General features: G+C 37.0%; 7 protein-coding genes across 11 annotated transcripts; 4 read left to right on the forward strand and 3 right to left on the reverse strand.

Moving 5' to 3' along the window:
* Positions 1-9,831: 9,831 nt before the first annotated feature.
* LOC103701316 (myb-related protein 308-like) lies at positions 9,832-11,344 on the reverse strand. The gene is made up of 3 exons (XM_008783334.4): positions 10,980-11,344; positions 10,745-10,874; positions 9,832-10,462 (listed from the first exon to the last, which is right to left on the reverse strand). The coding sequence occupies exons 1-3, from the start codon at positions 11,110-11,112 to the stop codon at positions 9,928-9,930; spliced, it is 798 nt and encodes a 265-aa protein (XP_008781556.2). The 5' UTR covers positions 11,113-11,344; the 3' UTR covers positions 9,832-9,927.
* A 10,616-nt stretch (positions 11,345-21,960) lies between these two features.
* On the forward strand, positions 21,961-44,176 carry LOC113462352 (increased DNA methylation 1-like). Its single transcript, XM_026802316.2, has 8 exons — positions 21,961-26,875; positions 28,740-28,863; positions 31,255-31,340; positions 33,460-33,701; positions 36,568-36,654; positions 41,656-41,755; positions 42,462-42,657; positions 42,818-44,176. Exons 1-8 carry the CDS (start codon positions 22,799-22,801, stop codon positions 42,922-42,924), a joined length of 5,019 nt encoding a protein of 1,672 aa, XP_026658117.2. The 5' UTR covers positions 21,961-22,798; the 3' UTR covers positions 42,925-44,176.
* Positions 44,177-44,209: 33 nt separating this feature from the next.
* LOC103701314 (zinc finger transcription factor YY1-like) lies at positions 44,210-51,558 on the reverse strand. Of its 2 annotated transcripts, XM_008783331.4 has the most exons (6): positions 51,160-51,558; positions 50,918-50,976; positions 49,781-49,980; positions 49,022-49,111; positions 46,425-46,568; positions 44,210-45,000 (listed from the first exon to the last, which is right to left on the reverse strand). In XM_008783331.4, exons 1-6 carry the CDS (start codon positions 51,243-51,245, stop codon positions 44,470-44,472), a joined length of 1,110 nt encoding a protein of 369 aa, XP_008781553.2. In that variant the 5' UTR covers positions 51,246-51,558; the 3' UTR covers positions 44,210-44,469. The 2 variants fall into 2 exon arrangements, with proteins under 2 accessions (XP_008781553.2, XP_038989124.1); XM_039133196.1 differs by lacking the exon at positions 50,918-50,976.
* Positions 51,559-53,931: 2,373 nt separating this feature from the next.
* Positions 53,932-67,614, forward strand: LOC103701408 (ATP-dependent DNA helicase Q-like 4A). Its single transcript, XM_039133198.1, has 28 exons — positions 53,932-54,172; positions 55,459-55,550; positions 55,713-55,892; positions 56,481-56,538; positions 56,807-57,014; positions 57,102-57,256; positions 57,359-57,532; positions 57,617-57,747; positions 57,850-58,222; positions 58,302-58,433; positions 58,773-58,859; positions 58,937-59,064; positions 59,834-59,954; positions 60,041-60,192; positions 60,260-60,395; positions 62,179-62,302; positions 62,388-62,458; positions 62,544-62,612; positions 62,714-62,842; positions 62,926-63,084; positions 63,208-63,288; positions 63,372-63,533; positions 63,665-63,720; positions 65,575-65,707; positions 65,801-65,895; positions 66,011-66,088; positions 66,159-66,544; positions 67,190-67,614. The coding sequence occupies exons 2-28, from the start codon at positions 55,528-55,530 to the stop codon at positions 67,414-67,416; spliced, it is 3,828 nt and encodes a 1,275-aa protein (XP_038989126.1). The 5' UTR covers positions 53,932-54,172; positions 55,459-55,527; the 3' UTR covers positions 67,417-67,614.
* A 157-nt stretch (positions 67,615-67,771) lies between these two features.
* LOC103701312 lies at positions 67,772-73,820 on the forward strand. The gene is made up of 5 exons (XM_008783329.4): positions 67,772-68,845; positions 69,344-69,808; positions 69,955-70,332; positions 70,421-70,488; positions 73,298-73,820. Exons 1-5 carry the CDS (start codon positions 68,222-68,224, stop codon positions 73,506-73,508), a joined length of 1,746 nt encoding a protein of 581 aa, XP_008781551.2. The 5' UTR covers positions 67,772-68,221; the 3' UTR covers positions 73,509-73,820.
* A 990-nt stretch (positions 73,821-74,810) lies between these two features.
* Positions 74,811-100,089, reverse strand: LOC103701407 (DEAD-box ATP-dependent RNA helicase FANCM). The gene is made up of 22 exons (XM_017841359.3): positions 99,891-100,089; positions 99,466-99,811; positions 98,694-98,837; positions 97,199-97,281; positions 96,956-97,070; positions 94,599-94,690; positions 94,380-94,434; positions 94,179-94,300; positions 93,901-94,014; positions 90,904-91,097; positions 87,253-87,383; positions 84,530-84,590; positions 81,162-81,232; positions 80,956-81,005; positions 80,717-80,882; positions 80,479-80,606; positions 80,055-80,390; positions 79,912-79,972; positions 77,829-79,031; positions 77,533-77,587; positions 77,304-77,447; positions 74,811-75,968 (listed from the first exon to the last, which is right to left on the reverse strand). Exons 1-22 carry the CDS (start codon positions 99,930-99,932, stop codon positions 75,359-75,361), a joined length of 4,323 nt encoding a protein of 1,440 aa, XP_017696848.2. The 5' UTR covers positions 99,933-100,089; the 3' UTR covers positions 74,811-75,358.
* Positions 100,090-105,155: 5,066 nt separating this feature from the next.
* On the forward strand, positions 105,156-113,857 carry LOC103701311 (protein-tyrosine-phosphatase PTP1). Of its 4 annotated transcripts, XM_008783327.1 has the most exons (10): positions 105,892-106,241; positions 106,333-106,453; positions 106,541-106,637; positions 106,785-106,867; positions 107,021-107,158; positions 111,030-111,167; positions 112,127-112,275; positions 112,368-112,509; positions 112,985-113,072; positions 113,352-113,857. In XM_008783327.1, exons 2-9 carry the CDS (start codon positions 106,436-106,438, stop codon positions 113,054-113,056), a joined length of 837 nt encoding a protein of 278 aa, XP_008781549.1. In that variant the 5' UTR covers positions 105,892-106,241; positions 106,333-106,435; the 3' UTR covers positions 113,057-113,072; positions 113,352-113,857. The 4 variants fall into 4 exon arrangements, 3 of the variants coding, with proteins under 3 accessions (XP_008781548.1, XP_008781549.1, XP_038989127.1); XR_603154.3 differs by lacking the exons at positions 105,892-106,241; positions 106,333-106,453 and adding an exon at positions 105,156-105,505 and having other exon boundaries at positions 112,373-112,509; XM_008783326.3 differs by lacking the exons at positions 105,892-106,241; positions 106,333-106,453 and adding an exon at positions 105,156-105,505.
* Positions 113,858-117,671: the final 3,814 nt, after the last annotated feature.

Consider the following 117,671-nt stretch of genomic DNA (forward strand, 5'->3'; position numbering starts at 1 on the left):
AAGGTGATCTGGGAAGCCCTGACACACAAACTATTAACCATTTAGTCGGATTGGAGATCTCTAAGTTCACCCATAAAATACAAATGGTCATTTTACAAGGTGATTATGGTACAGACCGACTGTCGTGAAACTCTATATCTTTGGAATGATGTCTAACTTCAGTATACTCCATCTCCTTTTTCCAGTTATGTGGAGGACTGCCACAGATTTTTAGGCATTTATAAACTAGATATTTGCAGGATAGTTTGTGGGTTGTAAACACCCATAAAGTGGCTTCATAGATAACCGCCTACGAGATCTTTATGATAACTGCCGCACAGCTGGGACATATGACAGCAAGCCTTTCACTTGGTTGAGGAGAGGAAGATACAACTTCAACTACATTGCTTTCTATTGTACAAAACAAATTAAATTTAGAAGCCATATAACCATTCGACCCTGAAATGACTTTTCTACTAGTTAGATAACCACAAAGCGCATCATTCTTCCCTTAAAGGTTGTGGAAAATTTTGACAGCTAGAAGATGCATAATATCTGATTTGTTCCCCTTCCCTTTTCCAATGTGAGGTCTGACAATTATCAATATGAACATTTGGCTCAAATGTTAGAAACCTTTTCATGATTGACATGAAGCAACTGTAAAATGTCTATATTTGAAAAATTAGGTTTTCTAGTATCTCTTCATATTATCCTTTTCAGAGGGTTGCACAACTAATCATGCATATGCCTGGTAAAAATATCAGTAAATGACAAAGGTAGTGATATCTTGTCAACGGAGATGTAGACGAGATGAGTCATTACTGCAGACTGATCAATGTGCTGAACAAATTCATGTATTACGCTCCTTGCACAACTTCTATGCTGAAGAAAATGAGAAGGACGGAAGGATATACGTGTTATGTTAATGTCAATGCTTAATTGATGATTTTTCTTTTTTTGCCTGCAAAAGGCTTATTCTATTGGTATTGCATTGGTTAATCTCTTAAGCACTGCTGCATTCTGTGCTGCTTGGCACTCAGAAAAGAATTATAATGTCATGCGTTTGATGATGAAGGGTATATTACGTGCTTCTCAGGAAAAGAATAAATAGTTGCAGTCGGTGGAGTAATAAGGTTTTCGGTTCAATTTCTTCATTTTTTTTTAAGGACTTACTGTGCTGAAGCTTTTTGACCCTTAGATGCTTTCTTGTCTCATTAGTACTGCAAATAAGATGGACCTCATCATAGAAAATGTCCTGAATTAATGACTTTTTATTTTATTTTATTTTATTTACTGTTTTGATGATCTCGAATCCTGGATGGTAAATTTCTTCACATTGGATTGGTCGGCTGCATACATAGTTTATCAGGTTACAATCATGATGCTCTATTCCTCACTTCACTTTGGGTCCTGGTTTCTGGTTTCATCTTATCAGTTAAATGTAAAAATATCTGCAAGCATTTAAAAGACTATAAAAGTTGTAATATGTGAGATTGGCCGATCTCTTCTATGCTGCTATTTTATTTGAATTATGAACTATCTGGATGCTTGTTCACTGATGCTTGCCAGTAGGTAGGAATATGCTTTTGTTGTTTTATATCATTATCCAGACTCCTATCACTAGCCCTCTGTTTGGCCTGGCAAGTGAAAATTTTGAACTGAAAACTGTTCACAGGCTTACAGCCGATGGAGGGAAATGTATCTATCACCTAGTCTCCAACTTGAGTTGCTTTCACTTCTTAGACAGTTCATATAACTGCAGTTCAGGTTGGTCTCAGGGCAAAACCTGATCCATTTTTAGCTTTCTGGCAAGTGTAGAGCTGCTTGTTTATCTCCAAACCGTTCACCTTTGAAGGAGGAGAAAGCATGTGAGGATGGCATAGAGTGAAGAGGAAATCATATATGGCTTCTGAGACAGTGCTTCACCATTTTGAAGGTACTATTCTATGCATATAAGATGTATGTGGTAACAATTTCCATGTTTCTGAAAACTAAATGGACTTATGCATATCAAAGGACCATCTCCTTAGGTGTTATTTGACAAAACCCCTGTTCACAGTTTATAATACTGTCTGCGATATTAGCATTTCTGTTATATTTATCAAAATAATGTTTTATTTTGTAAACAGTGAAAAGATCAAATGGCTGCCACTGTCGTGCTACATTTGTGTATATAGATGGCTTTTATATTGTTTGGTTTATGTTGATTATCACTGTATCGAGCTGATCTGAAACAACATTAGGATTTATTTTCAACCATGATAAGCGTATAAAGGAGTCAATTATCTTTGCCTCCCATCACAAAGCCTTAAGGCCTGTTCATAGGCAGATGATTTAGACCAATAAATCTTAATGCTGCTGACATAGAGCAGTTCAGTTTTCTCCTCTCAGATGATTCATTCTTGATGGCTGAGATGTTTGTCAAATATTTGGCTTGTTTGGCAGCATCCATGGGCCACATCAGCCATCCACACAGGTCAAGAGTTGCAATATCACCTAGGCCTCGCCAGTGTGGAACTTAGGCCTGACACATCTGTCCTCGAGGCTAAACCATGTATGAGCCAACACAGCTGAGCTGAATTCAAAAGGTGCAATCCTCTCTTCCCACTAGCCATCAGCAGATGAACCTTCTATTGTAACTAGCCAACAATTTTGCTTGGTCACGCGGTCTAGGCTGAAGGCGTAAGACTCTTTCGAAGTCCTAGTATTCTGTCTATTTTTTATCTTTTCCAATGTCCCTTTTGAATCATCTTTGGGAAAAACATTCTATAACTTCTCCAATCTCCTTCCAATGGGTTCCACTTGGATTCTCCATTAGAACATAATTGACTCCACTGCACATAGAGAACTACCAGTCTACATTATCAGAAGAGCCAGTCAAAGCATTTGAAACGTGGATTTTCTGATAGGTTGCAAAAGCCATCTAGAAGCTATATATGGATGGGATAATTAAGAATTATTTGAAAATGATGAAAGAGATAGGTACTGACATTAATGGGAAAGGAAAACATTTCCTCTCTATGTTTGGTGTTCCTGGTGGTGTAGTGATGAGATCCTTGGAAGGTTCCATTGACCTAACTTTGCTAGGTCGGTTACTTTGTCACTGCAACATTGACGTAATGGTAAAATTAAAGCATTCTCAAACCATGTCACCAATCTTAGGTATTAGGTAACATTATTAGGGAGGTCTGGGTCATCATCTGTGATGCCCTCATTAAATCCTACCCACTTCCTGGAGCATATTTCCTAACAGTAATATCCTTTATGATACCTAACTAGCTTGCTACAGTTTTGATATCAATGAGAAGCTCAATTGTGACCTTTCATCAAGATATAAATGAATACATGATAGTTGACTTGGTGGCCGCTCAAAGAATTTAGGGATGTTGTTGACAGCACCTTACTTTTGTAGGTTGGGAAAGCTCCATATTGGAGGCCCTGGTGTTACAGTTTGTCACAAGCCCCTGGAATTTAGTCTCTCAAACTTGTGGAGAAGGGAATCAATTGGCAATTTGGCTCACCAACCATGGACTCAACCTCACTCAACATGTGTGATGTTTATTGATCACTCAACCAGTGCACCAGTGCAAGCACTGACTGATGGGCCAGATTTTATGGTTAGTACTCTTAACTTTTAGGTAACTTTTTCATCATTACTTTTTGGTTTCACCATTTATAATTGATAGCAAGTACAGCAAACTTAATTTATGTCTCCCAGGGACTCGAGTGGTCAGGTCCCAATGTTGGGTTGAGTAACATAAGAAGAAGAACAAATTGAGACAATTCTTGCACCCAACGTTTTGTACCAGAATGGGAGGGTTAGGCAAACTTTTGTATTTTTATAAATAATAAGTCCTCCATAGTTCATGTCTAAAGCAACCAACACTTGCTTGCGCTAGCACCCACCAGGGCACTTTGCCAGTCTCTCCCAAATGCACCTAATTTCTCTATAAGTAACCGGGGTGGCAATGCTTAACCATTGAGGCCCAGTTTGGGATTGTTGTTGCCAGTAGAGCTTTTAGAGTTTTTAAGAGTAGAACTTTTAAGTGATAGAGCTTTTAGAAGTAAAATTTTTATAAAAAACTATTTGTTGTTTGATAGTTATATTTTTGAAATTTTAACATATATTTGGTAACCAAAATGAGAAAATATCTTTGGTACGATAAAATACAAATAAAAGATATTGTATAGTATTGCACAGTAGAGTATAATACAATATAATATTATATGTAATTACATGTTAAAATATTATTTTTTTATATTATTATTATAATATAGTATAATATAATATTGAATAATATAGCATAATAATATAACATAATATGATATGATATAATAATGTACTGTTAATAGGATAATATTACTGCAATATAATATAAGGTAATATAATATTATATAATAATATTGTAATATAATATAACAATATAATATAATATAACGAATTAGAATCTAATCTGATAATAGATTATAGCATAATAATAGTATATTATTATTGAATATTATTATATCAGATTGTATTATTGTAATATAATAATATTATATTATATGTTTATATTATAATAATATAACATTATAATAATATAAAATTATTATAATATAATCATATAACGTAATCTAATATATTATCTTGTTATGTATTATTAATAGTATATTGTAATAGTATTATAATAAGAATATATTATATTATTATTATTCATTACTACAATAATACAATATATTATACTATTATAATGTAATAATATGATATAATATTTTATTAATTTATTATTACATTATATTATATTTATAGTATAATAATATATTATGATTTGATATGTTGTAATATAAGATGTAATCATGAGATTCATTGGTGGGTATTTGGATCATTAGAAAAATTTTATTAAACTCAAAATAGCTTTCTGATATTGGCTAAAAAATATTTTTTTAAAAAAAGCTCCAAAATAAAGCGTTTTTAAATAGATGTTTCAGTTTTCTGATAAAGCCAAAACAACTTTTGATTTTTAACCAAGCACCACTATACCATCCAAAAGTAATTTTAAAAGACTAAAAAATACTTTCTAGCCCACAAGAGGCAAGAGCTTTGCCAAACGAAACCTTAATCCATTTAACTTGATTCAAGTTATCGGCTTAGATTACTTATTTAATAAAATAATCGGGTTTGGATTTGGATTTTTGATCCATTTAGTAAATAGATTGGGTTTAGGTTAAAAGTGTTTTGATTGATCTTGATTTGATCCATATTTAATTCGACTCGGCCTTATTAACATATGGGAGGAATATAATAAAACCAAGAGTGGACATGTACTCAAAAGAATCACATGTTGATGATGTAATCGAGAAGGAAGGCGAGACACGTCATTGTCTAAAGCTCACTAGCATATAATGTGGAGGACAAGGCGGTAGGTATGAGGTGGTGGGCAAAGGACCCAACAACTATGGTGCTATCTGCTTATAAATGAAGGGGAGGACCATCCCTTCCTCTCCAGGAGAGCAAAGCTCTGTAAACTAATATTATCTCCAACCTATAGAAAAGCATGAAATGGAGACTTCATATAATTCAAATGTGAATACATCTAATAAAATCAGAGAACAGCAAGTCCGTGAGTGCTCTAGGCAACTCCTCCTCTCTGGTCCATAGGTACCTTCAAGTGACAGGCCACAGAAGAAGCCATCCAGTCCGCAGCCCCATTAGTCTCTCTAAATACATGCCTAACCTGCAAGGCCACTCCGTCACTCATCATAGTCCAAATATTCTGAATCAAAGGGCATCACATGAGAACAAAATGCACATGTAATATGTCGATTCAGCCAAGTCAGTTTAGTAAGTTCCAGTTTCGTTGCATGGCATTTCAAGGTTGAAGGTGGTTATCCTGTTGATTCTCTAAATGTATTGCCCTCTTAGATGAAATAGGAATGTTTGCTTCTTTAATCTCCCACGCTCTTTTCTCTCTTTTACTTTTCATATGTTTTCTCATTTTATCCTGCTAGCTAAGGCGATGTTATTAACCCAAGTATAAAAAAACTTGGAGAATTAGCTACAGTTAAGAATAATTGCCCCATGGTTAGGGTTAGTTGGTAAATTAATTTGCAATGAGTGTCAAAAACCTGCCACAAGAGTCCTATGACTTGTTACTTTTATCTAAATTAAAGAGTACATAGCCAGCAAGCAGTGTCTATCTGGGTTATATATCTCCTTTTAAACTTTATATATTTATCGAGAGGCGAACAAAGCAACAGATTATATGAATATCGCTCAGATAGAATTCTTTGGATGGATTATACATCTTCGCTTTCTCAACTTCGGAACATTCTTTCTCTTGAAATGAGCAGACGTATTCAAAAAAAAAAAAAAACAGACTCCAACTGTGTGAATCATAAGCCAAAGTAAGTTGATGCCTAAGGTTTTCCTTTTTAATTTTTTTATGAGGAAAAAGTTGATGGCTAAGTTGCCAACACGAGAAAAAGTGCGGCCGAACCGCGTAATATCATCACCCTTCACCCTTGGTTTCCTATAAAAAACTTTCCAGGGGTTGACGGGGGATAGTTTCCGGCCTAATGAAGCTAACCAACCAGCTTTAGTTTGAGTGAGGGTTCGGCCTTCTAGAAGCAAAGCCCACCACTTTTCCCAGTAGCCATCCATCCACCCAGAGCCTATAGAAAAGGACATTCAAAGGGGAAAAGGAGATGGGGATAGCAGCATAACCCGGAATTCATGAAAAAAAGAAGACATTGGTAGTTGCCTTGGATGATGTCGTGGAGCTACCAACCACCAACTACCACCTCTAAATTGGATCCTTTCCCTAGCCTTTTGTTTTCCAAACCCAACAATAGCGACAACAGAAACCCAGGTTACCAGAGAAGGGATTGGGGTGGGCCCACACCCTTGCATCATTGGTGGGCATGAAGGAAAGGGGGAATACTTGGGTGGAATTGTTTTGTCCTTATTTGTTGTTGGATAATGGTTCATGTTGTAGGATTGATGTATCTCCCTCCATCCACATGTTTGATGGTCGGATGGGAATAAACTCTTTTGAACACTCTATCCAAGTTGACATCCTATCAGTGGTGGAGATGTTGCTCCATTTGGTGCTTTTGCGACAAAGGTTCCCACTTTGCCAAAAGCTTCTCAAGCCATGCTAGATATTGCACTGAATGGAATCCCAGGACCCATTTTCTTCTGCTGAGAATTTTAGAGGCCACAGTTTTTTTATATATCATCTGTCCCTATGGGTATACATAAGAGTTTCGAGTGAGCAACTGGGGATGTGATGCCTAAAATTACTCTAATTATCGGTGGATGCGTATTGTTGATGGAATTCGTAAAGCTCTTCTTAGTTTAAGCGATGTGCTTGCTTTGCTTCTATCTCTGTTGAGCTTTATGGGGAGAGGGATACATGCATGTAGTAGATGTAGATGTATAGTTAAATAAATGATGATATATACATTATTGGTGTTCCTCAAGAAGAGATTATGTCTGCATTATTGTTAAAAGGAGAAACATATGCATTTGGCATGGCTCTAATCCAACGGATAATTGAACAAGTACGTTCATCATCATCAAAAAATAGGGAGAATAATGGAGATGTCATTTTTTTGATAATGGAGGTATCATTGATGTACCTTTAAACCCCAAGTACAAAATGATACTTAAAAGTGGAAATTATGGCCAAATAATATTTATTGCCTATGGTGCATATTGATCTTATTATTAAGGGCACGAAATAGATAAGTACATACTATGGCACGATGAAATTTTTCATCAGTATCTCGTGGGGTGTTCATACTCCCCAACAACTAGATTTAGTTTGGTGCATGTGCTGCTGAATTTTTTTTGCATACTGCCACATTAAGTGTTCATTTTATTATTGTCATAATGCTGGAAAATTTATATGATCTTAGTTTACAATAGTATCTGATGGTTGATTTCAAATCAAACCTATTACAAATTACAAATTACAATAATATCTGGAAAATTAAGTGTTCATTTTTTTTACCGGAGTTTGTTGGAACTCTCCGACGCTCAAGTCAATCGAACTTTAGGAAATAGTAAAAGAGAGAGTTTCTGAGGAGAAAGTTGGATGGAAAGAATGACTTACCTATGGTCCTCTGGTTTGATCTCTTAAAAAGAATGGGATCGATATCTGTTACCAAAATTAACGGAAAACGCAATAACTACACCGTAACAACTCTCTATGACGCGTAATAACTACATCGTAACGGCTCCATATTACACATGTGGCGATGACCGCTTTAATTGTACAATTATGGCCAAGCTAGCATAACCATCACCAAGATTGTGGCCACATTCTTCATAGGCATTGTCTGCCCTCAAATGACCTGTAATGAGTTATATGGCATTTCCCCACTACTTCGGCTTACTTCGAAGTTAGGTTAACAAATATTCATCATATCAAATACCTCTATCTAGCAATTGAGTGTAGTGTTTCTATGTTTCACACACTTTGGATGATTAATTACTTCCAACACCAAGGTGCAAAAGTCATCCATGTTTTAGAACTTAGTACCATCATGCAGGACATCGGACACCTAATTAATCACACAATCTACCAGTATCTTTTCTTGGCTCGCCCACATGGCTATATTATTGGCCAGTATCCAATACCTGACAAGGTCCAGAATCACTAGCATCCAATGAGTCACCTACATTTGGGAATGTAACAAAGTGTTTAATACCCATCACCGGTCGTCACCATATTCAAGTCTCCGACAATTCAATTAAGCTCTTATACGAAATCTTAAGAAATTGTTAAGCATATTTAATATCTTGCTGCTGTACTGGTCCAATATAATTAATATTTTCTCATCACTTCTGATATACTTTTCTTACTAGCCATATTGTTAGACTATATATTGATGTAGTTGTAACCTGAACTGAAGGTGTAAAGAATAAACATGTTATTCCTCTTCTCTTTTTTTAATATTGCTGTAACTGGGACAAAAGATATATAGAGAATAAGTAAATATGTTCTCTTCTCTTCCCTTCATTTTGCACATATCTGTAACTCTACAGTTCTTGTGGTATTTGGAAGTAGAAAAGAAAAACATTCATATTTTACTCCATAGGGCAAACAATCATAGTATTTTATTTCAAAAAATAGTGCATATAATATAACAATCATCCGATTTTACCACAATCTTTTTATATAGATTTCCTCCTCTGTTATATATTGCTACGTGCAAAGCTGGTGATGGTAAAAATAGTATCCGCTCCTTGGCGACATCTAGTGGCTAGTGAGGAGGTGTGACACCTTCCAGACCGTTCATATATATTGGGAGGCTATGCTACCGAGCACGCTGGAGAGATTTTTTGGTCGAGATTTCTCCAGCATTGAGTAGGCTTTTTTTCTTATGATAGTGCTAGTCATACTTACGCGAGATTATTATGAGCAGCCGATGTACCAAAAAAAAAAAAAAATCATTCTCGGGGGTAACCCCAATTGGACTTGCTTAGGCCGTGACATTCATGATTAAACTATTATTAGGCTACCAACCGCCGCACCCCACCGCACATGACCAACTCAGACCACCCCCTAACTAACCAATCCTTATCCCCCCACACTTTATCCCTGGTCCTCTTTATTTATTTGGTGATCCGGTTACCTAACCCAGAACACCCACATGTTCCCCACACTCCTCCTACGTGACCAAGGGGGGCCCACCATCAGATGCCTCCAACAGCCACACACACATAAGAACCACCAGCCCCCCCCTTGGTTTCGCCCAAACCTTGTCCTTATCATGCTTGGCCTCACTTTTTGTGCACCCAAACCACTAAAGACTCTAAGCAACAGTAGAATATCTTGCAAGAAAAAAAGATCAGTCCTGGGTCTGAGTCTAGGTCATTTCAAAAACCAAAGCATATTTTCTCTTCTCCGTGGGCTAATACGATCCAAAAAGAAGAGAGCAGCGATACAAGCTTTTTTTAAATTAACTGGAGTAATTTAGGTGCTGCTGCCCTTCTTCAAATGGTCTGATGTATCTATAGACATGGGACTGTGAGTTTGGAGTATTAGTTTGGCAGCCACAAGTATCGCTGGTTGGAAAGCCGAGATGGCAGCACAAGCAAATGGGTTGAGTGTAACTACTTGTGGAGGTTGTGGCTTCTGCTTCTGCTGCTGCTGCTGCTGTTGCTGCCGCCAAGGGCTCTGAAGGTGGGGACCTTTTCGGAGAGTGGCAAGGGAGGCTGATCGAGAGGTCTAAATTGAGGTCTGGGAAGCGGTCCTCGTCGAGGCTGGCGCCGGAGCTGCGGCCCTCGTCGCCGGAGCTTGCGGGCTTGGCGGCGGTGGCGCCGCCGGGGGCCTCTTGTTGCTGGGGGCCGGCGAAGGGGCCGCCGCCGTTGAGTGGGCGGTGAGTCTGGGGGTCGAGGCCTCGGCTCAGGAGCTTCCTCTTGATGTGGGTGTTCCAGTAGTTCTTGATCTCATTGTCAGTCCGCCCCGGCAGCCTCCCGGCTATTAAAGACCATCTGTCACAATTATTTAAAAACAAAAAAAATATTAACGATCACATCAAAAGAATTATTATTATTATTATTATTATTATTAATTTTTTGAAAGATTGTTTTGAAAAGATTGTTTTTCTCTCACAGCTTCCATCCAATTCGGTCTTTTGTGATGAAAACGCATTGTAGATGGGGTTGGAATAGTTTCTGAAGCTCGGTAAAATTTTTTAAGCAAAAAGAATTAATCCTAAACTTCTGTAAAGTATGTATGAGGTGACGAACTAATATATAGAACATGGTGCATACTTGTTCCCAAGCAAGCCATGGAGCTTGATGATGAGCTCGTCCTCCTCCTCCGTGAAATTGCCGCGCTTGAGATCGGGCCGGAGGTAGTTTATCCATCGGAGCCGGCAGCTCTTGCCGCATCGAAGCAAACCTATAATCACGAAAACAATTCAAGAACAATATGATCATCAGCAAAAAATTGTTCGATCTCTTTAGACGGGCTTTTCTTATGAGGAAAGGAAAGAATGAAAGAGACCTGCAGCCTTGGGGAGGGATCTCCAACAGCCTTCTCCATGGGCTTTGATGTAGGCTATGAGCCGTTGGTCCTCCTCCTTAGTCCAAGCTCCCTTGTTTGTGTGAGCCTTCTCGCAGCATGGAGACCTACCCATAGTATAAAAGCAGTGTTGCTGCTAGGACTAATAGCTAGTAGAGTTCTTTGTGGTTGTGTGAGAGGAGAGATCGAAGGGGAGATCTCAGAGAAGAGGAGGAGGTAAGAGAAGAGAGGAGGGAGGGGAGGAGTTCTGGTTTTGGCCGTGGTTTGTGTCCTGTTTCTTGCGGGTGGGGATGAGCAAGTGGAAGAAGGGGAAGAGAAGAGGGGGGTGGATTTATATGAGAGGAGGGGAAGTTGTGGGGAGCGCCCATTGACTCGATCCCCTTGGCCCATTTGACCGAGTTGGTGCGGAGGGCGCGAGTGGTTACAAAGCTTGGGGGCTGGATTTGGTTGGTAGGTCTACTTTTACGTGAGTGTTTCGTGTTCCATTTCATTTCTTTATTCGCTTATATTTATCACTTTATAATTTGATATATTAGTTTAAGTTTATAATTCCTCCCCCTATCTTTTTATCTCTTTCTATCTCCATCAATAACTCACTTCCACCGACAATTTTTTTACACCTCACGCTCGCTCCTCCTTTTAAGCATTCTAGAAAGCCTAGCCAGTGTTGGTGCGTGGGCATGAGTGTGGAGGAAAGAGAAAGGGGGGGGAGAGAATCTAATTTGTTTGGTGACCAAACCTTCTCTCCCATCAGCCCTCCTCTTGTCGTGGAACAACTTGTGGCTTTTGTTTACTGCTTGCTTCTTTATTCCCTATTGATGCATGGAATTCTTTTGACCGAGGAGGCAATCTAATATTATTGGTATGGTTGTGGGAATTATTATCTTAGTGCATTGTTAACATTTCTCAATGCGAGTCCAAAGCATATGCTGGCTTGTTAGCCTCCCATGGAGTCGAGTTTGGCTTTCTTAGCATGCTTTCCTTGTTGCCGATAATGGAAATGGTGACGTAATGTCGCGTTAAAAACATAATGGTGATGCAGCGGTGATTGATGCTTGTGAATTGTTCGACTCGTTCGATGTCTAGAAGCCAAAAATGGATACTGCAACGACTGTTGTGCTATCGCTTTGGGGGTGTCATTTGTTGTTGATGTTGTCGTTTGTAGGGCGATGTAATTGTGATAAAAATTAGGGATCGATTAGCGTTAGTTGAACAACCCCAATATTGAATGTCTAGATTGATTAATGTTTAATGACAAAAGTTGTGCAATGATGAGGCCAAATCAATGTCCATGAATCATCCATACTAAGACCGTTGCAACATACATTTTACATAGAATTGGTTAGCCTAGAGACATGGGAGTATACGATATCAAAGTTGTGTTGATTATTGTGAAATGATACGCGAGAAATCGTCATAAGATTAGCAATCACCATTGGTCGATCTCGGTCGACAACTGGTGGGAATAATTGGCTGGATGGTTGGCCATTCAGCTTTTCGATCAAAAAATATATTTAAAATACGGTGCAAAATGATATTAGAGTCTTCATTATAATTGCTTTCCCAGTGTCCAAGCGCATATTCCGAGCAGTAGAAATCCTCTGCAATTAGATGACAGCTAAATTGACCATAAAATCCAAAAAAAATCATACCGATCTTTTCTGCAGCCTAGCCTCATTAGAATTGATGTTCCTAAGCTTTGCATTTCTTAATTCCACCTACGATCAAGTCTCTTACTCATGGACTGAGGTGACTATCAATTGTCTCAAAACAAATTTTGATCATTTGAATAACTGTCATGGGCTTTCCAAATGTCCATGGAAAAGCTAAAGATGGGGCATGAATTATGAAATCTAGTTATCCCATTAAACATATATCTAAGGTGTGTAACTCTGGTGCCAAGGTCAAGCTATTTATGATGGTGGGCACCTACCAGTCCCCCTGTCCCAATCCATCCCCTTAATAAGGAAGAGGTAGAAACAGAGGAGAACAGGAACAATCGGTTCCTGGAGCTTTACAAGTCCAACAGGCAGGTGTGTGTACTTGATTCAATAAATGCCCATCTGCACCGAGAACCACTCTCACCAACCTATCATCCATCCATCCCTCAATCTCGGTGCCCTGCTGACCAAGTCAAGCAAGTGGCCCGTGACCATCCCCAATGGAAGGAAGAAAAGGTGGTGCATGTGGGGAAGAACCATGGTCACAGACCCTCATGCATGGGTGTGGCTGTGGACCAGGGAGGGGGAGGGGAAGGTCCCAAAGGTCCTACAAGTTGACAAAGAGGGGCAGCTTTATTCTGGGGTCAAGTGGGGTATTTATTGCATTCCTGGGCTTAAAGAGGGAGAGCAGTAGAGCACCGAATGTCTCACTACTCACTGTATCTGAGCTCACTCTCTCTCTCTATCTCTGTTTCCCTTCATGTTCGTGGGCTGTGGGACTGCTGAGAAAAAAAAACAGAGATGGCAAAGGCCACCTACCCGCCATCCCCTCACGGCCTCGGCTCGACGTACAGTGTCTTTAGTGGAATAAAGCTTGGGAGCTGGGGCTGAGATTCTAGAGAGAGAGGGGTTGATGGGTTTTTGGTATTACCTAATCATCTAGGTTGGATAATTATGGCTGGTCAGTGGTTAAGTTGGTGGGTATTTATGGCGACCTCAAAGATGATTAGATTGTTGAAACTCAAATATGTCTTTGATGTAGATGAAGGAATCCATGAACCATATATGTCATTCAATTCTTTGTTAGTCTATCCTTGATCAATAAATTAAAGAAATAGATGATGCATAGAAGACTAAGACAATAAGCACGTAGCCTTCATCAAGGTTGTTGTTTATAGAAGATTAATATTATTTGTCTTCTACAGTAATACAAATGCCTAGGCGTCTCTCCATCTTCAAGCTCCGAATCCATCTCTTTTGAATCCCTTGTAGACACAAAATGTATCGGATGTTTTGTTTTCCTTCTCGCACACAAACGTTGCACAAGCTAAATATTAGTAATGTAACATACGAAAAAATTCAGAAATATCAAGAAAGAAGTAAAGAAGAGAAGATCGTGCTGAGATGATGATTTTTTTTTTCATGATGATTTGTCATAAACTAGAAAAATCAATGGAGAAATAGAATTTAAAAAAGATAGCATAAAATTATGGAGTCCTCATAAATAAAGTATTGCTAGCTCCTAGAATCATTACTCATAAATAAGGTATTGCTATCCTGCGCTGTAACTTAGAACTCTTATCTAATTCACATTTCTTTTGTTTTGTTTCTGCGCATACTTCTTAAATTTTGAATGCACAACGGAAGCTAGTAATTCTAAGTAAAAAATATAATTTGTTTCTTCAAGCACCTAAGTGCATGAAGTACGGCGCACAGGTTGGTGACCTAATTTGTTGATATGGTACAATCCTAATGCGTATAGATAAGCAATGTGCCAAGTTCTATAATCTTACCTATAATATCCTACTAAGTGGAATGTTCTATCATGCCATGTACAAAAATTTGGTGTCATGGGGAGTGGCTGGCCACTTATATTACACTCAACCAAGTTCACTCTTGGTGCACCCATAGAACTTGTGATTTGTGTAATGCTGATAGTTTAGTCACACTCAACCAAAGGCAGATGAAACAACCAATGAACATTTCAGCCATGAAGCATGGCACAAACACTGAAATAGAAAATACTACCTCTATGGTGCAGAAGAACAATTTGATCCTGATGTAGACAGGATACCAAATGCCAAATTATATCACTAGATTTGGGGGTTCATGGCTTGTAATTTTATTCTAATGGCATAGTCATGTGAGTTCTAGAAGGCTTCCACCAACTCTTTTATATTCTTTCTCTCTTAAACTAACTAGTACTGCCATGGCCCCAACAAAGGACAGCCATTTTGGCAAACCAACCATAAAAGCTCTCCCAACCAAACAACTCTCCATACCTCACCAACCATTCCCATTGATTTGGTTCCCATAAATACATATATGAGCTCCACCAACCACTGCTTTCCAATGTTCTTCGCTTTAGTTGTTTCAAAGCACAGCATATGTACCCATAACCGCCGTTCCCGGCCCAAATTGTGAATCTGCACTAACTTCCTACACTCCGGGCTGAAAGACATCCACCAACTAAAGTATTATTCCTAAAGAATTCAAAGGATGGCTTTCAAAAACCAAAAAAAAAGGCAGCTTTTGTGGCCTTGTGGATACCTTGGAGATGCATACGTCTTGCAAGATATCTTGGAAGATGACTCCTTGCAAGCCTGATGGATGCGTGACATCTCTGAAGGAAAACATGGGCAGTTTGATGGAGCAACTTCTTAGGATGCAGTTATCTGGTTGCATGCATCATAGCTCTTGGCTGGGAAAATGGTGCATGATGTAGTGTGCTCATCAATAAGATCATGGGCTTCAAGTCTCTCGAATAACTTCAGTATTATTTGTTTGACATTCATATGAAATTAACTTCCTTTCTTATACTGGATTGATCAGAAAGGCTATTATTTATTGAAGCATTTTGGAATATTTTGCTCTGGCCTAGGTGACTTCATTAATAAGTTGCTGTCGGCTTCCAATCATTGAATTCCTGGACCCTTGTAAGGAACTCAAGCTTGGCCCCTAGTAATATATTCCTAATGGGGTCCATGGCCTAAGCTTGTAAAAGCTTCCAACAAGATTTTAGGGCAGTCATGATTTCTACTACTTGGAAACATATCAAGTAACTAGCCTGGTGTTTGTAAAATTCTTGAATGGATCATAGAGGAACTTTAGTTAATACATTTCACTATTCTGTCCATCAGGGCAAGCATGTCCACAACTCAATTGGCATGTAACTAGGGAATGACAGTGGATCGAATAATATTCGTCTGGATCTATTTTCGTATCCGAATCTACCCGGATATGAATAGAAATTTGAGTATCCAACTAATATCAGTATCCTTATCCACATCCGTCAAAGAAAAATGAATATGGATATGGATAGACAATTATCTGATCCGTATCTGAAAATCCGATTCGACTTGTTATCCTATTTAATTTTATATAACACTTATGAAATTTTAAGAAAAATAAATGACTATATTAATATGTTATTAACTTAATTTATCATCTACTAAGTAAAAATAAATGGTCTCATTTGAAACAATTTCTTATTGGATTCACTCAAGTCGATTCGAACCGTAACATGTTTAATTAGATGCATGTTGTAGCCAGCTGGTATTGGCTTAAGGGCTGATACCTCGACGGGACATAGTGTTGCAAGTGTTAAGGGACCAAATCAAGAGTTCAGAGTAGGGTTAAAGGCAATTATTTGACTCTCTTGCACCCAATTACCAAGGATGAAGTTATGAGTTCATAAGAACATTGGCCCTCCTATATGGGATCATTAATAGCACGAGATCCACCCCACTAGAGAGAGATTCTTTCATTCAATGTCAAGCAACTAGCATTGGTAGGTCACACAAAACCATATAATATGTTACATTCATATCACGGTAACTTGTCTATTAAGTCTGTACAATTAGCTTCATTTAATCATCGACATTTCTTTATTCAAGAACTAGGACAAATAGAAGCCCAGCTAAGATAAGGACGAAAGCTAGATCAAATTTAGATTTCTCTTCGTCACCAACTATTAGCTGTTCGGCACCTTATCCCCAAAGATTTGCCCCGCAGAAAATCCAAGATTGTATTCCTCAAAAAGTTTTAAATCTATTGCATCCACACACGAGATTTTAGAAACTCAAACATGGCATACTGCTTATAACCTTTTATTTAGCCTTCATTTGCTGTGCATAAAACCTCTTAAAACTTTAGGGTGTATTTGGTTCGCGATCAAAATCAAAATTAGAATGAGAATTAGAATAGCCATATCCCCTAAAGCATTTGGTTCAGGACTATAATCGGAATCAGAATCAAAATGAGATTTAAATAATTGAGGAGAATGATGATTGAACATTTCTCTCTAACCAAAAAGCCAGAGTGGAATTTATACATTTCCATTCCTATTTCAAAGTCCAACTCTCCTAACTAAACATGCCCTTAGTTCCATCAATCTCCTCAAATTTGCATCCTAGCAGGCAGACTTCCCCATTGTTTGGCCCATTTCTAGCCCATCCCTGGATCTCCATGGGAAGCTACATTCACAAAAATTTGAATTCAATTTGCAATGTGAACATGTCATTGCTCTCATAACCAAGGTCTCTTCCACTGCACACAGAAGAGGACATTAAAATAACCAAGGCCTCCTCTGGGTCTTCGATTCACTGCATACATGGACTTCATTAGGCCCACATTGGATGATGGGCCACGAGCTCCAATAAGGAGTGGCAACTGGCCAGGCAATGCTGCGGTATTGGGCCAACAGACCCGAGCCTGGGCTTATATGGATTTCAAGTACCCCCGACAAGTTTTCTCAAGGAAAAAAAAAAAAGTAACCCCTACAAGACCAACTCAGGAACGTGCATGGATTGGGTCCAATTAGGTCGAGTTGCATGAACCTAACGTCGGTGCGTAAGCTTCAGTTAGAAGCACCGAACCCATTGATTTGCTCGACCAAGTGAATCTTAGATGCATTTAGCTGTTAGGACTATTATATGCACCATAGAGTACTATTACCAATCACCTGCTTGTAATCACCACTCGCTCGATTCATTTAAAATTTGACGATCAGGAATTGGTATAAAAATGGTAGGATTGATTCAATCGGCCCCTCTTGCATTTAGCTAATCATCGACTCCCATATCTCCCATCGAAATGATCTATAGCCATGGTATGTGGTGGAAATATAACATCTATAGCAAATTAAAGCCTTATCCCATTTACTGAGTGGTTAAATGTAAATGAAAAGGCAATCACACCTACATTTTCCCCCAGTTTATATACATGCATCCTCATTATAAAAGTTGCATGCAATTTGAGTTGTAGAAGATCTTTTATCAGTTTATCATTAGCTTTTTCTGCTTTACACGTACAGTTTCAAACATAAGTTTGGCATGGAGGTCTCTTAGAGGGTTGCACCAAAGAGCTGCGTTTGAACCTACTCAAATGTTACTTCTTCATGGTTCCAATATTACGTTTTTTAAGTGTTGGAGAAAAGCTATTGCTCATTGTGTAGTTCATTACTTTTTTATTAAAAAAGTCTTGAAAGTTGCAGAAGAACTGCCTTGAAGTAATTATTCAAGATGGTTCCTTAACTAAAGGGTTTTTCTGTGGTACTTCAACAATTTCGTACATGAACTTTTGATTGACATCGACCATTTATTACAAAATGGACGGCTAGGTGGATCTCAATTTGACTAGTAATATCTGATTCCATGGCTAGTACTACACTAGCAATCAAAGAAAGGTTGAAGGGTTTTAATGCATCCCTACCATGTTTCAAAGAGTCCAGAGAGGAAGCATATTGTATCTCATCAACGATATAGATCTCAATACAATGAGAAAGATTGGTGCTAGTGAAGCCTGGAGACAAGATAACAGTCATGGGGGGCATGTCTGAAGAAGCATACATTATCAGTTGTTTCTCCATCCACTTAAAACTTTTGGAGTCAATTAGTTATTTGACATGGTATTAAAAGCCAGTTTTGTTGGAGATTACGGGTTTGAATGCTTATATTTTAGTTATTTATTTAATTATTCATGGTCATTTGTTATTCTAATCTTGGTGACTTAGGATTTATATGCAAATTCGTAAGATTTTGAGATTAATTAGTTGCTCCACAGCAAGATCAATGATAGCTTATCTAGACAAACATGGGTGAAGACTGGATTGGAAGCGAGGGAAGAGATGAACGGTCAACGGTGGGGAGAGCATGTTTTTGAGTTTTTTTTTTTTTAAAGAAGAAAGTACTTCTCATAGAACTCCCACAAACTCTTTCACCCATCATCAAAATTTGTCCTTCTACCTGAATAAAATATAATAAAAAAGTACTAGAGTCAAAACCCTTAATGATTACCTCCATGCTTGCTGTTACAAAATGGATGGGTTTAAAAATTTCATTGGATGGGATGCGGGTCCACAAAATCTATTTAAAAAGTCGTGCCAACCACATGAGTAATACCCACTTTGGGGATAAATTATTGCCTACATTGCATTCGCTCCATGCACGCTGCCAATAACTGCCGTTGGTTTTTATACCCATTCATCAGCTATTATCTCGATACTTCATGCAGCAATCAAAGTTCATGATCAGCATATGACGATGCTGGTGGATGTAGTATAGACAATAATTTTTTTGCTCTCAGAATAACAACTTAATTAATTGTTATAAAAAAAATTATTTATCATGAATGTTAAACTACTTGCATGCACTTCCATCCTTTTTTTAGTAAATATAGAAAAAAAATTATGTATGTTGAAGTTGTTTGAATTTGTCTTAAAATATTATGTACCACATAAACTACAAATTAAAGTAGAATATAAATAACAAAATTATGTAGCAAAAAATAGAAATAAAATATAAATAATAAAATTATGTCGCTCAGATTAAGAGCAAAATGTAAATAATATAATAACCAACCAGCATCTTAAAGAAAAAGAGCCCTTAATTAATCATATCTAATTGATGAGTTGCAACTTTTGGTGATAGCATTATTATCTCATGCTTAAAAATTTGCAACCAATAGTTTCTCATGAGAATTTTTAATATTTTATGTTATTCAAAAATTTTATAAGGACATATACCGACCGCGGCAAGTTCATTGATAAGCTGTATTTTAAGCATCTCTGTCCAACCGGTTCACTTTATCTATTTTTCCATATAATCACAAACACCAAACCATGCATGGATGCACGGGAAACTTAGCTTTTCCAAACTGAAAAAAAAGAAAGTAATCTTGCATCGAAGAAATATAATCCATAACTCATAAACTTCTATATTGTACTCCACCGATAAGAAGTATAAAACCACATGAATACATTCTAAACTTGTACATAGGTCATGATCCCATCAAATTATTACCAATTTGATCCACAAAGATATGAGGAAGGACAATCCATGAAACATTGCAATGCTAATTCTAGTAGCATCAAGTTATCAAGCAATTATAGCTACATACCTATGGTATTTATTGGTTGCATCTAACTTACTTCGAAAAAATATATATATTATTATATTATAATTTACATGACTCCATTTAAATAAAGTTCAGTAATGTGGAGCTTTGTTTGTTTCCCATCTACATGGCAGCCGGCAAGTCTTTTCCATGTCCTTCCAATATAAAAACAAAAGGGCTTTCCAGATGTCCCAAAATGGAAACCCCCGCTTCCGCCCCAAGAGCGTGCGATGCGTGCATGGTTATAAAAAAGCCAAGAAAAGAGCGAGAGTGGAGATAGAGCACTCTTGGAGAAGGTGAAGGCTCGCCCTTTTTGGCCCTCGCCCAAAATCCCAGGCTCCCCATTCGAACCCCAGAGGAACCGAGCTCCTCTCCGATTTAGTAGCATCTTGGAGTGAGTCTTTGGTGGAGTTCCGAGGGGCGACGAGGACGGTGGAGTGGCGTCCGATGCTTCCGGCGAAGGGAAGAACCGCAGCTCCGGAGGCCGCGAACCCTAATACTGATCGCCCTAAGATGAGTTCTTATGGCCCTCTGATGTTCATTTTCTTCTCGCATTTGGATCTTTGATTATTTCTTGATTGAAAAAGCTGGGTTCTTATCATCTTATGGTCTCTGATTTGGAGTTCTTGCATGTTTGAGGTGTCGTTCTTGTTTGCAAGATTTTGATTTCTTGCATGCTTCGTAGGTTTTCTTGGTGGATTTTTCGTTAGGATTTGGAAAATTGTGTTCTTGGGTGATAATGGGGTTGTTTGGGTTAATGGGTTTGATCTTTCCCATATAAAAAGGCGGCAGCGTTGCAATTTATCTTTTGTTGTTCTTCGGGTTGGGTGTATTAAAATTGAAGGATTCAAAGATGAAGGCTTTCTTTTTCTGTGCGGAGGTCGGGTGATGGATGGAAAGCTCTGATGCGCTCTCTCTCCATAAGAAAAGAAATTTCTGGTTATTTTTCACTGTTTGTTTGGCACGTCATCTGTATTTTGGGTATGCCCGGATATTTGCTTTGGGTTTGTTTGTATTTCTTTTTAGTAGGTTCATTTTTTAAAAAACATGATGTTTTTTTGTTTCTGATTGGTTTTGTTGAAAATATTCATGCGTTTATTTCGTCTGGAAAAAATAGTTTCTGCATGCTTCTTTTTGATAATGTTTAATGGATTTTCTTTAATGTGGAGGCACTAGGATGTCACGTTTTACAAGCTGGATTCTTGGGTATTACTGCTGTTATACAAGTGATCGTTTTATCTTTTTCACATAAAAAGTCGTAAGTGTTACATTAATTTGGAAAACTTGTGACAAGTTGTTTAAATTTGTATCTTTTTGTACTCTATGGGGATGGATGTGTTATAATTTAGGGTTTTAAAAGATCAGTGTTTTCTTTAACTGTCACAGGTGGAGTAAGAGATGGAAGTTTCCGATTTTTGCATATTTTGTGTATTTTGAGTGTACGATCGGAAATTCAGCTTTAGTTTGTAAGTGTTTCTTTTTAGTAGGAATATTTGTGAATAATGTTTTTTCTCAAAAGATACATTCTCTTTGTACCCAAAATGGATAAGTTTTGTTGAAAACAATTGTTTTGAGAAATTTGTTGCCTTGCATGCTTGGCAGGTATTTTTTTGGTGGACTTTATATTAAATTGAAGGTGGGTTGTCAGGTTTTAGAAGTTGGATTTTCCGGTGTTTATGTCATTGCTTGAGAGACTGTTTGATCTTTTTCTATAAATGGTTGCCGATGTTGCATTCAGGGATCATGTTGGGATGCTTATTTTTAGGTTTGGAACTTGTCTTTTTGTGTTCTTTGGGGATGGATATGTGTTAGAACTTAAGGTTTTAAAGATCAGGGTTTTCGTTATCTGTGTATCTGTAGAGCTATGGTGACAGGTAGAAATCTCTCTCTCTCTCTCTCTCTCTCTCTCTCTCTCTCTCTCTCTCTGTGTGTGTGTGTGTGTGTGTGTGTGTTTTGGATTATGAGCGGAAAATTGGATTCAGTTCGTTTCTTTATATCTGCCTCATTTGCGAAAAAAACATACCGCTTCTTGTTTGTTAGTAATTATGCTTTGTTGATAACATACTTGTCTCATTTTGTGTTTGAGAATATGGTTCATTGCATGCTTTGTACGATTTTATGGTTGATTTGTTGTTAATATGAAGGGAGACGCCAAGTTACAGAAGTTGGATTTTTTAGTGTTAATGTGGTTGTTTGAGTGATGAGTTGATCTTTCCTGTAAAATGAGGTTGTCATGTTGCATGTGGGAATCATGTGAGGGATGTTGTTTGGTTCTTTTTTTTTTTTTTTTTTTGAGGAATCTGAAGTTAACTGTTTTGACAATTTTTTGTTCTACAGAAGATGGGTTTATGAGAACTTAGGGCTTTTATAGTCAGGCTTTTCTTTAGCCGTATAGAGCTAGGGTGATAAGTTGAAGGTTTCTGGTCTCTGTTTTCCTGCACATTTTTTGCATGCTTTCGGACTGGAAATTTTAGGTTTTTGTTTTTGGGCATATGTGCAGAGAAAAAAACAATTATCAAAAAAGGTTTTTGTTGAATCCACAGGGCTGAAAACTAGGGCTTCTCGTTCAGTCTCTACTTGGTCAGAAAATGTAGCACTAGTCTGGGAATCTCCTTCCAAGTGTTAATTTGTGGATCCCGTTGGCTATCTTCAAGAAGAAGTTCAGGTTATCACACTGCAGAGTTATAGCTTTTCTGTCAAAGCGCGCAAACAATTCAGTTTTGGGATATAAACAGTTCTGAGACAATGGTTGCCCAAAATCAGAGCATGCCACTGGGATCCATGGAGGAGGAGACACTGGAAAAATTGTTTGGGAGAGAAATCTTGGGCTTGGCCAAAGATGGATTGGAGGGCTCTCAGGAGGAAAGAAGGATATATACAGAGGTTTTCTTTGAAAATAGGATTAAAGGTAGGAATAGTTGTGATGTTTCTGGGACCATGGAATTTCAACCAGATGAAGGCAGCAAGATGAAAACATTAGGCAATTACAACCGTGAAAGCTCAGTACCGATGTCTTCCGCAAAACGTTCATCTGGAGAAACTTTAAAGCACTTCAAGATGGGTCTTGGGGAAATAGGTGGATCAGGGTATTTTGTGGACATCTCTTCTTCCTGGGCCAGGTCTGATGCTCAGAACATGAATGGGAAGCGACTGAAGCTATCACCTGTTGAGGACTTGAGCTATAAGGATAATGACACAAGACAGAAATTGGATGACACCTGTAATGAATTGATGCACCTGGGTACATCGAATGTTATCCCAAGCATATTTCTTTCGAATTCTTCTGATGTTTGTCAACAAATACCATGCCGTATTGTTGAATCTTTTGGTCAGGGGTTCATATCTAGCTATTATATGATTGATATCCAGTGTACTATGAATGGTTTTGATAATAATGGTGATCCAAAATGTAAAAGCAAAAGCAAACAGACAGGAAGTGATAAGGTTTTTGCAAAAGCTAAATCTGATAGTACTACTGGTTCTCACCAGAGCTGTCTTTTGAAGATTTTCGAGTCAGGCAAACATGTTCCTCTTGGAAAAAAGCCTCTGGCACTGTTATGCATTAACCAACAAACTGAAGAATCCAATATTCCAAATTCAGAGATGGTTGATGCTGCAAAGAAGTTGGCTTTCATTAGGGATCTTCCCAGCTATCTTCGTTCGCATGCACATCATCTTCTGATGGAAGCTGGCTGGGAAATTGAGGTACACAAGAGGAAAGATGGGACAAAAATAGATTTCATTTACAAATTACCTGAAGAAGGACTATGTTTATATTCACTCCCTAAAGCTTGGGTATCATGTGGTAAGATCTTATCTGCTGACACACAGGCCTCAGAAGAGGATGAAAACGGAAGACAGTGGGTCAGTATCGATGAATTTTGGTTTGACTTGACAGATACTTTGGGACACATTGAAAAGGGCATTCAGCAACCAGGAAAGTCTCTATCACTTCTAGACAGGTGGAAGATACTTGATCCATTCATGGCTGTCATATGCATTGACAAAAAGATCCGTGCCCTGCGGGAGGGAAATGCATTGAAAGCTGTGAATAGTGCAACAGTTATGCTTACAGGGAAGGCGAATATGACCTTGGCAGCAAAGGGTGTAGTCAGAGTTCAAGATAACCTTGGGAAACCCGATTCACATTTATTGTGCAGATCAAAAAGGAGTCTTCTGCCAAATCCCATGCCTGATAGCAAGTCCAAGGTGAAAGGAGGTTCACGCATTCGACAAGTATCTGTCCCACAAAGTTGTCACGATTTGAGAAGTAAGCATAAATGTCGTCAAGCAAAGAATAAAACTTATTGTGGAGCAGCTGTACAAAACAGAAGCCTTAGAACCCTCACCAGGCGCATAGGCAAGGGGTTTCATGATGCTAAGGGTTTTCATGGCATTAGTTCCAATGCTACAAGTCTTCATAATAAAACAAATCTATTATGCAGTAACCATAAATCAAGTCAGAGAAAATCATGCATATCTGTTCCCATAAATTTTGCAGAAAATATTCTTTCATGCAAAAAAATCAACTCCGTGGAATCAAAAACACTGGCACCTCATTCTCCTAGATCTGCAGTAGATGCTTGTTTGAATAAATCTGTTGATTCTTCAGCTGAAGAAGGTGGCTTATCTTTGAGTCCTGATGGGAAGTTGCTTGTGGGGAATCAACCTTGTGGAGAAACAACAATTGACGCGCAGATGCTAGTTGTTAATTCTAGAGAGAAGAGTGCATATCAAGGAAGGGATGGGTTCTGTAAGAAAGTGGAACTTGCTCATGAGGATGCATGGAATAGTTTTGTGAAAATAGTTGATCAGCAAGAGAAATTGGAGTCCTCTGTTTTTCTTGGTGGCGGTGTCAGAAAAGGTTTTAGTTGTGAAGAAAGTGACAAGAATGGAGCTGCTTTGGATTGTCCAACCATTTGTGAGAAAATATGCACATCGGTTCAGGAAAAGAAGTTAAATGAAGTGACACAAAACAAGAATTCCTCTGAAGACTCTTGGAGCTTACTGACACAAGAAGACAAGATGTCCTCTGGAGACTCTGGGAGCTTATTCATAGTAAACCGGGCTTCTCAACATCTGATGCCAGAGCAGCAAGTGTTATATCTTTATCCCCAGGAGGGAACTCCTTGTTTTAGTATGGATGATAGGTGTAGGCAACAGCTGTCTACTCATGTAAGTATGCCTGAGACCATGGGAGGAATGAATATGCAGCAGGAAATGCAATCTTCAGTCGATCAATCGAGCCTCACTAGAGGACTTTTTCGTTTTGGCTTAGATGGAAGTACTGTACAAAATGTGAACATTCCAATACAGTGGGTAGAGCTCAATCCAGCCCCCAAAGAAAACCCCAACTTAGCTGAAAAAGTAGTTCCAACAATCTTCTTAAAGGATTCTGAGTATCAAAAGGAGGATAATGCGAGAACCTCAGGAACTTCAGAGTCTGAAATGAGGCAAACTTCTGCATCTATTTCAACTAAAATGGCGCACAACAAGTCTAAGAAAATTTCAGAAGTCGAAGCAGTCAAAGTAACCGACATTAATGTTGCAGCAAAGCCAACTAATAGAAATTGCATGGAGGTGCTTGATCTTGATATTGATGGTAAGGTCCAGAATCATCTGTTTCCAGTTAACCAGGTGGAGGGTCCTGTATTGAGATTGGAATCAACTTCTGACTGCTTAAAGAACTCAGTCTGCCTCAAAAAGCAGTGCTGCAATACTTCAACAATTGGGGTAGGGCATACATCTGCAGTACTGGAAGATGGTTCAGCAATAAAGATACGTAAAGAGCCCCCAAAATCAGAAATCAAGGTAGGCATGCAAAGTAACAAAGACAAAAAGGTTGATGCAATGATGTCTTTGGAGGATGAATCTGGAGGCACTTTGTCAAAAGTAACGGATAATAAGATAGCTGGTGTTCAAAAATCAACAACATGCAAGGATAATGCAGTAGAGGCAAGCTCCAAGATATCCACCTCTATCATGTTATCCCATCCTACATACGATGAAAGTATAGAATTGATTAATGTGTTAGATGATAACAAGCTTCCTTCAGAACATTTTGGTGAGAAGAAGTCTGATGAAGATTTACTTCTTGCCAATGGTGAGTCTCCAGATGTTGGGGACAACCAAGGTGTTATCAAGGCAAAGAAATCTGAATTCCGTAGGGAAAATAGGCATAAGAGATGGAGGGTTTGCCAGTTTGATGATGACGATCTTCTGATGGCTGTTATCATATATAAATATTACTGGTCTAACGGTAGGAAGTCTGCTTCCAAGACAAGGTTGTTGAAATTAAATGCTTTGAGAAAGCTCAAAAGTCGAGGGGGTGGTAAAAAATTACTCATGCAAACTCCTGGAAAAGGTGGAAAACACTCTGCTGATGGGAAACAATTATTCTTAGGAGCAAGAACAGTGTTTTGCAGGTTGATTGATATGGGTGTCATATCTATAAACAATGTCATCCACTATTGGAATCCAAAGAACAATACAGTGGTAAAGGATGGGCGAGTTACTAGGGATGGAATTCTCTGTAAATGCTGCAGCAAGATTCTCTCTGTATCTGACTTTAAGGTTCACGCAGGTTTCAAGTTACAGAGACCCTCCTTGAATCTTTTCACGGGCCCTGGTAAGCCATACACCCTTTGTCAGCTTCAAGCCTGGTCTATCGAGTACAAGTCTAGGAAAGATAATATGCAGACAATGGAAGCTATGGAGGTGGATGAAAGTGATGATAGTTGTGTGCTTTGTGGTGATGGTGGTGAACTAATATGCTGTGATAATTGCCCCTCTACCTATCATCAAGCATGCTTGCCCTCACAGGTTTGTTGTATGCCAGTATGTGCATTTCATTAAATTTATTTAATAGTAAAGTCCTTGCCATGTTTAGGCAATCAGTGAGCATTGATGGCCAATAGTATCCCATCTGCTTGAGTTTGAGGCGCATCTTGGGACCGGATAGATGTCCGCCACATATCCCAGCGTGTACCTCTTCCTTTGCTTGTTGGGCTTTTTCTATATTGTTTGTAACTGTTTTTAATGCTGATTTAGGAAGCTATTATCGACTAGCAGTTAATATATGTCTCCAGTTTCCATCATTCAGTTGTCTGTTGAAAGCATGGCTTATAGTACTGGTGCATACTGGCTATACCATATTGTACCGGTACCAATATGCCTTTCATTACCATACCATGCTGACATACCATGCTGACACATGGTACAGCATCTCAGATCTGCTGTGCCAGCACCAGCAGGCATACCACATGGCTATGGTATCATTCTCGTAGTTTCATCTTGCTCTATTTATTTTTATATAGTATCCTCTATGTTAACTTCAAAACAATTATGAATGTGGGACTGCACAGCCTGTAGATTTGAGGATCATGATTAAATAATTCTGTCAGAGCGAATGTTTATGCATTATCATAGGAACAAGAGGCAAAGTTGAATCATCGAATGAAGTGAATGAGCATATTAACTTGATATTGAGAACTATTTAATGAATTGATGTCGTAGTGGATGACTGTTTTTTGGTAACATTTCATTGATAAACTAGTGAAGCGAACAGTGGGAGACATGCACATGTTGTTCCTGTTACATATTCATGATTGGCATGAATGTCATCCCTGTTAATGTTATCTTTGATTTGCCTCAATTATTCATTTTATTTGTTGAGAGAAAGAAGCAACCATCATCATGTATTATCAATTAACAGCAGGCCTGTATGCAGACCAATCTGCTTTAGTCTATTCTTGGAGATATTCAGTTCATACTCTAGTTGATTTCTAAACTGTTATTTATTTATGTATTCGTCTGGAACTTCATCATGGAGCTGGAGAAGTTACCTGAGGTGACATCTTGCTTGAATCTTGATTGCTAGTTGTTATCATGACAACTCCAGATGTAGCTGAAGTTTTGAAACATGCTTTTTCAAGACCTGTTTGAAATGTATTTTGTTTATGAAACAAAAGTTACTCTCTTGGCAGCTTCTGCTGATGTTGTCTTGTATTTTATTTTACGGGCTTTCTTAGCTTTCAGCATGTAGGCAACCTTAATCCTGTTTCTGAGTATTAATCATGTGCCTGTAGTGCAAAGCGTTATGTTGCAGAACAAGCTTTAGTTGCTTTCTTCCCTTATGGCAATTGAGTCAGTTAATTTGTTTTGTTGTTATCTATCAGATTGCATAAATGTCTAATTTGCTACCCTTTTGCCATTTATATCACCTGGTGATATCCACCACTCAAGCAATATTTTCATCTAAACTAAACATAATGCAAACCCCATAAGGCAGTGGAAGAAGTTCTTTCATGCCATGAGGCTGGTTACTTCTAATAAATTAAAAAGAATAGTAGTAAGCACCCAAGACAGCACTCTCTCTCTCTCTCTCTACTCCCCTTACAAAAACTTGAAGTATACTATCCATCCACAATCATTTATGGTCACAGCTTTCCACAGCAAGCCTCCTAGTTCAATTCTACATGTACCGGTGTTCCACTTTATGGGCTTATTCCATTACATTCTTTTTGTTTTACATATATTGGTGATAGCTTAACATATTAGGCTAATTAAGTATGCATTATATTGCAGGGGCTCCTTAGACTCCATTGTATGAACATTTGATCTTTTTGAGTTTTCAATGGTTGTAGGCGTGATTGATTTATTACTGTCTCTTTGTCTCTTGCATCAGGAGCTTCCAGAAGGCAGCTGGTATTGCCCTAAATGCAGTTGTGAGATATGCGGGGATGTGGTTAATGCTATGGAGAATTCGAGCACCGTGGCTGCTTTAGAATGCTCACTATGTGAACGTAAATGTAAAATGCTTTAACCTTTGGATTATGAACTGTATTATTAACTTTTAAACTACTAATAATCTGGATTTTTTAGTGGATGGATCCATCTTTCCATTTATAAAGACAGGATCTTGTCACAATTTTGTTGTAATATAAGCATTATGAAGTAAGAAGTGGCTTCGCCGTTTTGACTACAAACACAATATGGTGGCAGTTATTAGTGTATCAGCTCAAACTGATTGCTTTTGGTGGTATTCAAGTAACACATGTGAATATTTACCAAAAAAAAGTATAACAGGCACGAATTCCTTTAAGTATAGCATCTTCCATGTTTGAAGTGCCTCCTTTGTTGGCTTGTCCATGCAATTTTATGCAACATTTTTGACAACTCACCTTGTCCTTAATTGGTTTCCTTCTTTGCTTGATAGCTCACGCAGACAAACATGTAGGTGTTTATGTAGGAATCACATGCCACATTACCCAAGCAGCGCTTAGGTCAAGAACTAATAATGTGAGGAGTGAGGACACATATGTTGTCTCCTTTAAGTATAGCATCTTCCATGTTTGAAGTGCCTCCTTTGTTGGCTTGTCCATGCAATTTTATGCAACATTTTTGACAACTCACCTTGTCCTTAATTGGTTTCCTTCTTTGCTTGATAGCTCACGCAGACAAACATGTAGGTGTTTATGTAGGAATCACATGCCACATTACCCAAGCAGCGCTTAGGTCAAGAACTAATAATGTGAGAAGTGAGGACACATATGTTGTCGCCCGATACCTTTATGAGTCATGCAGGGCCCATCTTATGGTGAATTTTGCTCATGAGGCCCGCAAGTGGATCAACAGTTCAATTGGGTGATTTGAAGGTTAAAATCTTGTAGCATTTGGAAGTTTAGAAGGTAATTGTTCTTTATGGGATATTTACTTGGACAGTTGGAGTCTTTTTTAAGGTCACGATAACAGAATCAGATTTATTCTAGTGGAAGCTAAGTTGGTATCTGACCTAGGATTGAGATTGCATGTAAAGCTTTATATTCAGATAAACAGTTTAAGATACATGAAACCTTTGAGAAGTACTTTGACTAGGAAGTAATTCTTCCAGGCGCTAGTAACATGGTTAGATACTTAGATGTCTCCAGCAGGGAGAGTGTGATGTCGTAGTATTTTTAGCTCATTTCTCTCTACATTTTTTGTTATGCCTTGATGCCTTCTTCAGTGTTCTGATGATTCTCAGAAACTATGTTTGGTGGGTTTGGCTCTTTGGCTCTTTGGCTCTCCATCTTTGCTTGGTTTTGCCCCAATTTTATTGCTGATAAAATTACTGATGGTATGCTCTCATAGTAGATCCAAAAAATATTAGAATGGAATATGATCTGGTTGAAGAAACTTGGATAGATTAATCTTGTAACATCTTAATCGAAGCACAGAATAAAAGTTGAAAACATGTTATGATGAGGATATGGCCTTGTGATAAGTGGACAAATTCTGTAAGGGCTATAAATAGATCGAGAAAGACTTGCTGGTTCCAAGTTCTTCATGTTTGTTAAATCGATGGGACTGGGCTTGCATCGTCATATAAATGTAGGGCTTTGCGCTTGACATGATGAGACCTGAAGATTTGGGATATCAGGATTTAAAATGAGGCCACTTGGTTCTGCGAGGTCTTCTGGATTCCTAATTTTATAGATAAGACCTATTAATTATGGTTGTAGCATTTCTATACACATTTTGGTATGTCACTTGAAGTGGCAAGGAGGTAAAGATTATCAGGGGGAGGTTATGTAGATAGGATCTCTTTGAGATTGATTTATCTCTTCATCAAAAGGTGTGTTTTTTTTGGATGTGGTACCTTTTATTTAATTCGTGATTGTTTAATTAATGTATAGTTGAAGATGACTTTGTTGTGATACATTGAAGATAGCAATTTTTCTTTTAGCAGTCAGTTTTTTATTGGGTTGTGGAGAACAATCACTTGAAACTTATCTTCTGTTGATCCTCAGAAAGACAGAAACCCTGTCTATCCTTTAGTCTTGCAAGACTTTGTTGATAAACAAACCTGTCAATTACTTATAATACTACACTAAAAGGCATGGTTTGCCATATACTGGCGTGTACTGCCCCGTACTAGGCGTACCATACCATGCTGGTACCGAACCGGCACTCGGTATGGGAGGCATGACAAGACTCAGAACACTGAACCAACCTCCATACTAGATGTACCAATACTATACCATCATGGTACCAGCACGGGGTCTGATACCAAGATGGTGAATCTTACTAAAAAGTTTTCTTGCAAGCATTGATTGATTTTTTTGGTGACTCAATGGTATAACAGATTCAGATTTCTTTTAACTTAATTTTAACATTACATTTTTCATCATGATTTCAATAATTTAGTACTATCATTGCAGATCATACCAAATGTATAAAGGAAATGATTGCATGTAAAGGGGAAGTGGAATCTGATACTTGGTTTTGTGGACAAAGTTGCCAAGAGGTATGTTTCAGTTAAGATTTAGAATCTTTTGCTTTCTGCATCATGGTAGATAATCAAAAAAAATCTGAATTTTGGAGACAAGAAAAAGAATAATGTTGCAGAACATTACTAAAACTGAACTATAATACTCAGAATCTAGATACTTGCATGTTTCATTTTATATATAGCTGAATCATGATTAATTATAAAATTATTGACTCAAATCGAAGAAATACAGCAATCATTTCATCATGCCAAATTGAACATGGGAGTGGTATATGGTGGTCCATTGTTGGAAATGCTGATAATTTTTTGGTCATAAAAACAAGGATATTTCATTCATACAATGTTTCAGAAGGAAAAATGAAATAAACTTGGAAGAACATTGTTTCAAATGCATTGGGCACAGCCATGCATAAATATTTGCTAAGATCCACTTGCATGCAGATGCTGCAGTCAGGCATGCCGAATGAGCATTCCATGTAGAAATTGGTCAGATCTAAGAAATAAGTAGAACAACCATCTTAGAACAACCAAATGAGCAAGAAGTAGATTATAACTAGTGAAGAAAGCAGTTTGGATCTTCATTGAGCATATAGGTATAAGTGGTGTCTTCTTTAGAAGCTAGAGGTGGCCTTAAAGATCTGGGGCTGGGTTGTTGAGTAGGAAAGAATGTGAATGACTGTTGTCTTTTAGAAGAAGCTAAAAGTGCAGGGCTAAATGGAAAAGCAAGGTGGGCACTCACTGGTATAGGAGGATGAATTCTTAAATGGGGTAACATAGGAAACAGTTGCATTCCGTCCAATAAAAGTGTGTATTTTACATGACTTAAACAAAAGAGACTTACAATTATTCTTAACTAAAAGCAGTGATAGTGCAATACAACTATATGATGTCTAATTTGGTTGCTGATGTGGCTTCAACTAGGGGTGGAGATTGAGTGAGTTGGGGCAAGGAGGTCAGCCCAAGCCCAACCTGAGACCCTCAGACCTCTTCCAGAATCCAACATGACCCTCAAGCCAAACCCAACCTAGCCTCATTTTTTTGAGCACGGATTCAAAATGGTTTGGTTCAGATTGGGTCATGTCAGTTGGATCAGTTGGTCAAGTCATCTGTAAATGTTCCCCTGCCACATTAATAATTTCTGAAAGTAAAATAAAATGAACTAGGGATGGAAATATATGAGTATAATGTGGATCCCAGTTTCATATAATTAAACAACACTAGTGAGATCTTGGAAAATGAACTGTGTTTAACATATGTATATCATATATTTATGTGTTTGGGTGGGGTTGGGTTGCCCGATATCTCAGGTCAAACCCAACCCAAATTTGAGTCGGATTGGGATTTTCAATTTTCAACTCAAACTCAGCCTAGGTTGGACCTAAACACGCCTAAGCCCGGTCCGCTTTTGGATTGGGCATGATTTGCATTCGCCTTGACCTGCCCAATTTCCACCCCTAGCTTCAACCAAAAACCAGTTTATGTGCCTCATAAAGAAGTACTGTAGATTGCTAAACAACCTGTAGGATTAAAAGTTAGTGCTTTAATAATTCTAATGATTTTCTATGCACGAAAGTAGCAATCAGATGATTTGAGAAGACTAGGTAAAAAATCTAAAATTACAAAATGCCATGTTATACCAAATTTAACTTATTCTAATGGGAATGCACCCTAACTGACTTCTACTGACCATAGACCATTGCAACTGGAAGCAGCATGACTGTTCTTTTCATTGTCCATCTAAAGGTAGTTTGGTTTAGTGACTTGTTCTTGATGAAAACATAAAATAGTAGTAATTGTTTTCTTGGAGCAATTTGAGGAGGCTTGTATATAACTCCAATCAGGACACACCAAATGCTAGATTCTAGAAGATAATATTTCTTGCCTGGTAGTTGTACTTAAATTCTGCTGATGTGGCAGTTCTCTTTTATTTTAGGATGTAGATGATATCGTCATACTTCTGGCTGTATCTTCTGGTCCACATTATTTCCCATTGATTCTGTGCTTCTGTTTTCTGTATGTACCTGTCAATATATGACATCATCACTAATTTTCGGTTTGCAGAGCCTTCTTTCTTTTTTCTTTGTATTTTCTTTTTCTAAATTGAAGCATATTTTATTTTTGGTGGTGCTAGCAGGTTCACTTGGGCTTACGTTCTCGTGTTGGAGTGACAAACTGTATTGATGATGGATTCTCTTGGATGGTTCTTAGATGTAGTCATGGTTACCATAAAGTTCAGTCTGCACAAAAAATTGCACTGATGGCAGAATGCAACATAAAATTAGCGATTGCCTTGACTATTATGGAAGAGTGCTTTCTACCCATGGTAGATCCAAGAACAGGCATAGACATAATCCCTCATGTCTTATACAACTGGGGGTGAGATTCTCTTTTCTTCCTTTCCAAGTTCTACAATTTATTATTCATTTTACTTGAGCCTGCAATGATAGTTCCTGTTATAGGTCTCTCACTCAGGTTACCTACATGTCTTGTCAGAATTCATTAAATTGTTTCAGCAATCCAAACTGAAGGAACAGAAAAGATGAAAAATAGAACAGTTCTAAATTCTAATTACATGGTACCATAATGCCCTATGCTTGTCAGGACATTTTTTTTCCTCATCACTGAAAGCTAGAGACACTATTTTTTGAGTGGACAGTGTACCCTGTAATTATGTGTGCCATAGTGTTAATGGCATCCTGAACCCTCCCACTGAACATGGAGCTGATAGAGGGAAAGTTTTTGTAGGAAGGTTTCGTCGTTTTTTACATTGCCTGTCTTATAGACCATTGTGAGTACAATCCTTTTAATGGATTACCATTATAATTTCGGAAAAGAAGTATGCCACATTTTATGGACTTGCTTTACATACTGTGAGTGTTTCATCTCAAAATGATAAAGGAACACATGGTTTGGTGCATGGAAAATAAAGGATGCAAACATTCTGGGTTATTATGGCACACCGATACTACCTAAGAACAAAAGGTATTTCCCTAAAAATTGGTATTCCAATAGGAGAATCTTTAATTACACTAGTCTTATTGAGTCAAAGTCATGGATCCTACTTTAAATATTGCAAGGTTTGTAACAAGTTAAAAGGATTCTAAGAAACCAATTAGGCTTAGTGTCAGGTTGGTGGAGTTATTTTCATTAAATGGAAATTGATATGGAAAGGACAACTGCTAGTATATCAAGAGCTTCAATTGTGCGCCACAAGAAAGCTATCAAACATGTAAATTGGTAGTTTTACAGATATGTGGGAGAGAGCAATCTAGAGTTTTGTATCCGGAGAGATCATATCCTTAGAACATATTTATGCTTGCTCTCCTACTCTAGTTAGAGATGTATCAACTGTCAATAGTTGATATATAATTAAAATTAAATTATATATGGTTGGTCGAAACTAGGGAAGGATGAAAATTGAATTGGCATTATAATTAGAAGATATTCATAACTGTTGGACTAACTCAGAGATCATGGTGTATGTGTGGACATAGATATTCATTTGGAAATGAGAGATAGGAGGACTCGGACAGGTTTCTGATTCTATCATTTGAGAGATTGGAGTTACATGCAGATAAGGGTGCAAATGAGCCGATCAGCTCTCGAGCTCGACTCAGGTCCAAGCTCGACTCAACTTGACTATTACCGAGCTTGTATCGAACTCGAGTAGATCGAATAGTTTTTTGAATCGAGCTTGAGTAGCAAAATAGTCTGGCTCGAAGGCTCGCGAGCTTAGTCGAGTATATATATTTTTAATAATATTATATTTTGTTTTAACTATATTTTTAAGTTATGACTAAGGTTCAAATTCGAACTCGAGTATATCTTGGTTAATATTCAAATCAAGTCGAGTTGATCTTAAGTATTGCATTTTTTTTATCGAATCAAGTTAGAGCTTAGATATTAAGGATCGATTGATCTCGAGTCGAGTTTCGAGCCTGAGTATTTTAAATTGAGTCGCTCGAGCCTCTAGCTACTTGACTCGGCTCGGCTTGATTGCATCCTTACATGAGGATGCCTCAATCTTGATTTAGGGCCAAACAACATGGATGAATAAGAGATGCTTTTCAATTAGGACGGTATGTAAGTATAAATAACATTTATTCAGGGCAGTTAGAAGACCAGCTTTGTTAAAATCAGAAGTTGGGCGCCAAAGAGTGCACATGAGCTTGGCAAACTGACGATGTTAAGTTGATTATGTGCATGATGAAACAATCGAGTTTGAAGTGTATTAAACTGACAGATAGTAAAGAAAGATGACCATTTGAATTGGTTGGGTCATGGCATACAGATGTGAGATTGCCCTGGTGAGGTGTGGATGTAAGAATCAGGTTGAAAAGCAAGTAAAACGACTAAACGAAAGAAAATACAACCGGAAGTTCTGCTTTATAAAAATCAAAGAAAATTCAAGATTTAAAAAACTGGCACAAGATGTATTTGTTACTTATATATCTTAATTTTCTTTTATGTTTCTTGAATTTCTAAGATAAAATAAAATTTTAACATAATTAAGAAAGAAGGGTAATTATAATTTGCAGTTTTTCAATATAACCTCCCAGAAATGTTCTAGTTATGTTATCAGCTCCACAAGTTAATACTAGAGTAGATAAGAGGTACTATTCTTCTAGCTTGAAACACTGAAATGACACAAATGAACTAACTAGTTCGGTTGGTTGTTCTAGATGCTATTGAGTAAACCCTAGTAGTTTTTGTTTGGGCCAATATTAATCATTCATTAGGGGTTTATCAATATAAAGAGTTGCTGTGTATTTTCCATTAAGATGTAGCCATCATTTTGACCTTGATGATTTATCTAGCATCAAATAGAAGTAAACAACCTTTCACTTGCTAGATTATGTTTTGAAGAAGATGACTGATTCCTTGTGACAAAGGGCTTTCTCAAATGTTGATGGAGGCATGAGGCATCTCGCTATGATTACTATAGTGGGCTGCTATCCTATTAGTCTTTTGGCTTTTAAAATTTATATAATTTTCCTGGTATACTATAAATGCTGGCTTTTTGGAACTTTACAGGTTTGCTGGTGCATCTCTTCATGTATATGTTTTCTGTTAATAATTGTTTTCCTCTTGGTTGTTTTAGCAAATGACTTGTTTCCCAAATTAAGTATTTTTTCAGGTGAGATTTCCATGAATACGTATTCAAATTTATATCATGCTTGCCTTCTTTAACATTCTTTCTTCTTGTGAAGAATTTAACATGTATTGTGATATTGAATGTCAGGTCTAACCGTGCGCGTTTGAATCATAAAGGGTTTTATACTGTTGTCTTGGAGAAGAATGATGAGCTTGTTTCAGTAGCATGTATCAGGTATTAATTCAATTTATAGGACTAGCATCCTTATTAAGACTATGCAGGGTTCTCTACAGATTTTGCTCAATGATTTTTCAGGTTGTAAATTGTTTAGATAGTAGTTGGGTACTGTATTATTGATCGAATGAGTATTATCTACTTTAACAGGTTGCATGTTGGTTGTCTACAGATAGTAACTACCTTCTTATTGTACTAGGATGAGTTTCGAGAAATTTATATTGGAAAATAGAATTTCCATGACTCCTAGATCTGCTTTTTGAGTTTATGGTATCCTGGCTTGTTTTCCAAGAAAAAAATCTACCAGACTTACCAAACAAGAGGATTAAAGAGCTCTATGAAAACCTTCATCAACAAATTTCAGTTTATTTTCTGAATAATTCCTATTTATTATGCTTTCCAATTTGAAGACTTTGATTTGTGGTTCTTCACTCTTTATTCTGAATTAATTGATGACTCAAGATGTAGAAAGTAATTGAGTTGAAGAGAGCATATTTCATTTTAGTTCCATATTGTGACAGTGCTATCTTTCAACAAATAAAATGGTTTGGTGCCCATGTATGGAAGAGTAGCTTCCTTGATTATGTGAAGCAGGTGCAGATGTGAGAACCTATATGGATACGGGTCAGGGAAGCAGATCTAGATAAAGTTAGATAAGGAAGCATCTACGAAGTGGATCACAAAAGTGGTTGAGCACCCTAGGTAAGTAACTTCTTTAGTGGGTTGTGGGACAGTAAGGAGTAATCAGGCTCTCCGTATAGGGATTGAGCTTTGAAGAACCATGCAGAAGCCCAAGCTTGTTATAAATCACAATTTAAAGGATCAGTACAAAGTCTTTGTCCATATATGTGATTAATCAAATAGTTTCAACTTATTCATTAAATTGTGAAATGGATGGAAGGTAGACTGCTCCTGGACCTTGAAAGGAGGAAAAAGACAGGTGAATCTTACTTGCAGATAAAAGCACTCTGAGAATAATGATGTAGTAGGAAAACTTCAAGATTAAGTGATTGAAGGTCAAAATCATGCTAAATGTTCCTACGAAATTGCTTGTGCAAAACATTTAGTTGTAAATGTATAATTTGGAAGTTAATGGTCAAAAGAGTTTGCAAGTAGCAGTTGTGGTGGATGCATGGTTGTAAGATTTTTATATCCTCGTACAAATTGGGAATGTATGTCTTATGGGCCTGAGGAAGGGTTAGAGACAATTAAGGAAGAAGTGACAAGAGTTGTATCCTGGTTAGCGGAAGATTCTAAGGCTGGATTATGAAATGTCTTGCATTCAATGTCATTATGGAGGAGTTGATATATGTTCTAGCAAATCTTGCATGAAATTTAAAGCTGCATGGGAGATTCAATGCTACATTTGTTTTTTTACTGCTGAGAATGGGGCAAAACAGTGAAGAATTTTGTGCCGCTACTTGGGAAAGGAAGTTATTTAAATAATTAATTAAAGGGAGAATTAGGGGAGGTAATGTCATAGCAGATCAATCTACTAATTTAACATATTTGCATGACTAAAGCAAACTGAAATCCTGGGCAGTATTGAAGATGAATGAGGACCTTCCTTTTGAATTGGATCATAACAGATAATTTTCTTATGAATATGTTCTGATTCATTATAGCTGTCCTGTCATCACGTGAAAACATTTTTGCATCAATTCTCCTGATGTAAACCTGCCACTCACATAGTGAAAACAAACCCTGTTAGAGCTCATGTGATAAGCCTGTTTGAGGCCTTAGGGGGTGGCATTGGAATGATAAGCACGACATGGTATTTGAGAATGATGGTGACCGGTATATGGACTATTGCTAAAAGATCAGAAAGAAGTCTTCTTTAAATGATTTACCCTTGATTAATCATAGCAATGACAACTACTTTTAGGACGGATTTTTCGTACCTACCGGGAAAAATGTTTAACACGCAATGGATCTACCAGAATAAATTTCAATTTTACAAATCCAGTTGCATAAGGGGCTTGGTGACTGTAGAGGGAGGAAGGTAACCCATTTGCACTAGTAATCAAAGATGGAGCTCTGTTGTAACTTCTTGATAACAGGTAGATGAAGAGTTGTCTCATCAAAAGCCTTAAGCAAACATGAGAGTGAGTAGTACATGAAATAGTTCAGAAAGAAAATAATGGCTAGGAAAAACAAGGTCGATTCAGTTCCGAGGCCAATGCTCACATAAAATACAAGCAGTAGGTGATGTTAAGAAGTAGAACCAACACTCTTTTGAATCGGATCATGAAATATGATCATTGCTTTGCTATCATGTGAATAAGGAGACACACATTTCTGCAAGATGTGCATTGGGAGTGAAGACCATAGACATCTCAAGGAAATGATGGAGAGATGTAGGTGAATCTAAAGGATGAAAGCACCTGAAATGTGTGCAGTACGTAACTTTCCCATGGTTGTAAAACAGCAAACATTCACAGGTTTTATTGTACTGACAGTCATTACTTTTTTGCATTTAATAAGTAGAGATGGAAGAATGGAACATATGCAATCAAAGATATATTAAACTGTTGTCAAGTAGACTTATGATGACAATGCTAAAAGATGGAACATAGTAAGAAGAAGAGTAATCTTTGATGGTAAAACCTATGTACACATGGCTCTATATGCAAATTGTAGGTTATGATATTGGAAAAGGTAAGGAACATGCAAAATCAAGAATCTGATGAAATTTTCTTTTAGCCACTTAAATGCATGCAAGTTGAGCAGAATATGTTGCACAATATCACAAAAAGCTTCTATAATCAGGACAATCTGATCTGCACCATTGAAGTGAAAAACTTTGATGGAGACTGATTACTGCTTATACATTGTACTGATGACTTCTATAAGCAGGTGGTAAGTTGGAAAAGACGTGATTACAAAGGATGCATCTGGTTTGCAGGAGAAATTTTCTCTAACTGGAATGTTTTTCTTGGGAGACTGATGTCTGGGTATATGATGCTAGGAAAATGGTTTTTGCATGTTTGGTTGAGCATGGAAAAGTGGCATATTCCAGAGTGGTTTATGTTTGGTTAAGTATCTACTTTCTGAAAAAACTATGTAAAATACCTGTTATGCCCTTAATAAAGGGAATTACCTTACTCCATTCTATTAAAAAGCTCAAGGGTACTAGTGAAAAAAAATATCCCAATTCCCAGCTAGTGGGAAAGTGACTTTCTTATGTCCTATATGGGTTTTTCTTTCCCATGACATATGGAAATCTTATTTCCATTCTCATTTCTCTCCTTTGAAAACTCCAACCAAACATGAGTCATTTTTCTATTTTTTCATTGACCACACTTTCCCTCTTCCTCTTCCCACGAACCAAACAAGTCCAAAGTGAATCTTGTGTAATCAACATATAAAAACTATGAGTGTCCCCCTTCGAAAAGCATGCATAAAATATGAGGTACTGGAGTGCATCAGATCACCAGGTTATCATTTATAGGTTTTTGTGCTGGAAAGTCTGCTGCATATTAGTTACCCTGTCTCCGAATAATGCAAAGTGGTTACTTGATATTGCAAGTATGCTAGGTAATTAAGATTCGGAGTCAAAGCATAGTAAGAAGGTTTTCGCTTTTCAGTTTGGTGATTGAAACTTGACCAAATCTACCATGTCATAAACAACCTGAGAAGCACAAAAGGAAATCTGATTAGGAGTCATGAGGATTCTCTAGGTGATATAACCACTTTGAAGTCCTGCAGTTCTTTCCTAGGCCTCCATGCCACATGATACACCAAAACAAAAGAAAAGATGTACATTAGTCAAGACTGCAAATTATCCAGGGGATATTGAAGTTGTAGATAATTGGAGAGCATAATGAACTTTGTATTCGCAAGCAACTGGAGGGCACTGTGATGAACCAACTTTTCCTGATATGTAAGTAGTAGTATCAGTAGTATTAGCAAGAAGTACCCTCATTTGTTAACCTTCATCATTATCGAATTACTGCTACTGTCTTGATTTATGTTCTTCGACCTTCTCTCATTGCTCTTAGGAAAATCATTCAATGATCTTACAAATTGATTATTATTGGATTTATTGAAGCTCTAGAATTAGTATTTTAGAAGAAAGAAGAAATAAATGGAGGTTGTGGTGGTAGATGAACTTCATGGCAAATGAAGGAACACTAAGATTAATATTTAGATCTTGTGATGAAGCAGCATGGGAATTCAGGCTTGGAGATTGCTATTGAGAACCTACAGGAAGGTTTGAAATACCATGGTACAGGGACTTACTGGTCACATATCAGTATGGTGCTCACCGTGAATGATATGCCCCTATAACTACTCATGGTTTGCTGATACAAGGTGGTATGACATGATATGATCTGTGGTACAGTTGGTTTTCAAACCTTGACCTGCAGTAAGATGATTCACAAGGAAAAACTGACTTAATGACCTCAGAATAAAAGATGCATGATGAAAATGAATAGAATTGTCGAGCAGAAATACATTTTATGTAATTCTTTTTCAATAATGATAATGATGTAATAAAATATGATGTACAATGGCATATTATACATGTCCTGCTTATTGATGTGATTGAAATGTTGAGAAATTGTAAGTACTTATTTGAAGAACATTATTTTATCGTTCCAGGTTTGGTAATAACATCAAGTCATCAATTTTCAACTATGTCATTCTGTTTTCCTGCTGGTTTCCTTTTATTTAGTAGATTCTTTTGTCTTCTGTTAAACTATCATAGGTGCCAATGCAGAACAGAAATTCTATTGGCACAAAATCGGAAATTTTATTGTCTGTGTTTAAAAAATATTTCTGTGCAGAGACACAATCTTTTGTTAATGCAAACTTTTCATTTGTCATGCATCTGGTCTTATTTCTTCGTATTTGAATTTATTTGTTCATTGGAGAAAGAACATCCTTCCAGCTAGTTGGACATAATTAACGCAGTTAAATGAATCCAGAGTTTCCCCATAACCATAGTTATTCATTCAGAATACGAAACACTTGATGTGCACCTATATTTCTCGGCAGGGTGCATGGAGTCTTGGTGGCAGAGATGCCTCTCGTTGCAACTTGTACTGAGCACCGTCGACAAGGAATGTGCAGGCGTCTTATTGGTGTAATTGAAGAGGTACTTAGTTTCTTTCAGTTTTTACTAAGTTTTTTTTTTTTTTTGTGCTGCAATTTTTTATTCATCGGAATAACAATGAAAGAGAGAACATGCTTGGCGAATGTAATGCATCTATAAGTGGCTCATTGAAATTGAAGCTCTATGAGTTGCCATTTAAGGCATTGTGCTTAAACCTTGGCTATTAAATGCCTCCATAAACTATATCTGGATACTTCTGCACACCTTATAAATGCGTTGGACTGATTTTGCCATGAAGCTGTAATTTGTATCTATGAAGACTGGATGGCTGTAGATTGTGTAGGTTTTGGAGTATAATGAATGACAAGTTTTTCACAGAAGATCATTTAGAGAAACTCATTTGTATCATCATGCTTCATAGAGAGCTCTATAGAACGAGCTAATTCATCCCCATTAGCTGGAACTTACAGAGTACTGGTTTAACTTCTTCAAAAAGCAAGTTCGTCAAACTAATTTATCAGTAAAACATGGGCTAATGTGATTTTTCATATCCTGCGAGGTCATGCTTGCCATTATTCTGTTACAGTGAATGCGGTATAAGTCAAACAGTTGGACCTGTATAGCTAAGACTATTTTTAACTTTCTAGTCATTTTCCAATGTGAATTTACTATTCTGCACCAGAACATAATCAAGAGATTTTTTTTAAAAAATGTGTGTATTCTGACTTACATGACTCTGCAAGAACAGATGCTGAAATCTCTGAAGGTTGAAATGCTGGTTTTATCAGCAATTCCGGATTTAGTTGATACGTGGACATCAGTTTTTGGTTTTGAACCCATTGAAGATGATGAGAAGCAGCCGCTACATAATATCAGCTTTCTGACATTTCCTGGAACTGTGCTGTTAAAAAAGAGTTTACGTCAAGCTACAGCTAAAAAATCAGGTGTGCATTTTTATTTACTAAAAACTTATGTCCTCTAGGGCTTCCCTCCCTAACTCGCGTGTATCTTTTCTTTCAATAGGACAGCTTTTTTTTTTTCATGCCATCAACATTTCATGAAGTATTCCGATGATTAATTTCATAAGCTTTTCTGGCAATGCAGGAGAGATTAGAGAATTCTATTCAAATAAAGATCAATCTCAAAATTTAGGGGCTTTCCATGAAAAAACTTTTTCAGAAAGCTGCACAAGTCTTCCAGATATGATGTAACTGATACAGAAAGAGAATCGCTGCTACTGGTTTGCCTTGATCTGCCAGTATGAAAACAAGTAAATGGTCCGCAGAAAAACGTACTGGTATCATCTGTTAATAGACCTTTTTCAACAGCTAGAGATTATGAATGCGATGATGCAAACAAATATAAATTCCTGCGTTCCAAGGATAAAAAACTTCAAATATACATGAGATGGATCAGTATCTTTGACAGAACAAGGTGTTCATGCTCAGATGCCAGTTGCCAATATGTTTGTCCCCCACATATTCCAATTTTATCACTTTCTGTTTTCCAGTTATGGATAATGAACATCCCACCACCCCAAGCTTTGACACAACTTTAAGTGATCATGAGACAGAAATGCGTCACAGAATGTCAATATTCATATTAAGGACAGTATTGCAGATGTCTCCGCCAAAGGATGCACAGTGAATCACTGTGAAGGTGGCAGCGGTGAACCTAAAAGCATTATTGAAGTGATAGAAGGTATATATGTAACAGTGTGGAACTGGCCTAAAATTTCCTTTGTTTGGAAACTCCTGACTTGAATAAGTTGATGCTGGGTGAGCTTGATGATACTGGAAGTTCTGTAGATGGCTCCTCCAGTATATGCAAACATAAAATGTGGTTCTTCTGGTGGAAGCCTTCCAGTTGCCAATGGATGCATCGCAGGGAGCATCAATGCTGATGTAATGCTGCCGACTTTATGCATCATCAAGAGCATGCAAGTACGATACCAATCAAGCGGGGAAAGTTTCATTATCAGAATGTGCTTCCAGATGTCAAGTGATTTGTGATATATCTGCAGAAAAGGATTTAAGCTTGGAGAAAGAAATTTTCTAAACTTGTATGGAAACTATGGAGCGAAACTGGTAAGATTAATGAAAATAGTGGACAATCCTCAAAAGAACGATTGTGGTGGGCTTAGCAGAAATGGACCTAGCTTTTTGTTAAGGTAGACCTTCAGTTTCAGAAGATGAAAGACCTCTCAATTCTTTGCTGGAAAAATACCAGAAAACTGGTGAGATGGTTTGCTATATTGAGCTTCTTCAGCTGAGATTGTGAGCTTCCGCAGAAATGGTTATTCAAAATGTAAATCTCCCGCACATCTGGGGGAGCCTGCGAGGAAATCTCTCAAAATGTAAAAAAGTTTTTTTTTTCTTTAGCCAGAGAGAGATGGAAGAAAAGAATAACATGACATAAACAGCTGCTTTATACTGAACTAAGAAATCGTTGTTTGAATCTGCATTGCAAGCATTACCAACACCACGACAACCTGAGTAGTCTGCTGCATTTGACTTTTTTATTTGCAAATGGGCATTAGATTTAGAGAGCTTATATGTGTAGTGGTATTGACTTTCAGGTTGTTCCCAAGAAACATTCTCTGAATATTGGGTTCACAATACTGCTGACTAACTCGATTATTGTGTTTGTTCCGGTCTGCATAAGTATAATGCTACATGACACCAGTTATGGAGGACATCAACTACATCGCAACCGTGTCAACCTTCAGAAACATATCAGAGACTGCAATCTAAGAGTTAATCTTCATCCTCTGTCTCCTCATCATCACCATTGACCCCTTGATATCTCCACCCATCCTCTTCAACATTGTCTTGATCTTCCTCTGTCTCCTCACTATCTTCCTCGTATACCTCTTTGCTTCGCCACTGCTTCTTGACAGTGCTAACATTTGCAGGAGCCAAATTTGAGCCCTTCCGATTCGGCACCTTAGCAGGTGGCATCTTCTGTACCAGATGGGGCTTGCTTCTTTTGTTGTTCTTGCCAACACCACCCTTTGCAACATAAGCATCCTGATCACTAGCTTCATCCATGGCATGGTCAGCAGCAGGTGCATGCTTGCCATTTTCTTCCGAATTGTGGCCCGGATGCTCCCTTCTCAGATGGAGGTTCAGTTTGTACTCATGAATGTAGGCTTTTCCGCAGCCTTCATACGGACAAGCGTAGGGACGGTCAGAGGAAGCAGAACCATATGCCACTGCAGACGTCTTTGGGGTATTATGGAGCTTATCTGCTGGTGGTGTATGCTTCATTCCGTCGATCACCGAGTTCTGTGAACAGGAATTGGACATACATCGTTATTTCAACTAGAAAAATGTGACATCAAAGAGTACAATACCTACCTATGTTGCACTTGAACTGCATTCAAACATAATGTTCTCTCGTCTTCAATTGCTTCATGAAGTAAAAATCTTTTTTTTAATCCTACGTACAAAGTAATTGAGATGTGCTCCATGTACAATCAGCTCCATGTATGAAGATCAATTCTCAGAAAATTATTGGCATTTGCAAGCCAATGCACAGAATTTTTATGATCTTGTTTAGTTGATCATCAGCTTTTTAAAGCTACCCTCCTAATTTCATAATGCACACAATAGACAGCCTGTTTATCAAAAATGATGTTAATTTCATGATACTTTAACAAGAACATCATCTGGACAAGGTTATTAGTATATCAGTATAATTTCATAGAATCATGATGCATTTCAGAATAACTTTTGCTATCATGAGAAAATTTTTGATGTAGTAATTGCTTTATACTGATACTAAGTGGCTAAGCATATAAAAACTTCCTGCATGGATGTCCTTACAAAAAAAATGAAAGCCAAAAAAGAATTGTCATGGATCCAAAAAGGCAAGAGAGTATTTACGCACAATGTAAAAGGTGACTCTTTTTTGATGGTGGAATGATCTAAAGACAAATTCAGATGATAGTCTCCAAGAATAATAGTTGGCTTTGTGTAATTCAAGGAATAGATTTAAAGTGGGGCTTGATGGTTTTGCTGAAAGTGTATAAGGATGATAGAAGGGCAGAAAACATGCAAGGAACGAATACTCAACAGTTTATCCACTTCGAAGGGGACAAGTTGAGACGAAACCCATTAAAGGACATGGCAATGATGGTTTGGAAAGTTTGCTGGTGGTGATACATATTTTTTGCACTATTATTCCTGGCATGCTAGGATTTGTCACTCCAAAGAGGCTGAGGTTCATACGTTCTGCAAGGCCCCTCAACGTAGTAATCAGGACAGCACATTTGCTATCTGGAAATGACGGATCCAGGAATGTCAAAGGTTGAATAGCATCTAGCACTTCCTAATTTGACATTATTGAAGAGTGCATGAACATGTCAAGATATTCTAATATAAGCAACATTAATATTTACCGACAAATTTATTATGTAGTCATTATTCACTATACTTTTTTTTTTCATTTTCAGGATACAAAATCTATGAAAGTCAAAATGCCAATTAGAAGAGAGAATTGAAACAGAAAATTAGGTCAATCTTATTTGTCTAAGGACAATGTTAATTTTACTCTGAAGAACCTAAAGGCCTGATGCTTAACGAAGTTACGAGGAGGCTTTAGCAGCATATGACTATATCTGCAGAACTATAGCACAACCGACCCAAGCAACAAGTTAGGTAGCACGTGGCTGAAAATGAGTAACCCAGAGCTCTATAAGCAATCTTACCTTTTCATGGTGTGCCTTGATATGACTTTTTAATTTGCATTCATGTGTGTATTTTTTCCCACATTCTGGATAAGGGCAAATATGATAGTTCTCCAATGAATGTGTTCGCATATGCGCCCTTAAATTAAAATCCAACGAGAAGGCCTGCAATTTACATCTTTATAAGTCAAATACAATCATGGGATTATACAATGAGTTCAAAAGGCAACTTGCCACAGTTATCAATATTTAAGAAACAAAACTGAAAACCTGAACCAAACTCAGGCAAAATGAAGTCAAAAATATGTTGAAAAATTTGCAAATGAATAAAATGCCTGAAGAATGTACAGTGTCTAAACTATGAGAAAGTTCCGAAATGTGGTGATTTTTAATAAGACACCGAGCAAATTGGAAAAAGTTGTGCCTATAAATAATCAAAGAACAAAACAAAGATGTTGGCTATGAAAGCAGTCATTAAATTAACCTTATATGGTTTCTCGATTAAGTGAGACTGAACATAACTGAAAATATAAAATCACATACTGAATAGACTTATCAGAGATGAAGCAAAGGTAAAAGCTATAAAATTACAATTATGAAATGCATCACCTAAAATAAACTTTCATTCCTATAAAAGTTTTCACAAAGAAATTTCTTACTCCGTCTAAAATAATATGTCCATCTTTTTTGCAAAACATGGTGGGGAAGCCGCTCCTAGAATTCATACCTTAGACCTCTATCATGCAAAGAGGAACGCCAACTCGCTAAGGCCGGCTAGCAAATATATATACATATACATACATACATACATATGTGTGTGTGTCTACTATATATATATATAGAGAGAGATATAAAGAAATATATAGATAGAACCTACACATATACATATATATACATATATACCTACATACACTCATATATATGCATATACATATATATACAGACATACATATACATATATAGATATATGCATATCTGTAGATACACACACACACACACATATATATATATATGCATATACATACAGATATATATATATATATACACATATATACGTATATATGTTAAGCATTAATATTTATGGAACAACATCATAACTCTTTAGGATGACTTAGCAATAACATGTGACATAACAAGCATCTATGAGAAATTATGTCCAAAACAATACATTCCCAAAACCCCCTTGTTAATTTCTGCTATTTAATTTACATCAACAAGATAAGTCAAATTGATGCTAAACTCTTGCAGCATCTCTAAATGAATGAATAAAACACACTCTCTCCCCTTTGCATTAGCTTAACCAATTATATCCCTCTTCATTGCCATCTCATTGTGGAAGTACCTACTGCTCATGGTCAACAATAGTCCTAGAGGAAAAGAGTGCCACAAATAAAGACTCTTTATAACGAACCCATGGCATGATTACTAAAAGCTACGCCACTGTCATCTTACAAAAACAATGAATTTCTCGATAGGCCAAAATTTCTTGAAAAGCTATCATTGTAGAGCAACTTTAGCATTTGCACAAGAGGAGATAATCAATGAAGTATAAGAATGTTCTAATCTTGTCATCAGTTCCAAATGAAGCTCCACTTGCAATTGCAGGTCAAATAATTAAAACTTCCCCTAATGGAAAAGCATAGCATCTGCAAAATGCTATAATTCCTTAAGCTTCGATAAATTTTCGATCGCTTCTAGTTATCCTTGTTTAGCCACATATCTCTCCTTCCATATACTAAATACTGCTGCCAAGGAATCACAATATATAATAAATTTCTTTCTCAATGAGAAAACTGAAAACAAAACATATTGCAAAGATTTTTACAGACTTACAAATATCTATGGCTGAAAACAAAACATATTGCAAAGATTTTTACAGACTTACGAATATCTGCGGTTGCAATAAGTTCCACAGGCAATTTCTTTATCCAATATAACGATTTAGGAGATTGTATGTGAATTCTTATTTTTTTGGATGCATCACACATTGTATGACTAAGAGATTCAAGCATGAATTTCCTATTATAGGACAACATTTGAAATTCAAATGTTATCTCGAAGACATTTACAATTCTAGCTCTAGTTTTATTATTTTATGTAAGAAATAATTTTTTAATCCCACATTTTTCATCAAAGCTTACCAAAATATAAATTGAGAAGTTCAATCTGAGGTTGGCTCAGAACATCCTCAAAAAAAAAAATTTAAAGCTTGGTTCCAGCTTCTCTCCTCTCATTTTAATATCATTTAAAATTAAATGGGATGACTTTCATTTGTTAAATCTACATCAAATCACTTTTTGTCCTCTTTTTCGGTCATTTTCTTCATACCATGACAAAAAACTCTAAACTATTCTGTGTTTACTCACTTTCTCATCATCTCTTCCTTATATAATTTTGATATATTTCTTACTCTTCTAAAAAGATCAATTGTACACAAAACCACTATTATGATAGCTAAATATGAAGAAATGATCAAATACTAACATATAGCTAACCATTCCACTATCCAAAATAAGAATTTCCCAAGCAACAAGAATGGAAAAAATAATCAGTATGCATTTTTCACCCACGACAAAAAAGAACCTGAAAAGTGTATGGGAAAGTGGGCAAGAAACTACCTTACCACAGCCTTCATGAGTACATATAAAAGCCCTTTCTCCAGTATGGATAAGAAAATGTCTTTTCAACTTGGAACTATCTAAGAATTTCTGCAAAGCACAAAAATGAATCCTAAAGAAAGTGTGAGAATTGACTTGAATGATCTTAGGACATCTCAACTCTTCAATGACAAATATTAGTATTAACGGGTAAAAGGGGAAACTACAGCAGCAAGTATAAGATACAATAAATGAACAATATCAAAGTACAGAATGCAAGAAAGCAAAAAAAAATGTATGGAAAGTAAAGTTTAAAAAAAAAACTTACATCCTTTGCAATCAATTAAACCGCAAATACAAAGAAGTAGAACATTATCAAACAATATTTGCAGGAAACAAAACCGCCTAACCAAGATTCGAACATTTTAAGTTTGAGAGAAGAAGAAGAAGGGGGGGGGGGGGGGGGGGGCAGGGGGATATATATCCTTGATAGCTATATACTTGGATCAAGCACATTGTATCATCTTTGCCGCCAGAGTAACTTCATAAAACATATGAACCAAAAACAAAGCACTGAACAAATATCGGGGGGACCAAAATATCCATATATGTGATTTAAAAAAAATAATTCACCATACATGACAATTCTTTTACATTAATGATAAAACATTTGGCCTACAGTTCGTTGAACTCTTTAACTCATTTGATATAGAGAATTGTGAGTAAGGCAAAATTCTTTATATTTCAAAAGTGAAACTGAATAATGATGATGCACATCACCTTTCCACAGCCTTCAAAATGGCAAACATATTGCCTCTCTCCATGAATGTGAGCATGTTTCCTTAAAGCCCCTGCATCAATGAAAGTTTTTCCGCAACCTTCATAGCTGCAGAGGAAAAGAACCTCTGTGGTTGGTTCTGGTTTGGGCTCTTCTGCTTGTGGTTCCTTAGACTTCTCTCTCAGAGCCTTCATCATATCCTCTAGCACATATATGAAAAAATAAGGAAACTAATAGATATCAATCAAGGCAGTTAAGGCAATACCAGCCAATGCAGATGCTTTAACATGTCTAATACTGTTCTTTTCTTAGGTTACATATCAATTGTCGAAGAAACAACAAACATGAATACAAGATGAAAGAAGTGCTGACTTTACAAAGACATCAACAAATATCTAGAAACACATGACATCAAGCATTCGTTGTCTTCTTATAGTTTAGCATGATTTGAATGCTCGAATAAAAATGTAAAATATATAACAATAAGCAAGCAATAATTTACAAACAGTAGAAATCAACACTAAAACAACCAGAAGAATATACTTCCTTTGTAAGACCTTCTAAGCAAGGAAATTTGGAAACTATTGCTCCATGATTTATCAAAGTACTCGAGAGAAGCATAAAGTTAGTCTCACCTTTTTTTTTTGCTGGGCTTGAGATAAACAAACATTTAAGGCTTTAACACACGTCAATTATTAATCCTCCCATGTCTACTGATAGATTTTATTGCTGCCTAATTGAAAAATCCTTTTGAGGTTTGCATATTTGCCAAAGCTTCTATAAACACTTGAGGCCAAGAATCATCTAGTAAACTCCCAGTGACAAGATAAACGATGCTCAATTCCCATGTTCTTCAGCTAATGAACATTCTTATGCTCCAAAATGCTCTCTCGATCATCTTTTTTTTAGAATGTTCACAACATTATATTGAACCATCCAAAGTGAGAAATTTGCTAATAGATGGTACTCTAAGCCATCCCAAAGAACCCTACCTGAACAAGTTCTAAGACTTTGTGAGTCGCACATAAAAACAGAAGAAATAACACTCTTTCAGATCCCATTAATGCAGAACGAGAAAATTAAACCTTCATCAATCGATAACAGAACTCTAATCCTTATAAATGCAGGATTTAAGATACCTGTAACCCACTTCAAAAGAGAGCACTTGCCACCAGTCGCCACCACATCTTGCGGAACCCTAGGTCATACAGCCCCACGAGAAATCAATCAGGCACATCAAATCGTTCGCCAGAGAATCAATTTTTTAGATCATAAATATACCATGCCCCCAAAATTCCTCAAATTCTACACAATGGCAGGCGATCAACACAAGAAAACCGTAGCCCCTAAACCAAAAACAGAATACGAGGCAAGAACGCACCATTCCTTGAACCATCGGACGGGGGGCGTCCGATCTTTGGCAGGCTGGCGCCTCTCGAACATAGAGTGATTCGTCTGGAGATCCATCTCCCTCTCTCTTTCTCCTTGTGCTTTCTCTCTTCTCCCCTCTCTCGCCGCGCCGACGAGATTGATGGCGGACGGATCAGCGCAGAAGACGCAGGGCTGGATCTAGGGTTAGGGTATGGGAAAAGACGGGGGAGAAATAGTTCGTGTCGCGAGCGAGGGATAGGGAGAAGAAATAGAGAAGGAGCTTGGGTGCGGGAGTCCACGTGAGCGGTGGAATCGACTGCTAATTGGAGTAGGAAGCATAGGGAGCCCGGATAGGGAAGGAAAGGTCGCCATGGATTGATCCCGCTGGCTACTTCCATCCCACCTTCCTTGGGACTCTTGTTATATATGTTCGCTTGCTACTTGGCCTGATTGGCGCAGGGCTCCTATCCTACTAGCTCACGGCCTCTCTGATTAAGAAGTGATGGTAAATTGGCTGGGGGTATTGTTTTGAAACATTTATGAGAAGTATATATATATATATATATATATATATATATGTGTGTGTATATATATACATACATACATACATACATACATGAATATATATATATATATATATATTTGTATGCTAATATATTTTTCATATAGAATTATTTGAAATTTATTTGGCACACTACGTTGTTCATTGAACTGGACTCTCTCATTCGAACTCATCATGATTGTTGATGCTGAGAATATTTTCTTTTAATAAAAATCCAGTGGGATTCAAACATGCAAGAATAATATCGTAGAATTGAAAATTAAATTAAGCTACTTTTGTATAGTTTTAGAATTTAGCAAGAGAAAAAAAAAAATTAATTATTGTAAGATGTCTTTATCTCTGTTGTGTAAGCTCTCAAAATTGTCTCCATGCCTTTGAAAAATAGTGTATTTTTTTTTTTGAGTTCAAATATTCCTTAATTAATTGTGTTGTCGCATCATCTTTGTATCATGCGACGATTGTTATTGTGATTATGGACCTCTTTAATCAATTTTGGACTGGGGAGAAACTAGATAATAAAGAGATTATACGGTAGTTATATGGACGCTATCAAATATGGAATTATAGATATTACTATGATCAAGGAATTATAGGAAGCCCATTGTTGATTTCCATATTACATGTGGTAATCATTAACCATTCTATGGTTACCATATGGAAATGTTAAATTCAGGTCGTAACATCTATTATAAATTTTATTTCTCATGTTTTATAGGATTGTGATAAAGTCTCATCTAAGGAATTTGTGTTTCATTACATAGAAACATTATAGAAACATTGAATTTGGGTGTTATCATGATTAATGAATTGTATAGGGACTTTGTACCTACTTTCATTCCCATTATTAAAATAATGACCATATGGTGGTTCTTCGATCACCATATAGAAAAATAAATTTAGACTTGATGGACCTGATAATTTTATAAAATGACTAGACCTTGAATTTCATTTCTCGTATTCCATATGACAACCATATAATTATTTCGTGATCACTATATAGCTTCACAAAAATTGAACTATTGATGTAATTATCTTTCATAGGATGCCATGGCATGAAATTTCATTTCTTATATTATATATAGTGATCTTAGAATGGTTCCATGGACACTTTAAAAAAAAAATTCATGAAATTTTGACCTTTTCACAATTAGTAAGTTGAAGATGAACGTATTATCATATTTTATTTCTTATTTTTTGTATAATGATCATAAAATGGTTTCGTGATTATTATGTAGAAAAATGGATTTTGGGTCACATTGTGTTGATTATAATTGATTTTTGTTTTTTATCTCGAATTATGATATAAGCCAGTTTGGCCAAAATTTGATTACAATTGATTTTCTACAATAATATAAAACTATAAAATCATGCATTTTAAAAAATTTCAATCCCTCTTAAGTTCAAAAGATCATTTTTTTCATAAATTTTACTTTTCAAAAACAGTGCATCATGAATTAAATCAAGTACATTCACAAATGAAATAACTCCTTTATCCTCTTTATGATTTTGAATTATTATTTTCAGTTAAATTCTAAATAAAATCATTCCATTTGAGTCCTTGCATGCTGGGCTAAATAAATTTGCTTTGAAACAATTAATAAAGATTGATGGCAAATTGATATACATCATGGAGCATCATGGTATCACTATGCACCAGTCTGCCAGATTGCATTAGTGAACCATATCATCGATCGTCATTTACAAATACTTTCGATTCATCAATAGTATATCTATTTTCTTAAAAAATAAAATAATTTTATCAATAAAAAGATAATGTATCTAGGAGCATAAACTAAAAAAAACACTGATTATCTGCCAATATCTGTATTTATGAGCTTTCGTCGCATTGTCTCTCCGAGCGCCCACTCCCTACTCTCTTGGTGCTTGCTCGGTACTTGCATGCTTCCATCTTTCCGTAGCCTCACTGATGGTTTTGTTTATATATATATATATATATATATATATATATATATATATATATATATATATATATATATATATATATATATATATATATATATATATTATTGTAAAAATATTGAAAAAAATAGAAATGGAATTTTTATTTTTTGCAATAAAAACAATATTAAACGCTGCCTAATCGTCAGCATCCCACAAAATTATGCCGACTTCAGATCCAGAGGCTCGTTGGAGTGGACGGTCCAGATCGAAGCCCTTGCTCCCGGAAGGCCGGCCACCTTCATCTACGCTTCTCGTGAAAAATGCCACCATCCCGCGCTAATTCGAAGGCCAAACCCCCCCATTATCCCGCTCTCCCCCACTCCGGCGACCAAAACCCTCACGCCCGCTTCTCCGATTCCTATCGCCCATCGATCCGCGAAACCCCCTTCCCGTCCCCATTTCCCCATGCCGATCCCAAATCCGAGCAGTTTCAGCCTCAGTCTCCTCGATTTCTAGGGCTTAGAGGCTCTCCGCTGCCTCTCCGGAGTCCAGATCGCGGGTATTGATTTCTGCGTTTCTTTCTTTTCGTCGCAGCTCTTTAATTCCTATTTCATAGTTAGAAATCCATCGATGTACCTGCGTTATTCCCGAAAGATTGCAATTTCAGGTGTCTCCAGCGATCTGGAGGTCAATGCCGTCTCTTTTTAGCTTCTTTTTTGATTGGAATCTCTGGATGGTTTATGCATTGTTTTCTGCTGACTATTGGAAAATAGAACGCGAGGACCATGTGCATTTTAGTGGAGGTGAGGACTACGGTATATGTCATGGATTAGAAAAACAAGAATCTAATCTGTAAGGAAGACGCTAGGAGAAATGCTGCGTTCGTACTCATTTGTTATAGTCTATTATATTATATATGGTGAATAAGTTTCATTAATTTTGAGCGGAAAGGGCCTCAGTTTGACATTTTGAACGCATCACATGTTGATAAATCCATAAAAACATTGGAGTTTGGAATCAGAATATTGTACTTGAGGCAAAAATTCACTTGATTGTGGGGTCTTTACTGATGGTCTACCAACCACTCGGAAAAAAAATGTCTTTTTTCCCCTTTTCCAGTCAAAAAGCAAATAAGTTTAAATTTTTGACTAATTAGCCTTCCCTGCTACAGCCTGATGGAGAACACTTTCATGTTGTTGGCTTGGAAGGAGGCTGGAATGAGGATGTCTGGAGATGATAGCTTTTTCTAACCACTTTCCTGGTGTCACTGTGTATCACCTGCAATTTATTAGACAAAATTAGGTCCTAGAACTTGAGGTTATTCCCAGAGGGAGACTTCATTTGATCATAATCTTTCTGCTAAACTTCAAAGTTTTAATATACAAAGTACCTTTGCATAACAAGTTCTGTACAAGGACAAGTTTGCAACATGTCTACTTCTAGGTTTCAATATGTGGTGGCAAATTAACAATGCTGTCATGGCACAGCAATAGCAAGCACCGATACATATAGTAACTCATCATGTTATTTTAAACTATTGCTAGGATAAAATGACATGCCATCAACCACAGGTTTTTGGAAGGATCCGTCCTTCATCTGGTTTGGCAATATGATGCTTATTGTAGTAATTTCATTAGCATTCTAGAACATTGAGTTTCGACAGTTCCATCAATTGCGAACCCCATTATATGGTATAAAATTTATAGGTCATGCTTGTTTGACATGCCTTTAATGTTTCATAAATATATGGTATCAACACAGAATCATAATGAACTTTGAATTCCTCAGACTATTACTGTAACTATGCCTGATTAATCATTGATTTATGATTTCATCTTTTTCCAGGTTTTGCTTTCATATACTTGCTGTGATCAGTGAAGTACAACTACATGAAGCATACGAGCATGCTTACTGATGAATAACGAAGCATTGCCAAGGCATGTTTCATTGTATCTAATTTTAGACAATTTTTAATTTGCTATTGTGAACATTTTGCTTCTCTTTAGTTCTAGTTTATTTTTTCCTTTCTATTTCTTTCCTTTTTTTCCTTTCTTCCCCCCTCAATCTTTTACCTGATATAAATTTTACCCTTCCAACAGAGGAAACTTCAGTTCAGAATCAACTTGCAGGGATAAGCCACCTAAGGTCAATTGGTTGCATCATGTGGCTGCTTTTGAGAATTTCTCTTGTCAAGAGAAATTCTTGAACTCAAACTTTCTGTTTTCTTTATCACCACAAAAACCCAGACCTGAAGAAAGTGCTGAAGGGATGTGCGCAAGGTACAACTGTCTTGATGGTCTGATTATTTGAATTCTAACTCTAGAGCATTGAAATATATTTTTCTCCTGACATTATCTCATACCTGCTGCAAATGATGTCACGAAGAGATGTGATATATCAAAAAATTCTGTTCAATCATGGCTGCATTATGTATGGCTTTGAGATCTGGGCCCTCACTCTGCTATCATTTCCTATTGGAGGCAAAATTCTATTGACAAATTAGTCAGATTAGAGATTCGGAATTTACTGGTTACCACATAACCACTATATGTGCATGCATACATATGTTCGTGTGCCCATATATTAGTATGCCCATATGCATGTGTGGGTTGAGAAGCAAGGTTAGACAAAAGTTTATAGTTCAGTAAATCAACAAGTTAGAAGCAAATTATTGATTGTAAAAAAAAAAAATTTCTCTTGATCCTTAAGTAATTTATTACCAAGCGATGGATAGTTGCAATCATTCTGGCTCATATTCTCAGTAATTATAACTTATCTACTATGCTATTTGTTCTGAGTGTAACTTTGATCTATATGACATATATTTTGTTTCTCAACTCTTAATTTTTTGCATATTGCATTGTCAGGTCTATTGCTTGTATCATTCAAGGGCCTGAGAGGCTGCAAAATTTACAAATTGAGAAGGTACACTTAGTATCACGACTAAAGAAATTCTCTATTCTACCGATGATATACCCACTTTACTCCTCACTAGAACTCACGAGACCAACTAATTTAAACATAACCTCTGCATCACTAAATGGAAGTTGAAATTTCTTCTCAGTTTATTCATTTTTTCTTTCGGTTTTCTTGTGTCTTGGTCTTGTTTCTTGAGCCAGTGAATTTGGTGCAGCATGATGATTCAATTAGTTTGGCATGTACTCTCATCCCCTTGATCTCAATTTTTTGGCAGGCATGGAAAGCTCTCTGCAGAAGTCGGGTAACAAGCAAACAGTATTTAAGACCTGGATTAACTGCTCCAGTGCTGAATCATAATACATATTGTGTACCGGCTCAAGTTTCAAACTCCAACAATATCAACAATGTTGTTGATTTCCAAAGACATGGAATGACATCTCATGCAAGTATATACCCACATAAAGCGTCCGGTGATGTACCATGTAATTTACTCCTTGGAGGCATTTTGTTGAATTATATGAGAAATTCTTTATGGAAGAACAATAATTGCAATACAAAGGTTGATGCAGGTTTGAATGCGAGGCAACCAAATGTTGTTGGAGCATCGATGCCGCACAGTTCTTCTCATAGAGGTCCTGAAAATCACCAAACTGTGCATGCTGACAGTGATAAGCATGCTAATGATAATTTTCTAGATGTTTTGGATGATGATGAAATTATGGAGGTAGAATTTTTGGTTGTGATTTATTTATTTATTTTATAGATGTATCGATGGAACTTGTGTTTAGATCAATTTTTGTAGTTCATTGACCAATTTGTGTTTCAGAATATTGATGTAGACCAAATAGTCATGGAACACTATCACGGCACTGGAACACCTGAAGTATCAACATCTAAACATACGCCTTGTACTCCAGTTGGTGGTGGAGGTAATACAACAGGCCCCAGTGAAAATAGCCTGCCACACGAACTGTGTGAAACATGTATTCACGGCTTCAAGGTACACCTTTTCACTGTCATCTAGTTTTCTTCTAAAGGGTACTGCTTTAATCATGACATTCATCTAATATCTGCAATTATGTAGCTGGCTCTTTGCCCAGAAGCAACAACTCATCTGCAGGAGATGAAGGATCGGTTGATTACGGTATCAAATGAACTTCTCGATAATGCTGCTGAACTTGGTCCTCAACGATGTGAAAATCTTCGCCAAGAGCGGTTTGTCCTATATTGACATAATGTTATTTCCATGTTAGCTGAAAAAAATTATATTTAATAATAAAATGCTTTTTTTTGCTCCTCCATGCATTTGCTTGTCAGGTTGCATCTCAATAAACAGATTCAGGTGCTTGAAAAATATCTCCATCGTTTGACTCAAGATGGAGAAAGATGGAGATCGCATTTGACAGCCTCAACAACTGCTGCACAGGTCTTTCAACCTGAGACTCCTGTGAACACATTTCCTATAGATCCTGCCAGATTCAATTCCCAGGTTCATATAGGAAATGAACCAGGGAATTCTGGGACTTGGAGTTCAATGGCACCATTCTCCTATACAGATAGAACAAGTATTCTATCAGCACACACAGAAAGAGAGATGTTTACTCCAAAGCTTGTTGATGTTAATTACATGGAAGGGTCTAGTGATAAGAGGTGGAAGAGTGAAGATTTTCCATGGACCAAGAAACTTGAGGTGGTTTTCCACAATATATGTCAGGTTATCTGCATTTCCTATGTTCTCTGATGCTTACTCGTACTTGACACCTTGCCAGGCCAATAACAGAAAAGTGTTCGGGAATCACTCCTTTCGTCCCAATCAAAGAGAGGTGATTAATGCAACAATGAGTGGACACAATGTTTTTGTTCTGATGCCAACTGGTGGTGGAAAGAGCCTGACATACCAGGTACAAGCATTACCCGAGAAATTAGGCTACCGGAAATAATGTCTCCTGACATTTTCTGCTGTTAAATTTGCTATGAAGTTCTCTTGTAGCTTTCGAAGGCTCATTTTAGTAGGGCTCATCGCCGGTTACACGTTGTTTAGAGATATAGATTAATGATGCCTTTTTTGATGTATGCAAAATACTATAATATATTTCATATTTATAGAGCAAGTTTCCGTCTCTTATTGATTTTTTCCCCTTCCCTTTGTTGAGTCTAAAGGTCAGTTATCTTGATCCCTTTAGCTTAGGAGAAATGTTTGTAACTTATCCTACTATAACATAAATTTAGCTGTCATGCAGCTTCCTGCTCTAATCTGTCCTGGAATAACATTGGTAGTTTCTCCTCTCGTCTCGCTCATCCAGGATCAAATAATGCATCTGTTGCAGGTATTGCACATTTCATTTAACATGAAAATGTTGTTATATGGCACCTAACTGACCAAATACTTTCTATGTCTGAGCAGGCAAATATTCCTGCTGCTTATCTGAATGCAAGTATGGAGTGGGCTGAACAACAGGAGATTTTTAGAGAATTGATGTCTGCCATCTGTAAATACAAGTTGTTATATGTAACTCCAGAAAAAATTGCCAAGTGAGTACTGCTTCCATAAGCTAAGGGTCGTTATGCCTTGAATTTCAACTCGATACAGTTTCTAACTTCCTATATCAGATAAGATGGTGCACCGATAAACCATAATATAACCAACAAGCCTTGCCCAACTATTTTATCTTAACTTTTGAGCCCTCATTTACCAAGAGTTACTAACTAGGGATACTTGGGATGTCACTTCAAGCTATTTTATTTTCCTTACCCACAACTTTCATCCATATTTTCTTAGATTTGCCCGTCCTTTTCCTGTGTCTCTATCAAAGATTAGAGGATCCTCATTACTGGAGCCCCCTCAAATCTTTCCTGTACATGCCCATACCATCTTGATCAGTTCTCTGTCATTTGTTTTTATTGATGCTACTCCTATGGCTCTTCTTATATGTTCATTTCTCATTTAACATTCTGCAGAAAAGCATCACCTTAATGTAACAGGATTGTTTCAGTGCCAGAAAATGGCATTCAATCTAAAGAATATTTTCCAGAATAATCTGGAAATAGGGAATTATCTGTAAAAGCACATTGGTTCATGGAAATACAGCTATATGCTGACATTCATATATATGCATGCTTGTATTTGCATGGATGCATGGTGAAGTTACGTGCACGGCTCCTAACATTAATGATGTGTGATCTTAAAAATGAGCTGCATTAACTTTAGAAATTCGTTTGGCCTAAAACACTTGGGAATTTCCTATATTCTTTAAATTGAAGTGACGGCACTTACTCAATTGGAAATATTTGTCTGATACAGGAGTGATGTTCTGTTGAGACACTTGGACAGTTTGTACTCGCGGGGATCACTTGCTAGAATTGTTATTGATGAAGCTCATTGTGTAAGCCAGTGGGGACATGATTTTAGGCCAGATTATCAGGTTGTGATGATAAAAACTTTGTTTTCAGCACACATGAGAACCTTTCAAACTTACCCTGTTCTGACTAAAATTTTGCACTCTATCAGGGGCTTGGTATTTTGAAACAAAAGTACCCAAATACTCCTGTGTTGGCTCTAACTGCTACAGCAACAGCTAGTGTAAAGGAAGATGTTGTGCAAGCTCTTGGCCTAGTGAATTGCATCATTTTTCAACAAAGTTTTAACCGCCCAAACTTGTGGTGAGTCTCAATTGAGATGCACTGCTGCTGTCTGCTTTATACTGGATGATGGTTTTAACTTTTGCAGGTTTTCTGTATTGCCCAAAACAAAAAAGTGCCTGGAGGACATTGATAAATTCATCAAAGAAAACCATTTTGATGAATGTGGCATCATTTATTGTCTTTCAAGAATGGACTGTGAAAAAGTGGCTGAGAAACTACAGGTTTTTTGCTTTCTTTAGTATGGCACTGCAGGTTATCTTAAGATACTCGTTTAAAAAAATGTTATGTTGAAAATAAAATATATGCTGACATGAATGTTCTTTTTCTTTTCTTTTTCTTTTCTCCCCTCCTGACTTCGGTGATTGTTACTGGCTTTCTTGTATCAAGAGTCCAATTTATGCTCAGTATCTTCGGCAATTCTTATTATTTCTTGCTTCTTGAATATGCATTAGTTCTTGTTTCTGGTTTGAAGGCCGACCAATATGTTTCTTGAAATTTGCAACTGAAATGTTTGAAACCCCTCTAGACAAACAGCCAGTCAATTTTTCAATATGTTGTATTAACACATTATTTATTGAACTCGAGGATCTAGTGTTGGAAGAAATTCATTAGTTTGCTGTCACACTAATAAATACATGGATTTTTCCTCATGAAAGTCAGATTGATATGTAGATAGACAATCTAATTCCAGTGTGAAGATAGTCTTAAAGGTAATATTCCAAGAAAACTATGATGATATTTTGATTTTGATGAGAAGTGGCCAATATGGTGAACCCAGAATATAGACTTAGATGCTTAGTAATGCCTGAGGATTCACTGTTACTGCTGAGAACTCTTTGGCAGCACCAAAGAAAATTTTGAGTTAAGGCAATGAACTCGTGATGCTATTGATGAGGCATATTTCTAGGCAAACTCACACTGTATGGAGAGGAGCTATGCGAAACAAAATTATTTACCGTTGAAATGTCACAACGACAGGAGATGGAAAATACAGTTTAACCTTTAGTGGCACCCTCCAGCTAGGATGAAGCAATGATCAAAATAAAAATAAACTTTAACACAAGCTGGATATAGTTAGCCATCTGACTCTTTCCCCTAACTAGTGTGTGGGAAATCAACAATCAATCAAGAAATTTGTCATTTTCTCTCTTTCTAAATTGTTTGATCATCCAAAAGGATGACAGAGGGGAAAGTTGAAACTTCTTTCACCATTTGATTATATGCGTCAGTTACCTTTGACTCAGCTTTGGAACACATACTTGCGCTCTTAAGATAGTCCAAAATTTTGCTCATCTTCATTCTCTACAGTTTTCATGCCTTATATGGCCTCACATATTGAGGAGAAACAAATGTGCCCTAAGGCCTTCTCACATATTACAGGCATGTTTAAACAGGACTATGACAGTGAGGGTTCATGATGCAACTAATTTGCAATAAGCCCTGCTATTTTGTAGTCGATTAACCATCTTTCCTTGTCTTTTTAAGCTCAGCTAATTATATGGTTTTCACAGAGACCACAGAATCACTGAAAAAAGATTGAAACTTTCCCTGAGGAAAAAAGATTAGTTAAGAAAACTGACTAGCTTCTTCTTGGCTAATCTACAAAAAAACAACACATAGAAATGAAAACTAACTGCAGGTGGAGTTCAATATTTTGCATACTCTAAACTAAATCATATATGCTCTTGACTTTAATTGTTACCAGACTAAATCATATATGCTCTTGTTTTGTCGATTCTTCTTCATCCTATCAAAGTTCAGTTTTTTTTAAAGACTTTGCATTACTTATCTTGCATTTGTTTCTTGTAGTGACCAAGTAAGATTTGCAGCTACAAGGTACCATGCAACAAATATGTGTTTTTTTGCATTCTATGCTTGAACCAATGCATATTAAGAATTTTGATAAATTTATTACTTCATATTTTAAGTGAATGGCTTTTGTTTGTGTCAATTTGGTCATAAATGCATCCTTAAAACTAACAAAAAATGTTCCTTGTTTTTTAGGAATATGGACATAAAGCTTCATTTTACCATGGTAGCATGGATCCTCTTCAAAGAGCATATGTTCAAAAGCAGTGGAGCAAAGATGAAATCAATATAATATGTGCCACAGTGGCTTTTGGAATGGGTATTCAGCAATTGTCATGTTAGGTTTCTGTGCTTTTAGAATGTAGATAAGTTGTGGACATCTCATAGTAATATATGAATTTCAGGTATCAACAAACCTGATGTTCGGTTTGTTATTCACCATTCTCTTCCAAAATCTATTGAAGGTTACCATCAGGTAATCTTTGAAATGCATCTGTAGTATCTGACTAGTGCCACAAATGTGCTTCAAATTATTATATTCTTTTTCTCTTTTCCCCCAGGAATGTGGGCGTGCCGGTAGAGATGGTCAGCGTTCTTCTTGTGTTTTATATTACAACTACAGCGACTATGTAAGTCAAGAGCACTTTTTATTTTTCATTGATCTAGGAATTTTGTTGCAATGACATATGTTTGCTTTGTTATTTGATCTCTTTTTATTGGAAATCTTTAGATTCGGGTCAAGCACATGCTGACTCAGGGAGTAATAGAGCAAAGCCCTGTATCAATTGGAACAAGGCGCAATTCTTTAGCTAGCAATGATAGAGTACTGGAAACAAATATTGAAAATCTTCTACGCATGGTATCTGAAAATATTCAATTCTCGTTATTGTCAAGCATTTGATGGAAAAGCAATAATTTTTTTGGTGATATTACTTTTTACAGGTTAACTATTGTGAAAATGATATCGATTGCAGACGACTACTGCAATTGATTCATTTGGGTGAAAAATTTGATCCTTTAAGGTGCCGAAAGACATGTGATAACTGTTCTAAAATGTCGAACTGGATTGAAAAAGATGTAACTGATATTGCAAAGCAACTGGTCAGGGATATACTTTCTTATCTTTAGAACTTTTTTTGCAGTCAATTTTCACTGATAGTTAATATTTCACTATAAATGATATGTGCAAACTGGTGCATTATTGTTAAAAATGCCTGCTTGTAGGTTGAGTTAGTGATATTGACGGGCCAAAAGTATTCAACATCTCACATTCTGGAAGTTTACAGAGGTTCCCTGAGCCAAATTGTATGTATCAACATAAGTAACTAGTTGCGTACTTTTCTCTATAATGTCAGTAAGCTGACCTACTTGTGCAACCCTAAATGTAGGTTAAAAGACACAGACACGATACCTTGGACCTTCATGGGGCGGGCAAACATCTAGCCAAAAGTGAGGCATCCAGAGTGATGCGGCATTTAGTTATTGAGGATATTCTTGTTGAAGATGTAAGAAAAAGCGATATTTATGGATCTGTTTCTTCTGTATTGAAGGTGAGTTAGCCCATTAGTTTCGCTTGAGACTGCTTTGTGTTACTTGACTGAATGAGCTTTTGGTTGTTTTTTCGATCACAGATTTATCAAGCATTCATAGCATCTAAATTGTGACAACTCTTGTTCTGCAGGTAAATGAATCTAAAGCTCAGAGACTCCGCTCTGGCAGACAACCTATCATACTGAGGTTGGACTTTTTGTTTTTGCTCTCTGCACTTGTGTTCTTTCCTTTATCCAGTATGCCATTTTTTTAGTAATAAGAGAACTAGGTGCCTAGGATTTTCTTCTTTCCTTTTTTTGAAAGATTTATGCTGTGGTTGCCATGAACATTGGACCTCTCAAATGGGGAGAGGAATACCAACCAGCCTGCATAAAGCTGGTTGGTAGGTAGGTGTTCTAGTATTGCACTTGAACTTTTGCATTTCTAACTTTAACTCTTTTGTTACAATGAAATGTTGGCCACAGTTTGATACCTTAATTTTGGGGATAGTGGAATAAACTGTCTTGTTGATGTTCATTGCTTTTTCTTTTCTCAATATAATAAGTTTTAGGATTGGTCTGTTATGGTTTGTGAGTCAATGTTGTATGAGCAAATAGCGATGCATGATGTTGACTTTAAGACAGACTGCACGAGATTAACCAGGCAACGAGGAGGTAAATAACACATACATTATTTCTTCTTTCATCTGCTTAAAGAAAGCAGTCTGGGCCTTGCCCAACTCTTTTCTAAGAAAAGAAACCATGTCAGATCTGTGGAACAGGAGCGATATCAGATCCTTTACTTTTGATGTAGATTTGGCTCACTCAAATCGGGGATCTGATTATTTCCTATATGAAGTACATTTCTTTTAATTTTGCTTGCACTGTGGCACAAAAATTGTGTTTTTAGGTTCTGATTGCATATTTTTAGGTTGTTTCAAGCATGTAATAGGGCAGTCATTAGGGCAAAAACACAAAGTAGCTAAATTACATACGGATAGACAAGAAAGAATGTATCCTGAACTACAAAGATGAATATCTTGTAAAGTCGACTGATGTACTTCGAAATAAATTGCAAAATGGAAGGGCACACAACATTGACTGTACTTCCTTCCTCACTGTCATTGACGTGGTTAGGTCAAGCAGCATATATGACTGGGTAGTATGCCATAATTGACGGCTGTCCTTAAAATTATTTGTTCTGTGAAGTCTTGTGTTTGACAATCTTCTTTCTTTTCCTTGGGAATCTACAATCTGTCGATTTTGAGTTGCGTAGCCATGTACCTAGCTTGACCTATCTAACATACTTTCCTATCTTCGAAAAATCCTGAGATTCTGTCTTTCCTATGTGAAGTATGGAGATCAGGTTATGCAGTTCTTCATTCCAAGAATTCTAGAAAATATGCTTTTTAAAAGTTGATTTCCCATGTTTTGTCAATACTATAAATACATGGTAAGGAAACATGACTCAATATTTTCGAAGGAAAAAATGGGATTAATTTTCCAATGCTTTTTCATGTATCTCTTCATTTGTCATTTAATTAGAAGCAAGATTCGCCATATCGGAACTAGACCCTATACCGGTGCTACACTAGCACAGTGTTTGTACGGTATGGTACGGAGTTTTTTTAGCGTACCGAGAGTCGGAATGCCACCGGTACTGATACTGAACTGGTACGGTACCGTACAGTATGCCCAGTACTGTCCGGTTCAGTATAGTACGACATACCATGGTTAGAAGTCATCTTTGCTTCTAATGTGCTGTTTGTGATATGTATCATTCACCTATATCTTAATGCCACAGCAATGTTCCGAAATAATCATAACATGCAAATAAGGCTTTTTGCTTGTCTACAAGTCAATCTGTTATTTACCAGGGAAGAGGTTTTGAAATTAGCAATGATAATCACTATACAACTTTTCTGTTGTTGTAGATGCAATGTCGGTTGTCAGTGGTTATGATTAATATGTGACTTATATCATTCTGTTGTTTGAAATGATTTGCTGAACTAAACTTTTGGCCAACACAATTTATAATGCTAAAAGTTTTGCTACAATGCAGATTTCCTGCTCCTGCAAAGGCATCCAAAATGAGCAGATCTGAAGTGACACCAGCAAAGGGTTCATTGCTTCCAGAAATGATGAGCACTCCATCAATTGACGCTAATACTCCATCACAAAATGAAGTAGACTTGGTAATAATATCCGCTACATAGTGAATTTAAGTAACGGTTCTGACATGTTTCTTTCTAAAAAAAAGTTCTAAAGCGATTCAGTGCTGATTGCAGAATCTGTCAGCCAAATTGTATGCTGCTTTGCGAATGCTTCGAACTGTGCTTGTAAAAGAAGCTGGCGAGGGGGTCATGGCATACCACATATTTGGGTGAGCTGTTTTCTTTTTATTATAAACACATAAAACACACAAAACCCACATGTCCAATGTCCTTTTGATAGCATAGGCCACGCCAATACCTAAAGGATTTCGATTCCGACTCCAGAAATGCCACATTGCAGCATCTTAGCAAGAGAATTCCAAGAACCAAAGAAGAACTTCTTGAGATCAATGGCATTGGCAAGTAAGGATCTATTCCGTTTGAACCACTAATCAGCTAGAAAACATATATTGAATCAAAAAAATTGATACAGGGCGAAGGTACATAAGTATGGAGACCGCGTATTGGAAATCATAGAGTCTACCATCAAAGAGTACCAAAAAGCAAACAGGAACAGTAGTAGCAGCAGCAACGAAAATACTGATGCAGCAAAGAGGAGAAGAGGGTCAACAGGCATTGATTCAGCTGTTAATGACAATGATTTTGCAGAAAGCGCTGTTCAATCGAAGAAGCGGGTAACAAAGGTTAGGAATGACCGAAAAGGTGCACCTGATACTGCAAGTATATCAACCTACAACGGCCGCTGCATAGATCTTGATCTGGATGGATGTGACATGGAGACTGAGGAATCGAATCCAAAGGCAAAACAAAAGGCTACGGGTAGAGTCCTGCCTCAATGGTCGCGACCAGGAAGCGAAGGTAACTGCCCCATTGATAATCTATTCCAAGAATACACATTTAAGAAGTAGTTGATGTGCGACAGAGGTTCTTGTGCAATGCCTCCTGGTGGATTCCTTCTATAGGCTAGAGAGTGTAACTCGCATTCTGCATCCTCTTCCATTCAGTCTGCTACCTTAATGCTGCTACTAGAACAGATATCATCTTCCCTACCGTACTAACAAAAAGGATATCATCAGTCTCCTATCTCTGTGGCTCATTGACGTTTTTTTTTTTTTTTTTGCGGTGACTTGGTTCATATTACTCCTGCATGAAGCCTCACTTATTTTTTGTGAGGAATGTTATAATTATCAGAAAGAAGTGTACATATATATGTTAAGTAATGTCTTGACAACTAAAAATGGAATGCTACCTTGATATACATTCTCTGGAAACGTAAGGAGGGTATCTCATCCGTTTTTGGCCTTCAAAAGTCTGTTAGGCTCCAATCTTCTCATTGGCAGCACTTTCATTCAGGCATCTCAATCCTTGCATCTAAGCCTACTTGAAGAGCTACTGCTGTTAATCACGGACACAAGGTTAACATTTTTTTTATCTCATGTGCACGCATGTTGGCTATAAATTGATATATATACCACAGGCTGAAATGGAACAGTTGATCTGTAGGATTGAGAGGATGTTTCCCGGGGACTACATTGGATGATAAAAGTTGTGTGGGTCGGCCCAGTTGCTACTTTTCTACCGGGCCGGGCTCTGAGCAAGCAATGACCTGGTTTTGGAATTGGAATCTGGACCTGATCCACTACGTCAAAGATTGGGTACGAGTGGAACAGAGTTGGGCCCCGAGGTTGACAAGGACTTGGCCAGCTCAGAATAGAGGGCCGAAAGAATAGACGCTTTGAGGTTCACCATAAAAGAGTACGGACAAAACATGGAGCGCTGGAAAGATCTCATGACAAGTGACAGCCCAAAACGAATTTGCCTGCAGGCAAATCCAGCCTCAGGATCACATGCTTGCTTCTCTCAGACCATGGCCAGTTGCAGAAAATTTTATTTATAAATTTTGTTGACTTAAAGTTAATCTTAAACGTAGTTTTGAAAAAAAAATATTAATTTTTAATCGGTGAAAAATAGCTTTTCTATATTTTCATAATTTTTTTATAAAATATAAAAATTTTATTTTTATAAAAATATTACTTTTTTATCTCTTTTATTTAAAAGTTTTAATTAAATAAAAATATTTTTTTTATTTTTTTATTGACCATACTTTTGTTTCATCTTTTTCCGTAAATGAAATTGACCGATGCTTAATATATGCGGATCGTCTGTCCTAATAAAATCTAAACACATTTTTTGAATTAAATAACAAATGCAGTCTTTTCCTGTAAAAATTAATAGCAAATTTTTCTTATAATTTTATTACTTTGTCTTTAAAAAACAACGGCACGCCACGTGTTTTAGTTTTACCTCCTTATTGTGGGGCCCATACGTTATGGTCCGAGAGACCGGACTACTAGTCAACAATTTTCAATATATATACAAGGCAACAAGATTCAAGAATACCTTCCCTCCCTCCCTCTCCGCACCAAAACCCTAACCCATACCCCAAAACCCTAAACCCTGGTCTTCTTCTCCTCTTCTTCTTCCTCTTCGAAACTCTCGTCCTCTTCATGAACGCTACCGCCGCTGGAGCGAGCAATGCAGAAGCTCTGGCGTGGAGCCGCCGGGCCCGCCCCCATCCTCTCCACCACCGGATGGCTTGAGAAGAACGCCGCTCCTGCTCTCCCCTCCGTTCCCGTGCTGAGGTTTCCGATGTCCATCTTCCACATCCGCGCTCCCTCCTCCTCCGCCGCCGCCGTTCCCCGACTGAACCTTCTGCTCAGTGCCCCCCGGATTACTTGCTGCCGTGGTCTCGAAAGTGGCCTCCAGTCGAAGCGCGCGTGGTCCCCGCTCTTGAGACAGGCTCGGGAGCCGTTCTCTGCCGCCTGGTTGCATGGCGAGAGGGCGAGGGACTTGAGAGTGGCCGAAGGTTTGAGGAATCGCGAGAAAGGCGGAGTCTTGGATGGGTCTCGTGAGGAGGAGGAGGTTTTGGAAGGAGAGAAGAAATCTCAAGAACCACAGCAGCAGCAGCAGCAGCAGCAGTCTGGAGCGGTGAACAACAGAGTGGTGGTGGGGAGGCAGAGAGGTGGAGGGTCTGATGGTACGCCAGTGGGGAATCTCGAGCTTTTGATGATTCCTGGGGTCGGACCTCGGAATCTTAGGAAGCTGGTGGATAAGGGTTTCAGTGGTGTTTCCCAGCTTAAACAGCTTTACAGGGACAAGGTAATTTAATGAAATTGCTTGAAAAAACTTACTTATCTGCATAATTTCTTGAACTTGCTTAAATCATGCTTGAATTGAGGGGGGATTTGAAATAGTTCTGCTTAGTTTTATGTAGGATGATGTAAAAATATGAGTTACTTATCTGGTTGTATGTATGGTCATTACTTGCCAGCATGTGTTGTTGTTTCCTCAGTTTAATAGCGGTCAATAGCCATTATGATATTATCTCCCTTTAAATACATTTATAATGGAATTACTCTCTTCATGTTAAGGTCTTGAGTTATTATTGATTCCTTTGTTCTTTTCTAAAGATCAGATGGGTTTGGAGGGCCAGTTGGTTCTAGACCTATATGAAAGGCTCTCATATTTGTGCTATATGTTATTTTGAAATCTTAAGTGCGAGCTGAATCTGGTTCTTGTGTTTGCTTTTTACTGGAATGATGCTATTAATTATAAAATGTGTTTACTAATTTTTTCTTCTCCATTTTATACATGCAGTTCTTTGGTAAGTCCAGTGAGAAGATGGTTGAATTCTTGCGTAGCTCGGTAGGTATTATCCATAAAAACCATGCAGAGAGTATAACTTCTTTTATCAAGGAGAGTGTGGATGAAGAGTTGGAGGAAAGCCCTAACTCTGAGGTTAAGCCTACGCAGAAGAAAAGGCTGACTTTTTGTGTTGAGGGAAACATTAGCGTGGGAAAGACCACTTTCCTGCAAAGAATAGCTAACGAAACACTTGAATTGCGTGATCTCGTGGAAATTGTACCAGAGCCTATCTCGAAGTGGCAGGATGTTGGTCCTGACCACTTCAATATACTGGATGCTTTCTATGCTGAGCCACAGAGGTATGCCTACACCTTTCAAAATTATGTGTTTGTAACAAGGGTCATGCAGGAAAGAGAATCCGCTGCTGGAATCAAACCCCTAAGACTCATGGAAAGGAGTGTTTTCAGTGATCAGATGGTATGCATCTCTTTCTTGGTCCCCAAATTAATTTATTTTTTCAAATCGAATACAGCTATGAGTAAAATTGTCTTACTGTCTTTAATCTGCTTCACTTTCAGTTTAGCTGTTATTGAACTCTTCAAAGATTGGAACATAAATGACAGGTTTTTGTCCGATCTGTTCATGAAGCCAAATGGATGAATGAAATGGAAATTAGCATCTATAACTCATGGTTCGATCCTGTTGTATCATGTCTGCCGGGACTTATCCCTGATGGATTCATTTATCTTAGAGCTAGCCCTGATACTTGTCACAAGAGAATGATGCTACGTCAGAGGGCGGAGGAAGGTGGTGTTACCCTTGATTATCTGAGGGACTTGCATGAAAAACATGAGAGCTGGCTATTTCCCTTTCAAAGTGAAAATCATGCTGTACTGTCAGTTAGTCGGTTACCCATGCATGTGGACAGCTCCTTACATCCTGATATAAGAGACCGTGTATTCTATTTAGAAGGCAACCATATGCATTCAAGTATTCAGAAGGTAACTTTGTGAAGAGATAATTTTTCCAAAACCTTTACTATCAAATTCTCTATTGAGCTTATCTTTGAGTTATTTGGTCCATCATCAGGTTCCTGCTCTGGTGTTGGATTGTGAGCCCAACATTGACTTTAGCAAAGATATTGAAGCAAAAAGGCAGTAAGTTTGCAATTATCTTTCTCAGCCTTTCTACTCATGTATTGCAAAAGCCAAATGTATCTCAAACAACTACTTAATTCCGACTCTGATATTCTTTATCTTGCTTTTAAGTGCGTTGTTTGTTGTTGCTACTGTTACATATCTCTTGTTCACCTTTTCTTTGTCCATAGTTTTTTTATTTGATTTTTTTGGTTGTTGAAGATTATTTAAATGATAAAAAGCTGCATTGTATGGAAATGGTAGTAGTGACTTTGCTTTATGTATCATTGAACCATAAATAAAAACCCAGCAGTAGTGGTTTGCTCAATTGGTGGTAAACTAATAGTTAATCTGCCTAATTAACTCTTTTTCCTAATGGGTTTTAGTTACTGATAATTTTATTTTGAGGATTAAAATGTCTTGGATGTGTGTATTAGCACCTTCGTGTAATTAAGTAATATAGAGTCTTAGGATGTAAGATGTGAGTATCAAATAGTTGAGAGTATCTCTTAAATCTGTCTTGATTGGCAAAGATATTGCTGTGGTTGTTTTTTTTTATTCTTCACAGATTCATATACATTGTTTGATTCTTTTCAAATGGATGATATGGCTCATGATTATGCTTTTTTGATTTTTTGAAATTTCATTGCACAACCAAACATCTGGCATCGTGGAACCATGACTTCTAATTTAAAGCATGATATCAAATCATGAAATACAATAGATAGCATGTCTACACGCACCCCTAGTGCATTTGTGATAGTCAAGCATTGCTTTTATTATCTTGCTGTTGGTTGGGGGCATGCCATCAATATAATTATAATATTGAAGAGTTGAACTTGCACTTGTATTTTGTGGCTTAATTTCTGATTGCTAGTTGGTGTCACTGAGAAGTTATAAGATAATCATAAGAGTGGGGAATGCTTTATAAATAGGATTTCTTGATAATAAAAGCGGTACATGCATTAAGATGAAGATAGAAGAGATGTGGAATGTCAACATGTAAGTATGTTGGCTGAAGTATGGATGCACCTAGGGGCTGTTTGGTTGCCTCACTTGTAGATGCTTGTATTTGTAGACGTAGTTGCAACTAGAAATGCTGCATTTGTATTTGCAAGTGTCTATTTAGCTTGCTTACATATGGAAACTACACTTGCAGTTCCTATGTTCGGTTGTTTAATATGGATAGAGTATGATCACCATGTAACTGACATGATAAGATTTCCTCCAGTGATGTTATTATATCATATTATCATATTAGATAATTATTACAATATTATATTGTAATATGATTGTGATATAATGTAATATGTAATATTATACTATAAGATATGATTGTGATATATAACATAATATAATGATATAGTTTAATAATATAATATCTTATAATATAATTTAATATAATATAACAAAGCATAATGTGACATAACATGATATAATATAATATGATGCAGTATAAAATATTATAAAAAACATAATATGACATAAGTATAGTATAATAGTATAGTATATTATATAGTATAATGAATATTATAACAATATCAATTCATATAATTATGTATTATTTTGTTTTAATTATTCATCAGTATTGGTATAATAATTATTAGCATCTTAAAATTATACTATATTACTATATTATAATTTTGTAACATATATATTACCATATGATAATATGATATTAAATAATATTTTTATCATATAAGAACTATTATAATAAGAATTATAATAATATGATTTTTTTTATTACAATCATAACAGTTTTACTATCACAGGATTATTGGAGGGAAAGGGAGGGGGTGATAGCCCTTTAAAGCTGCATCTAGAGCTTGCATCTGGAGATGCAGCCATGTTTTATGCATCGCTGGATGCAGCAAAAGGGCCTTGTGTGCAACCCAATTGCCTGCATTTGATTCAGCTGTAGGCAACCAAACACCTGATAGTCCTGCTTGTAACTGGGATGCAGCATCCGAGGCACAGATTAGGCAACCAAGCCGTGTGCATTTGCTGCTTGCCAATTGGGCTTTAGTTTAATATATTATTAAAAAATAACAAGATAGGATATATGGATTGGAATACAGGATTAAAAGGTTGGACCATAACTTGAGAATAGTAGAAATGGTAAGCAATCAGATGGAATAATGGTATAACTACATCAAATGGGTGCAATGAAATTTTGAAGTTGCCATGAGGATCGAGATGGTGATATCAAGCGTATAGTTAAGGTTCAAGACGCCCTCCACAGAGGGACATAAGTTTGGGACAAAATGTCTGCAAGTGACTATAAAGGAACTTGTGCTTTTTGTTGGTAGTCGATAGTCTTGCAGATTATGATTTTAAAGCAGTTACTGTTATCTAAAGAGAGTTGTAAGCGTTGGCTTTCATGCCCTAATAAGATGGCTTGCGGTATAAAGCCTGATCTGTCTGGCTGTTTAGTCTGGCATTAATGATTATGTGAAGTTTTGGATATGTCAGCTGATAGGGCCAACTTGCGCCTGGAAGCAAATTGTCAACGGGCATGTCCCAGGGATGAATCATCAACTTTATGGAATCATGCTAAAAAAATTACGCCATGAAAGGTGTGCAATTTGAATTTTCATTTGATTTGGCTTGAGTAGCTTGGGTAAATTGGACACTTGGCACCAAATAAAAGCTTGGACCTAGTGTCCTAATAATTTACTTGATTTCAGGTGCCTTACAGGATGAATAATGTGTTATTTCTTGTTATAATATGGCATTTTGCTTATAATCTACTTCAGATGCTGATGGCCAATCGATACTCTGATGTATCTCAATCATTTGCACTGATGTATCTCAATCATTGTTGTTAAAGGTATGCACACCAGGTTGCTGAATTCTTTGAGTTTGTGAAACGAAAGAAAGCAGAGACACCTCCTGAAGCTGGGTCCGATGGGAAGAATACGGCTCAGCAGATACTGCCTCCCCGTGAAGGTGGTTTGTGGGTTCCCGGAGGTGGCCATTTTTCGGAGTCAGCTCTGAAATCTCTTGATCTCAGGAGAGCCATGTCGTTCACGTCGAGTTAACTCCCGTGTCACAAGTTCTGCCAAGTTTTGCTACTGACTTGCTCGTACTTCCGTTGAGATGAAGGCTGCCAAGTTTACTGGGCTTTGACGGAGTGGAACTCACTGTTTGACCCATATAGAGCAAGCTTTGTAAGAAGAAGCTCCTGCATATGCATGATACTGTACTAACGTGCGCACTTGTATATTGGAATGAACCGTTTTGGTCCACGGGTTGCATCTTCTAAGTGGATTTTCTGCAGTTGGTTTGATTTTGGGCCGACTGCTCGAGTCTAGTGGCTTTTGCTTGTAATGGGCCCATTAGACTTGGTGGTAGCTTGCCTCGTCGTTCGCCTGTTTTTTTTTTTTTGCTTAAAAAAAAGGGAAGGGGGGAGGAAGGGACAAGCCCACCCCCTGTTTTGTCTGGCAAAAATTCTATATACCCGTGTCTAGAGTAAGAAACTAATCGATCCGTTTATCGTTTATCTGATTGGTCTCCTTACTAACTTTTAATATCGTGTGCCGCATATAAAAAAGTTGAGAGAATTCAGATTAAGAGAGAGAACGTATGGATTAGACAAAGAGTATATTTTATTTTAAAGTTCTAAGTCTAGTTAGTTGCGGCGGTGGATAAGAGATTGATGGAGGTTTTTTTGTTCAACGAATGGAGTTCAACAAGGATAAGAGATGGTTTCTTTTTTCTCTCTTTTGTTGGTTGGGGAGGGGGTAGTTGAGGGGGGTGCTAAGGAACTCAGGATATTTAAGGATATACAGATTATAAAATTTGACAAAATTTAAAATAGCAAATCTTTTTCACTTGATGATATCGTATAGAAAATCATATTATATATTATTAGCATTTGTTGACTATGTGAGAAAGGGCTAATCTGTTGAAAACATCCCTGTAAATGACTTTTCGCGTGGCCTATGGTCAATCTCATCTCTATTAGAGTTGAGATTGTTGAAAAAATATGCTTACAATCATGCTGATACAGAAGGTCCACCCTTAGTGCAATTTTAATTCTAATCTTCAGTGCTACCATTTTTTTTTTAAAGCTAGATTAACCAAAGACTGGGCTATACAATTAGAAATGTGCCAATTAGGCCGTTGCATGAGCAAAAACGACCCCTTTTATGTGGCCTATCCATTTCACATACATGAAATGGTTGTGTTAATACTAGTTGAATTTGTGATCTTGAAAATTCTCTGATCAAGGTGCCAAAGATTCAGATGGCCTTGGCATTTTACTGAAAAACTTCAAAGTTTGTATCCAATCAAGTTATGTAGATGTTAGACTTGCATTCAAACAATGTCGAATCTTTCACAAACTTCACCATACGGGATTCAATCAACCCCTGCTTTTGTTATTTCTTTTGCTACAAAATTGGCATTTACAAGATGATCTACTATACACTTCAATTTGATATAACCGCATCATCTATCCCACATACATGCATTTTGGCACTCAATGTGACACCGGTAAACACACTCTTTCGGCAAATCTTTGGCTACTAAACCAGATCCTTAATAAATAATGACATTAGGCATCTCCAGTAAGTTTCATATTGGATCCCGATGATGTTCAAAGCAATCCAAGTATGCATGCAACTCATCATGTCTGTATTAGTTTAGGCGGTTAAATATTAAACAGATTTCTGCCCGCGATATACCTTCATCAGTGCCTTGATCTGTGGATTAGTGCCCGCCATTAAGTGCCTCTCTGTCTTTTAATCTTCATATAACTGTTCTAATTTGTCTGACAATTCCAAGCTGCTGTCTGCTTCAGAGCTCAGAGCAAAATGTAAAGCATATGACTGGTACGTCACTTGCCTATGATCAACCAATCATTTAGAGGATTGGTAAAAGTAAACATTCAAATTCCTAAATCAAATGATGGAGAACTCTGGTAATTCACGCCAGGATCCTCCTTGTTTCCCACAGGATGCTTAGGCATTGATGCTGGTATGCTATTAATTGATAACCCAGACCTGTACCTTAAGAGTTCAGTAGCCTGTGCCTCAACTGAATCAAGATCAAGACTCTGATAGAAATCATCATCACATAAAGGGTCATTATTATTTTCAGTGCTCCCAGGTTGACAATGAGGTGATGCTTTGACTGAATACTCTAATTGAGCTTCATGGTCCAGTTGGAACTTTCTAACTGTATTTGAGCCAGTATTTTGAAAGCTTAACTTTCTTTTTCTGCATTCTATTTTACTTGAGCCTTCTTTTTGGATGCTACTTCCCTCACCTGGCAAACTTATAGGCCCAGCCCGCCCTGAGTCTAATTGGTATCTCACAGATTTCCTACCAATGGAATGATTTGTTGATTGCAGGCCGTTTCTAGGAGTATGTAGAGAACCATGTATGTTTTCTGATGAACAGCTTCCACTTTCAGCCATTCCGGAAGAAACAGAATCATGAGGCGTGGCCAAACATCTAGGCAGAATTTCTACAGGTGACTGAGTGAGCAAAGAACGCCTGCATAAAAATTAACATCACCATAATGCAAAGAAAATATATATAGCTGAAAAAAATAAATTATGTCAAATGTATAAGTGAAGTGATGTGATTCTGTGAGTCGCTAACCAAAGATAGTTGCATAATGTAGCCAGAAAACCAAAAATATCACAATAAATTGATAATTCCTCTACTAAATTTTTCCTGTTTTGATTGTTGAAGTTTAGCAAATCTGCTGCAACCAAGAAGCATTCAATGCCTCCATCGGAAAAATACTTAAGTGCACCCTCAGATGCATCCTCCCTCCCTCTCAAGAGTTTTGCAAGTTCCCGAACAACTGTCCTAAACATCCCAAACATACTGTCTTAATTAGAACTTCAGACTACATTCTATGATGAGGTTGTTGATTTAGCACGGCTTGAGACATGTTTTTTGCTGCAATTCTACAATAAAAGCATCAGTTTATACCTGAGCAATTTGCATGCACATCCATGAGTAATGGAATTGCCTTAATAGCCCGCACCCCACCCCCGCAACAAACACGCGCATGCAAAAAAAAGAAAAAACATGAAATGATAGACAAAATAGAAGTTGATAATATTCCTTCCTTTTGACTTCTTCTTTTTACACAAACATCTTAAAAGGCCCTAGATATGCTCGTACAGCAACTCATATGATAGTCAAGCAAAAAAAAGTAACCTCAATCTCACTTATCTAGGATGCCTTCTGCATATTTACAGTTTAAATTTGAATCTTACGCTAATGCAATGAGGCTTCCATAAGGTAGCTTTCAAAGTGCACAGCACCATTTAGATGCCATGCAGAGATCTTAATCCTGTTTTCATCTCCAAGTTGCTGAAAGAGAACAGATGTGGTTCTTACAGTTTTTCCAAGTGAACTTTTGAAAGGGTAACATTTTAACAAGAAAATCTGTGTACTTAACAGTCAGTTATTAGGAACCACAACACGCCTTCGGAGCAGCAATGACAAGTCAAACAGGGCATGGTTGGCCTGTGCAATAATATATGAAAGAGTATGGGAAAAAAAACTAGGCATGAACATATTATCGTCCCAAGACGCTTATACATGTGAATTTTTCAGAATATTAGTATGGCCAAACTGTTCAACAAATGTTACCATTCAGATCTTTGTTCGGGAGAGGCAACTATCAGTACATGTCAAGTAACTTGAGCTAATACCTTATCCTAAGATGTTCCAAATTGGCCCAAGTTTGAATATTTTAACAACCTGATCTCATCGATGATCATGGGGTTTTTCTCAAAAATCATCGGAAAACAAAATTACTAGGTGATAATATTGGGAATTGTTACACAAAGAAAGGCCATTTATTCTTACCTATAAAAGGCCATCATGTTGCCTTCATTACTTTCTGCTTGAGTACTTGATTCAGCAGGGTTTGTCCTATCATCTATGAAACTTCCATCATATTCATCCTCATTATCTTCCTCATCCACTGAAACTTCCGCATCCTCAGATACCCTGAAGAAACATGAATATTAAGATCATCTTTCCTTCTCTCTCCTATTATTAATGTTGTAATAAGTAAAACTATAAATAGTCTTACTCGGCTTCCACGTCAATGAAGAAATTGGAGCATCTCTTTGCATTCTCCCTTTTACCTAAATGAAGAAGATCACAACTTAATCATATTACACGAAAATAAATTTATAATACAGCTGTGCTATATCTAAGCTTCATAGTGTATAGGCTAGAAGATGCAAACCACAGCTTAAATAGTCACCTTAGGCATTATGGAGCTGATAAAATTCTCCTATGGACTAACAAGCAGTATATCAAAAAGCCACAGATATTCAAACATAAAACACAGAACAGTGCTTGATGAATATAAATTTCTATCACCTTTTTTACACTCCATCTGGTCTGGCTTGGTACTGGTACTGGGTCCACTGTTGCATGCCAAAGAGCAATTATATTTTTCTTTCAAAGTTGTGCAAGGAAGCTTTTTGATTTTGTCCTTGTACTTGCACAACCTTCTATACTTTGGAGCTTGCTCAACTGATTTTGAGGCCCCTCCAGAATCCAACTGCCAATTCTCACTCGTGCTTACTTGATTTGCTAAAGGAGTCTTTGTTTCCTCATTTTTCGGAGAAACTAATAAATTCCCTTTTATTTCAGTTCTGGGCACATTATCTTGCATGTTTCCCAAATTACTACTATCTAAACTTATTTTTTTTGATGACAAGCTAGAGTACTTGATGTTTGGTGAAGTAGGGCATGGTGTGAGCGGTTCATTCTTTCCTGGAGTATTACATAGAATTGCTGAACATGAAACCACATCCATAAGGTCTTTCTTTTGAAGTACCTTTGCAGATTCATACTCTGGTGTGAACCTCCCACTAATAGTCTTCTCTACTTTAGAAGAACAATGGTTGATCTTAACCATTGGAGACTCTGGAACAATGCCTTCCTCAATAAAATGACTTAATCTGGGACTCAGCTCCATATCTCTCAAAGTTCCTCTTGACTCACCCACTAATGAAGCATGAATAACATTTTCAGCATCACCGTGTGTCTCGGCAGCACTATCTTCTGAATTTACAATACCCCGTTTAGGAACTGGGGTCTGAAGCATACATTTCTCACACTCATGCTGTTTTTGCACATAATATTTAGGTGAATTAGGTGCTGAAGTTCTTTCATTCCCTATGGACCTCAACTCAGTGAAACCTGCTAGTTCTGCAGAATCTTTTGACTCCATATCTAGAATAACTTCGTGTACTGTTGATGCCTTCGACATAGCCTTGTTCCGCGTGTTACTTTGAAGTTCTCTGTTGTTCTCATTTGTTGTAACATTATAAATTATAGTTCCTTTATGTGTAACAACAGGTACAGATGCAATAAATACACTGCCTGCAGCATTCACAGTCACAAAATCCCCTCCAAAGAGAATATGGTGAATAGGGGGCACCTGGATAGTTACATCAGGCATAAGCTCATGCTTACTCTCTGAAGTCTCTCTAAATAATCCTTCAGCATTGGAAATTTTCTCTTGAAACAATGCTTCTGGAACATTATATATAGCAGAGTTAACATTTGTGGAATCTGCAAATGCATAAAGAAGTTACATTTGGTCACATAAAACATGTATGCATGAAAACTTTGCTGGTAGTTTTTCAATAAAATCAATGTGTTACGGAAAATAGAAGATGAATCCATCACAGATGTCCGTATGTTCAATAAGCACATGTTAACACTATTTCTTCTGTTTGCACATGCTAACACTATTTCTTCTGTTTGCACATGCAAGTATAAATTCTATAATTAATACTTACATGATCACTACGTACTTTATAGCTGTAGGTTAATGCTAACACAATTTCCATCCAACCTTTGCATTAGCACTAATATGAAATTCAGTACCAAGAAAAATATTAGCATTAACATTATTATAATAATATCCATGTAAATATGGGCCTAATAAAGGGTTTAACCTAGGCATACAAAGATCTGGGGAGCTTGGTAGGCATTTCAACTCTGAAACCTTTAATGCATACCAAAAACCCTAGGCTGGACATATGGGCACCTAAGGGCCTCAGTACCCAACCGCATAAAGGACAACAGAACCATTAACTAATAGTTTTGTTGATACAGAAAGAATTAACTTTAAAATTAAGGATAAAGGGATAAGAGATTTAAAATCTGCAATATGAATAATATGAGTTTACTAAGATTTATAATTTTATATTCCTTAAGTATTGATGGACCTTCACTTTCCATAGAATAGTCTAGCATGCAAATGAATTAATTATTTGCCGAGAAGTACTCATGACAATTCACTATTTGCTTTCTAGCTAGCCCCAGAAAAATGACTTAATCCTTGTCCTTTATGGTTAAAACCACATAATATTTCCATTCTAATACAAAGGAAATCTTTGATTTTTTCCTTTTTGGCAACAGGAATTTCCGTGATAAGGATGAATACCTTGTTCAACATTATCCTGTGCAGTGGTGACACCAGCAAGTGACTGGCTTGAGGTCTCAACCTAGATGTGAATTCAAAGACCATGTCATTTTCACTACTTAACTAATAAGCTATATTATGAGCATATTAGAATAAGGTCATACCTCAACCAAGCAAGCCTTCTTAGCTTCGGAAAATGATATTCCTTGAAGATGCTGCATAATATCAATTAACATCTCCGTTGTTCTGAATGAATGTCTTACTTTATGTACTCTGGAAGGGAAAGCCTGGAAGTTGGGAAAGGCAACAAGGGATGGTCTCCATGTATCTTCCTTAGATGGGAGAAAGTACCTAGCAAGTAAATTATTCTCTCTATTGGATACTTGTCTTGAATAAGGCGATTGGTGTGTTGCATCACCTTTCGCTTTTCTCCCTCGAGGAATAAACTGCTCTATTGACAATTCAACAAATTGAACTTCGGGTCTACAAATATGTGGAACCTATAGAACATATATTAATATCAGTAATTCAAAGATAAGAAATTGACCACTGCAAGGAACTAAGATATCCTTAGTGCAATTGTCTCACCATCCTAGGACTGGGATGGAAATCAAAACTTCTGATTCCACCATTATGCATGTGCTTCCTTATGGCCTTGCTGCTTGCTTGTTTTTTCAAATATCCCTTCAGCTCAGATCCTTCACAAGCTAGAACTAGTACTGCCAGTCAAGGAAACTAGTGAAGGCAAGTATTGATGCCAAACAAAGCTTTTATGAAAAAAGACTATATCCTGATAAATTTTCAACTGTGGAAAGAAAAAGGATATCAACTCGCCCTTCATGCTTCCTTCCAGTCCTTCCCATGCGCTGGATCATTCTCAAAGGTGAGACATTGGCATCAAAGCAAATCACAAGATCAACTTCCATAATATCCAGACCTTCTTCTCCAATTGATGTTGCAACAATGATATTGTATCCCCCAGTTCGAAACTTCTGTTGAAAATTGGCGAAAAAATCAAAAGTAATGTAGATACTCAAAATTTCCATATGGGGACTTGTCAAATACCTGTAAAACAGCTTGTTGCACTTTCTGGGACTGTCCTTTCAAAGCTTTTCCTGTAAAAGGTTGAGCAATTTGAAGGAAGACCTTAAGAACAAAATGGCCATATTCTGAAGAAAACTGGTTATGAAAAGCTATCATACCAAGTGGCCGGGCAGAATTTTCAGTGGGAATTTAAAGCAGAGAAAACAAACAGTACAAAAAGAACAAACCTGAGCTTTGGCCAATAAATTCAGTAGCTCTAACTAAGTCTCCAATTTTGGATAATGAATCCATTATATCTCTGAAATAATTCACAAGCATCAGTTTTGATCCATCCCTACTCTACCAACACAATGGAAATAGACATACAAACAGGGCAAAGATTAAAGCAAACAATTAAATTTTTGGTAAACAAACGATCGCGAATTAACTATAAAGAGAATTCAATGAGGTCATCCATAGACAATTCAGATAAAAACCAATTAGGCAATGTTTGGCTAGAGCATTTGGCACAAACATAGTCGTAAAATCTTACTATATCGTGAACCTTCAAATCTTTAACAATAACAACAACAAAGATCAGACCTTATAATGAGGCAAAACCAAAGGCTGGCATCCACATCAATTTTATATGCACGGATTAAAAACAATGTTCAGAACCTGATGACCCAAACCAAACTACTGCAGTGGTAAGTGCGGCAGTTCCCAGTTCGTCTAAGGTCAACTATGAGCCAACTAGTCCTATGCTTGGTTCCCTTTTTCTCCCCTCTATAGGATGAGCCATCCCATCTTTCTCTAGGTCTTGCTCTTACCCCTCCCCCTCCAAACAAAAAGCCACCTAGTAGAAGATGGAGAAGAGAAAGAAGATTGTATCTGGTAGTGGTTCATATGTTCTCAAAGGATTTAGCACTGCCATCTCCGTTCACCCATAAGATCCAGCATGCTAAGCTCCCTTACCACGAGATCTGATGGCCCCAAATGCCTCGCCCTCCCAAGAGATCAGACAGCCTAGTTCCCTCCCTGAGAGATCTGGCAGCCCCACCTTCATTTATGTGAGATCTGGCCGCCCCTACCTCCATCCTACAAGATACAATTGCCCATGCCTCCATCGACATGGGATCTCGTTGTTTTGCCTTCACTCCCATCAAATCTAGCCTCCTGACCACCAATGGTTACCACCAGCCCCAAATCCATAATCTGCTACCTTCATCTTTCCAAGTGACCCTCGAACAAAGAAAAAGAAGAAAGGGTGAGATGGAGGTGGTGATTGGAGGGTTCCTTCTTTCTCTTTCTGAAGTCTTTAATAATCTGCCTGGGTGGAACATATAAACCACCTGGCCAGGGCAGCTCAACCATCAAAAACAGCTTGGGTCAGTGATTTAAAGTTCGATATTATTTTAAGCAGATTTGGAGGTCCAGGATTTAGTATGAGCTGACCCACCAAACCTTGTGGACGATCAATCGACCTTGTCGGCCTGTTATGGTCCCTAGACATTGGTTACAACATATAGAAGAATTTATTTTAACCAATTTATGTACTTTTTTGTCAAGGTGTGCACTGCAGGCGCCTATATGCTAGTTGTTCTTCAACATAATGTCAAAACTAGAATTTAGAATCAATAAAAGGGCAAGAATTTCTCAAATAAAAGGTGACATTTGCAAATATATCGTATAGATCTCACATTACTGTTTTTTTCCGAAGAAAGAATTGTGAGAGGCCACATATCAGCTACTAGTTTGATATCTCCATAGATCAGGTTAGAACTAAGCAAGAGGCTAATTTCCAATCTAGGACATCTCAAATTATCTCCTTGACATCATTTTTTATTTTTCCTTCAATTCCTCAGCATAAAACTAAAACTGGTCATGATTATTTGAGGCATCCTGTTATCAAAATGTGGTCAGCTATGAAGCACTAGGCTAAGTTAAAATGTCTCCATGGAACAAGTAAATAGATTTTTACAACTAGCAATGAAATTGACATCAAGAATGGGCCTCAATAGTGAGATTGCTCTTTGTGATTTGCGTGTCATGGGTTTGAAACACAGAAACAACTTTTCTCCTTGCATCCAATTCTATGTTTTAATTGGAAAAACCTTAGGGCATCTGATTTTGTATAACCTCTTCTTGATTGGGAATCAAATTCCAGAATGTCCTTTATCATCACAATTATAATTACAATATGCACGTACTTCTTGCACATTTGGTTTAGCAGCAAGGAAAGCAAGCATCTACTTTAGCTCTACACATTTGCTCCAGAATTGGATAATATATGGTTTGTTAATTATTGAAAGGAAATTAGAAAACAACTCTCGCAGCAATTTGTTCCAATTGTTATAAGAACTACAACATTCTAAACTTCATACCCTAGATCATAAAGAATAACCTGCATCAAATTCTTCTAATGTACTTGAGTTTAAAGGATAACAGGAGCACAATCCCCTTGCACTTCATACAACTATATAATAGCTTAATAACCAAGGATTGTGAATTGTTCTGAAACAGGGTGAGAGATGAACTGGCCTGAACTGGGCTAAACGGATCTAAACCGATTGGTTCCGCTCAGTTTCAGGCAGTATTGACCCGATTCACATGGGCCAAAACTCACATCTCTATAAATCTCCTGACTCTTTCTCTCTCTCTAGATCATGATCTGATCCCCCCGCCTCTTTCTCTCTTGCCTCTACCAACCCAAATCCCCTCGTATGGCCGATCATCCTCAATCGCCTGGGACCCAATGTCGACCCTGTCGAGCTCGTCCCCACAAGCTCGCCAAACGCACTGTCACCCTTGACCGCCTCCACTTCCTTAGCTCCAAGTCCACCACCACCATCTTCTCAGCACCAACATATGTACCATGCCTCAAAACGGCATAGTATCGCACCACACCAACCTAGTACCTACTGGTGCAAGTCAAGGTACCAATTCCACCAACATTGATAATTCATACATTTTGTTCTACTTCTATCAACCTTGAGAATCTGAATGTATGCACGTATTTGGATAAATTTTAAATATTGTTTGTAACACTAGGAAGTTCATTAAGATTTGCAACTATAATTTAAACTTGTTTGAACAAGCTTTGTCCATGAAAGCCCTTGATATCCTACTATGCAATATCTATACACAAACCCCCCCGTACTCCCCTAACTAATCACTATATTATCGTACAACACTTGTCAGTTGATATAACATGTAACAAGCATAATGAAATAGTCATGTCGTATAGGTTAGTTTGTAACTGCAACAGCACCAATCTATTTCGATATTTGTTAGAGATTATCAACTTCATCAATATATATATATATATATGTACTCCCCTAACTAATCACTATATTATCGTACAACACTCGTCAGTTGATATAACATGTAACAAGCATAATGAAATAGTCATGTCGTATAGGTTAGTTTGTAACTGCAACAGCACCAATCTATTTCAATATTTGTTAGAGATTATCAACTTCATCAATATATATATATATATAATACACACACACACACACACACACACACACACACATATATAATTTGATGTAATGACTAATTAGAAGCTACAAAAATGGAAAAAAAAAGAGAGAAAGGAAAAGGATAATCTTACTTCACACTCCCTCTAAAGTTAGAGAAGATGATAACCCTTGAGTCCTTCGGATCTTTTGTTTCTGCATCAGACAAAGGACAATAAGCAATTAAGTAGTGTAAAATGCTCTCCAACTGGCAAACTACGACTGAGAAGAGATAATAATAACACTATAGTTCGAAGTTCGGACCATGTTATTATTGTAAAGCAGATGCTCATCATTCAAAAATTATGAGGGAGGCGAAAAACTTCAACCTTAATCACCTTCCCCTTTCTCATTCAGGTCACCTTATAGATCGATGGATCACCCACAAGTGAGTACACTTGTGAAAATACGCATGCAAATACAACAAAGTTCTGATACAGGAGCAAGCAATTTTCCTAACATATTGCTTTTGTTACCTCAATTTTATTCCAGACAAAAACTAAGATATCGATGGTAATATCTGACATAGGACTAAGTGGGTCATTATATGAACTATACCTATAGAAATATTGCATAATCATTAAAAACAAATGCATTATAATGAAAATTATATATGACCATACGACAAAACTAATGTACTAATCAGAATATTGAGTAGTGAAGAACGCAAATAAGCATAGGCTGCACCATAGAGATGAAATACTGAGGGGACATGAACATTTTGAAAAAAAGTGACAATTGGTTTTATATTTTGTGAGAAAGTTAAATTGATTACAAAGCAACAAGTAGCCAGTAAAGATGGTTTAGTTATATACAAAATTAGCCACATCAAGTCAAAGGGTCAAAGAAGAGAAGACTAAAATAAGCATGGGAAAAGAAAAAGGAAAGATGAAAATTCTTAATGCTTTGTAAAGTTTGACACATTTACCATGAATAGGAACTCATGTGTTACAATTAAATAAGCCAATTTATAGACAGGTCATATATGGAGCTCATGTTTCAAGCATACAAACAAAAGGTAAGAAGCATAGTTGTAAAAACCAGGTCAAACTGGCCAGTCTTATAAGAAAACTAGCAAAATGGACACCTGCCTAGTCCGATTTTGATACAGGACCGGAAATAGGGTTGAACTAGATGAGAACTGGTGGCTCGCCGATTTGCTCTAAAACCAGATATCTGGGCATACAATAGGTGAATAGATCAACCAAATTTTGGACAAAGAAACATATGAGTCACAATTTGAGCACACAACCTCAGGTTTATTCACCAAAGTCTCAACCACCATGACAAACTTTGACTCTTGATAAATTATCCAGTGATATGAATTATATCCATGAAAATGTCATTTATCCACTATTTTAATAATGAATTTTTTTTAATAAAATAGAAAATAAGCAATTCCTTTTCTCTCGAACAAAAAATTAAAGAAAATAAATATTTCATTTTTATACATTTGGATACTTTTAAAGTATATTTAAAAATAAAAATATCAATAAATGTTATGGTTTTTCCTGCATGACGTACAACTCTACTTACATCTTTTAAAATAGTACATGAATGGTATATTTTTTCTATTTATAGTTGCAATAAAAGAGTAGTTTGGAATATAAATCGATGTATTCTAAAGGCTAATATTTAAATCAAAAAATAACAAATAGTTTTCATAAATATATATATATATATAAATAGTTATACATATTTTTTCACAATATTCAATTATATTTAATACTTTTAATTTTATATCTTTTTAATTATAACCCAATTCAACTGATTGACCTAGTGATTGGACCAATGACCAGGTGATTCGGACCCTTGGCTAGGTCATTGTTGGTCTGGTTTTTATCACTATGGTGAAGAGTGTACTAAATTATCCAAATATAAAGCTAAGGATCTAATTGCCAGAAAGGAGAACAGAGGATACTAGAACTAAGAGGAGTACTGAATTTCATGCAATATTATATGGACCAGAAAGCTAAGGATCCAAATATAAAGCTAAGGATCTCAACAGGCAATATTAGATGGACTAAAAACTAAAACTGAGAGGAGTACTGAATTTCATGCCGAAGGGAGTTATTTCAGGAAGAAATCCAAGATTTCATTGGCATCTATCCAATAAAATGCATTGCTGATCTGCACATTAATAAATTACAGGTCCATACTAGTACCTACTGTAAAATCAAGAAGACCTTGCCAAGGCCACTGAATATCTCAGTGCCAATTAGCAAGGAAGCAATCAAAGACAGGGCTGAAACAATTCAACCGTATCATTTCTATAGCTAAAATTGGCTGGACATGAGTATCTATATGTATATAAAAATGGTTATAACTTATGTGGATAATGATATGAATATTTGTTTCAATTTTTTCTGGAGATACATACAGATATTACATGATTAATATTATCTGCATATGGATATTGGGAAAAAAACAGATATTAATATTAAATATGGAAATGGATATCAACATGTCATGAAAGATGGTTCCTTCCTATTCTGGATATGTACAGGCTTCAGTTCCGATTATATGAGTAGTCTCACATTGCTAGTTCTTAAGATTTATTTTCTATGACACATCATCTTGATTTATTACACCATATTTATTATATACATGGCTCAATTATGTTTGAAACAAATATAGATCTTGCAAATATATCATTTACATCCATGCTTCTCTAAAGAAAACTTGGAGATCACAAATGTACAATGCATCTTTGACCCAAAGCCAACCATAGAAACAGTGCAGGTAGAAAGGCATGTTCAGCAAGAATAAGAAATAACATAGAAGTACTGAATAAAGTGAAGGTTGCCAGGCCACATACTAAAATGATCAATCAGAATCTCTATCATTTTCACTAATTTTGGATTTGGAGCACCAAGTGACAAGTTCTGCTGCATCAAGAGTTTTGCTTTCATTACAGTTTCATTCCTAGACATAAGCCGTGCAAATGACCTGCAAGGGAAAACAATGTTCCCATTAACATCTGACATGTCTGTAATATTACAAGAAAATCTAAGGAAATACATGCGGACAGGCAGGTGGGGTTGGGGTTGGGGTTGGGGAGGAGGGAGAGATGGTAAATATGCAACCTATGAGCCCAACATACAATATTTCTTTTAAGTTGTTAGTCAAACTTTTAGTTGATTATTTCCATTAGAATGGTGCAGTGTATTCCATGAGGACAAGAACATCACTCTAATTGTTTCAAATAATCAGACGTGTCATCAATCTCAAGTCAACAGACCAAGTGGACTGCAGCTATAGTTAAGTTATACAGCAAGGTGCATCAAACTTCAAACTAGTCAAGAAGAAGATTTCCATTCCAAAAGAAGGTAAAATTAGTCACAAGTTCAAAATTTTGATAAGGAAATGCCAAATAACTAGAAAAATACTATTATACTAATAAGTTGTTCGAAAGTAGGTGGTGTGCAAATGCATAGCAACAACTGTGGAGTTATACTTAAGACACAAACTGAAAGAACGGGAGAGCATGATGGAACCAAAAATAAAATGAGAAGAAACTTGGCTCCATGCAATGAAGGTTAACTAGTAATCCATCTCTAGGCATATGGTAGAAAAAAACTACAGTAAAGAGAGAGACTACACCTTTTTTGTTTTTTTGATATCAAGCAGCAGAAGGCAGGCTTTGCCTAGAGTAATTAACTACACATCAAGGAACACAAGGACAAAGACCCTTTTCTTGAGCACATTAAGTAAAACAGCAGATGTAAATCCGATCCATTAGACTCAAATGACTGAGCATCCAGCACGCATTCGACAACCAGATTCACAAAAGTTTCAAAATGGGATCTCAAAAGTCTCAGTGTTTGTAGATGATTTTGGAGGTTAGTAATGACCAATGGAAAACTTGCTCCACCTCCAAATATGGTTGGGCAGCAAAGAACAAACTTAAGAGCATTCTCAGGACTACTCAACAGTTGAGAAGGTGTTCAAAGTAGCTACTAAAGGGGATTTTCTAGTGATGAGTAATTGATACTAAAATTATCACAAGTCAGTCAAAAGTCCCAGAAAAGACAACAAATTTTGACTAATTTTAAATCATCTGTCAGTTGTCACTATAACGGCCAAATACTGCATCATCTTTTCAACAGAAATTGCCAGCTATAAGCCTATAACCGATGACTATGCTTACCTAGTCGCATGCTGAATGCCAGCCATGCACCCACTATAAATCACTACAATACTGTGACAAGCCTAAGAAGGTGATGCTAAAATTATCATGCCATAGAAATTGAACAGGGAGAGAGAGATGCAAGAATGAAGTTAATCAACTACCGCCTATGCTGCATGATTAACATGCATATTGTTGTAGATGAACAAAAGCAAGAAAATATATGGCATTATGTATGCTAATAAGTTCATTTAAAAACTAGCTTAGAAACAATCCATTACTTCAAAAGGTATATAAGTATATGGAATATAAACATATGAATAAAATTAAAAAAGAAAAAAGAAAAAACCTTAAGAAAAAGAAGAAGAAGAAGAAGAAGAAGAAGAAGTTGTAAGTAGATTGCCATGCATCTTATATATTAAAGGTGCAGAACATTCTGATAAGTCCAACAAGTCTGCAGATTCAGACAGCTGCCCTCTCACCTAGAACCGTCAGATTTATTGTGTGACCCTTCTCATCATGCCTAACCAGATCTGAGAGCAGGGATCTACCCTAGAAAGAAAAGCTTGTTTCATCTCCTCCCTCTTAAATGTCTCCTGACTCTCATGTTTCATCTTATATGGTATCCTGTTGTCAACATCTTCATTCATAGCACAAAAGACAGCAAAGCGCACAAAAATGTGATGGGTGAGTGATTAACAGTCACCAGCATTAGTGACAATCCTGGGCCTCTGAAACAGCACTGCACGCCTCCTAGACTTTGCCCTCTATCCCCACAATTGTTCTAGATGTATTTTGAGGTGAAAAGCACAAATTCTGCCAGATACTAAACTCCAATTAATATCTCAATTTGAGTAGTCTTAGTTCAATAATACACACCACCACTTACTCAAGTCTATTTTAAAAAGTATTAAATGTGCAAAATCACAAATATAATAAATTAATTATAGAAAAATTTCTACTTCCCAGTATTGGCAATGAAGCATCTCCATAAAAAAGACTATTAACATTGTGTTTCTATTTAGAATTTTAGATGGATAAGCTTTAACATTTATTTTCTAATTTTGTTAATTAAAACTCAGATTTATTTGCACACAGTTTGCATGAACATTTACATGTTCGTATAAATCTTTGTTGCCAGAACACGGAGGGGGCATAGGGAAGCAAATATTTTAGAAACAATTTAAGGCAGCCCTTAGGAAGTGGGAGTGGGTTCAAGATTCTAGGAAATTTCAAAGATAGTAAGTTATCCTAGGTAGAAGATTCCAGCTACTAAAATACACATTTAATACATTTATTGCTAAACTATTTCTAATCCTACTAATGTTTTTTTACTGCACTTAAAAATAAATACAATAACACAATCTGTAGAAAAGGGTCTATAAAGCCTTGACAACATACCCCCTACTTGAATATAATTTTATGTATTTAGCACATATTTTCAGAAACTCTTGATTTGCTAGAAACTAATTGTGGGGCAATATTTTTTACTATATAACCTGCCATGTTGGCCTCCGTCCCGCACAAGTCTATGTCCACAAATATGTCAAAAGAATCCTAAAATTTGGCAATTGTTTGACTTTTGCCTACTTTGAAATTTAAAATGGTAGATCAGACAAGTTGTTGAAGAAAATCATAAGATAAACAAATTTGCCACTTCAAATAAGCATTTGATCCCTTTTAACTCAGAATTCTTAGGTTCAAATTGAACCATTTAACTAGACTTTAAGGAAACAATAAATTAGTGTAAACTCAATTAAGTTTGGGTAGGTCCGATCCAATTATAAAGTGAAGTAGCAAAGAATCAACACTACTACTATGATAGAGTACTAGAATGACAAAGGCACATGTCAAACGATAGCATAAACAGAAGACCCTGGACCAGAAATGCTATGGTAAATATTATCTAGCACAATACCTATGAGCGCTTTGAGCCATGTATGATCATCCATTATCTCGCGCATCATTGTTAGTGCATAATGAATAGAAAACTAAATTTTTTAAAAAAACTATTCATTGTATCATTTGGAAAGCTAAATATAGAACAATGATCATATAGGCTAAAAAAGGGTAGCCCGGTGCACAAGGCTCCCACCATTGTGGGGTCTGGAGGGCCGGGTGTTTGCAGCCTTAACCCCCATGTGCAAAGAGGCTATTTCCGTGTTCCGAAACCATGACTTTCAGGTCAAAATGGAGCAACCTTACTGTTGCACCAGGGCTCATCCTCAACTATCATCTAGGTTCAGCATAAAAAGAATTAGAATTATGAACTGTAACAAACAGCAAAAGCACAACTGTGGAATCAAGGCAAAATACTGCTAGAGAAGCACATGTGCATACCCTTGACGCAACTTTTCCTCCAGCATCTCATATGCTGGCCTGATACCATGGCTTGAGAGTAACTTCCTTATGTGATAAAGGGTAATCAGAACTCCAAAATATCCTTCTACTTCTCCATATTTTGCTTGAGGAAGACTTGATGGAGGTGCTTGCCGAAACTTATCCCTTATATTTAGTAATTCACATGGGCTCAACTGGCAATAATCAACAACAATGTGAACAAAAGCAAAAAGACAAGCCCATGTTATGCATAAAGCAGCTAAAATATATAAATGATATAAACAAATAAATGTGTATGTTTGGCTCATCTTTCAGTGATGAGAATAAATATTGCATGAAAATTGTGCAGATCCTTCTCATCTCAATGACTCCAATTCAAGTATATATTCCCAAAAGATATGCTCAATTCAACTCAACTCAACTAAGCCTTAATCCCAAACCCCACAGGTATGGTATATATTGTGCCTGACATAATGGTGATAGTGCAAAAGGTAAAGAAAGCCAAAAGGCACAATTGCTTCATCAGAATATCCTTTTGAGGATGCGAAACACAAAAGAGAAGGAAAACGACAACAATATGCATACAGATCACTTCTACGAAGGATGTGATGAAGAAAAAAGAATGTGGTGGTTGTAACAAGTATGCTGTATTACTAAGTAATGATACTCTATTACTAAGTAATGACAAGCGGCAACATCATGGGTATGCATGCACCAGCAAAGGAAGCATATGTATCCTAATTTCACTAGGCTGCAATGACAAGGCCTCATCAACAATCCAAACAGACAGGTCACCATGCACAGATCCACAAGCATATTGGAGAACAAAATTGAAAAGTCCAGTTCATGGAAATCAAGACCATCACATGTGAAATTCAATTGAGGATTATAAATCAATTCCTAGTTTCTCAATATTTCCAGATTTCCTTTTTTGCATATGGAACTTGAGACATGATCTTCTCAATGCATTAAGGCAAGAAGAGCAAGTTAAGGTCTGCTCAACTGCTTAACTATTAATCTTGGAAGTATTTTCTGAACTATATATTCATTGGTGAATGCTATTTGACATGTATAGTCTAACATCTGCCCCAAAATTAGGCATTCCTAAAATCCATCTTTAAGGTTTATGCTTGCCGATATAATTTCAACATCAAAAGGATGGTAATTTACTATGTCGGAAAGACTACAGGATTCTGTTTCTAATTTGCATTTGTATGGTTATGGTTACTGTAATTGTTCCATGCTAGTCTGCATGACGATGATACATTTTCTAAATTTCAATGCAGTTCCTCATTTGCAAACATCCAAGAGTCAAACATGTAACATATGTGCGACATCGTGTGAAGTTCTAAAATCAGTTACTTCAATGTTGACAAACAAAATGCATCTCATTACATAGTGACTATAAGCTGCATGGCTAGCCACTGCTGTAATTTGAGTTGATTGCGTATCATGTTCAAAGTTGAAAGGGAAGCTAGAATTTGTCTTTATAGATTTATCTTTTTGCGAGATCATGCCTTAAAGCAAGTAAATAATCCTGGGATGTATTAACTGCTCATTGGATCAGGAGAGGTGATTAGAAGTAACCACTAATGTTGGGACAGTTTCCCGATAGTGGTAAAATATGCAATTCAGGAAGGGTGGGAATTTTGTGTGAGAATTTTGGGGGTGGGCGGGGGCTTGTCTCAAATTCCAATAAATTCATCTCCTGCCCAAGATGTTGGAAAACAATTTCAATTAATGTAAAAAAGGAAAGAGAGCCAGTTCTTTTGAATTCCCAATAAATTCTAGTTCCTCCTTGCTAATTAACTAATTTAGAAATAAATTTTAATTAAACAAATACAAAAAGGTGAGAGTATCTCCTTTTTAGTTCAAATTTATCCAATTCCCTGCTCCTATCATGATATATCTATCTCCTGGAATTTCTCCAAGTCCCAACACCTCTCTCCCTCTCAAACAAGAATACCTTGACTTGGCCTTGCTCCCTTCGATTTTTAAATCTCTAATTCTTGTTCTGTTGCAAGGATTCCAAGGCAACTCTTCTGTTCATTCCCTATTCCTTTTTCTATTATTAACACAAAAATATTACATACTGATGATTTTTATTGTATAATATCAAAGGCATGGCAAATTTTAAGTTCTAAGTTGTCAAGTTCTTGCTCTTCTTAAATTTCTTTCACATTACAAGGAATCAAGGAAAACTTTTTATTCATATCTTATTCACCTTCTATTTACAAGATGTTCTATTTAGGTATTTTATGTTATTTCTATTGTACTATGCATTTTACATGCTTTACTTTGATGGCATGCCGTTTGCATTTCCTTTTCCAACTTCTGCTAATTACATATACATTTTTAACCCATTAAATACTAGAATAGTGACTTTTACCAGTCCTATGTTTGTTAAATTTTAAGTTATATGCTTTAAGAACTTATTTCTCAAAAAATAATATATTCTAAAAACTGGTATATGAAGCATGTGTTTCTTAATATTTCAACAGATTTATTTCAAAATTTTAGTCAATGATGTTCTTTCACTGTTGAAATAATGTTATAGTAAATTCTTTGGTTAACACAATACCAGAATAGTTAATTATGCTAAATGTAAAAAATATTATTTTTTTGACAACAGAATTATCATTTCATTGAAAGTATATTATCCTCCCCCAAGGGTGGAACCAGGATTTTTCAGCCCCCGAATGAAAACAAAATCCTGGTTTTGCAAATTTCTCCTAGCTAGCTAATTAAGATTTTCCATATATATAAAAACTGCCATGTCAAAACTGTGACAGGCATATAACAGAAGGCAAACTGGAACATTCTTTCCTGCAAATAGACTATAATAATGGAAAACACTTTCACAAATTTCACCAGGCTAAAGCAAGTTGGATCCAGCAGAATGGAAATGCAAAATAAGCACACTGCCAACTGTAGAAGAAATTTGAAAAAAAGTACTTTTGCAAATAGCAAAAGATTGCATAATAGTCATTAACATACTGTTGTATAATCCCTGCTATGAAGCACCCCATTGGCACATAATCGAGCTATGTATGGCCTTATAACTTCCAAAAACAGATTACTGATTCCAATTGCATCCTCACCCATTGGGACCTGGATATATTACAAGCAGGTTAGTAGTATTTCATGATGATAAAGGGATGTATATAAACACGAGAGGAGTGGAGAGGGGAGAGAGAGAGAGAGAGAGAGAGAGAGAGAGAGAGAGAGAGAGGATGTATGAATGCTTAGTAGTAGAAAAAAATGTCCTCGTATACCTGTATCAATTCGAGTTTCCTGTTGTGCATGTAGGGGCTGACATCATGATCACTTTCATTACGATATTCCAAATTTGAAATGCATAAGTTATCAATGACATTTTGAATCGCACGCTGTTTTGCTGGTTAACCAGTATAGAGTATGCATATCAGAGATATATTATACAACCATGTAAATTCAGGGAGAGACACAAGACTTACATCCTGGTGTTGCTGTCAAAGCTAGAATCCTTAACTGCACAGGTACAGCCATCAACTGCATGCACAAAACATAAAGAAGATTAGGGTATGTTTGCAACATCCACAAACCCACCAACATGAATTGGAAAGCCTGTGAGCAGAATAGGATGACAAAGCAAGCAATGCTAGAACGAATTAGTGCTCAAAAAATAAATTGACAGCTGGTATCAGAAAACATGCCTCACGAACTGCAACACAGTAAGAATAATTTCCTGTAGCTCTATGAGCTTCATCAATCACCAAACAAACAAGTTGTTTCACCAAGCATATGCCTGACGGAACACAACGCAAAGTGTCAAATAAGAGACATGCCTAATGAACTGTAAGACAAACATTTTCTAAAGCATGGCGAGCTTCATAAATCAAGATCAAAGAAATTGTTTTACCAAGCATCACATGCCAGACAAATACCATAATAAAAAGTGTTACAGCAGAGGAAAGCCCAAAATCATAAAACCAATAACAGATGTCTGCTTCCAGAAAACTAATACCAACATTGACAGTCAAGAGAAAGCACCCTTTCTGGTTTGTAACAGACTGCAATTAAATTCAAGCTATGCCTTATATGTAACAGGGTATGTATTTCAGAAAGTGTGGCCTTAAACAGACTGGGAAGGAGGAAAAGGATTTATGTAGCCGATCCTAACTAGTTTCAGATGAAGGCTTAGTTAAGCTGATTTGAGATGTAGAAAGAGGCGTATGTATCCATCTTGGTGGTTCTACCAATTAGAATACTGGTCATGGTGCAGGACAATATGCATAAGTGTTCTAAATTTTTAAACAAATTTAATATACTCCCGAGATCCAATCAGCATAACGTTTGTGATACACCCAAGTTCAAGGTTCAAGATACCAAAGCAGACCGCCCCGTACCATGCCGTGGCAGCCAAGTGTTTACTTAGACACCAAGCTATGCACTAGGAAAGTCACCGCTTCTGAAGGCCTGGAAAGCATGAAGCACCAATGATGTTGGGTTGTCCAACTGCCTCGGCACCCACCTATAACAACCTTAGCCTGAGCGACCATCTCCAAAAGCACAAATGGTTTTAATTGTAGTATGCAGAAATACAGTTCTATCTGAATATCAATTGTTTGATATTTATGTGAGACAATTGCCAGCAGCTGCCATGTATCAGTATCACTAGCTGGTAAAGGCAATTCTAGTGTTTACAATCATACTTGATCACTTTTTGTTTACCTAATTATAATTTTATTTTACCTATGAATCCTGATAGCAATTACTCATGGCAAGCAGGTGCTGCTCAATGACCACTCAATCAAACATACAGCCCAAAGGTGGATCTGAAAACAAATAAAGAGTTTGACAAAGGTCTTGAGGCAGAAGTGAATCCATTGATTGATATCACAGCCACAATATTTGCCAATTTTTTGAAAAAGTCACGAATTATTGATGGCATGCTCTGGCCAAACAGTTAGTGAATAATTCCCTGGTGCATGAACATGTCAAGAATAATTCATTGAATTCATGATAAGAATGAATAATTTGCATATCCGGTAATTATTCATCACTCTGTGGATAATTACGCTCCACCCATGCAAGACAACGAGAGTATGCATTATATTTCGGTGTTTGAGGGAGTATTGGAGTAGATACTGGTGGGTTTCTGGAAAAAGAGTGGCATTTGACTTGGCTATTTTTTATTCTAAAAAGAAACCAAGTGCCATCCCCTTGTTCCTTCCCTCCCCTGTTTTTTTTTCTTTCTTTCCCTCTCCCACTCTGGTTTCTTTCATCTCTATGTTTGCCTTCTTCCCCATTCCACGGTCCACGGGAAGAGTCACATTTCTGATGTTCAAAGGGGACGTGGCTACATTTTGGCCTTAACAAAACTGAAATCCATCCCATGATACTACTTTCTTTCCCTCTTCTTTTTGCTTATTCAAAAGAACCAAAACTGTTCTAGCAAAAGTGGAATTCATTATTAGAAATAATAGAATGCTTTAATCATTTTATCCATCGTGTACGTTTTGTTTTGGAAAATCACTATGATGTGCTTTGTTATAGACTTGAAGCTAGGCTAATTGAAACTTTTTAGATGCTTTCAATCAAAATGGATCATATTAATTATGCTTATAAATACATATCATTTTGCTATATTCACAAATATTTAATTTGTTAAAAAAAATTAAATATCCCAAATTTTTCTCATACTTTTTTTTCCAAATTTGCCAGTTTTTTCCTGAATTCCAAATTTCTCAACCTTGATGGAGTATTCCTGTGCCAGACTTCTGACTGTGGTTGACATAGTGTAAGTCTAATATGTGAGGATGAGGATTTTACAGACATTTAAAGCTCCAAACTTACATCACAGGTTGATGATTCTGAGTTCATATACAGACAGTAAGGCAAGAGATTTTTATAATAATTAAGAAAAAGCCATATGAGCCATGTTAGCCACAATCTTTGTAGGAGAAAAAGAAGCATAAGTGGTACTGCTGATACATGAACTCTTTAAGATTTGGACCATACAAGGCAATTAAATACACCAGACAAAAAACAAGCAAAACTAACTAATTACCAGATTTTATATCCTTTTCAAGCACTTGCGGAGTGGCAAAGAAAACTCTTTTGGACTTCCAAAAACCTGATCGCTTCAGAGGACTCATCTGACCTGTCATATCAATTGTCCACTCCTGCAATCAGTTTAATCTCATTCTTTTCAAACCATTCATGAAGGGGAAAAAATGATTGATGTGCGAGGACTGTGTATGATATGGATATATGAGTAAAGAAACTAACAACAGCAAAATGTTTTCTATACCTGTGATATCCCAACAATATTATGGCATGCCTCAATTTGTTGCATGACAAGAGGCCGTGAAGGTGCAGCAAAAACAATTTTACCTGCCAATTTTCCAGTTGCATATACCAAAGCATAATCGACTCAACAGTTGATCAAAAAACACTTCAAGTGATACACAAACTTCACAGAAATAAGAGTGCACTAACAAAAATGATAAATAGTTGAGTAGCAGATAGAATAAAGAATGAAAAACAAGTCATGGAGTCGCCGAATTTTTGCTGCTTGAAGACCAAAAAAAGAATAAGTTTCTATGAGACCAAAAAATGAATTTTTGCTGATTCAACTTTAAATCAAAAAATTAGACCAGACAAGTTCCATGCGAGGCAAAATACAAAATGACACAGGCTGATCCTTTGAACCCTGATCTAGATGAGATAATTTGGTGCGTGTAAAGATACTGTATTATCTAGCATTATTATTCTACCTTTTCCCCTATGCACATAGATAATAACACAATCACCATCAAGAAGCATAATCCTAACTGCTTACAATTAGGCTTTGTGAATCCTTTTTCAATATTTAATAATACATTAAATACCAAAAGCATCTGAAAGAGAGAAGATTGAAACAAGATAAAACATTCAAAATCTGCAACGGCACTCACCTGTGAGCTACATACTAATAATGGTCATCTGATTTTTGATTTAACATGTATCATTAAACCGGGGATATGTCCTTGATTTATTACTTGTATGTATAATTTTGTGCAAAGAAACCTACTCAACTAACAATATATTTGCCACTTCAAAGTCATATATCGATGAAAGTCACCATCAAATTAACCAATTCACACTAAGAAATAACGGACAGACAGGTGGCAATTGGGTCAGATCGGGCTGGATACAGGTCGACTCAAACATCTATCAGCTCGAACCTAAACCATTTATTAAATGGGTCAAAAAATCTAGATCCATAACCAATCTTTTTATTAAATAGGTAATCTAACCCAATATGCATGGCCTATTTTATAAACATAAACAGGTTAAACAAGTCTTAGACTAGTTAAATGGGTTTTAAATGAGTTAAGTACGTCTTAAACGGGTTAAACGAGTCGGGTCATGACTCGATCCAACTATTGAACAGGCCAAAATGGGTTAAACGAGTCAGGATTCTAAACAAGAACTCAACCCATTTAACAAACAAGTTAGATCAAGTCGACCCTTTTATGACCTGAACCCATTTATGCCAAAACTAATCCTGCTTAAAGAGGGTTGGTTGCAAGTTGGGTTGGTGCATTGGGTCATATATTGCCATCCCTGCATATAGGCTAACACCAAATAATTATGAGAAAGCTTGATGGTTAATATTATGGAAATGATTGAGCTACAGGGCATGTCAAAGCAAATTTCTAAGTAATCTATATTTAGTTCCAAGAAGAAAACAGATATATTAGGAAATGATAGCAAAATATACAAACTAAGCAGACAAAATTAGATATGAAGAAGTAGTTTACCATCTGGAAACCATCGAAAGTAGTTATACATCACGACAGCAGCAATAAGAGTTTTACCCAGTCCTGTAGGCAATGCTACCAGTGTGTTTGAAAAAAGAGCATTCTTAGCAATGGAGAGCTGGTAATCCCGAAGAGGCACGTTAACTGCAACAAGTACGTGAAAGGCAAGAAAATTAACTAGTAGCATTTTCTTTGAAGAAGCAGTCTTCTTTATTTTTATGAGAGATCAGGTAGAGATCTTGTTAATACCTGATGCGAATTCAGGTTATGCAAAAGCAAGTGATGAATAATGAGACTAAAGAGAGATAACAATTTGATTATACCATAGACTTTTAATTATAAACCCACAAAGAAAGATTGATAGGCACCTACTTTACACAGTCATTATAGCTGGACAAATTAAAAGCTCAAAAACCCTCGGCTCATCAACACATTCACTAATAACTAGCAACATTCTTTATTATATACATTTCTTTTTGCTGTATCTTTCAATTATCCGGAAACAGTCTTGAACCTGACGAAGGAAATGTAAAAGAACCCACGACAAAAAAGATTCAATTTCCCAAAAAATCGAAGAAGAAGAAGAAGAAGAAAGATTTTTGGTATTGAATTGCCCCAAGATTCACCATTCTGGTAATAACATTCCAGAAGATCCAATATTCGATATTAAATTACAACATAATCCGGTTTCAGTATTAATAAGGGGAAAATATAAAGGGAGGCGAAGAAAAAAAAACTATCCAGAGGAAACTGACGTCCAGGGGATGAATACCTGGATAAATCCACGTTTTGGCAGCTTCAAGATCAATCTCAACTCCAGCCGGCTCATCACCGCCCCCAAGATCGCCACTTCTCCCAGGATCAGGGGTTGCATTCTTATCCTGAATCTTGGATGTGAGAAAACCCTCGTCTGCCTTCCTACGCTTGGTAAAGGAGTCCACGAACCTATCGAGAGTGGATTGCCGTCCTTTGCCGTCGGTCTTGACAGGCTTAGGGCAAGCTCCGGCGGCGGCGTGGGCAGCGGCGGTGGTTGGAAGGGCGAGATCTTGATGATTGGAAGTGGAGGCGCCTTGGCACGCGGAGTCGATTTCTCGGACGGCCGCCTCCCAATCGAACTCCTACGAGGAAAATGGTGAGATCGTGGAAGAGAGGGAAGAGCTAGGGTTTATGGAGAGAGAAAGATTGAGAGGAGCTCACGTCGTTGTCGAAGTCGTCGATGGGGACGGATGGCGAAGCCATCGACCGCCCTCTCCACTCCCTCTCTCTATCGTCTTCTTCGTCTCCTTCGATCTTCTTCTCGTTCGACGGAGAGGGGCGGGTTCGGTCCTCGTTTCGAAGGACGGGGGACGGCAAAGAATGAATTCTTGGCGGCAAAAGCCTCGTGATTTGAGATGACCACCCTATGGCGGTCCATAGTCGTTGATAAAAAGGCCCATGAAAAATACAAATAATCACGCAAGTTACAAATTGAGGCTGAAATTGGTCTGATATTCATATATACATCCATATTTATATTTATTTTTTATTAATATGAATATGAATCTGTATTTTTGAATGGATACCAACTTCTTTTATTACTATATTTTTCAATGGATATCAATATAAATATATATATATATTCATATTTTTTTTTGAATAAATACATATAAAGATAAATACTCGCATCTTACATTGGATTCAAAATTAATCCGGTCTAAGGTGTCATAAATAAATCATTGGTTCCTGTGATACCCTCGCCCATAGCCTACTCTTCTAATCACAAATACACTCCAATCAAACTTATCCATACTCATCTATGTGCAGTTTAATAAAATTACCAATATTTAATTTCTAGCCTCTCTCCCCTAGAGAATTATTTGTTAGGTAGCGCTCTCATGCCATGCCAGCTTAATATTATCTCAACTAACTTGATTTCTCCTTCACTCTTCCCCTGCCATATGTCCCTTCCAACATGCTTCTCATTTACTCTCCTTTTCATACCAAGTTGTAGCCCTACTATACGAAAAGTTTGAGATAAATCTTATAACAAATCTTATCCATTCTAGATATTAATATTATAATGTATATGGTTGCCTTTAGTATTATGCGTTTGCCCCTTATACGCTTATCAAATGACTTAATTAACACTCGAGGTTCTCCCAAATCTATCCAAAATAACATATTTGTCGTAATTAGCCTTTATTATTAGATCTTTCTCTCTCTTGCAAAATGTCAACCTTCTACTCCCTTTTTATATCACCAATCCAACAACAGAGAGACATAATCCTATGCCTCTATTTAGCACCTCTCTTAATCTTTAGATTAATTTCTCTTCTCCGATCCTAACTACTCAAAGAAACATACTCTTCCTCAATCTTAACCAGCTGCCTTGTTGTTCCTCTTCTCTCTTCCTCCAACCAATAAGACCATATCACATCAAATTTATCTCTACTCTTAGACAAGCCTTGATTATAGCCATCAAACCAACTTCTCTCATCTCTACACGATCTAGTCCTTAATCCCCTAAGCAACACAACAAACACATCCACTTTTTGAAACCTGACCATCCTTCTTCCCATCCCCATCTCTTCCTTTCCAACCAATAAAACCACGCCACCTCGAATCGATTCTCATACTTATAACCTTTAAGTGTTAATCCTAGTCAAAAAAACCAACAGCTCTCCCTTCTACACCATTTAATTCCTTAATTCCCCAAGAAACACAGTAAATACACTCTTTTGCTATCCCAACCATTGATTCATGTTGCATTAACAATGCCTTCTCAAACCCAAGACCCAAAAGGACAAAGTTATATAATCCTCTTATCTTGACTGCTAGATTCAGGCCAATTCCTCCTCTCGTTCAATTTTAGTATTAGAAGCCCCCATCCTCCTCCATAAGTACCCTCTCTAATGTCCCAAATTCAAGTAAGAATATTTTAGAGACCATATATAAATTAAAAATTTCTAGAAGAACTTCTACCATTTTGATACCCTAAAGCTTGGCCATCCCTTCCATCCTCTTTTTTTCCCTTCCAACTCTAATGAACCCTAACTCCAACCCTTTGCTAGCAACTCTCAAAGAAAAAAGAAGAAATGTTAAGGAGTCTTAGGCATCTACATTCCCTATATCTCCCCACTATCTTCTTTTCTTTTTTTCTTCTTTTTGTTTTCTAGCATATAGAAATCATAAGGAGCTAAGAAGCCCTCTTTCCTCTAAGGCTTTCTCATAAAAAGGGGGTGGGTACACCTATCAATCCTTCTCCGCCATTAACCTAGTCCTTACCCCTGCCTTATCCATAGCTAAAACTAGACCGTGAAATCTAAGGATAGGAGATCCCTTAGGGAGTGCCGCCTCGGCTTGTTTTTGTAAAAGGAGGAGCATTATGGATAATGATTTGTTAGCACAGAAAATTCTTCATTTTGCTAAACAAGCTTCTAAGAGGAATACTTTGTTAAAGCGGACAAGAAGAGAACCTATGATCAAGTGAAGTTATGATATATTTGCATAATACTTCTACTCTATGGATTTCATGTTGCATTAATTATCCGGCTTGAAAGACGTATTTATAATTTCTTTTTTCTGGGTGTTAGTTAATAGATCTACTATAATCTGATTCTTCGCATCCATTGAACTGTCAGGGCTGTCTGTTGTCCCGTATTTTCCTTTATATTATATTTCGATATGATGTGCATGTCTCTTCATGATACTGCTGCTATAGGTCAGCTGGTTCCCTATCAATCTAGATTGTCTTTTTCTCTTCTTATTTCTCTTATCCTTTTTGTAGATAATTAGATTCTCCTTGCTAAAGCTACTACTAGCAATGGAATAGTTCTCAAGAATATTTTGAAGTCTTATTGCGTGTGCTCTGAGTATCCAATGAATGTGACAAAATCACATATCTTGTTCAGGTTCAATCAACTACTCAACAGAAAATTTTGAATATCTTACAAGCAATCGAGCTTGAGACCTTGTGATTTTGAGCTCCTTCTTGACGGAATTAATGCCATGTGGGATAGTTGGAAGTGGAAACACTTATTACGAACTGGTAGATTAATATTTCTCTAATCAGTCTTGCCCTCCACATTTAGTGTATCTAGTGGCAAATTGATCCATTTCTTAAGGTGTTCTTAACAAGTTGGGGGCTTTGGAAGTTTTTCTCAGAACATGATTCTAACCAAAAGAAGTTTTGAAATGTTGCCTGTCAACCGAAAAATATGGCAGGCTTGGATGCTCATAATCTTAGAGGCAAGCATCTAGCATGTATGGCCAAGGGTATGGGTCATTTGATCTTAAAGTCTAGTTTTGTATGGGAAAACTTTAGCAATCTATGTGCGTAATTTTTATAGTCAAATTGCAACTCACTCTAAATTATGCCAATCAATAAGAGGATGCCAAGCATATTGTCATAGGTGGCTGAAGATATTTAGATGCCAGCCCTATCAGGGTATAAAATTTCTTCTATATCTCATGATAACTAGTTATTGTGGAATGCAAGGAACCGGCATATTTTTCCATAAGAAAGGTATTGCTAGCATAACAAATGCCTCTCCATACTTCACCAATTTCGGTCCACTATCCAAGATCTATCGAGCAAATAACCGATGTGGGACTAAATATACGTCCTCACGAATCCACACAAAGTCTTAATAGTTCAACAAGAGAACATGCTGCAAGAGCAAGGTTTATTACTAGAGATGAGTTTGGTAATGTATTATTTGGCGGTAGCCATACTTTCAATCCACCACAGTTGCTGAAGTTGAATTATATGCAGCTTGGGAGAGCCTCTCAATTGCTATTTACAATTTAAAATTCTTTAGAATTTGGCTGTCATGTCTCCTTGTGTTTCTGTTCTTCGAGCTAGGCTACATCAATATATTCTCGATTGAGGGAGTATTATTTTTATTATTACTTTTTTTTTTAGGGGAACGGAGAAGGCAAATCCTTCTTTCATGTGAAAGATACAAACTCGCTTCGATTCTTTAATGGTAATCCAATGGATCAACAATATTGTGTCATCAACACCAGTGATAACAGTCTCTACTTCAGGACATTCATTTTATCAGGCAATCTCTTGTTTCATTTCATGCTGGTCTTATATTTGGAGAGGATAATTCTCCTGCTCGCTTGCTAGCTTGCTGGTTACTCTCAAAATTTTCACATTTCTGATGCCCTGTCCCTACTGGTTGACGTTTATGCTACCGGACGTACTTTTTTCCGTCCATAATTCTTGGGTTATGCGTACAATACGTGAAAGATGGTAAGTAATCAGATCTGTTGGCCGTAGAGTATCAACCATTTTTTTTTTTTTTTGCTCGTATAGTTATTTAAGAATATTTATTTGTGCAAAAAATAATCTACCGAAGTGATTGTTGAAGGACCTTGCCGTTGGTGGCGATCTTGTGAAACAATGCCCGTGGCCTGCATTCACTGAATGGATGATGATGTCCATGTATGATGGCTCGGGGATGGATTGTTCGAAGTTCAAGATTGTTTGCTGGAATCGGAGATTTTGCATTTACCAGAGCAGCGTGGAGGTGGTTTACACAACAACTGATACCTTCTTTTATGGGGTCATGTGCACGACAAGATTCATATAAGAACTCATATATAAAAGTATTGCGTTCAACAGGGGGTATATGTCAAAGTAGTTACGTATTTGAACTAAAGTCGGCAAAAAGATTCACCGATTCGGATCCAGCCATCCACAAGCATCTCTTACACGTAAAACCTTAGGGCTCGTTTGGTTCGTGGGAAGTATTTTCTCTTCTACGAATATGATTTCTAAAAATCAGATTCCTAGGAAGAGGATATCTAGGAAAGTACTTTTGGTATGTTTGGTTGACCATGAGAAGGTGACAAATTTCCAAAGTGCTTATGTTTGGTTGACTATCCATTTTTTTGTGAAAGTTATGTATAATTTCTATTATGCCCTTAATAAAAATTAGGTCTTTAATGCCTCTTTAATGCTTCTTTAATGCTGAAGGGTTTTTTTGGGAAAAAATAAAAAAAGAAGTGATTCCCACCTTATGAGAAAGTAACTTTCCTATGTTTCTCATGGAAAAGACTTTTTCATGAAATATGGAAATAATATTCCTATGAAAATATAATTTTTTCATTTTTTTTTTTTGAAAAATTTAACCAAACAGAAAGCATCTCATTACTTTTTCGTTGACCATACTTTTCCTTTCCTTTCCCTGCGAACCAAACGTTATAGAAAATATTATTTTTGTTTGGGAAGGGAACGTATTAATTTTCGACGCAGCTTCCCCGGAGTCGCAGCCAAGCATTTTAAGCTTTCGCCATTAATTATAAATTTCAACGGAAAAATAGTTTGAGGCACACTCGCCAGAGACATGTCAAAAGTCAACCCACTAATTATGTGCACGTGGAATCCACTATCTCTCACGTGTTTCCAAGACTGTGCACATGATCGGTGCGATAAAATAACAAGAAAAAGGAGGTGGCGGTACTTCTCCACTTGCGCTCCACTTCCCTGGCCCCGGATTCCGAGTCACTCTTTCGCTTTGGAAAGGCAAGAAGGGGAGACTTCGCTCCGAAGCGAGACGGGGAACGCCACGGGCCGCGGCGCACGGCGGAGATCGGCGATGGCCACAGCATCCGCGGGCGCACCTGTTCCATCCTCCTCCTCTTCCTTAGGCGGCGGTGCTGCCGGCGCCGCGGCTTTCAATCCCTCCGATCTCTCCTCCGATCCGCCGCCGCCGCTCATCCTCTCGCGCGACCAGCTGAAGCACTGCTCCGAAGCCCTCGCCTTCTTCAAGAAGAAGCTCAAAAACCCCGCCAAGATCAGCCAGGAATTCGATCGGCTGCAGGTATTTTTTCTTCAATTGATACTTCTTTTCCCCTTTGCCCGTTAGGGTTTCTAGGTACCAGATCCCTCATTTTTTTTGGACTACTTCTTTATCGGAACGACTTATATGAATTCATGTTCTCCTTTATCCGGGCTTGGGACCGGCTATGTACAAAACATATGCTTAGTCGAGTTGTGTTGAGTTTTTAGCGGAACAACTTGTTTTTCTTTTTTGGTTCTTGAAAAATCCGTGGTTGTTTTACCAAAAAAAAAAAAAAAAACCCGTGGTTGTTTTACCAAAAAAAAAGCCCATGGTTGCTGAAATTCTATTAACCAACATGTCATCGAATAACCACACTTCAAACACTATTTTACTGTTTCCTTTTGAATCTTTGATAACAATTTTAGGCTATATGCGTCCAGTGATCAAATTGATACCCAAAAGCCATTCTTCAAAAGCCTTTTTTTTTCCTTCCATAAAATGGTTGGGCGCATCACAATATTCATGTCAATCTGGATATCAACCTATGGATTCTTATGGTGTACAAATACGGAGGTCCAGGAGAATACCAAGCACCTCATGCAAGCATAATCAGGGAGTAAACTTTAATTATTTCATTTTAGTCAAATTATCTTGATTTATTGCTTTATTTTAAAGAATATATTTGTGCAGCCTAATGTCTTGGGACTCTTGCATAAAATGTTATCTTCTTGGGGGCTGGGACTGGAAGATTGCCTGAAGTCTCCTTGACATTTTGGTGTGGATACCCTGAACAAATTGCTGCATTGTTATTTTGCATCTTCATCAAATTTGTAATGCAAACTGCATTTTGCCCTTTCCCTTTTAAGTGAAATGGACAGGCACTATTGATTCCTTCAATTTTCTCTACAAGCCCGTGTCTGATGATATGTTCCTTGAAGTTTACAAGTCTTTACAAGTGTTTTTATCTGGATGTATCTTGTTCTTGAAGTAGGCACTTTGTAATTCCTTTTCTTCCTTTTTCTTTCCCTCTCAAAAATACCTGATAATGTTGGATGAACATGCTTATGTTCCCAGGAGATGAGGTTGACAAAGGATGAGATGGTAAGAAGGTGCAGGGTAGCTTTTCAAGATGCCAATTTGAGCAAAAATCGCTATATAGATGTCCTGCCATGTAATTTCAATTATACTTCCATTTTTCTTGATTAATAGGTTGAATTCATTTTAGAAAATCAAACATTATTACATTTTTCTGCAGTGAGCATCTTCAGAGTTATTTAATATACAAATGGCTTGATTTTGTTTTCTCCTCTCTGTTCAGTTGATGACACCAGAGTTGTTCTTAATTCAAGTAGTGGTAGTAAATCTTCGGGGAATGACTATATCAATGCAAGCTTTGTTACGGTACAAGTTGCTATCTTTTTCTATGCATTTGCACAGTATAACAATTTGCTTGCTCTGTGTTTAACTTTTAAAGAGCTATTTATTTATTTATTGACCAATAGTGCCTAATATGCAAAATTAACATTTTTCTCACCCTATTGTATCCCTGTGTAGATTGCTTCTAGTGGAAGAGTTTCACGTTTCATTGCCACCCAGGGTCCACTTCCAGATACCTTTGAAGATTTCTGGGAGATGATAATTCAGTATCGCTGCCCTGTAATCGTGATGCTTACTCTTGTTGATAATCCCAAGGTACATGAAGTTGTGTTTTTTCACTCTGTTATGAAAGATGCAATGAACCACCTGAATGTTGTTTGATTACAAGTCTTTATTCTTATTGATACTTATAAGAAGAAGCCATTCAAAACCTATGGTAATAACCACTACTGGATTGCTACTTGGTTTGTGCTTTTGCATGTCCTTCTATCTACAAGAATTTTCATACCGTTTCAGTATGAAGTCAAAAGGCACCTGCATATTGGTCATTGATAGAAGTATAAGTAGCATGACAACTCAGTAAAAGCTAACATTGGACTGTTCTTTGAGCTATTTACTTATATGTCACGAGATATGGCATTGCTACTGGTGTGCCTGGGTAAGGAGTAACGATAATATAGGCTGATTTTTTTGATTGCCACATTTTCCTTTTAAATCTGAACACTGAGGCATCACATGTATCTTATTTAAAGATTTTCTACGGTCATTTCCTATATCTAACTTTGAATATTTTTGAACAAATTTTCAGCCTTTAGGTCTGAAGGGTATTTATAGAATGCCTAGTTTTATGAATGAAGAATATGAAACCTATAATTGATAGAAATCCTAATCATCTAATTATGATGTATGAACATAAGTTTGTAAAGCAAAGACTTTAATGATTGTATCATTCAGCATGTTGGTAGACCTCCATGAAGGTGCACGAAGACCAAGTCATCAAAAAACATGAAGTGTTGATGAATCTGATGTGCAGCCTTCATGTAAATCCTTTTAGGGCTATTCTTCTACATGTTGGACGGACTCTTTGGTAATGGTTATAACCTAGTATTTTGTAACAGAGTGGAATTAAAGAAGGGATAGGCCTTGATAGAGATCTCAAAATGAAGAATTACCAGTAAAAAAAAAAGAATAACAAAAGAACGAAAAAGTAAATCTTTGGTGCACATCCTCAATCTCTTTTATGAGCTGTAGGAACCTTCTAACTTGTGTGCCACATTTACTCTAGAAACTTGTTTATCTGCCTTCCTACGAACTATTACAAGCTTCAATGCTGGTATCAAAAGCCATTGCCACCAAATTTGTGAAAAACTTAAAATCTGAATGATTCTATGCTCTTTTGCCACTTCACACTTGCATTTTTAATAGTGTTGGTATAAAGTGATATTAAATAAACATCTCATATGATGCATTTAGACAACGATATTTTATTAGAGACTCTTGAATGCTTGTCTCTAGGATTGCTACTTTCCTGCTCTCGCATGTTATCCACCCTTGCTTATGCTTCTGATTTATGTTGTTACACTTCATTCATGTTTGGAGTTCTTGAAACCTTAATATCTAAGTAATGATACTCCAAGATGACAGTCTGTATATGCATGTACTTCCATCGGATATGAAGGATGTGGGGAGCCTTTTGATGTGATATTACGCAATAGAATAAGATATAAGTGCGGACAAAATCACTATTTTTCAATAAATTACCATGAGAGCATAGATATCATACATAATATGAGAGAACTATACTTGCTAGGAGACATGGAGATCGTGAAAACATACAACCCTCGAAGAATTACTATCCCAACCACTACAATCCACACATCCATCTAGAGCTTTGCATAGCTCCAAGCCTCCAATACCACAGACCAAAGGGATGCACTACAAGATTAGCTTGTCTCGCAAGTTTTCCCTCTTTTTCTCTCACACTGGAGCTTGGAGGAGAAATCCTAGCCTTAACACCTCTTCCCCCCCTCCCCTAGCGTTAGAATATGGAGGTTAGGATCATGGATGCCTCAACTAGGGGACCTCCCTTCCTTATTTATAGAGGAGGGGATGCCTCCTTTACTGAGTCCTAAGAGGACTCGGCCAAAATGAGGTAGCCTCCTATCTTGACGCCTCTTATTTAGAGTCCTGAACAGAGTCTAAGTCCAAGAGGGAGAGGGAAGGGGCACTGGCCTCAGAGACCACCCCCTTTAGATATGTGTGCCTTCCTAGCATCCCATGGGTGAGCCCTAGAAGGTAGGGGCATCAATCTAGTGGCCTCCCCCTCTTCTTCCTGGCGCACCCCACCCAAGGTGCGCCAAATTGGCCCCGCAGCAGCCACCTACCCTGGTTGGCTGCTCCTTGACTTGGACCCGATCCATGTTACTTAGGGTTGACTCAGGTCCAGTCTTACTTGATCTAACCTAGCTAACTCCCTGTATCTAGACTATTTCTCTAGCTCAATCTCTTCTCCAATTAAATCTAGATTTTTTTGATCTAATCCGTGAGAGAACAATCAACTAGAATCTCATCCTTGTTGACTTGGAGACAAATGACATATACTTGATGAGTTTCTTGGATGGATTAACTTAGGTTCCCGCTTATGAAAGACTTGGCATTTTAGGTCCGCTTAGTCACATATCACCTACATGGTCGAGCATAAGGATATAGAGCCCATATTGCATTATTAAACCTCTTGGTGAATAGGATGAAATCAGTTATTCTCCTTATTTATGCAGAAGATATATCCTACAATTTTGCCTTCATTGTTGTCGTATGACCATTGAGTATAGCACGGTCAGATTCTTAACCATACGGTTCATGGCTCATTAAAATTGTGGATCATGTTAGCATCCTTTTAGAAAATAATTAATTATTAAATAATAATTTTGTAAAATTATTGTTTTCAAAATCTTTCGAGTTATTACTTGATTAGGTTTGATGTGTCTGACCACGTCTGTATTCTAGTGTGGAACCTATGCTATTACGATGGTTTCCATGTTGGGTAGCTTGAACCTCACTCATCTGAATCCAGTAAATTACTTTGCCATCTATCAAGGACAAAGCCTAGGGTGTCATGGTTAACACAGGGGTTTGTCTGCAAATTTACTAGTCTCCAAATACAGTAAGGTGGCCTATTCTTTAGGCCAAGGGATTACTTACAAGCGCACTTGGTTCGCACCTTGACTCATGACAGTGTTTTGTGTGGTGGACTGCTAGTCTTGACCATTTAGTATGATGGCATACATGGGTGTCAGTGCACGGTTTGAACTCAGTAAAGGAAGAACTCTATGTCGTTACTATCCACATAGGCTGCCTTAGAGGCACGATGCTTAACCTCACCTATAGATGTGAACAAGTTTTAAGAACGTAGGAATATCTAGTCATCCCTTTGGAAAATACACTGTCCACTCGGATAAATCCCTATAATACTCGTGGGTTCTTTTTTGGCTTTATAGTTGAGTTGTGACATAGATATTATACTGTATATGACTGTATGGATAGGAGACGGATGATCTCTCAAATACCCTCACAACCAACATAATGTGCATATAATAATATTTTTGCCACATTATTGACATTAAAGCAGTTTATAATTTATCAGAGTTTTTCTCTACTAACTATGACTCTGAGTTCCTCTATTTCATGCTCTTGCAACTTTCATACTACTTTCGTTCTTTAGTTCGAATCAAGGATCGCCGAACCGGTACCGGTAGACGTACCGGCTGGCCACCGGACGGGTACCGGTAGGCGTACCTGTCGACCACCGGACCGGTTCGGTATCGGTTCGGCCTCCAAAAGTCTAAAAAAATTTGACTTGGCCGATACGGGCTGGGGCTGGCCGGTACGAGAGCCGGTATGGGCCGGTACCGTTTTCCATCACTGTACCGAACCGGTTCAGTACGGGCCGGTTTAGCATACCATGGTTGGAGTCGATTTCGTTTTCATATGAAGTTTCATGACTACCTTGTATAAATCTAATTGCCCTTCATAGTCACTTTTGATTGCCTTGGTGCTTTATATATGGTATCAACATTCTTTTTTCCCTTATTTTGTTAGTGCATCTTGCAGTTTCACTTTGCTTTCACTAATTGTTGTTATTAGGTTCCAGAAATCAAACAGTTATCTAATTTTCAAATAATGGCAGATGATGAAAAAATGTGCTGATTATTTTCAATCAGAGAATGGGCTGAGAGAATTTGGAAAAACAAGTGTTTTCACTAAGAGTACAAGAATCAGTAAGTCTTCATTAGTGCTGCGTTGCTTGGAGGTGAAGCACAAAGAGGTAATGAATTCAAGTGGAAACTTTCATGCTATGTTTCTTTTTAATACTTTTAACTGTAGTTGTAAATATTTGTATGAATAAAGTTGCATTTTTTTATTAAGTATCAGCATCATTCATCAGTTGCTGCTTTATTACTAGCCATGGAGAGAGAATTTTGTTCTGAATAAAATAGATGGTGGCTACAATAAATGTGTGGATATGACTCTCAATAGATGGTGGCTACAATAAATGTGTGGATATGACTATCTATGTCTAGAAATTTTTATATGTACTGCAAGTGTGTGGGTGGGTGCATGTGTATTCATGTTAAAACGTGTCCTTATCCTTTTTCTTTTTCCTTTTTTTTATGTGTGTGCGTGTGTGGGTGGGGTGGGGTGGGGGATCAGGGAAGAGGGGTTGGTGTTAGTCATAGGTGGTATTCTAAATTTCTAATAGTGCAGAAAAAGGCCTAAATTGTTTTTTTCCTTGTTGCATAGAAGGAAGATATGTTGTGCCGTTGCTTTTCACGACACCAAATGTCTTCTTTGTCAAGGCTTGCCTTTTGGACTGTTAGTTCTGGGCAATGAGCTCATTTAAGCTATTCAGAGGGTTCAGAGATCATCATTCTTTCTGGTTCATGAGCTTGAGGTGTTGGGAATCTTGTATTAGAGGGTAGATTCACAGGGGCATGTGTCTTAGCTGAAGTTAGAAGTGAATCTTATTTTAAATTTCATTTTGTTCATATTTAGTGTGCAAACTTACTTTATTTAATGAAATCTCCAGCTGCTTAATCATAATAATATACTCGGCATAAATCTCCTATATACTCTCTTTTTCTTTGTTTTGAGAAAGTTATACATACAAACAAACATATGCATTCACATCTCCAGCGCTGGTTTTAGTTTAGTTTCGACATTCCTGTTTTTATCTGAAGCCCTTTTCCTTTATATAAAGTTCATTTGCCTGTTCTTTTCTTGTAGTCAGAGGAGCTTGCCCTGCCTGTTCTCCATATTCAGTATCCTGAATGGCCTGATCATGGGGTGCCTGGTGATACCAGCTCTGTTCGGGAAATTCTGAAGAGGATGTATCATGTCCCGCCTGATCTTGGCCCTATAGTTGTGCACTGCAGGTTTGAACTTTAAATTGATACCCTCTACTTCATCCCGACATGCTTATTCTCAAAATATCCCCATCTGATATGGTCATGTTCTTTTTGCTCAGTGCAGGCATTGGAAGGACTGGTACATATTGTACCATTCACAATACCATCCAAAGGATCCTTATCGGTGATATGTCTTCATTAGATCTTCTTAAAACTGTTGCTGATTTCAGATCTCAGCGGATAGGGATGGTTCAGACAATGGTATATCTTTTTTCTTGTTTTTATATTTATTTTAGTTGATTTTTTTTAAAATATTATGTTAGGTTGGGGTTACATAATAGAATTAGGGGTAGTTCAATAGGAAATGATTATATTATGTAAAGAAAAGGAAAATATATCATTAACTGATCTTTGAAACATTTGACTTGTTAGTAGGAATTTGATGATTTTTCCTAAATATTTTGCAGTATGATATTGAAAAAATAAATTGTTCAAAGGTAAAAATGATTAAATGAGACTGTAGATACTAAAATCATTAGACATGGGTGTGAATATGAAAAATTTGAGAACTGGTTCTGAATAACATTTTTTTAACCCATGTTTTTCCGGACTGCTAAAATGGCAAATACATATGAGAAAATTGCCGAGTCTAAAACTAAAATATAGTACATTGTGAAAACACTTGTTCTTGATTTTCGAAATGGCTGAAAATTTTCTTTTGTTTAATGATTTTCAGGAGCAGTTTTTCTTTTGCTATGCTGCAATTGTTGATGAACTAGAAGAGCTTGTGTTGAAGTCCAATCAATAAGAAAGAGCTTTCAAAGGTGGGTTACATTCTTATAAATGTTTTCATATTGCACGGAGTATTATGCCACATTTTTGGCATGTATTTAAACATTCACAAGCACCTGCCTGCCTGCATGATTGCATGGCCATGGACAAATTGAGACTAGCAAAAAGAAAATGAGAACGGGTTCTTGTAAACTACCAGACATCTGCTTCATATGAGGGTAGCTTACAATGTTGTAGTCTTTTTCACAGAAAAAAAAGTTGTTGTATGTTAATGATGCTATTTTTCGTAACTAACTTTGCGATCGATGCAGAGATTATGAAGTTTGGCAATCTGTTATCTTATCAAAATGTTAGAAGGCAGTTACTGCACCAATGTTCCTGTATCAGAATTTGAATATGCACTCTTCGTGGCCTCTACAGCGCTGCTGTTCTGATGCAGCGAGGCAATGAAAATGAACTATAGTGAAGATGCAAGCCCCAAACGATTTCCAAAAGTCAAGTGGTGCATGAAGCTTAACCCTCATGACTATGGGTCAATTACATTTGGTTATCACATTCTCATTTCTAGAGCCAGTTGATTCTCCATAAGCGGCATCTCCTTTGGAAGAAATCAAGCAACTGCAAAGACAGTTATAACTTTTGAGGACATTACATATTGTTTTATTGACACGTATCAAAAGATTCCCAAACATGAGATTCTTACATTTTTATGAGAATAGAACAGTGTCATTATTTAGCTTGAGTACATGGTGTTTCCGAGAGTTCTTTTGCTTGATTAATATTAATTTTTATATATCAAGAGATATTAAAGGTTCTACTTGCTACCAACAAAATAGAAAGAGCTTGACCTCTGGCAATGTGGCAGTTTTCTGTGGCTTTTTGATGGAATCCCCTTTTGTGCTTTCTTCGGATTTTTTTTAAATGCCTTTCTCAGCCTTTTGTCTAAAATCAAGTGCCTGGATTTTTTTTTTAATAAAAAAAATCATAACTTATTGAAGTTTCACTTATCCTTTGGTATATACCGCATGTTTCTGTGGCTACTTCGGTTCTATTAAATTTTATTCCAGGACTTGGTATCTCATGCATGTCTCGGAGTCAAGTTACTCAAACCACTCTGTTTCTTGGAGAAATGCTCCTCCGAGTAATTCATCAGATATTATTGTATGTTTTAGGATAATAGAAAACCAAAGTCTTTGAACTAAAGAACACCCATCATCTAACTGCTAGATCTCTATGGATACACCATACATCTTTTCACAGGTTCAGTGATTAATTGGGTCAACTGGTGATTGAATGGCGAACCCACTTATTTAATTCTTTCTACAGTTTAGCTTGATGAGTATGCTAAGGCCCTGTTTGGGGGAGCTGTTGGCAGTAGAGCTGTTGGAAGTAGAGCTGTTTGAAGTAGAGCTGTTATAAAAAGTTGTTTGCTGTTTGGTAACTACATTCGTAAAGTGCTGTGGTACTTTGTTTTGTGTTTGGTAAACAAACTGAGAAAGTACTTTTATATGACAAAATTACCATAAAGGACATTGCATAGTATTATACAACACAACATAATAAAACATAACATAAATTAATACATAAATATACGATATAGTATAATATTATTGTAATATAAAATAATATTATGTTAATATAGCATAATAGTAATATAATTATTAGAGTAAATTAATATTTGGTAATATAACATAATATTAAATTATTTAACATAACATATTAATGTATTATAATATAACGTAATATATATTATATTTATAATATAATACAATAATAAATGTATAAAATATTATAATTAATATTATAAATTAATTTTCCATAATATAACATAATATTAAATTATTTAAAATAACATATTAATGTATTATAATGTAATGTAATATAATACAATATTTATAGTATAATACAATAATAAAGGTATAAAATATTATAATTATTAGTATAAATTAATTTTTCATAATATAACATAATATTAAATTATTTAACATAACATATTAATGTATTATGATATAATATAATATGATATTATATTTATAGTTTAATACAAAAATAAAGGTATAAAATATTATAATTAATATTATAAATTAATTTTTCATAATATACCATAATATTAAATTATTTAAAATAACATATTAATGTATTATAATGTAATGTAATATAATACAATATTTATAGTATAATACAATAATAAAGGTATAAAATATTATAATTATTAGTATAAATTAATTTTCCATAATATAACATAATATTAAATTATTTAACATAACATATTAATGTATTATGATATAATATAATATGATATTATATTTATAGTATAATACAAAAATAAAGGTATAAAATATTATAATTATTAGTATAAATTAATTTTTCATAATATAACATAATATTAAATTATTTAACATAACATATTAATGTATTATGATATAATATAATATGATATTATATTTATAGTATAATACAAAAATAAAGGTATAAAATATTATAATTATTAGTATAAATTAATTTTTCATAATATAACATAATATTAAATTATTTAACATAACATATTAATGTATTATGATATAATATAATATGATATTATATTTATAGTATAATACAAAAATAAAGGTATAAAATATTATAATTATTAGTATAAAATAATTTTCCATAATAATTTTTCATAATTTTTCATAAAATAATTTTCTGCGGTCCAGGGGCTCTTCTTCATGGTCCACGCTCGAGGAGGACCTCAGCGTGGGCTGCGAGGTTGATGATAAAAAAAAAACAATAGATTGATTTTGGAAGGTATGGAAAAGGATTAAAATTTTTTTCTTCTAAAATGTGGTTCAAGAGATGCATACAAAAATTGAAAAGAAAAATACCTTTTCTTACGGAAGGGAGTTTGACGGCTTGGGTTCTTGGCTCTAGCAGATTTTTAGGTTTATACAGGGATAAACTATGTAATTATGTTATTTTAATATGGGCATTTTTGTCAAAAATATAGCTTTCCGAAAAAGCTGAAACAGCTTCCTCCCAAAAGCTCCAAATTGGAGCTTCCTCCCAAAAGCTGTTTTCAGCTTCCCGCAAAAGCTGAAACAGCTTTTTGAAAAATTTACCAAACACAGTTTTTCATCTAAAAGTACTGTTGGAGGGCCAGAAAGTGCTTTCTGGCCCTCCAAAAGCTCCCCCAAACAGGGCCTAAATTCCATGCGTGGGGGGACGTTGCCTTTTCAGGAGGCTCCTTTTTTTCTTCTTCTTCTTCTTCTTCTTTTTTTTTTTTTTTTTTTTTTTTTTTTGCGCTAGAGCAGGTGGATCATACTTGGCGGATATGGATATACCCAATAAAGTCAGAAAAAAAGGATACCTCCGAGTGCCAAAGGCATCTTCCCATTTCCAGTTCACAAGGTACCACCGAAGTGACATGCTACATATGTAGCCACCCAATCCGTAGCACTATTGGCTTCACGGTAAATATGCTTGGCCTGAAAGATCTATCCAACCTTAACCATAGTCCAAATGTCTTGGAGCAGTGGATGGTCACAACCGTTACCCCTTGGATCCTCCCGGATCCAACTGATAACGGTGGCTGAATCAGCCTTCAGGATGATGGACCTAGCCTGTAAGACGCACCGGGCATGGCGAAGGCCCGCCCAAGCAGCTCTCAGCTACGTGCTCGGAACCGAAGTGTCAAATAATTGACTACCCCCAGCAGCCACCACCCTGGCAGACGGGTCCCGAATAACAAAACTCGCACCTCCCCTCGTGCCACCGTCCGGGACTGATCTATCAAAGTTGACTTTGAGAAAACTCGAGGGTGGGGGCTCCCAGGTGAAATATACTGTACGGGATACTGCCGAAGCAGAGTGGGAGCCCCAGATGTCCCGTGCTGTCAAGATCCCTCCAACGGGGTAGTATGGCACAGCTCTGCCGCCTGAATGTGAGCACTCTTCACCACAAGTCTCGGCGACATACATCGTTCGCCGAATGTACGAGCATTCCTGGCCAACCAGATTTGGTAGGCAGTACAGCTCGCTCGGACCGCCTCCTGACGAAGCACCGGGGACATCAAGCCCTGACGCATGGCCTATAAGAACTGGTTTCTATGGCTCCACACCGCTTGTGGGACCCCTGTCAGACACCAGGTGGCCCTAGCCCATGTACACTGAAACAAGGCATGGTCCACAGTCTCGTCCACACCGCAAACCCCACACTCCAATGGGACCTCAATCCTCGTTCTCCCAGTACAGCTTTCGTGGGAAGGCGGTCCCAGACTACCTTTCAGAGGAACAACGCGACCCTCGGGTGGAGTCCCAAGTGCCAGATCCAGTCACAGTCCGGCCCAGGTTCATACTCCCGCCTAAGAATGCGGAAAAGATCGCCCACTCTGACCTTGATTCTGGTAGAGGAATTCCACACCTGCACATCTGGTCCACCACTTCCTAGTAAAGAGAGGGATCGGACCCGCTCCGTCAGATGCTCCCCGAAGATCTGGGCTAGTCGAATCTCATCCCAACCGCCTCTCCTGGGGGTCATAAGATCACAGACATGCAGACCCTCCCCAGCCTCGATACTAACCGTAGTCGGCCAAAGATGCAAAGGGTGGGCAACGATCCATGGGTCCCCAACCACATCGATGCTACGCTCGTCACCTA

This window comes from Phoenix dactylifera, chromosome 14, assembly GCF_009389715.1.
Source record: "Phoenix dactylifera cultivar Barhee BC4 chromosome 14, palm_55x_up_171113_PBpolish2nd_filt_p, whole genome shotgun sequence".
NCBI lineage: Eukaryota > Viridiplantae > Streptophyta > Magnoliopsida > Arecales > Arecaceae > Phoenix > Phoenix dactylifera.

Excerpts from the sequence above, each read along its gene's own strand:
- LOC103701316 (XM_008783334.4), bottom strand. The coding sequence starts at position 11,112 with ATGGGTAGGTCTCCATGCTGCGAGAAGGCTCACACAAACAAGGGAGCT. Across the intron at positions 10,875-10,979 it reads ATCCCTCCCCAAGGCTGCAG|GTTTGCTTCGATGCGGCAAG; the intron begins GTCTCTTTCATT and ends TCGTGATTATAG. Across the intron at positions 10,463-10,744 it reads CATGGCTTGCTTGGGAACAA|ATGGTCTTTAATAGCCGGGA; the intron begins GTATGCACCATG and ends TAATTGTGACAG.
- LOC113462352 (XM_026802316.2), top strand. The coding sequence starts at position 22,799 with ATGGTTGCCCAAAATCAGAGCATGCCACTGGGATCCATGGAGGAGGAG. Across the intron at positions 26,876-28,739 it reads AAGCATGCTTGCCCTCACAG|GAGCTTCCAGAAGGCAGCTG; the intron begins GTTTGTTGTATG and ends CTCTTGCATCAG. Across the intron at positions 41,756-42,461 it reads TTATTGGTGTAATTGAAGAG|ATGCTGAAATCTCTGAAGGT; the intron begins GTACTTAGTTTC and ends CTGCAAGAACAG.
- LOC103701314 (XM_039133196.1), bottom strand. The coding sequence starts at position 51,547 with ATGGAAGTAGCCAGCGGGATCAATCCATGGCGACCTTTCCTTCCCTAT. Across the intron at positions 49,981-51,159 it reads GTCCGATGGTTCAAGGAATG|AGGATATGATGAAGGCTCTG; the intron begins GTGCGTTCTTGC and ends TATATGTGCTAG. Across the intron at positions 45,001-46,424 it reads TCAAGGCACACCATGAAAAG|AACTCGGTGATCGACGGAAT; the intron begins GTAAGATTGCTT and ends TCCTGTTCACAG.
- LOC103701408 (XM_039133198.1), top strand. The coding sequence starts at position 55,528 with ATGAATAACGAAGCATTGCCAAG. Across the intron at positions 63,085-63,207 it reads CTGATATTGCAAAGCAACTG|GTTGAGTTAGTGATATTGAC; the intron begins GTCAGGGATATA and ends GCCTGCTTGTAG. Across the intron at positions 65,708-65,800 it reads CACAAAATGAAGTAGACTTG|AATCTGTCAGCCAAATTGTA; the intron begins GTAATAATATCC and ends TGCTGATTGCAG.
- LOC103701312 (XM_008783329.4), top strand. The coding sequence starts at position 68,222 with ATGCAGAAGCTCTGGCGTGGAGCCGCCGGGCCCGCCCCCATCCTCTCC. Across the intron at positions 68,846-69,343 it reads AACAGCTTTACAGGGACAAG|TTCTTTGGTAAGTCCAGTGA; the intron begins GTAATTTAATGA and ends TTATACATGCAG. Across the intron at positions 70,489-73,297 it reads GATATTGAAGCAAAAAGGCA|GTATGCACACCAGGTTGCTG; the intron begins GTAAGTTTGCAA and ends TTGTTGTTAAAG.
- LOC103701407 (XM_017841359.3), bottom strand. The coding sequence starts at position 99,932 with ATGGCTTCGCCATCCGTCCCCATCGACGACTTCGACAACGAC. Across the intron at positions 99,812-99,890 it reads TCGACGACTTCGACAACGAC|GAGTTCGATTGGGAGGCGGC; the intron begins GTGAGCTCCTCT and ends TTTTCCTCGTAG. Across the intron at positions 79,973-80,054 it reads AGAAGGCTTGCTTGGTTGAG|GTTGAGACCTCAAGCCAGTC; the intron begins GTATGACCTTAT and ends ATTCACATCTAG.
- LOC103701311 (XM_008783326.3), top strand. The coding sequence starts at position 105,281 with ATGGCCACAGCATCCGCGGGCGCACCTGTTCCATCCTCCTCCTCTTCC. Across the intron at positions 107,159-111,029 it reads CTCTTGTTGATAATCCCAAG|ATGATGAAAAAATGTGCTGA; the intron begins GTACATGAAGTT and ends AAATAATGGCAG. Across the intron at positions 112,510-112,984 it reads TAGGGATGGTTCAGACAATG|GAGCAGTTTTTCTTTTGCTA; the intron begins GTATATCTTTTT and ends AATGATTTTCAG.